Source organism: Scyliorhinus canicula, chromosome 25, assembly GCF_902713615.1.
Source record: "Scyliorhinus canicula chromosome 25, sScyCan1.1, whole genome shotgun sequence".
NCBI lineage: Eukaryota > Metazoa > Chordata > Chondrichthyes > Carcharhiniformes > Scyliorhinidae > Scyliorhinus > Scyliorhinus canicula.
The window spans coordinates 552,540-667,539 of NC_052170.1; the positions used below are offsets into that span (position 1 = coordinate 552,540).

General features: G+C 47.6%; 3 protein-coding genes across 12 annotated transcripts in view; 1 reads left to right on the top strand and 2 right to left on the bottom strand.

Annotated features, from left to right (window-relative positions):
• The first annotated feature begins 1,599 nt into the window (after positions 1-1,599).
• LOC119957183 (queuine tRNA-ribosyltransferase catalytic subunit 1-like) lies at positions 1,600-11,471 on the top strand. Its single transcript, XM_038784983.1, is given in 6 exon segments — positions 1,600-1,760; positions 2,892-2,967; positions 3,856-3,921; positions 3,923-3,966; positions 4,355-4,439; positions 11,129-11,471. Coding segments are annotated over 6 exon segments (561 nt in total). The 5' UTR covers positions 1,600-1,623; the 3' UTR covers positions 11,282-11,471.
• Positions 11,472-25,435: 13,964 nt separating this feature from the next.
• On the bottom strand, positions 25,436-97,993 carry LOC119957148 (interleukin enhancer-binding factor 3-like). 6 transcript variants are annotated; one of them, XM_038784916.1, is made up of 22 exons: positions 97,886-97,978; positions 87,109-87,275; positions 85,289-85,451; positions 82,321-82,547; positions 80,539-80,565; positions 78,254-78,437; positions 77,837-77,984; positions 73,232-73,323; positions 72,685-72,780; positions 71,194-71,305; positions 69,706-69,803; positions 69,506-69,617; positions 60,074-60,181; positions 56,626-56,831; positions 55,582-55,722; positions 55,282-55,419; positions 55,032-55,169; positions 50,550-50,712; positions 46,273-46,392; positions 32,252-32,611; positions 31,311-31,415; positions 25,436-26,470 (listed from the first exon to the last, which is right to left on the bottom strand). In XM_038784916.1, the coding sequence occupies exons 2-22, from the start codon at positions 87,270-87,272 to the stop codon at positions 26,337-26,339; spliced, it is 3,036 nt and encodes a 1,011-aa protein (XP_038640844.1). In that variant the 5' UTR covers positions 87,273-87,275; positions 97,886-97,978; the 3' UTR covers positions 25,436-26,336. The 6 variants fall into 6 exon arrangements, with proteins under 6 accessions (XP_038640844.1, XP_038640843.1, XP_038640842.1 ...); XM_038784915.1 differs by lacking the exon at positions 97,886-97,978 and adding an exon at positions 93,685-93,711 and having other exon boundaries at positions 56,626-56,828; XM_038784914.1 differs by lacking the exon at positions 97,886-97,978 and adding an exon at positions 93,685-93,711.
• Positions 97,994-105,851: 7,858 nt separating this feature from the next.
• slc44a2 (solute carrier family 44 member 2) overlaps positions 105,852-115,000 on the bottom strand; it is a 112,236-nt gene continuing 103,087 nt past the window's right edge. For 2 of the 5 annotated variants that reach the window (XM_038784631.1, XM_038784629.1), the window contains exons 19-22: positions 114,941-115,000; positions 111,563-111,651; positions 110,066-110,150; positions 108,139-108,972 (exon numbers count right to left, since the gene is read on the bottom strand). The exon at positions 114,941-115,000 is cut by the window's right edge and continues 11 nt beyond it. In XM_038784631.1, the coding sequence (XP_038640559.1) occupies positions 108,848-108,972; positions 110,066-110,150; positions 111,563-111,651; positions 114,941-115,000 (359 nt within the window). In that variant the 3' untranslated portion in view covers positions 108,139-108,847. Of the gene's footprint in view, positions 107,651-108,138; positions 108,973-110,065; positions 110,151-111,562; positions 111,652-114,940 lie in introns of those variants that run through there. The other 3 variants (XR_005458732.1, XM_038784632.1, XM_038784630.1) reach the window with 3 other exon arrangements.

Sequence of the window (115,000 nt, forward strand, 5' to 3'; positions counted from 1 at the left end):
TGGGCTGACAAGTGGCAACTTACACAAGTGCCAGGCAATGACCATCTCCTACAGGAGAGGATCTAAGCATCTCTCCTTGACATTCAATGGCATTACCACTGCTGAATCCCCCACAATCAACAGCCTGGGGGTTACCATTGATCAGACACTGAACTGAACCCAGCCACATTAATACTGTGGCTACCAGGGCAGGACAGAGGCTAGGAATCCTACAGCGAGTAACTCACCACCTGACTCCCCAAAGCCTGTCCACCATCTACAAGGCACAAGTCAGGAGTGTAATGCAATATTCTCCACTTGCCTGGATGAGCGCAGCTCCAACAACACTCGAAGCTCAACACCATCCAGGACAGCAGGCGGCTTGATTGCCCCTCCTTCCACAAACATTCACTCCCTCCACCACCGATGCACAGTGGCAGCCGTGTGTACCATCTACAAGATGCACTGCAGCAACTCACCAAGGTTCCTTAGGCAGCACCTTCCAAACCCACGACCTCCACCATCTAGAGGGACAAGGGCAGCAGATACCTGGGAACCCCACCACCTGGAGGTTCCCCTCCAAGTCACTCCCCACCCTGACTGGGAAATATATCACCATTCCTTCACTGTCACTGGGGCAACATCCTGGAACTCCCTCCCTAACAGCACAGTGGGTGTACCTACATCTTAAGGACAGCAGCGGTTCAAGAGGGCAACTCCCCACCACCTTCTGAAGGACAACTAGGGATGGGCAATAAATGCTGGTGTAACCAGCGATGCCCACATCCCATAATTCCACCAATCCCCCTCCACAGGCCTGTTCTACACCCTGCTGGTGGCCCCAGTGGGCGTGGCCGGTGGTGCCCCCAGTGGGCGGGGCCGGTGGCCCCCAGTGGGCGGGGCCGGTGGCCCTGTGGGCGGGGCCGGTGGCCCCAGTGGGCGGAGCCGGTGGCCCCAGTGGGCGGGGCCGGTGCCCCAGTGGGCGAGGCCGGTGCCCCAGTGGGCGGAGCCGGTGCCCCAGTGGGCGGGGCTGGTGGCCCTGTGGGTGGGGGCGGAGCCGGTGGCCCCAGTGGGCGGGGCCGGTGCCCCAGTGGGCGGGGCCGGTGCCCCAGTGGGCGGGGCCGGTGGCCCCAGTGGGCGGGCCGGTGGCCCCAGTGGGCGGGGCCGGTGGCCCTGTGGGTGGGGGCGGAGCCGGTGGCCCCAGTGGGCGGAGCCGGTGGCCCTGTGGGCGGGGCCGGTGGCCCCTGTGGGCGGAGCCGGTGGCCCCTGTGGGCGGAGACGGTGGCCCCTGTGGGCGGGGCCGGCGGTCCCCTGTGGGCGGGGCCGGTGGTCCCCAGTGGGCGGGGCCGGCGGTCCCCAGTGGGCGGGGCCGGCGGTCCCCAGTGGGCGGGGCCGGCGGTCCCAGTGGGCGGGCCGGTGCCCCCAGTGGGCGGGGCCGGTGCCCCCAGTGGGCGGGGCCGGTGGGCCCAGTGGGCGGGGCCGGTGGCCCCAGTGGGCGGGGCCGGCGGCCCCAGTGGGCGGGGCCAGCCTGCTTTGCTAACCGAACCAGAGCCTCGTACTGAATGCACCTCTATCCTGGACACCTTGATTCTGCTCTGTCTCCGCTCCGTTCTCTCAATTCCCGTTTACTTTACCATTTCAGAGATGATTAAACGTGACGTCTCTGGTTTTGCCATCGGAGGATTGAGTGGCGGGGAGGAGAAGGATCATTTCTGGAGAATGGTGAAGCTGAGCACAGAGTACCTCCCACCCGAGAAACCACGTTACCTAATGGGAGTGGGGTAGGAGACTGTCCCTGTGCTCTGTCTGTCCGTCTGCGCGGGGTGCTCCATCTGCGCGGGGTGCTCCGTCTGTCTGTCCGTCTGCGCGGGGTGCTTCGTCTGTCCGTCTGCGTGGGGTGCTCCGTCTGTCCGTCCGTCTGCGCGGGGTGCTCCGTCCGTCCATCTGCGCGGGGTGCTCCGTCTGCGCGGGGTGCTCCGTCCGTCCATCTGCGCGGGGTGCTCCGTCTGCGCGGGGTGCTGCGTCTGCGCGGGGTGCTCCGTCTGCCTGTCCGTCTGCGCGGGGTGCTCCGTCCGTCCGTCTGCCTGTCCGTCTGCGCGGGGTGCTCCGTCCGTCCGTCTGCCTGTCCGTCTGCGCGGGGTGCTCCATCCGTCTGTCTGCGCGGGGTGCTCCGTCTGCGCGGGGTGCTCCGTCTGCGCGGGGTGCTCCGTCTGCGCGGGGTGCTCCGTCTGCGCGGGGTGCTCCGTCTGCGCGGGGTGCTCCGTCTGCGCGGGGTGCTCCGTCTGTCCGTCCGTCTGCGCGGGGTGCTCCGTCCGTCCATCTGCGCGGGGTGCTCCGTCTGCGTGGGGTGCTGCGTCTGCGCGGGGTGCTCCGTCTGCCTGTCCGTCTGCCTGTCCGTCTGCGCGGGGTGCTCCGTCCGTCCGTCTGCCTGTCCGTCTGCGCGGGGTGCTCCGTCCGTCCGTCTGCCTGTCCGTCTGCGCGGGGTGCTCCATCCGTCTCTGCGCGGGGTGCTCCGTCTGCGCGGGGTGCTCCGTCTGCGCGGGGTGCTCCGTCTGCGCGGGGTGCTCCGTCTGCGCGGGGTGCTCCGTCTGCGCGGGGTGCTCCGTCTGCGCGGGGTGCTCCGTCTGCGCGGGGTGCTCCGTCTGCGCGGGGTGCTCCGTCTGCGCGGGGTGCTCCGTCTGTCCATCTGCGCCGTGTGCTCCGTCTGCGCGGGGTGCTCCGTCTGCGCGGGGTGCTCCGTCTGCGCGGGGTGCTCCGTCTGTGTGGGGATTTGGGGTATGTTCCTGGTGTATCTCATGGGGCTATTGAAGCACCGTGCCACAGTGTAATTATTGAGTTTGGTGCTTTAACTGATGAATTGTGTGATGTTTATTTAATGTCTCAGCTGCTCTCTGTCTCTCTCACTCCCCCAGGTATGCGACAGATCTGGTGGTGTGTGTGGCTCTGGGCTGTGACATGTTTGACTGTGTATTTCCCACACGCACAGCGGTAAGGATCCCTTTGTTTCTAACATTGGCAACCCCAGCTGGTGGGAGCCACAAACCTGTCCTGCCAGGGCCTGCCCAGATGTGGTTATATCTGTGCTGACACCTGACGGCTGCATTCTGCCACGGCACCGATTGGGGGTTTGATTTGGGACTGGATGGAGGGATTTTCCAGATGTGTCCGGAGATGTAGCCAATGACTGATCGGCATGACTTTGGGCAGATTGTGTGTGTCACAGCGAAACTAGGAATGGGTAAATGAATCTCCGTTCGCTCGGTTAGACATTCCAGGTAATGATTGGTTTTGTGGGTCACAGCTGTGGTTATTGAGGGGCACTGGGCACTGGGATCTGAGCACTGGGCTCTGGGCTCTGGGCACTGGGATCTGGGCACTGGGCTCTGGGCTCTGGGCCCGTGTCCAATTCGCTGTGTAGCTGGATTGTAGGGTGTTGGTGAAACCAAGGTCAGGATTTCTATTCAACACAAAGCAGTTTGGTGCTTTGGGCCGTCTCTCAGCTACCAGCACTGGGCTCTGGGCTCTGGGCTCTGGGCACTGGGCTCTGGGCACTGGGCACTGGGCACTGGGCTCTGTGCTCTGGGCACTGGGCTCTGGGCACTGGGCTCTGTGCTCTGGGCTCTGTGCTCTGGGCCCGTGTCCAATTCGCTGTGTAGCTGGATTGTAGGGTGTTGGTGAAACCAAGGTCAGGATTTCTATTCAACACAAAGCAGTTTGGTGCTTTGGGCCGTCTCTCAGCTACCAGCACTGGGCTCTGGACACTGGGCTCTGAGCTCTGGGCTCTGGGCACTGGGCTCTGAGCAGCTCTGTCACTGAAGGTTCGATTCATTGCCATCTTTAGCATTGCAGTCTAATCTTTACCCTCTGATTTCACAGCGGTTTGGATCGGCACTCGTTCCCTGGGGCTCTTTGCAGCTGAAGCACAGGCAATATGTCAAGGATTTTCGGGCCCATCGATGAGGATTGTGAATGCCCAACTTGTAAGAGGTAGGTGTTTGTCCTGTGTGTGTCTGCTCTGCCTGACGTCACCATTACGCTGACTGGAAGGGCTCTGTGGGTGAAAACTGACTTTGTGCTGCATTAGTGAGATCTACAGATGGACAACACTGGGGGGGGCTCTCTCACACATCATATATGTGCAGATCTCCGCTGCAGGGAGCTTTCCTAGCTTCGCCTCAGCTTAAACATGAAGAAAAACCACCGGAACAAGTTACTGAACGGGGTATTGGGGGGGGGGGGGGGGGGGGGGGGTGGGGGGGGGGGGGGGGGGGGATGGGGGGGGGGGTGGGGGACACGGTAGCGGCGTCAGTGAGGCAGAATTCTACTGGGGTTCCTGGGCTTCCGTCCTTCTAAACTGATGTCCCGTGTTTGGCAGGTACACTCGAGCATATCTCCACGCTCTGTTCAGGAGTGACACTGCCGCCCTCCATCACATCACCATCCACAACATTGCCTACCAGGTGAGGAGACCTTACTCTGTATCTAACCCCGTGCTGTACCTGTCCTGGGAGTGTTTGATGGGACAGTGTAGCGGGAGCTTTACTCTGTATCTAACCCCGTGCTGTACCTGTCCGGGAGTGTTTGATGGGGACAGTGTAGAGAGAGCTTTACTCTGTATCTAACCCCGTGCTGTACCTGTCCTGGGAGTGTTTGATGGGTCTGTATAGAGGGAGCTTTACTCTGTATCTAACCCCGTGCTGTACCTGTCCTGGGAGTGTTTGATGGGTCTATATCAGGGGTGGGCAAACTTTTCCGTGCAAGGGCCGCATTCAGAAATTCACAATTCACAAAGGGCCGCATAGTATATTAAGTAAAATAATTACTTCACCCGGTTATGATTCTGGGCGCCTCATATAGAACATAGAACAGTACAGCACAGAACAGGCCCTTCGGCCCTCGACGTTGTGCCAAGCAATGATCACCCTACTCAAGTCAACGTATCCACCCTATACCAGTAAGTAACCCAACAGCCCCCCCACCCATTAACCTTTAAAAAAAAAATTAAAAAAAAAAAATTAAAAAAAATTTTTTTTTTTTTTAATGACTTGGTGGGCCGCAGAAATACCTTTGGCGGGCCGCATGCGGCCCGCGGGCCGTAGTTTGCCCACCCCTGGTCTATATAGAGGGAGCTTTACTCTGTATCTAACCCCGTGCTGTACCTGTCCTGGGAGTGTTTGATGGGACAGTGTAGCGGGAGCTTTACTCTGTATCTAACCCCGTGCTGTACCTGTCCTGGGAGTGTTTGATGGGGACAGTGTAGAGAGAGCTTTACTCTGTATCTAACCCCGTGCTGTACCTGTCCTGGGAGTGTTTGATGGGTCTGTATAGAGGGAGCTTTACTCTGTATCTAACCCCGTGCTGTACCTGTCCTGGGAGTGTTTGATGGGTCTATATAGAGGGAGCTTTACTCTGTATCTAACCCCGTGCTGTACCTGTCCTGGGAGTGTTTGATGGGGACAGTGTAGAGGGAGCTTTACTCTGTATCTAACCCCGTGCTGTACCTGTCCTGGGAGTGTTTGATGGGGGCAGTGTAGAGGGAGCTTTACTCTGTATCTAACCCCGTGCTGTACCTGTCCTGGGAATGTTTGATGGCGACAGTGTAGAGGGAGCTTTACTCTGTATCTAACCCCGTGCTGTACCTGTCCTGGGAGTGTTTGATGGAGACTGTGTAGAGGGAGCTTTACTCTGTATCTAACCCCGTGCTGTACCTGTCCTGGGAGTGTTTGATGGCGACAGTGTAGAGGGAGCTTTACTCTGTATCTAACCCCGTGCTGTACCTGTCCTGGGAGTGTTGATGGAGACTGTGTAGAGGGAGCTTTACTCTGTATCTAACCCCGTGCTGTACCTGTCCTGGGAGTGTTTGATGGGGACAATGTAGAGGGAGCGTTACTCTGTATCTAACCCCGTGCTGTACCAGTCCTGGGAGTGTTTGATGGGGGCAGTGTAGAGGGACCTTTACTCTGTATCTAACCCCGTGCTGTACCTGTCCTGGGAGTGTTTGATGGCAACAGTGTAGAGGGAGCTTTACTCTGTATCTAACCCCGTGCTGTACCTGTCCTGGGAGTGTTTGATGGGGACAGTGTAGAGGGAGCTTTACTGTGTATCTAACCCCGTGCTGTACCTGCCCTGGGAGTGTTTGATGGGGACAGTGTAGATGGAGCTTTACTCTGTATCTAACCCTGTGCTGTACCTGTCCTGGGAGTGTTTGATGGGGACAGTGTAGAGGGAGCTTTACTCTGTATCTAACCCCGTGCTGTACCTGTCCTGGGAATGTTTGATGGCGACAGTGTAGAGGGAGCTTTACTCTGTATCTAACCCCGTGCTGTACCTGTCCTGGGAATGTTTGATGGGGACAGTGTAGAGGGAGCTTTACTCTGTATCTAACCCCGTGCTGTACCTGCCCTGGGAGTGATTTATGGGGAACAGTGTAGAGGGAGCTTTACTCTGTAGCTAACCCCGTGCTGTACCTGTCCTGGGAGTGTTTGATGGGGACAGTGTAGAGGGAGCTTTACTCTGTATCTAACCCCGTGCTGTACCTGTCCTGGGAATGTTTGATGGGGACAGTGTAGAGGGAGCTTTACTCTGTATCTAACTGTAATATCCACACGTGACCTTTGGGGCTGGAATGTTTGTTTCTCCCCGTTCTCCTTGCAGAGTAAAGCACGCTGCTAGGAGAGCGGTATCTCAATTACCCTGTGTAATCGGCCAATAAGGCACGGACAAAGCAGGAACCCGATTGGGTCTACCAGGTAGAGTATATATCGTTTGTGTTAATAAAACTTGGCTGTTATTTCACTTGGTGTGGACTCCCCGTGTCCTTATTAAACAGGTGACGAGGAATAAACTGGTCACTGCTACCACCCCCTCGGCTCAGCCACCCCCGATTTTCTGGACCAGTTTTGAATTTTTTTACTTCGCCGCCTTGCCTCTGTTTGGGCGGTTAGATACATTCGATGCCGGTGTTGAAGACTGGAACCAATACACTGAACGAATGCGTTATTTATTCCGGGCCAACAACATCACGGAGAATGAGGGACAGGCCGTCTGTGGACTGGATAAGTTCAGGGTGTTCCGGAGTCTCGGGTATCCGGCGACGCTGCACATGCGAACATTCAGCCAGCCCATAACACTAACGCTGCAACACTGCAACACTTAACCCAACCCTGTTGATAGATGGTTCAATGCACCGGAGCAGTCCACCGATGAGTCCATCACCGAGTTTGTGCCGCGGCTGTGGAAGATAGCCGGGTTTTCTGAGTATGGAACAGTTTTGTCCGCTATGCTCCGCGATCGCTTGGTCTGCAGTGTTGATAATATGGAAACTCAAACGGCTTTTTGGTGAAGTTCCTCTAACTTTGCAGCAAGTGTTGCAGAGTTTCCTGTCCCAAGAAAACGTGGAGTCCAGGAGATAGAGGATGGAGGTGAACGTTTTGGGGTGTCGCCCCTCGTGGTATCCCTGCCGCCCGGAGCGAACACCTCTGCGGCTCTGGCCTCTGGGCGAAGAGCCGGCTGCTGAGACCTACCCTGTGGCTGTACTTGACTGAAGGCTATTCCGGCCCGTGTATGATGTGTGAACCTGGTCTAAGTGTACCTGCAGGCAGCAGGAGGGTCAGCACTCCAGGCTGCTTGGTTAAGGAAAGTATCAGTCCTGGCACTGGGACTTGCCTCTGGATGACCCAGAAGAGGCCGAGGATGAGGCTGAGAAGCAGCTGAACTGTTTGGCCACCCCTTGTGGCCCCTACTCGAGTTCCGATCCAGGTGAATGGTCACATGCTCCAAACTGAGCTGGATACAGGAGCGGCTGTTTCTGTGCTGATGCAGAGCACTTTCGATCTTCTCAAATGGGGTGTGAACACTTTGACTTTGGCTGACACGGCGGCTCATTTGGCCACTTACACAGGGGAACGGCTGAATGTAGTGGGGTTCACCCTCACCCCGGTGGTTTCTGGCACCAATCAGTGAACCGTCCCCTCGTTGTGAAAGGAAACAGCCCGAGCCTGTTGGGACGCGATTGGTACAACAGCTGCGGTTGGATTGGCAGCATCTCCTTCGTGTGGTCAGGCCTTCTGTGTGCAGGAGCCGGTGCAGACTCGATGGGCCGAATGGCCTCCTTCTGCACTGTAAATTCTATGTAATCTATGTAAGTGTGGTCAGGCGTTCTGTGTGCTGTACTGAGCAAATTCCTGGAGGTTTTCAGCTCGGTTTGGGTACCATTAAAGTGTCTGCGGCTAAAATCCAGGTGGACCCGGAGTCCAGCCCTGAAATTTTCCTGTCCGCCGGTTCCCTACACTATTGTGGAGAATGTTGAGACTGAACTTCGGCGTTTGGAGAGTTTGGCCATCATTAGATCTGTGCGCTTCGCTGATTAGGCAGTGGCTGTGGTACCTGTGATGAAGCCCGACACGACAGTCCGCATTGATCTGTGGCCATACATCAACAAAATTGGACTTGAGCAGCGCTTATCTACAGCTGGAACATAATACGTCATTATTAATACGCATAAGGACTCTGAGTACACCTGAATTCCGCATGCCAACGTGCGCAGCCTTCCAGCGCGTCACGGAGAACATCCTGCGTGGATTGCCGTGTGCTGTGGGTTACTCAGACGACGTGTTAGTCACAGAACAAGAACATTTGTAAAACCTCGAGGCGATGTTGAAGTAGTTTTCTGATAATGGGGTCCGCCTGCCCAACCCGAAGGGCATGTTTCATATGGTTTTGTATTTTGGCTATCGAGAGGATTGCGGTAACGCCCGGTCAGCGGGATGGTTCGGGCAATCAGAATGGTCCCCGTGACGCTGTGGAACTTGGCTCTCTTATTCTGCTGAGTTGAGCCACCGTCCGTTTCAGACTGTGTCTGTAAACTCACTACAGACAAAGTGATTGCTGTCCTGAATTTCACAGACTCCGTGCTCTTCACTGCATTGTGTGTTGGTGACTTGATGCAAACCCACCCACTACTTGCCGAAGTGTGCCACCTGGTATTGTACGGAGGGTGGCATCGAAGGCAACCAGCAGCTTTCTCCTCCGCATTGACAGCAACCAGCAGCTTTCTCCTCCGCATCCACAGCAACCAGCAGCTTTCTCCTCCGCATCCACAGCAACCAGCAGCTTTCTCCTCCAAGCTCTCAGAGCTGACCATGGAGACGGAATCCTCCTGTGGGGAGCTGACCATGGAGACGGAATCCTCCTGTGGGGAGCTGACCATGGAGACGGAATCCTCCTGTGGGGAGCTGACCATGGAGACGGAATCCTCCTGCGGGGCACCAGGGTTGTTGTGTCGGCGATGGGATAGGCTGTCCAGGATGAAGATGTTGATGAGGGGCTACGTCTGGGGGCCGGAGTTTGGACATGGATATCGAGATGTTAGCCCAGGAGTACTCCATGTGCCAGGAGCACCAGAAGCTCCTGCGGCAGCATCCCGACATCCTTGGGAGTGGCCGGGGCCACACGGAGTCTGCCAGTCCATTCTTGGGTTCGATGTTTCCCGTCCTAGTGGACGCCCTCTCAAAGTGGCTGGAGGTCCACAGGTTGGCATTGATCACTTCCCAGGCGACCATAGATCGATTCATTTCTTTTTCATCCCACGGCATCCCAGGGGTACCCGCGATCGATAGCGGGGCCTCTTTCACAAGTGAAGAGTTTGCTGCTTTGTGACGAGCAACGGTATTCGCCACGTCCACACCGCCTCAAACCATCCGGCATCGAAAGGTTTGGCAGAGAGAGCCGTGCATGTGGCTAAAACGGGCTCAACGGACACACGACTGGCAAGGTTTTTGTTCTCGTACAGGTCCACGCCACACACAGTAACTGGGGTGGGCCCCACTGAGATGTTAATGGATCATAGACGATGGAGTTTGATTCTACCAGACATACGGCGTCGTGACCAGGATTTGCAAAGATGTTGCCCAGTTCGGTATCGACCTCTTTGCACCTGACGACGTGGTGTTCGCCCGTGTTCGCTGGCTCTCTGGGAAACAGGACCAGTCTCTCACCAAGCTCGGGCCGGAGGTAACTAATGAAACAATACCTGGATCAGATTCACTCACAGGTTGCTCCCTCGGAAGAAGCCTGTCCTGGATCCTCTAGCTCCATTGCTGAACCAGCTGCCGTGACACCTCCAGTCTCTCCCGACACCGACATGTCCGACGTTGTGTCTTCCGACACCGAGATGGAGACGCAGACTTCCGAGGTCTTGGACGCCGACTCCGTAGTTCAGCCACCTCCTCCGGATTGTCCGCCACCACATTCCTGCCACAGACGGGGCTCACCATGTAGTATCGGCCGAATGATCAGCCCATCAGATCCATCAGGAGTTAGCGGAGACAAGGAGACACCGACATCCCCGCCTACTCCTCCTCCTCTGTCTCATCGCTCGTCAAGGGGTCTTCAAACTTTAGGTGGGAGGAAAGTAACATCCCGCAGTGTGTGTGAGTGTGTGTGTGTGTCCTGTACCTGTGCCCTGGGAGTGTTTGATGGGGACAGTGTAGATGGAGCTTTACTCTGTATCTAACCCCGTGCTGTACCTGTCCTGGGAGTGTTTGATGGGGACAGTGTAGATGGAGCTTTACTCTGTATCTAACCCCGTGCTGTACCTGTCCTGGGAGTGTTTGATGGGGACAGTGTAGATGGAGCTTTACTCTGTATCTAACCCTGGCTGTACCTGTCCTGGGAGTGTTTGATGGGGACAGTGTAGAGGGAGCTTTACTCTGTATCTAACCCCGTGCTGTACCCGTCCTGGGAGTGTTTGATGGGGACAGTGTAGAGGGAGCTTTACTCTGTATCTAACCCAGTGCTGTACCTGTCCTGGGAGTGTTTGATGGGGACAGTGTAGAGAGAGCTTTACTCTGTATCTAACCCCGTGCTGTACCTGTCCTGGGAGTGTTTGATGGGGACAGTGTAGAGGGAACTTTACTCTGTATCACACCCCGTGCTGTACCTGTCCTGGGAGTGTTTGATGGGGACAGTGTAGAGGGAGCTTTACTCTATATCTGTGCCGTTGGCGTGCGGTAGCTGGTTTCTCGATGTTTGTGTGTTCTGATGATGTGGTAGCTTGGCTGTAATGCTGTTGCTGTCGATGCTGGGATCGTTTTTTGCTGATGTGGGCGATGGCTTTTAATTTTTTAAGGCACTGATTTATGTTTTGCAGCTGAACCTGATGCGCTTTATTCGTGAGAGTATTCAGCAGAAGGAATTCCCAGCGTTCGTTCAGCAGTTCATGAAGCGGATGTATGGGAGTGTAGAACAGTACCCACGCTGGGCAGTTGAAGCATTAAACACTGTCAATATTAAACTGGAATAAACACTGTCACCAGGAATGGGTCATGTGCTTCAAGATCTGTTGCTGGTTGAAGATACGAAACCCCGCCGCAGCATCAGTGAACGAGGCAGCTCCCATCATGTGGCTCTGATCTCTCCCACTGTTACCCTCACCCCTGTTGTGTTGCTGAATGTGTAATTTGTTACAAAAATAAAAGTGATTTTTAAAAAAAGAAATTCTTCCTTGATAAACAATGTACAACACAAGTGACAACAATCTCCGGTTACTCGGCACAGGATCTATCCGTGAATGTGCCGATCCTGGCCAGGCTGCCTGGTGTTAATGCTGGAGCGGGAATTTTGTTGTCGGTTAGGTGGATGCAATGCCTGGAGTAAAAATGTGAGTTGTTGATCCTGCCCTCGTCCAGCCTCCCTCAACCTGCCTCGTCTCTGCCCGGTGTGAACAATCGGTTCCACCCCAATTGGGTGAGGTGCTGAGGAATTGACTGAAGGTTTGTTAGCTGAAGGACAGTGATAGCAAGCAGCAAAATCGTGTTGGTTTGACATTGATAGAGCTGAGGGGTTCACACACTCCATCGCAAAGGGTCACAGCTACACCTCCGCTTCTCTTCCTGTCAGCTCAGCTGTGGCACACCAACCCCACCTCACAAACCCAGAAGCTGCTCACACTTACCGCAGCTGGAGCTTCAGGACTGAGGACGACTGAGATATCTAACTGTAGGGAGTATTATGGCTGAGTCAACACCGTGTAAGACCCTGGAGAGCTACCTCAGCAGATGCCCAGAGGGAGCGCAGCTGTGTACCCCAGCCAGCGAGCAGCTGGGGTGCTGACAACACGGACTGGAAATACCACAGGATGACCATGGGCTTATCAACCATTGTCGACCAGGCTTCGACTGTAATTCTGCGCGGCTCCACTAGATGGTGCAGTTGGCAGCCTGCAGTCTGAGATTACTCCACTAGATAGTGCAGTTGGCACCCTGCAATCTGAGATTACTCCACTAGATGGTGCAGTTGGCACCCTGCAGTCTGAGATTACTCCACTAGATGGTGCAGTTGGCAGCCTGCAGTCTGAGATTACTCCACTAGATGGTGCAGTTGGCAGCCTGCAGTCTGAGATTACTCCACTAGATGGTGCAGTTGGCAGCCTGCAGTCTGAGATTACTCCACTAGATGGTGCAGTTGGCAGCCTGCAGTCTGAGATTACTCCACTAGATGGTGCAGTTGGGAGCCTGCAGTCTGAGATTACTCCACTAGATGGTGCAGTTGGCAGCCTGCAGTCTGAGATTACTCCACTAGATGGTGCAGTTGGGAGCCTGCAGTCTGAGATTACTCCACTAGATGGTGCAGTTGGCAGCCTGCAGTCTGAGATTACTCCACTAGATGGTGCAGTTGGCAGCCTGCAGTCTGAGATTACTCCACTAGATGGTGCAGTTGGGAGCCTGCAGTCTGAGATTACTCCACTAGATGGTGCAGTTGGCAGCCTGCAGTCTGAGATTACTCCACTAGATGGTGCAGTTGGGAGCCTGCAGTCTGAGATTACTCCACTAGATGGTGCAGTTGGCAGCCTGCAGTCTGAGATTACTCCACTAGATGGTGCAGTTGGGAGCCTGCAGTCTGAGATTACTCCACTAGATGGTGCAGTTGGCAGCCTGCAGTCTGAGATTACTCCACTAGATGGTGCAGTTGGGAGCCTGCAGTCTGAGATTACTCCACTAGATGGTGCAGTTGGCAGCCTGCAGTCTGAGATTACTCCACTAGATGGTGCAGTTGGCAGCCTGCAGTCTGAGATTACTCCACTAGATGGTGCAGTTGGCACCCTGCAGTCTGAGATGACGCCACTAGATGGTGCAGTTGGCTGGGTTTAGCTAATCCTGGTTTCCACAGTAACCAATAGGCTCAAAACCAATATTAAAATTATTTTGGAGAGAAAAAGATATTTACACTAGAGGTGTGAAATTGATATATTACTGGTCAACAGGAATAATTATTGACCAACTTTGTCAGCAAACTTCCGGCAGTCGAGTATGTATTTTTAATTCTATTCCCATTGCTGGATTCCGCAACAGACTGGGTATTTATTCATCTATTCACACAGACTGGGTATTTGCTGAACTCTTATTCTACGTATAATCAATGACTCATTTCTTCTCTCGTCATTAGCAGTTGTATTGAGAATCTTGTGAAGATAAAAGAAAAAATCTCCTTTCAGAAATCATCTGGGAGATTTGCTAAAACTTACTCTTGATTGTTAGAAAATTGTTTTAAAAGTCTTATTTGCTTTTTGAAAGAAGTGATTTTGGAGCAAAGGAGATGTGGAGGTGAGAGCTGGAGAATGGTCGGTGCAGAGGCTGGAGAATGATGTTCGCCCCCTTCCTTCCTCCTTGGCATTCAGGAATCTGCTCCTGGGCGAGGGGCAAACAGGTGACCGGGAAGACTCATGGTAAAAGGTTTTATTTCCATAAATAACATCATAACATACCATTAAACAATCTGATTGTGACATCGTGAAATATTTTGCTTTAAATTGTTTGATTTGACACTGTACGTCCCTCGGAGTTTTCAATGAGCCATCCATTCAGTGTTTCTTTGGAGAATCGCCTGGCGCTTGTGTTAATCTTTGGATAATCAAACTGTGGACAAGGAACATTCTGACAGGTTAATGGACCAGCCTCTAATGTCTCTGAATCTTGTACTTCAGCTATCTTTAATCTTGGCTGTGACCTGGGATCAGATCTCAGCGCTGGTCCTGGTGCCAGAGATGGGGGTCATTATTACTCTTGTTACTGATGGCACAGTCTCAATCTCACTGTTTGACATTTTTCTACATAGAAAGAGAGAGGCAAATATTTTTTGGTACAATTCTGGCTGGACTGGTATTAAGTGTTAGTTGCAGTATTTATGTCAATAATGATCTCAATGGTAAATCTACTAGTTCATTTATTATGTTCGCCTTCATAGCGTGAGATTTTGAATACAGGAACAGGGATGTTTTACTGCAATTGTACAGGGCATTGGTGAGGCCACACCTGGAGTATTGTGGGCAGTTTTGGTGTCCTTAACTGAGGAAGGATGTTGTTGCTATGGAGGGAGGTCAGCGAAGGTTTACCAGGCTGATTCCTGGGATGGCAGGACGGTTATATGAGGAGATACTAAGTGGGTTAGGATTATATTCATTGGAGTTTAGAAGAGTGAGAGTGGATCTCATAGAAACTTACAAAATTCTAACAGGATTAGACAGGGTAGATTCAGAAAGAATGTTCCCGATGGTGGGGGATAAGGGGTAAACCCTTTAGGACTGAGGTGAGGAGAAATTTCTTCTCCCAGAGAGTGGTGAATCTGTGGAATTCGCTCCCACAGAAAGTAGTTGAGGCCAAAACGTTGTGTAATTTCAAAAAGTGTAATTTCAGGGCAGCACGGTAGCATAGTGGCTAGCACTGTTGCTTCACAGCTCCAGGGTCCCAGGTTTGATTCCCGGCTGGGTCACTGTCTGTGCGGAGTCTGCACGTCCTCCCCGTGTGTGCGTGGGTTTCCTCCGGGTGCTCCGGTTTCCTCCCACAGTCCAAAGATGTGCGGGTTAGGTGGATTGGCCATGATAAATTGCCCCTTAGTGTCCAAAAAGATTAGGTGGGGTTACTGGGTTATGGGGATAGGGTGGAGATGTGGGCTTAAGTAGGGTGCTCTCTCCAAGAGCCGGTCCAGACTCGATGGGCCGAATGGCCTCCTGCACTGTAAATTCCATGAAATTGGATAGACCTTTTGGGGCTAAAGTGATCAAGGGATATGGGGTGGAAGGCAGGATCAGAGTATTGAACTTGATGATCAGCCATGATCATAATGAATGGCGGAACAGGCTGGAAGGGCCGAATGGCCTCCTCCTGCTTATATTTTCTATGTATGTTTCCAAGTATATAATCAATATAAACTGATCCTGATTCTATTTGAAAATTCTGTCTGTTTTCAATTCTGTCCATTACCTTGCCCCTTCCTAACTCCGTGCTATACTCCCAACTCTGTGATACGCTCCCAACTCCGTGATACCCTCCAACCCTCTGAGACACGCTCCCAACTCTGAGATACGCTCCCAACTCTGTGATACACTCCTACCCTCTGAGAATGAAGACTCGTCGAATTTTGGCCTGTTGAGCTCCCCCAATTTTAATCTCTCCATCACTGTGGTCCCAAACTCTGGAATAATTTCTGCAAACCTCCCGGGCTGTCTTTCCTCCTTTCAGTCGCTATAACCTGCCTGTTTGACCAGATTTTGGTCACATTCTAATGTCTCCTTATGTAGCCTGATATCCACAGCACTGTGACCCCTCACCCCCATATCCATAGCACTGTGACCCCTCACCCCCATATCCACAGCACTGTGACCCCTCACCCCCACAGCACTGTGACCCCTCACCCCCACAGCACTGTGACCCCTCACCCCCACAGCACTGTGACCCCTCACCCCCATATCCACAGCACTGTGACCCCTCACCCCCATATCCACAGCACTGTGACCCCTCACCCCCACATCCACAGCACTGTGACCCCACATCCACAGCATTGTGACCCCTCACCCCCACAGCACTGTGACCCCTCACCCCCACAGCACTGTGACCCCTCACCCCCACAGCACTGTGACCCATCACCCCCATATCCACAGCACTGTGACCCCTCACCCCCCACATCCACAGCACTGTGACCCCTCACCCCATATCCTCAGCACTGTGACCCCTCACCCCCACATCCACAGCACTGTGACCCCTCACCCCCACAGCACTGTGACCCCTCACCCCCACATCCACAGCACTGTGACCCCTCACCCCCATATCCACAGCACTGTGACCCATCACCCCACAGCACTGTGACCCCCTCACCCCCACAGCACTGTGACCCCTCACCCCCACATCCACAGCACTGTGACCCCACATCCACAGCATTGTGACCCCTCACCCCCACAGCACTGTGACCCATCACCCCCACAGCACTGTGACCCCTCACCCCCATATCCACAGCACAGTGACCCCTCACCCCCACATCCACAGCACTGTGACCCCTCACCCCCACATCCACAGCACTGTGACCCCTCACCCCCACATCCACAGCACTGTGACCCCTCACCCCCACATCCACAGCACTGTGACCCCTCCCCCCCACATCCACAGCACTGTGACCCCTCACCCCCACATCCACAGCACTGTGACCCCTCACCCCCATATCCTCAGCACTGTGACCCCTCACCCCCACATCCACAGCACTGTGACCCCTCACCCCCATATCCACAGCACTGTGACCCCTCACCCCCACATCCACAGCACTGTGACCCCTCACCCCCATATCCACAGCACTGTGACCCCTCACCCCCACATCCACAGCACTGTGACCCCTCACCCCCACATCCACAGCACTGTGACCCCTCACCCCCACAGCACTGTGACCCCTCACCCCCACATCCACAGCTCTGTGACCCCTCACCCCCACAGCATTGTGACCCCTCACCCCCACAGCACTGTGACCCCTCACCCCCACAGCACTGTGACCCCTCACCCCCACAGCACTGTGACCCCTCACCCCCACAGCATTGTGACCCCTCACCCCCACAGCACTGTGACCCCTCACCCCCACAGCACTGTGACCCCTCGCCCCCACAGCACTGTGACCCCTCGTCCCCACAGCGCTGTGACCTCTCACCCCCACATCCACAGCACTGTGACCTCTCACCCCCACATCCACAGCACTGACCTCTCACCCCCACATCCACAGCACTGTGACCCCTCGTCCCCACAGCACTGTGACCTCTCACCCCCACATCCACAGCGCTGTGACCCCTCACCCCTACATCCACAGCACTGTGACCCCTCACCCCCACATCCACAGCACTGACCTCTCACCCCCACATCCACAGCACTGTGACCTCTCACCCCCACATCCACAGCACTGACCTCTCACCCCCACATCCACAGCACTGTGACCCCTCGTCCCCACAGCACTGTGACCTCTCACCCCCACATCCACAGCGCTGTGACCCCTCACCCCTACATCCACAGCACTGTGACCCCTCACCCCCACATCCACAGCACTGTGACCCCTCACCCCCACATCCACAGCACTGTGACCCCCTCACCCCCACATCCACAGCACTGTGACCCCTCACTCCCACATCCACAGCACTGTGGCCCATCACCCCCACAGCACTGTGACCCCTCACCCCCACCGCACTGTGACCCCTCACCCCCACATCCACAGCACTGTGACCCCCTCACCCCCACATCCACAGCTCTGTGACCCCTCACCCCCACATCCACAGCACTGTGACCCCTCACCCCATATCCACAGCACTGTGACCCCTGACCCCCACAGCACTGTGACCCCTCGCCCCCACAGCACTGTGACCCCTCACCCCCACAGCACTGTGACCCCTCGCCCCCACAGCGCTGTGACCCCTCACCCCCACAGCACTGTGACCCCTCGCCCCCACAGCGCTGTGACCCCTCACCCCCACAGCACTGTGACCCCTCGCCCCCACAGCGCTGTGACCCCTCACCCCCACATCCACAGCTCTGTGACCCCTCACCCCGACATCCACAGCACTGACCTCTCACCCCCACATCCACAGCACTGTGACCCCTCACCCCCATATCCACAGCACTGTGACCCATCACCCCCACAGCACTGTGACCCCTCACCCCCACAGCACTGTGACCCCTCACCCCCACAGCACTGTGACCCCTCACCCCCACAGCACTGTGACCCCTCACCCCCACATCCACAGCACTGTGACCCCACATAAACAGCATTGTGACCCCTCACCCTCACAGCATTGTGACCCCTCACCCCCACAGCACTGTGACCCCTCACCCCCACAGCACTGTGACCCATCACCCCCACAGCACTGTGACCCCTCACCCCCACCGCACTGTGACCCCTCACCCCCATATCCACAGCACAGTGACCCCTCACCCCCACATCCACAGCACTGTGACCCCTCACCCCCACATCCACAGCACTGTGACCCCTCACCCCCACATCCACAGCACTGTGACCCCTCACCCCCACATCCACAGCACTGTGACCCCTCACCCCCACATCCACAGCACTGTGACCCCTCACCCCCATATCCACAGCACTGTGACCCCTCACCCCCATTTCCACAGCACTGTGACCCATCACCCCCACAGCACTGTGACCCCTCACCCCCACAGCACTGTGACCCCTCACCCCCACAGCACTGTGACCCCTCACCCCCACAGCACTGTGACCCCTCACCCCCACATCCACAGCACTGTGACCCCTCACCCCCACAGCACTGTGACCCCTCACCCCCACATCCACAGCACTGTGACCCCTCACCCCCACAGCACTGTGACCCCTCACCCCCACAGCACTGTGACCCCTCGCCCCCACAGCGCTGTGACCCCTCACCCCCACATCCACAGCTCTGTGACCCCTCACCCCGACATCCACAGCACTGTGACCCCTCACCCCCACATCCACAGCTCTGTGACCCCTCACCCCGACATCCACAGCACTGTGACCTCTCACCCCCACATCCACAGCACTGTGACCTCTCACCCCCACATCCACAGCACTGTGACCCCTCACCCCCATATCCACAGCACTGTGACCCCTCACCCCCACATCCACAGCACTGTGACCCCCCTCACCCCCACATCCACAGCACTGTGACCCCTCACCCCCATATCCACAGCATTGTGACCCCTCACCCCCACATCCACAGCACTGTGACCCCTCACCCCCATATCCACAGCACTGTGACCCCTCACCCCCACAGCACTGTGACCCCTCACCCCCACAGCACTGTGACCCCTCACCCCCACAGCACTGTGACCCCTCACCCCCACATCCACAGCACTGTGACCCATCACCCCCACAGCACTGTGACCCCTCACCCCCACAGCACTGTGACCCCTCACCCCCACAGCACTGTGACCCCTCATCCCCACATCCACAGCACTGTGACCCCTCACCCCCACATCCACAGCACAGTGACCCCTCACCCCCACAGCACTGTGACCCCTCACCCCCACAGCACTGTGACCCCACATAAACAGCATTGTGACCCCTCACCCTCACAGCATTGTGACCCCTCACCCCCACAGCACTGTGACCCCTCACCCCCACAGCACTGTGACCCCTCACCCCCACATCCACAGCACAGTGACCCCTCACCCCCACAGCACTGTGACCCCTCACCCCCACAGCACTGTGACCCCACATAAACAGCATTGTGACCCCTCACCCTCACAGCATTGTGACCCCTCACCCCCACAGCACTGTGACCCCTCACCCCCACAGCACTGTGACCCCTCACCCCCACAGCACTGTGACCCCTCACCCCCACAGCACTGTGACCCCTCACCCCCACAGCACAGTGACCCCTCACCCCCACAGCACTGTGACCCCTCACCCCCACATCCACAGCACAGTGACCCCTCACCCCCATATCCACAGCACTGTGACCCCTCACCCCCATTTCCACAGCACTGTGACCCATCACCCCCACAGCTCTGTGACCCCTCACCCCCACAGCACTGTGACCCCTCACCCCCACAGCACTGTGACCCCTCACCCCCACATCCACAGCACTGTGACCCCTCACCCCCACAGCACTGTGACCCCTCACCCCCACATCCACAGCACTGTGACCCCCTCACACCCACAGCACTGTGACCCCTCACCCCCACAGCACTGTGACCCCTCACCCCCATATCCACAGCACTGTGACCCCTCACCCCCACAGCACTGTGACCCCTCACCCCCACATCCACAGCACTGTGACCCCTCACCCCCACAGCACTGTGACCCCTCACCCCCATATCCACAGCACTGTGACCCCTCACCCCCACAGCACTGTGACCCCTCACCTCCACATCCACAGCACTGTGACCCCTCACCCCCACAGCACTGTGACCCCTCACCCCCACATCCACAGCACTGTGACCCCTCACCCCCACAGCACTGTGACCCCTCACCCCCACAGCACTGTGACCCCTCGCCCCCACAGCATTGTGACCCCTCACCCCCACAGCACTGTGACCCCTCGCCCCCACAGCATTGTGACCCCTCACCCCCACAGCACTGTGACCCCTCACCCCCACAGCACTGTGACCCCTCACCCCCACATCCAGAGCACTGTGACCCCTCACCCCCACATCCAGAGCACTGTGACCCCTCACCCCCACATCCAGAGCACTGTGACCCCGTCACCCCCACATCCAGAGCACCGTGACCCCTCACCCCCACATCCAGAGCACTGTGACCCCTCACCCCCACATCCAGAGCACTGTGTCCCCTCACCCTCATAGAACATACATTGCAGAAGGAGGCCATTCGAGTCTGCATCGACCCACTTAAGCCCTCACGTCCACCCTATCCCCGTAACCCAATAACCCCTCCTAGCCTTTTCGAACACAAAGGGCAAATTATCATGTCCACTCCTCTTAACCTGCACGTCTTTAGACTGTGGGAGGAAACCGGAGCACCCGGAGGAAACCCACGCAGACACAGGGAGAGCGTGCAGACTCCGCACAGACAGTGACCCAACGGGGAATCGAACCTGGGACCCTGGTGCTGTGAAGCCACAGTGCTGTCCACTTGTGCTGCCCAAATCATAGCCACAGTGGTGCCCTCTGACCCTCATAACCACAGCGCTGTGACTCCATAACCCATATTAATAATAATCACAAGTAGGCTTACATTAACACTGCAATGAAGTTACTCTGAAAATCCCCTAGTCGCCACATTCCGGCGCCTGTTCCGGTACACAGAGGGAGCATTCAGAATGTCCAATTCACCTAACAAGCATGTCTTTCGGGACTTTTATTCACAGCATTGTTACCCCTCACCCCCATATCCACAGCATTGTGACCCCTCACCCCCATATCCACAGCATTGTGACCCCTCACCCCCACAGCATTGTGACCCCTCACCCCCACAGCATTGTGACCCCTCACCCCCACAGCATTGTGACCCCTCACCCCCACAGCATTGTGACCCCTCACCCCCACAGCATTGTGACCCCTCACCCCCACAGCATTGTGACCCCTCACCCCCACAGCATTGTGACCCCTCACCCCCACAGCATTGTGACCCCTCCCCCCCACAGCATTGTGACCCCTCCCCCCACAGCATTGTGACCCCTCACCCCCACAGCATTGTGACCCCCTCACCCCCACAGCATTGTGACCCCTCACCCCCACAGCATTGTGACCCCTCACCCCCACAGCATTGTGACCCCTCACCCCCACAGCATTGTGACCCCTCACCCCCACAGCATTGTGACCCCTCACCCCCACAGCATTGTGACCCCTCACCCCCACAGCATTGTGACCCCTCACCCCCACAGCATTGTGACCCCTCACCCCCACAGCATTGTGACCCCTCACCCCCACAGCATTGTGACCCCTCACCCCCACAGCATTGTGACCCCTCACCCCCACAGCATTGTGACCCCTCACCCCTATATGATGTAGCACAAGTCGGCCATTTAGCCCGTCTGCTCCACCATTCAAAAAGGTCATAACATCTGATAATTGTCAAATCCATTTTCCCACCTTATCCCCATAACCCTTGGTTCCCTTACTCCCCTGCGTTGGTGGAGGGAGTGAATGTTTGTGGGGCTGCTTTGTCCTGAATAGTATCACACGAGTGTTGTTGGAACCGCACTCATTCAGTCAATGAGAGCATTCCAAAACACTCCTGACTTGTGCCTTGTAGATGGTGGACAGGCTTTGGGGGGGTCAGGAGGTGAGTTACTCACCGTAGGATTTCTAGCCTTTGACCTGCCCTGGTTGCCACAGTATTAATATGGCTGGGTCCAGTTCAGTTTCTGGTCCATGGTAACCTCCAGGATGTTGGTGTGGAGGATTCAGCGATGGTAATGCTCATGGGCAGTCACTCTCACCTCACCTCTGGAGTTTTGCTCTTTTGTCTATTTTTGAAGCCAAGGCTGTAATGAGGTCAGCAGCTGAGTGACCCTGGTGGAACCCAAACTGAGTGTCTGTGAGCAGGTTATTGCTGAGTAAGTACCGCTTGATAGCATTTCCATCACTTTGTGAATGACGGAGGTTAGACTGATAGGGCAGTAATTGGCTGGGTTGGATTTGTCCTGTTTCTTGTGTACAGGACATACCTGGGCAATTTTCCACATTGCCGGGTAGATGCCAGTGTTGTAGCTGCACAGGAACAGCTTGGCTAGGGGGGGCGGCAAGTTCTGGAGCACAAGTCTTCAGTACTATTGCCGGGATATTGTCAGGGTCCATCTGCCGTTGCAGGATCCAGTGCCTTCAGCTGTTTCTTGATATCACGTGGAGTGAATCGTATTGGCTGAAGACTGACATCTGTGATGCTGGGGGCCTCCGGAGGAGACCCAGATGGATCATCCACTCGGCCCTTCTGGCTGAAGATTGTTGCGAATGCCTCAGCCTTGTCTGTTGTACAGATGGGCTGGGCTCCTCCATCATTGAGGATGGGGATATTTGTGGAGCCGCCTCCTCCAGTGAGTTGTTTAACTGTCCATCACCATTCATGGCTGGACGTGGCAGGACTGCAGAGTGTAGATTTGATTTAGTGTCACATGTACTGAAGTACAGTGAAAAGTATTTTTCTGCGGCCGAGGAAACTACACAGTACCTACATAGTGGACAAAAAGAATAATCAACAGAGAACATTGACAAATGGTACATCGACAAAACAGTGATTGGCTACAATGCGGAACAAGGGGCCAAACAAAGCAAATACATGAGCAAGGGCAGCATAGGGCACCGTGAATAATGTTCTGACAGAGAACAGATCAGTCTGAGGGGGAAGTCTGAGATATGCTGTGCTATCAGGTTACAGATTGTGCTCTAATACAATTCTGCTGATGGCTCACAGCGCTTCCTGGATGCCCAGTCTTGAGTTGCTGGATCTGTTTGAAATCGGTCCCATTTAGCACAGTGGTAGTGGAGGGTATCCTCAATGTGAAAACAGGATTTGAAGTGGTTGCTCCTGGCCATTGAGGGCAATACAGAGCAGGGTTACAGGCTGAGTGTTCTTTGGGCAAGAGGACTATTGAGAGGTGGTCCAGCTCCTGATTCTTATCTACCTCCCCCTGCTGGTATTGCCTGTAGTTTGGGTAGTGTCAGTGATGGACTGGCTTGAATATCATGTTCTAAATGGGGCTGGTTTAGCTTACTGGGCTAAATCGCTGGCTTTTAAAATAGACCAAGCAGGCCAGCAGCACGGTTCGATTCCCATTCCAGCCTCCCCGGACAGGCGCTGGAATGTGGCGACTAGGGGCTTTTCACAGTAACTTCATTGAAGCCTACTCATGACAAGCGATTTTCATCATCAAATATGTTGCTGATTCTTGTTGTCAGTGGCATGGTGGTTAATCCCCTGCCCCAGTTGGCTGCTGGTTGCAAACAGTTCTGTGAAGTGACTTGTGATTTTGTTCCATGTAAACTCTGACTTCAAATTTTATCTTTTCTAGCCTCAGGAATTCGGCTAGATCGGAGAGCCAGAGGGCAGCACAGTGGTTAGCACTGCTGCCTCATGTTGCCGAGGACCCGTGTTCAATCCTGACCCCGGAGTGGAGTTTGCACATTCTCCCCATGTCTGTGTGGGTCTCACCTCCACAACCCAAAGATGTGCAGAGTAGGTGGATTGAACAAAGAACAATACAGCACAGGATCAGGCCCTTCAAGCCTGTACCAGTCATGATACCAACCTCTGTCAAAGCCCTCACTTCCTTGTGCCGTATCCCTCTATACCCATCCTATCCATGTGTCGAGATGCCTTTTGAACACCGTTAATGTATCTGTTCCACAGCCTCCCCTGGCAACGCATTCCAGGCACTCACCACCGTGTATAAAACCTGCCTCGCACATCTCCTCTAAACTTTGCTCCACGGACCCTAAACCTATGCCCCCTGGTGACTGACCCCTCCACCCTGGGAAAGGGTGCCTGCCCATCCACCCTATCCATGCCCCTCAATCTTGTAGACCTCTATCAGGTCACCCCTCAACCTCCATCTTTCTAATGAAAACAGTCTCGAGTCTATTCAGCCTCTCTGCATAGCTAACACCCTCCAGACCAGACAACATCCTTGTAAAACTCCTCTGCACCCTCTCCAAAGCCTCCACATCCTTCCAGTAGTGCGGTAACCAGAATTGTGCGCAATATTCCAAGTGCAGCCGTACCATGGTTCTATGCAACTGTAGCATAACTTGCCAGTTTTTATATTCGATGCCCCATCAAATGAAGGCAAGCATTCCGTCTGCTTTCTTGACTACCTTGTCCACTTGTGTTGCCACCTTCAAAGATGCGGTCCTGTAAGCCCAGATCTCTGACTTTCTATATTCCAAAGAGTTTTGCCATTACGGTATATTTCCCCTCTCACACCTACCAAAATGCATTAAACTCCATTTTAGCACAGGGCTAAATCGCTGGCTTTGAAAGCAGGCCAGCAGCACGGTTCGATTCCCATAACAGCCTCCCCAAACAGGCGCCGGAATGTGGCGACTAGGGGCGTTTCACTAACTTCATTTGAAGCCTACTCGTGACAATAAGCGATTTGCATTTCATTTGCCATTTCTCTGCCCAATTTTCCAACCTTTGTCCTGCTGTATCCTGACAATCGGCCTCGCTAAATTACCCCTCAATTGGAAAAAATAATTGGGTACTCTAAATTTATTTTACGGTCTGAAAGAGTTAAAAACAAATCATTGGTGAATTACATCAATTCGAATTGGGCAGCCATCTAAACTTCTTATGAGGGCAAGTTTTGTTGGTAAAGTTTTCAAAAAAGAGAAAGGACATGCCCTGCATTTTAGAACAAACTTGGGTTCACATAATAGCACCACACCGTTTGGGCACAGGATGCTGTGTGAACAAACCAATGTTGGAATACAATCCATTTCATTCCAGCATAAACAGAAGTTGGACCATATACACCCAGTCATAAGAACACCACCTCCTGCTCACATCATTCGAACGTGGATAACTTTCACAATTTGTAAGCTATTTCTAAGCTGTTGGGTTGAGCAGTAAATGCAGCCGTACCAATGCTGCCTCTATGCTGAATACAAGATCTGTTATTCCATTCTGGTCTTCCTTGCACAAAAGCACTGTTTATGCACCATCATGCTCAAGACAATCCAACAAATAATGGCATGACATTTAGTTTACTTTATAAACATTTTATTCAACCACTTTGGAGAGGAAGATCAACCGCAATACTGTTCAACTAATACAGAAAAAAAGTACAAAACATGGTATCTTAAAATAATTCACACAATTATATAAAACTAAACTGGGAAAAGCAGAAATACATTTCAGAACACAAAGCTTCACTTCTAAACAACTCGCCAAGAAAATCATTTTGAGATTATACATTACAGATAGCGGAAGTTTAAAGCATTCACAACTACCAGGCAAAAAAATGACATCACAACGTGGTGGTTTTAAGGAACCATTAAAGGTGCCAAAAGCAAGGATCCAATCTCCCCGTCTAGTTTTAAAAAAAAGCGACCAAAACGTTCAGATGCAGTACAAAGAGCACTAGCACCAAAATGATCAAATGAATGGGAAAGGCAAGGAACAAAAACCATTACAAACCAAGTTGTGATCTTGTCAGTACAGCCACCACCTTACCTAATGCAGGGCTCTTTATTTGGTCAGTTGTTGAGGACATTACTATGGAGGGCTCCCTTCACTACCATGGCATCACGAGCGCAATAACTTAACATTTTATACAATTATGACTGCAGAATGATCTGAACTAGGCTCTCGGTCATATCAAAAGCCAGCAACAGATTATTCTGGCTGGAAGGCAACCTGTGCCTCTTAGTGAGTGGTGTTGGAATTCCAAGCCTGGATCTTGAATGTCACAATGAAGCATCTCACACACCACAGCACTACTTACTACAGGAATGCCATTGAACTCGACCTTAAAAGTACGCAGTGCTCGTGGAAAGTGGTCACACAAGATTTTTTGTTAAAATTTGTCCGCAGTATTTAAGAAAAATAGATACAGCAGTTAGAAAAAAAAAAGGGGATGTGAGGTCTTCTGTAACAGATCCTGTTTATCTGTACTGGTAGGTATTCATGCTGTGGTCTCCTCGGCCATAGCCCCCACCTGGGCTTGAATAGGGTGACTGACTGGGTCCATATCCCCCAGACGATGGTGCGTTGTTGTAGCCACTCTGGGACGGGTATCCTGTGAAAAATACACAGTTAGACAGGTACACACAGGGTGGTGGAACAGCTGAGAAAGGTGAGGTGGGGCAATCTATGAACATGGAGAGAAGGCCAGCAGAATGCTTGCACAGCAGCTTAGAAAGAGGGAGGCAGCCAGGGCGATAGGGAAAGTAAATGACGGAGATGGGAACCTGGTTGGAGATTCAGCAAGGGGTGAATACGGCGTTTAGTGATTTCTACAGTAGGCTGTATGGGTCGGAACCCCCTGCGGGGCCGGAGGGGATGAGGCACTTCTTGGGTGGGGGCTGAATTTCCCAAAGATGGACGGGGAGCTGGTAGAGGGGCTGGGGGCCCCGATCGGGTTGGAAGAGATAGTGGAGGGTCTGAAGGCCAAGAAGGCGGGTAAAGCCCCGGGGCCAGATGGGTACCCAGTGGAATTTTATAAAAAGGTCTCTGGGATATTGGGGCCGGTGTTGATAAGGATGTTCAATGAGGCAGGGGAAAGAGGGGTGCGGACCCCCGACAATGTCACAGGCCACGATTTTGCTGATTCTGAAGCGGGACAAGAACCCGGAGCTGTGTGGGTCCTACAGGCCGATATCCCCGTTGAATGTGGACGCCAAGCTGCTGGCCAAAATTTTGTCCTCCAGGATTGAGGATAGTGTTCCGGACGTTATTGAGGAAGACCAGACGGGGTTTGTTAAAGGTAGGCAGTTGGTGGCCAATTTAAGAGGGTTGTTAAATGTGATCACAATGCCCCTGGAAGGTAGTGTGGGTGGAGGTAGTGATTGCAATGGATGCAGAAAAGGCTTTTGATCGGGTAGAATGGGATTACCTGTGGGAGGTACTGGGACAGTTCAGATTTCGGTGGAACTTTGACTGGTCAAATTGCTGTATCAGGCTCCTGTGGCAAGTGTACGGATGAATAGAACATCGGACTATTTTAGACTGCACCAGGGGACGAGACAGGGATGTCTCCTCTCCCTACTGTTGTTCGCGTGAGCTATAGAGCCGTTGGCAATTGCTCAGAGAACTTCAGGGGGCTGGGCTGGTCTGGGGGGGCACAGAGTCTCGCTCTAATGCAGGCAACTTGCTTCTCTATGTATCAGACCCATTAGAGGGGATGAGGATTCATGGGGAATTTGGTCGTTTTTCAGGGCATAAGCTAAATATGTGCAAAAGTGAGATGTTTGCGGTCCAGGCGAGGGGACAGGAGAGGTGATTGGCGGAGCTGCCGTTTAGATTAGTAGGGGGAAGCTTTAGGTACCTAGGCATTCAAGTGGCGCGGGAATGGGACCGGCTGAATAAATTAAATCTAGCCCCGCCAGTAGACCAAATGAAGTACGATTTCCTGAGATGGGACGCGCTCCCATTGTCATCAGCTGGGAGGGTGCAGACGGTGAAGATGACGGTCCGCCCAAGATTTCTGTTCGTGTTTCAATGTCTCCTCATCTTTATTCCGCGGTCCTTTTTTTAAACGGGTCAACAAGTGATCTCTGGCTTTGGTTGGGAGGGAAAGACCTTGCAGGTAAGGAAGGTAATGTTTGAGTGGAGTCGGGGAGAGGGCGGGCTGGCGCTGCCAAATTTTAGCAACTATTACTGGGCAGCGAATATAGCCATGATCAGGAAGTGGGTGAGGGAGGGGTCGGCATGGGAGCGTACGGAGGCGGCTTCATGTAAGGGCACCAGTTTGGGGGTGTTGATAACGGTGCCTCTGCCGTTCCCGCCACCCCGGTACTCTACCAGCCCCATGGTGATGGTGGCGGCCCTGAGAGTCTGGGGGCAATGGAGGAGACATGTGGGAACAGAGGGAGCATCGGTCTGGTCCCCAATCTGTAATAATCACCGGTTTGCCCTGGGATATATGGATGGGGGGTTCCGGATATGGCGGAGAACAGGGATTGAAAGGATGGGGGATATGTTTATAGAGGGGAGCTTTCCGAGTATGAGGGCTCTGGAGGAGAAGTTTGGGTTGGCAAGGGGGAAACAAATTCAAGTACCTGAAGGTGCGGGACTTTCTATGTGGACAGGTTTCAACCTTCCCGCTCCTACTGCTAAGGGGGATTCAGGACAGGGTAGTTACCAGAGGGTGGGTGGGTAGAAGGGAGCATCTCGGACATTTACAAGGAACTTATGGGGTCAGAGGGGACGCAGACCGAGGCGCTGAAGTGCAAGTGGGAGGAGGAGCTGGGAGGAGACAGAGGATGGTCTATGGGCGGACGCGTTGAGAAGAGTCAACACGTCCGCAACATGTGCCAGGCTCAGCCTGATACAATTTTAGATTGTTCACCGGGCTCACATGACAGTGGCCCGGATGAGCAGATTCTTTGGGGTGGAATACTGTGCAAAGTGTGCAGGAGGACCAGCGAACCATGTCCAAAACTTAAGGGATTTTGACAGGGGTTTGCAGATGTCATGTCCACGGTGTTAAAAATAAGGGTGGCGCTGAGTCCAGAGGTGGTGATGTTTGGAGTGTCGGAAGTCCCAGGAATCCAGGAGGAGAAAGAGGCAGACTTTCTGGCCTTTGCCTCCCTGGTAGCCCAAAGACGGATACTATTAGCTTGGAGGGACTCAAAGCCCCCGAAGTCAGAGACCTGGCTATCGGACATGGCTAGCTTTCTCTGTTTGGAGAAAATCAAGTTCGCCTTGAGAGGGTCACTGTTAGGGTTCGTCCAGAGGTGGCAGCCGTTTGCCAACTTCTTTGCGGAAAATTAATCAGCAGCAGAAAATTAATCAGCAGCAGAAAATTAATCAGCGGGGGGGGGTTAGTTTAGCTTAGAGTAGGGGGTTAATAAAAGGTGGGACCTGTAAGGGAGGGAGACGGCTTCTGCACTATGTTTATAGTTTCATGTACATTGTTTGTGTTGTTATAATACCAAAAAATACCTCAATAAAATGTTTATTAAAAAAGAAAAGACAGGTACACACATGCATCAGTGGTGGAGGGAGTGAATGGGTCAGACAGATTGCACCAAGTCTAAATTTTAGCTACTGGATCTATCCAATTTCCCCAGTGTTGCAATCCTGCCGATGACCATCAAGCTCACCATCCGGACTGAGAAATATATCACTGTTCCTTCACTGTCGCTGGGTCAAAATCCTGGAACACCCTCCCTAACAGCACAGTGGGTGTACCTACACCACAGACTGCAAGGCGGCAGGCTCACCACCACCTTCAAGGGCAATTAGGGATGGGCAACAAATGCTGGCCTACCAGTGACACCCACATGCTGGCAAAATCCCAAATTAAAGAATAGGAATGATGTAGGACTGTCATCCAAGACGGGTTTTCATGCAGCAAGGAGACAGCGTGAGACAGAAAGCAGGGAGGCAGGAAACTGGTGATTCTTAACATTCCCAAAACTGCTCTCCTGCAGTACCCAATTCTTCAACGGTCATCTTAAACACATGTGGGGCAATCAGCCGGAGAATCCACGTTGGCAGTGGAATTGGGGGCAACTTTGCTTTTGCGATGCTCCGCCCCCTCCAAAACAGCGCACTCTTGGGAGTACGCCACACGCCGTATGGGCGGCCTCAGGACTTTACCTGAGGCCCCCCCCGATGTTCCACCCCCGACAGGCCACGGTCCTGACGGCGGGGGTCACTAAAGCTATTTTCTTTCAGGAAGTCGGCATGGCGGCTGCAGACAGAGTCCAGGGCCGCTACACTCGGGGGGAGAGCCGATCCACAGGCAGGTGGGGCTTTATCAGGGGCTGGGGGCACTGTTGGAGAGTGATCCAGGTCTAGCAAGCTGGTCGGGCGGGGGGGGGGGGGGGGGGAGAAAGAGGAGAGAAACTGTTTGGCAGGCCAGGTCCGCGAGCAGTTGGCACCATTTTACACGGTGCAGCCACTGCTGTGTGTGGGCCCGGCAATTCTCCGCAGCTACAGCCGGGTGCTCTACGCTGCATGCCTGCTAGCCCTCCACCAGACGGAGGATTGGTGGCCATTTTTTCAGTCGTAAAACACCACCGTCAGCACAGAATCGGAGATTCCAGCCCATGGTTTGAGCTGTATTTTCTTTCCAGAGAGATTTGTAAATAAACATTGTAGTTGCTCCCCTAATAGCCGCTTTCCTTTTGACATCTAATTGGGAGGGGGGGGGGGGGGGGGGGGCTGTTGGGTTACGGGTATAGGGTGGATACGTTGACTTGAGTAGGGTGATCATTGCTCGGCACAACATCGAGGGCCGAAGGGCCTGTTCTGTGCTGTACTGTTCTATGTTCTATGTCTGACCAACCTGAATTAATGTTTCGAAGGTGACCAAGTGAGTAGATGAGGGAAATGAATTTGTCGTAGTCTACTGGGACTTCAAGCAAGCTTTTGATCAGGTGCTACATGGGAGACTGACAGTGAAAGTATGAGCCCATGAGATCCAAGAAAATCTGGGGAATTGGATCCAGAATTGACTGAGTGGCAGATAATGGTCGAGGGGTGTTTTTCTGACTGGAAGCCTGTGTCCAGTGAGGTCCCATAGGGATCAGTGTTGGGACCCTTGCTGTTTGTGGTTTATATAAATGATTTAGAGATGAATGTAAGAGGGTTGATCAGTATTGTGGATGATACAAAAATTGGTGGGGCGGTAAATAGTGAGGATAGCTGTCAATTACAGGATATAAACAGGCTGATCAGTGGCAAATGGAATTTAATGCAGTTAAGTGTGAGGTGATGCACCCGGGCAGGACAAACAAGGGCCTTCTCTGTGCCGCATGATTATATGACTATCTGCCTGGCTGATTTTGTAGGAAAAAAAGATGCCACAATAAAAGCCTTGACGTGTAGCCAATTAAATTGACAGATGAGACAAGAATTCAGTCTGTAGCCAATTAGCGAGATCAATTCAAGACATTTTCAGAGCTTACCAGAATACGATCCACCAGCACCTCCGCCTCCTCCACCATAACCTCCCGATGTGTTAGAAGAATAGGAACTACCCCCGCCAGCGCCATACGATGAACTACTGTATCCTACAAAAGGCATTACAAAACTGCTTTCACAGTTGGTCACCACAAAAATGTCCACATTTTCTCGGAAGCCGTACCATGTCAATATGCAACCCGTACCATGTCAATATGCAACGCCAAAAGAACAGTTCAACTTCCAAGTCATTCTTAACATGTTGATAGCCATTCCTAGATCTATATCCCCCGAAACATATAACTCAGGAGTTAGGCCATTTGGCCCCTCGAGTCTGCTCTGCCATTTAATAAGATTATGGCTGGTCTGATTGCTGTTTTGATTCTACCTTACTCTCGGCCAACAGAAATCTACCCAATTTGGCCCCGTCTCCAGTGCTCTCTGGGGAAGAGAATTCCACATTAACCATCTTCAGGAAAAATCTTCCTCATCTCAGTCTTAAAAGGGAGACCTCATTTGTAAACTGTGGCCCATAGCTCTAGTCTCCCCACAAGAGGAAATATTCTCCCGGTTTCCACCCTATGGAGAACTTTCAGGATCCTACTCTCTACATCCTCACTTGATTTGAAATTAATAGTCACCACTAAGAACCCAAATCTGATCTTCCATAGGATGTTGATTTCTTACGCAATCCTTCATTCACACACACTCCCAGGTTATAAACACCAAGCCTGGCAGAGTCATTTCCTCATTTTGTACATCATTTGTGGATTTTGGGAATAACAGCAGAATGAGGCAATTTTGCCCGTATACCGTAGGCTCCTCAGCTCTTCTTCCCAAAAGGAAGTTTCTGCTACCTAATAAACCCTCCATGGAAATCTCTTTACAAATGCTAATTCACCAGATATCCAAAGCTACAGAAAAAGGATAAATTTTACATACATACCACCTTTACGTTCATATTCCACATTTGTGCCAGCATTCTGTCCAGAGTAAGAACTACTGTAAGCAGAGCCGGAATAGGAATAGTTTTGGTTGCTGTAGGGTTTCTGTTTTGCTGGGGCTGGAATTGGGGGTTGGCTGTAGCCACTGTATTGGCTCTGGTTGTATGAAGGCTGCTGAGGTGGATAGCTACCAACATTGCCACCCCCACCTCCTCCACCCCCAACATACGATGGTTTCTGTTGGGGCGGTTGTGGCTTGATAGGCTTCTTTGGTGGTGGTGGAGTGTAACCATCATTCTGACTGTACGAGTATCCCCCTGAAGCACCTGAACTAGAGTAGCCAGCACTGTTGTAGTAGTTACCTGTAGAAGAACAAAACATTCAGCAATGTCCAGTCACTTTATCCAAACTAAAGCTCACTTGGATTAGATCGTCAGTACAAGAACTCAATTCATCTCAATAGATCTCCAAATTCAGGTGAATGCTATTACTGCATTGCCTCATGCCCGTCTGCCATCACACTGATTGACAGTCCAAAAGAGCAGTGTGCGGTGCTGGCAATTTCAGGCAGTAGCCACGTGTGCTCTGTACTGTTGGACTAAGGGAAGGAGACGAGCCAGTGGTGAACACTGGAAACCGGTTATGGTAATGGAGCAAGATTCAGTTTTCTTTACATTGGATTATTGCTGATTTGTATTTTGGATCAGGGTGAGGATCAGCTTCAATGCTCAGAGTTACAGAAGTCTACAGCACAGAAAAGGTCCTTCAGCCCATCGTGTCTGCTCCGGTCAAAAACAACCACCTACAGATTCTAATCCCATTTTCCAGCACTTAGCCCATAGCCTTAGAACATAGAACAGTACAGCACAGAACAGGCCCTTCGGCCCTCAATGTTGTGCCGAGCCATGATCACCCTACTCAAACCCACGTATCCACACTATACCCATAACCCAACAATCCCCCCCCTTTAACCGTACATTTTTATTAGGACACTACGGGCAATTTAGCATGGCCAATGCACCTAACCCGCACATCTTTGGACTGTGGGAGGAAACCGGAGCACCCGGAGGAAACCCACGTACACAGGGGGAGGACGTGCAGACTCCACACAGACAGTGACCCAGCCGGGAATCGAACCTGGGACCCTGGAGCTGTGAAGCATTTATGCTAACCACCATGCTACCCTGCTGCCCCCTTGTCTGCCTTGGGATTGCAAGTGCACATCTAAATACTTTTTAAATGTTATACGGGTCTCTGCCTCCACCACCCTTTCGGGCAGCGAGTTCCAGAATCCCACCACCCTCCGAGTAAAAATGTTTTCCCTCACATCCCCTCTAAACCTCCTGCCCCTTACCGTAAATCTGTGCCCCCCAGTCACTGACCCCTCCACCAAGGGGAAAAGTTTCTTCCTGTCGACTCTACCTATGCCCCTCTTAATTTTATACATCTCAATCAAGATCAGTCTCCTCTGCTCCAAGGAAAACAACCCCAGTCTCCAATCTGTCTTCATAACTAACACTCTCCAGCACAGGCAACATCCTGGTAAATCCCCTCTGCACCCTTTCCAGTGCTATCACATCCCTCCTGTAACGTGGATTCCAGAACCGCACACAATACTCTAGCTGTGGTCTAACCAATGTTTTCTACAGATCCAGCATAACCTCCCTGCCATTCAACCCTATGCCTCTGCTAATGAAGGCAAGTATACCACATGCCTTCTTAACCACTGTATCCACCTGCTCTGCTACCTTAAGGGACTGATGTACATGAACACCAAGGTCCCTCTGATCCTCAGTGCTTCCCCGGATCCTGCCATTTATCATGTATTCCCCATGCCTTGTTTGTCCTGGCCAAGTGCATCACCTCACACTGAACCGGATTGAAATCCATTTACCACTGATCAGCCCGTCTAACCAGCCTGTCTATATCCTCCTGTAATCAAGGGTTATCCTCCTCACTTTTACCACCCTACCAATTTTTGTATTAAATAGCTTGCAACTTACACCAGATTCACACATCAATAGCATTGAGGGACAGTGAAAATGATGTTTTCTCTGATTTGTGGTACAGTTTAAATGACAACATGAAAAGTTTAAAGACAACATACTCTAAGAGGCCACTCTTCAAAAGGATTACACACACCATGATTTATTCAGATTAGTTTAGTCTGATAAACGGTAATCTGGAACCTGTGCCTGTAACAACACTCACAGGTGAGGCACACAAAGTCTACTAGGATTTCAGTACAATGCCACATAGACAGAAAAGTACTAATTATAGAGTAAGAAAAAAACCTGGATATTTGAGGTATATTGAACTAGGATTTAAGTACCGGACAGTCAATGGTTTAATTTAAAAAAGTGATGTATTGAGTTTCAGAAATGAGACTGCAATTTGCAAGCTCCACATTGAGATGATCGGTTTAACAATCTCCGAGTTAATGGCAGGGAGCTAATGACAATAGATTCAGTCTCCCCAATGTTGAACTGGAGCTCACTCATCCACAAGAAATTGCCAGATGAGCAGTTTGACTGAGGCACTGACTGGTTGAGAATATCAGCAGGGATGCTGAAACTAACTGAATGCCTTTACAGGGCCGCATCGTGGTGCAGTGCCTGACGGCACCAAAGTCCTGGGTTCCATCCCGGCCCCGGGTCACTGTCCATGTTTATCTTGTTACATCTGTTTATTTTAAAAGTTATGATGTGAAGTATTTCAGCTTGCACGTTTCAATGTTTTTTTCTAAGGGATGAGGTCCGAAAAACCACCTTCTGCATTGGATGTAATGGACAAATCCGATTTGCTTAAAGAGAGCAATCAAGGTATAATAATTCAGTACCTATTGCACTTTGTTCAAAATCCCAAAGTGGTAATTGTCAACATAATATAGTTACGCAAATAACTGAAGCAGAATAAATTGCCACCATCACAGTGCCATCCCATTCCTGATTGAAGCCATTTTCACTCACAGCTGGATTTTATTCCTTAGAAACTTTTATTGAACTTGAATAAAACAAATCTGACATCAGTTCTGCTCAGGATGCTATACATTTGTTCTCTTGTAGAAAAAAAAGTTACAACACAAAACACAGCATTAAAATGTTAACTGACAGGGAGGCACAATAAAATAGGTCATACATAAAATCCCATGAATAAGTGCAACCCTACTGCTTTACCTGAAACCTGTATTTTCTTTGATGGGGTAGGGCCAGTACATTACTGTAAGTTCTATATTACTTAAAAAAGGAAACCCTTATTGGTATAAAATCACATTAAAATCAAGCCCAGCAAGATCAAAGCCAGAAATCCCTGCAATGTTGTCACACCACATGTTGTATTCTGCCCCCATAATGCCATGGCCAATTTCAAACACTAACTTTGGAAGAATATTCCACTCATTACAATAAATTCATGTTGGTGCAGCCTATATGAGATCCAGTGCCATTTACTGCAACGAATGTGGCTAGCAGTGAACCACAAAGAAGCAGTCTACCGTGAGGGTGCTGACTATTGTTGGGAAATGACTGTGAATCTCAAATAGCCTTCAGAAAATCATCTCAACAGTTGCTGCAGTTATATTTTCATATATGAAAACCTAGCAACGTATGAACACCCCAGCCCAGAGTGCCAAACAGTGTATAACGTCCAGAGCCATATACATTCACCTGGCTCAGTAAGAAGAAACTGTGAACGGAATTAATTTATTCAAGCATAATGTGGACCAGTGAAGGCTCAAACAATAGGACAACTAAAACCTGACCGGTGGTCAGGTGCATCCCCAGTAAATACAGCTCCTTGAAAACCACCAAAACAACAGCAAATGGCTTCAATATTGAAGGAAACTTCTGGATAGAGAAGGGATTGAGGATGAGTGTAATTTAGGTGGAAGGGGTTTATTTATAAAACCACTCTCTCAATAGTCCTTTTCCACTCCGAGAAATGCTGTCCTAATTTCAGATCAGGAACGATACTCAATCCCTTCCATGTCTGAACAGATAAACCACTCTATATTTATATTTATGTTCAAACCAATAGATTCATGGGCATAGCTTAAATACAGGGTGGAAAGAGGTTGATGGGAAGAGTATGAATCGTATGGAGGTCCTGGCAGTGACAAGGAAGCGGCAAATGCCACTGGAGATTTGCTTCCAGTCCTCTATTGTTTTTAGAACCTAAACTCGATGCCAAACTAATCCAACACCGAAACAGAATATAACACTAACAGATAATTCTGGGAGAGCGTGGGGTGTGATCTCACGAGTATTCATTTTTAACATGTAGATTTAGAAGCATTTAAGCATCTTATTAACTGGTCAGAATCAAAGCACTCATCTCCACCTCCCATAAATGATATGCCTCTTCCCACTAGTATCAACTGCATTATACACACCATGTGAAACCACAGTTGCATCATTAAAACACTTTGATGCAACATGTTGAGCACTTTAACCCAGGTTTAAACAATTTGACTTTTTAAAAGAGATCAGGCCCCAAATCCTGCCTCTTTACAGTGTTAGGATGCAGATGTAGAACTGGCCTGATTGGTTATTCTGGGAAACTCTATATGAGGAATCCGAATTGCGTCTTTGGACAGTGAAATCCTTTTGCTTCTCCATTGATTTTAACACAGATTTATTGCTTTTCAGTTGCTGTGGTCTTGTAGAAGCCTCCTCCCCAAACTCCGTCAGTATAAAGGTGACAATGCTGCAGACAAAAGACGCTTCTCTGATGGACGTCAGAATTCCGAGTCAAAAAACCAGTGGGTATTTGCCATTTGAGTGGGCACAAAATATCAGAGTCCAGATGAAGCAGCACAGTCCAGCGTGTGTCTGCAGACTTTGGGCGTCAACAGTTCAAATGAATTATAGACCAAAATGGGAGGGGCAGGATTTTGTATCAATTTTCACCCTCTAGCCAGAGGGAAAATCTTGGAAGCTGTCTTTGAAAAAGTCACCTGCAGCTGGGAGACAGAGCAGAGAAAAAAATTAGGCGGGCTTGGTAAAAAGGTAGAATGCCAATTTTTTTTTTTAGATTTCTCTGCTCCTGTCACCTCGTGCACGCGGTTTTTTCTCAGGCAAGCTGCTTCTTTGTGTGCAGATTTTGGTTTGTTGACAAATAGGTTTTGCTTCGTGTGGCTTACAAAGCAGAGAAATATAAAATGTGCCAACTATAATTCAGTAATAGGCAGCACGTTTAAACTGCAGTTCTAAAAATTACACAGAAGAGTCCTCAGGCATTAATATCTATTGATCGGTAAATTCACATCATCGATACAGAATGAAACCATTGACCAGCCTGTGCTTAGTTATGTTCCAGATTTTTCTCCTGGGTTCAATTTCATTATCACTCCTCTCCCCAACATTAAGATTGACACTAACCACAGAGGACAACCAGCATTTAACAACATATATACAGGCTGCTGGCCCAAAGAGACAATAATGGCATTTACCCCCATATGGGCATGAGAGCTAACAAGAAAACGGTTGAAACTTAATAGCACCTGTCAACAGCTCCTCAGAGCATCAGCCTCTGCTGCAAAAAAGGTCAGTGCTGAGGAAAGTATGCGTCATTCAGTTAGAGGGCCAAAGAGAATTGAAGCTTTACATGGCTGTCTTTGGAGATGGGGAATTTGGAGGAGGAGGCCATTGAGTCCACACCAGCTCTCTGAACAACAATCCAATCAGTCCCAGTCCCCAGCTCAAAGTAATACAGCTCTGCACATTTATTTCCTTCAAGTACCCACCCAATTTCCATTTGAAATCATTGATCGTCTTCATTTCCATCACTCCCTTAGACAGCAAGTTCCTGATGGGGACCATTCGCTGTATAAAAACATTTGTCACATCCCCCCCGCCCCCCAGTCCATAAACCATCAGCCAACAGAAGCAGCTTGACTTTGTCCACCTCATCCACACCGGACGCTCAAGAACAAACCCAGCTTCTCCAAATTAACTTTGCAGCTAAATTCCTTCCTGCCTGGTACAAGCTACTCAATTTCCTCTGCATTCTCTCAAAGACCCCCACATCCTTCCTGAAGTATAGCGACCAGAACTGGATGCAATACCTATATAAAACTCTGGTTAGGCCACAACTAAAGGTTCAGCATAACTTTCCTGCTTTTGTGTCCAATGCCTCAATTCACAAAGCCCAAAAGCTTTGCTAATTATTCTCTCAATATGCCTTGCTACCTTCAAAGTTCTATGCACACAATGCCACAGTTCTTGGAGTATGCATGGGGGAGGGGGAAAGTTTATATTGCCTCTTCCTATCCCTTCTTCCAAAATGCATCAGACTTGTCTGTACGATATTCCATTTGCCATTTATTTGTCCACTGTTCTAGCCCATGTTCTGTATATAGGTATTGCAACATCCTCACTGCTCGTCACACATCCATCATCCTCACTGCTCGTCACACATCCATCCTCACTGCTCTTCACACATCCATCCTCACTGCTCGTCACACATCCATCCTCACTGCTCGTCACACATCCATCATCCTCACTGCTCGTCACACATCCATCATCCTCACTGCTCTTCACACATCCATCATCCTCACTGCTCTTCACACATCCATCATCCTCACTGCTCTTCACACATCCATCATCTTCACTGCTCTTCACACATCCATCATCCTCACTGCTCTTCACACATCCATCATCCTCACTGCTCTTCACACATCCATCATCCTCACTGCTCGTCACACATCCATCCTCACTGCTCGTCACACATCCATCATCCTCACTGCTCGTCACACATCCATCATCCTCACTGCTCGTCACACATCCATCCTCACTGCTCGTCACACATCCATCCTCACTGCTCGTCACACATCCATCATCCTCACTGCTCTTCACACATCCATCATCCTCACTGCTCTTCACACATCCATCATCCTCACTGCTCTTCACACATACATCATCCTCACTGCTCGTCACACATCCATCCTCACTGCTCTTCACACATCCATCCATCCTCACTGCTCTTCACACATCCATCATCCTCACTGCTCTTCACACATCCATCCTCACTGCTCTTCACACATCCATCCATCCTCACTGCTCTTCACACATCCATCCTCACTGCTCTTCACACATCCATCCTCACTGCTCTTCACACATCCATCATCCTCACTGCTCTTCACACATCCATCATCCTCACTGCTCTTCACACAACACATCCATCATCCTCACTGCTCTTCACACATCCATCATCCTCACTGCTCTTCACACATCCATCATCCTCACTGCTCTTCACACATCCATCATCCTCACTGCTCTTCACACATCCATCATCCTCACTGCTCGTCACACATCCATCCTCACTGCTCTTCACACATCCATCATCCTCACTGCTCTTCACACATCCATCATCCTCACTGCTCGTCACACATCCATCCTCACTGCTCTTCACACATCCATCATCCTCACTGCTCTTCACACATCCATCATCCTCACTGCTCTTCACACATCCATCCTCACTGCTCTTCACACATCCATCATCCTCACTGCTCTTCACACATCCATCCTCACTGCTCTTCACACATCCATCATCCTCACTGCTCTTCACACATCCATCATCCTCACTGCTCTTCACACATCCATCATCCTCACTGCTCTTCACACATCCATCATCCTCACTGCTCGTCACACATCCATCCTCACTGCTCGTCACACATCCATCATCCTCACTGCTCTTCACACATCCATCATCCTCACTGCTCTTCACACATCCATCATCCTCACTGCTCTTCACACATCCATCCATCCTCACTGCTCGTCACACATCCATCCTCACTGCTCTTCACACATCCATCATCCTCACTGCTCTTCATACATCCATCATCCTCACTGCTCGTCACACATCCATCCTCACTGCTCTTCACACATCCATCATCCTCACTGCTCGTCACACATCCATCCTCACTGCTCTTCACACATCCATCCTCACTGCTCTTCACACATCCATCATCCTCACTGCTCTTCACACATCCATCATCCTCACTGCTCTTCACACATCCATCATCCTCACTGCTCGTCACACATCCATCATCCTCACTGTTCGTCACACATCCATCATCCTCACTGCTCTTCACACATCCATCATCCTCACTGCTCTTCACACATCCATCATCCTCACTGCTCTTCATACATCCATCATCCTCACTGCTCGTCACACATCCATCATCCTCACTGCTCTTCACACATCCATCATCCTCACTGCTCTTCTCACATCCATCATCCTCACTGTTCGTCACACATCCATCCTCACTGCTCTTCACACATCCATCCTCCTCACTGCTCTTCACACATCCATCATCCTCACTGCTCTTCACACATCCATCATCCTCACTGCTCTTCACACATCCATCATCCTCACTGCTCTTCACACATCCATCATCCTCACTGCTCTTCACACATCCATCATCCTCACTGCTCTTCACACATCCATCCTCACTGCTCTTCACACATCCATCCTCACTGCTCTTCACACATCCATCCTCACTGCTCGTCACATCCATCATCCTCACTGCTCGTCACACATCCATCATCCTCACTGTTCGTCACACATCCATCCTCACTGCTCGTCACATCCATCATCCTCACTGCTCGTCACACATCCATCATCCTCACTGCTCGTCACACATCCATCCTCACTGCTCGTCACACATCCATCATCCTCACTGCTCTTCACACATCCATCATCCTCACTGCTCTTCACACATCCATCCTCACTGCTCTTCACACATCCATCATCCTCACTGCTCTTCATACATCCATCATCCTCACTGCTCTTCACACATCCATCCTCACTGCTCTTCACACATCCATCATCCTCACTGCTCTTCACACATCCATCCTCACTGCTCGTCACACATCCATCCTCACTGCTCTTCACACATCCATCCTCACTGCTCTTCACACATCCATCCTCACTGCTCTTCACACATCCATCCTCACTGCTCTTCACACATCCATCATCCTCACTGCTCTTCACACATCCATCATCCTCACTGCTCGTCACACATCCATCATCCTCACTGCTCTTCACACATCCATCATCCTCACTGCTCTTCACACATCCATCATCCTCACTGCTCTTCACACATCCATCATCCTCACTGCTCTTCACACATCCATCATCCTCACTGCTCTTCACACATCCATCATCCTCACTGCTCGTCACACATCCATCATCCTCACTGCTCTTCACACATCCATCATCCTCACTGCTCTTCACACATCCATCATCCTCACTGCTCTTCACACATCCATCATCCTCACTGCTCTTCACACATCCATCATCCTCACTGCTCTTCACACATCCATCATCCTCACTGCTCTTCACACATCCATCATCCTCACTGCTCTTCACACATCCATCCTCACTGCTCTTCACACATCCATCATCCTCACTGCTCGTCACACATCCATCCTCACTGCTCGTCACACATCCATCCTCACTGCTCTTCACACATCCATCATCCTCACTGCTCTTCACACATCCATCATCCTCACTGCTCGTCACACATCCATCATCCTCACTGCTCTTCACACATCCATCATCCTCACTGCTCTTCACACATCCATCATCCTCACTGCTCTTCACACATCCATCCATCCTCACTGCTCTTCACACATCCATCATCCTCACTGCTCTTCACACATCCATCATCCTCACTGCTCTTCACACATCCATCCATCCTCACTGCTCTTCACACATCCATCATCCTCACTGCTCTTCACACATCCATCATCCTCACTGCTCTTCACACATCCATCATCCTCACTGCTCTTCACACATCCATCATCCTCACTGCTCTTCACACATCCATCATCCTCACTGCTCTTCACACATCCATCATCCTCACTGTTCGTCACACATACATCATCCTCACTGCTCTTCACACATCCATCATCCTCACTGCTCTTCACACATCCATCCTCACTGCTCGTCACACATCCATCATCCTCACTGCTCTTCACACATCCATCATCCTCACTGCTCTTCACACATCCATCATCCTCACTGTTCGTCACACATACATCATCCTCACTGCTCTTCACACATCCATCATCCTCAATGCTCTTCACACATCCATCATCCTCACTGCTCGTCATCCATCATCCTCACTGCTCTTCACACATCCATCCTCACTGCTCGTCACACATACATCATCCTCACTGCTCTTCACACATCCATCATCCTCACTGCTCTTCACACATCCATCCTCACTGCTCTTCACACATCCATCCTCACTGCTCGTCACACATCCATCATCCTCACTGTTCGTCACACATCCATCATCCTCACTGTTCGTCACACATCCATCATCCTCACTGCTCTTCACACATCCATCATCCTCACTGCTCGTCATCCATCATCCTCACTGCTCTTCACACATCCATCATCCTCACTGCTCTTCACACATCCATCCTCACTGCTCGTCACACATCCATCCTCACTGCTCTTCATACATCCATCATCCTCACTGCTCTTCACACATCCATCATCCTCACTGCTCGTCACACATCCATCATCCTCACTGCTCTTCACACATCCATCATCCTCACTGCTCGTCACACATCCATCATCCTCACTGCTCTTCACACATCCATCATCCTCACTGCTCTTCACACATCCATCATCCTCACTGCTCTTCACACATCCATCCTCACTGCTCTTCACACATCCATCCTCACTGCTCTTCACACATCCATCATCCTCACTGCTCGTCACACATCCATCCTCACTGCTCTTCACACATCCATCATCCTCACTGCTCTTCATACATCCATCATCCTCACTGCTCTTCACACATCCATCATCCTCACTGCTCGTCACACATCCATCATCCTCACTGCTCTTCACACATCCATCATCCTCACTGCTCTTCACACATCCATCATCCTCACTGTTCGTCACACATCCATCATCCTCACTGCTCGTCATCCATCATCCTCACTGCTCTTCACACATCCATCATCCTCACTGTTCGTCACACATCCATCATCCTCACTGCTCGTCATCCATCATCCTCACTGCTCTTCACACATCCATCATCCTCACTGCTCGTCACACATCCATCATCCTCACTGCTCTTCACACATCCATCCTCACTGCTCTTCACACATCCATCATCCTCACTGCTCTTCATACATCCATCATCCTCACTGCTCTTCACACATCCATCATCCTCACTGCTCGTCACACATCCATCATCCTCACTGCTCTTCACACATCCATCATCCTCACTGCTCTTCACACATCCATCATCCTCACTGCTCGTCACACATCCATCATCCTCACTGCTCTTCACACATCCATCATCCTCACTGCTCGTCACACATCCATCATCCTCACTGCTCTTCACACATCCATCATCCTCACTGCTCTTCACACATCCATCATCCTCACTGCTCTTCACACATCCATCCTCACTGCTCTTCACACATCCATCCTCACTGCTCTTCACACATCCATCATCCTCACTGCTCGTCACACATCCATCCTCACTGCTCTTCACACATCCATCATCCTCACTGCTCTTCATACATCCATCATCCTCACTGCTCTTCACACATCCATCATCCTCACTGCTCGTCACACATCCATCATCCTCACTGCTCTTCACACATCCATCATCCTCACTGCTCTTCACACATCCATCATCCTCACTGTTCGTCACACATCCATCATCCTCACTGCTCGTCATCCATCATCCTCACTGCTCTTCACACATCCATCATCCTCACTGTTCGTCACACATCCATCATCCTCACTGCTCGTCATCCATCATCCTCACTGCTCTTCACACATCCATCATCCTCACTGCTCGTCACACATCCATCATCCTCACTGCTCTTCACACATCCATCCTCACTGCTCTTCACACATCCATCATCCTCACTGCTCTTCATACATCCATCATCCTCACTGCTCTTCACACATCCATCATCCTCACTGCTCGTCACACATCCATCATCCTCACTGCTCTTCACACATCCATCATCCTCACTGCTCTTCACACATCCATCATCCTCACTGCTCGTCACACATCCATCATCCTCACTGCTCTTCACACATCCATCATCCTCACTGTTCGTCACACATCCATCATCCTCACTGTTCGTCACACATCCATCATCCTCACTGCTCGTCATCCATCATCCTCACTGCTCTTCACACATCCATCATCCTCACTGCTCTTCACACATCCATCATCCTCACTGCTCTTCACACATCCATCATCCTCACTGTTCGTCACACATCCAAGTTTGGGATTTTAGAAAATTTTGAAAGAACTTTGCATTCCAAGCTATTTACATCAAAAAGCAGTGATCCCCGGGAACATCACTGTAACCACCTTAGCTCACTGGGCTAAATCGCTGGCTTTTAAAGCAGACCAAGCAGGCCAGCACGGTTCGATTCCCGTACCAGCCTCCCCGTACAGGCGCCGGAATGTGGCGACTAGGGGCTTTTCACAGTAACTTCATTGAAGCCTACTCGTGACAATCAGCGATTTTCATTTTTTTTTCAGTCTGAGAAACAATTGATCATTTTGCCGTTGATGTCCTTAAGCCGACTTTTGTCCGATCTGAGACTCTTATCCCACGAGTCTCAATTTTGTTAACCAGTCTTTTATGCGGGACTGTCAATTTCTTAAAATCTACGTATAAGACATCCATTATTTTACCTTCATCAATCTTCTGTTACTAAAACGATTCAATTCGATTGATCAAGCACTATCGGTATTTTACAAATCCACGCTGCTTTCCTTAATTAATTCAAACTTCTCCAGGAGCTTTCGTCCGATATAATCTCCTCTTCACTTACCCTATGTGCTCAAAAAGTTCCCACGACATGCATCATACATACACCTTTTTGTTTCTTCATATTCTCCATCTGACATCCAACAAGCTTCAGCTCCCTGACATTCCCTCTTGATGGGATATATATAATCTCTACCTGAAGTATCTCTTCCTTGAAGATCACTCATTGTTCCGTTATAGTGTTACCTCAACATTTGATTCCATTTTATCCTGGCAAGCCTTCTTCCAGGTTAGAAGCTCTACTTTAGATTCTTTCTTGCTCTTTTCCGATACTAATACAAGCATATTGCCATAATGGTCACACTTCCCAAGTGTTGCCCCACATACACTTGGTCTACATTATTCCCCAGCACCAGATCTAGTAACACTCTCTGCTTAGTTAAATCAAGAACATAAATGGCCAAGGAAATTGTTCTGAACACATGAAGAACCCCCCCCCCCCACTTCTAACATTATCCCATTTAATATTTTGAGAAATTAAAGTCCCCAATCAATAGTAAGAATCATAGAATCACTACAGTGCAGAAGGCCATTCAGCCCATCGAGTCTGCACTGTCCCTTTGAAAGAGCACCCTACCTAGGCCCACGCCTCCCACCCTATCCCTGTAACCCAGTAAACCCACCTAACCTTTTGGACACTAGGGGCAATTTATCATGGCCAATCCACCTAACCTGCACAGCTTTGGACTGTGGGAGGAAACCAAAGCACCTGGGTCCCTGGCACTGTGATGCAGCAGTGCTAACCATTGTGCCAGCGTATCTTGCGCATCTCTGATTACTCTACAGATCAGCAAGCTAATTTGATTTTGCAATCTATAGAACTACTTACCAGCCCCTCTAAGCAAATATAATCAAGGCCAGTAATTATTTCAACGGGATAACAGAAATTCAAAGTTATCACTCATATTTGCCCTTTTTAAAAGAAAGAACAGAGTCACTCAATGCACATAACTTTATAAATCTTTGATCACTTTTTGTTGCATCAAGTTAATTTAGAGTTAGTGTGTTGCCAGGTTACAGATTTAAGCTGATTGTCAATTGTTTTTTAGGGACTAGGTACACGCATTTTATTCAGTTTCACTATCCTCCTCTTTACACACAAACCCCTAAAGAATTTCTAGTATCTTGCTCAAGAATAACATGCAGTACATAATCTTACAAGTCAGTAATATGTATTTACAATTCAATCTTACCGTATCCACCAGAGGAATTAGAGGATCCATAACCATAGTTGGCACCAGCCCCTCCTCCACCTCCACTGCCACCACCACCACCACCACCATATCCATAGTTTCCTCCACCATAGCCAGTCCCTAGGAAGGGGGGAAAAATACCACTTGTCAGAGGTGACAGCTCCCACCCTGTGTGTGACTGGTAGTCACAGTACTCCAGAGATCATTTGGTAACTTTGGTCCCAAGGCATTTGAACAGCCTTTCCCTTTGAGATCCAACAACAGAGTAGGACCGGCAATATAGTTTAAAGTCAGGATGTTGTGTGGCTTGGAGGGAGACTTGCAGATGGTGTTGTTCGCATATATATTAGCGAGTCCCCCAATTACACACACATCAATCAGGGCAGCGGAAACTAGAGCCTCAACACTCCTTTATTCTAAGACGTCTCACAACACCAGGTTAAAGTCCAACAGGTTTGTTTCAAATCACTAGTTTTCGGAGAGCAGCTCCTTCCTCAGGTGAAAGAGGTAGGTTCCAGAAACATATATTATAGACAAAGATGCAAGATGATACTTTGAATGCGAGGATTTGCAGGCAATCTCTGCAAGACGTGCCAAATCACCATTACACGCGAGAACACCACCCACCAGGTACATGGTACATACTCCTGCGACTCGGCCAATGTTATCTACCTCATATGCTGCAGGAAAGGATGTCCCGAAGCGAGACATGGCGAGACCATGCAGACGCAGCGACAACGAATGAATGGACATCGCGCAACAATTGCCAGACAAGAATGTTCCCTTCCAATCGGGGAACACTTCAGCAGTCAAGGGCATTCAGCCTCTGATCTTCGGGTAAGCGTTCTCCAAGGCGGCCTTCGGGACGCGTGACAACGCAGAATCGGTTACAAGTTCTGCACACATGAGTACGGCCTCAACAGGGACCTTGGATTCAGGTCACATTACATTCACCCCCCACCATCTGCAAAATCCTACCAACTGTCCTGGCTTGAGACAAGTCACAACTCATTAACCCGAGATTACCCGCTCTCTGGATCTGTAAAGACTTAATTACCTGCAAATGCTCGCATTCAAAGTATCGTCTTGCATCTTTGACTTTGTCTATATAAATGTTTCTGGAACCTACCTCTTCATTCACCTGAGGAAGGAGCAGTGCTCCGAAAGCTAGTGATTTGAAACAAACCTGTTGGGACTTCAACCTGGTGTTGTAAGACTTCTTACTGTGCTCACCCCAGTCCAACGACGGCACCTCCACATCAGGGCAGCACGGTAGCATGGTGGTTAGCATAAATGCTTCACAGCTCCAGGGTCCCAGGTTCGATTCCCGGCTGGGTCATTGTCTGTGTGGAGTCTGCACGTCCTCCCCGTGTGTGCGTGGGTTTCCTCCGGGTGCTCCGGTTTCCTCCCACAGTCCAAAGATGTGCGGGTTAGGTGGATTGGCCATGCTAAATTGCCCGTAGTGTCCTAAAAAGTAAGGTTATGGGGGGGTTGTTGGGTTACGGGGATAGGGTGGATACGTGGGTTTGAGTAGGGTGATCATGGCTCGGCACAACATCGAGGGCCGAAGGGCCTGTTCTGTGCTGTACTGTTCTATGTTCTATGACTCCTTCATTCTAACAGACTACATTCAACGGTCAGACCATCAGAACTGAAAGTTTAAAAAAATAAAGAGTACCCAATTCAATTTTTCTAATTAAGGGGCAATTTAGCTTGGCCAATCCACCTACCCTGTACATCTTTTAGTTGAATACTAGACCAGGGATGTACTTTTGAGGCTGTATAAGGCTCTTGTCAGACCCCATTTAGAGTATTGTGAGCAGTTTTGGGCCCCATGTCTAAGGATGGATGTGCTGGCCTTGGAAAGGGTCCAGAGGAGGTTCACGGAATGAAGAACTTGTTGTATGAGGAACGTTTGAGGACTCAGGGATTGTACTCGTTGGCGTTGAGAAGGATGAGGGGGGGAATCTTATTGAAACGTACAAGATACTGCGAGGCCTGGATAGAGTGGACGTGGAGAGGATGTTTCCACTTGTAGGAAAAACTAGAACCAAAGAGCACAATCTCAGATTAAAGTGTCGATCCTTTAAAACAGAGATGAGGAGGAATTTCTTCACCCAGAGGGTGGTGAATCTGTGGAACTCTGCCGCAGAAGGCTGTGGAGGCCAAATCATCGAGTGTCTTTAAGGCAGAGATAGATATGTTTTTGATTAATAAGGAGATTAGGGGTTATGGGGAGAAGGCAGGAGAATGGGAATGAGAAAATATCAGCCATGATTGAATAGTGGAGCAGACGCGATGGGCCAAGTGGCCTAATTCTGCTCCTATATCTTATGGTCTTATGGTGGGGATGAAACCCACACAAGCAGAGGGAGAATGTACAAACTCTACACGGAAAGTGACCCAGAGCGAGGATCGAACCTGGGACCTCGGCGGCGTGATAACCACTGTGTCACCATGCTGCCCAGTCAGAACTGAAAGTTATTTAAAAATCCAGATCAGAGGCCAACATTATCATTTTTATAAACATTTCACTTGGAGTAGGAAACCTAGTGTGATTCTACCGCCACACCCAGCATGGAGCCTGACGCAACGGGTGAATCGCGGAAGGAGCCCAAATCAGGCTTTGCGCTGGGCCTGAAACCTGGCTTGAGTTATCCGACTCGCGATGGTCAGTGCGATCTGGATCACGGCCATATTTAAACAAGCAATTAGGCTCATTTAAATATGTCCAGGCATCTTGACACTCCATTCGCCTGGCGCCCAGGAGTCACCGGCCGCAACCATGAGGCCTCAACCAGCCGTTGATTAGTACTGGTCTCCACAAGTGGAAACAGGTCATAACAGCCACTCAGGGGTCTCAAAGACCATTGGAGCCCCCCCTCACCAGTGGTTGGGGACAGGTTAGTACCAACGTTGCAATGGCAAGGGTCGAGGTTGGACGGGGGCCATGCCCATGAGAGGCGAATGGGGGTGGGGGGCAGAAAATGGCAACCTCACATTGGGAGGGGGGGATGGGAATGCCCATGTCTGCGGAGGGTGAGGGGGGCGGGGAGATTGCCCATGGATAGGGCTGTGGGGTGAAGGGGGGGTGGGGGGGTAAAGTGAGTAAGACACAGTAGTACATAACTCAGCATACACCTTTATACTTGGATTGCTCACTAAACAAGAACAACAGGATCGATAGCAAACAAACATAAACCTGAGTAAGAGACACAACACCTCTGGGTGTCACCGAGAATAGTGACTGGCGCACTGAGCATGATGGGACATAAACTAACTAGACTGAACTACATTCCTAGGAAGGACAGACACATACAGAATGCAGGCTGGTCAGCTCAGCAAGAATATTCCTTATCCTCAGCTCCAAACAGCCCGGGCTAATTAGACAATGGCACAAGTCAGAAACAGTAGGAAGGTGAGTTGTTTGTGTAAGGCATCAAGGACGATGGACAAGAGGGGCTTGACAAACACCAGCTGGCCATGGAATACCAAGATGCACAAGAGTTAATTTTACAGGTCAATGTAGGTAACCTGTAGCTAATGATTGGATTATGTGCAACTGAGGGGAGTGGAAGTCATTTTTGCAAATGAATAATAATGAACACACAAACAATGTACAGTTAGAGAGATTTGGAAACTGCCCCGAATCACACTCCCTCGTACATTGAACAAGTTTGGAGAATAAAATCGTCTTTACAGAGGAGTTGCTGTCTCTACGAGTCTTTGTATGAGCTAACCCAGTTTAATACTTAGCCTCTGAAAAACGCTTCAACGTGAGGGACCCTTAATAGCTCACTTACAGATCAGGGTTGCCTTTCAAAATGGCACCCTAATCTCCGAGGAGCCAGTCTCGCTGGCAAGTTCAGTTACACTGCTGAAAATCTTTGTAAGTGTGGATTAGACAGGGGAGAAACTCCCCAAGGCACAAAAAAATCGACAAAGTGTGGCTGAATACTGTTCTGGATCTCACTCAAAAAGTCGGCAGGAAATGCTCCGCCAAACTCGCCCAAAATAACATTTTTGTTCTCTAGTTGGCATGGAACTGCCATCTAAAGAATACCACAAGTTGCTTGCTGTAGGAAGAGTTCATTATATCAATAGGGCACATTCAAAAAGGCATGTGGAGACAAACAATGTTAGCTGGGGTACATATCCATGCACACTACGATGCAATGTGACATAGTCTCAGGGTTTATCACAGAATGTTTGGCAGCACAAGATGCAATGTACACACCAACTTAATGAACAGAAAAGGGTAAATCAAAAGTCCTTACCAGAAGACAAGTAGCCAGAATTGTTGGATGCGTTGAAGCCACCTCTGCCAGCTCTGCCACGCCCTCGCCCTCTACCTCTCTGAACAGGAGGACCTGCAGGAGGACCTGTCGGGAGCACTCCCATCCCCATACCACCACTAAATCCCATGTTGTGCTGCTGTGGCTGTTAAGAAAGATACATGTGTTACTTTGAATCTCAGCACTGGGTTTTATTAATTTGATAAGCCCAGCCAACACAATTCAATCTCCTTCCTGTAACTATGAGCTTGAAGTTGCATGAAAAAAGAAATGGTTGTGTTTAGATCAGATCAGATGCTCCTGGTTGCAGAAGCTAGGTCCAATGTATCTGTACTTTAGTTTGGTTTCACAAAGCTCAGTCCAGACACACTGGTGCCCGACAGTTCGACCAAAACCTTTTTTTTTTTTTTGCTGAGGCTCCTTGAAAAGCTAACTGACTCAAAAGAGATGACATCAAACTGCAGAATGGCCAATTAACATTTCTTTGAAATTCATATCTAAATCTAATCAAAACTGATCGCTTGGTTCAGACAGTCTTTTGTTGGTAATTATGCTCCACAAGCAGCAACTCTAATCAGAGCTTTCTGCTCTCTTCCTGTTCTGTGATCCTTTATCCACCTATTGCATGGTCTCGTTTCAACCACTCACTCTGGACTTGAAGTTTCTCCTACCCTCTGCCTTCCATCTCTTACATTTAATCTTATATCCCTTTGTCCGAGGCTCCTTAACCTCTGGAAGAAGTCTATTATTGTCTGTTCCCCTCATTTTATGACTGTTAACACTAAAACACCAGTCTTCAAGTCTTTGAATTTAAATTTCATCATGGGACCTAAATATGCAAGGATATGTCCTATCGAAAGGACAGGCAGAAAAAAAATATGGGCAGATGGTGCAGGGCTGCTCAGTTAGTAAGGAATGAAATTAAATAAATAGCAAGAAGCGATATAGGATCGGGAGGCATAGAGTCTGTGCGGGTAGAGTTGAGGAATCACAAAGGCAAAAAGACCCCGGCGAAAGTTGTGTCCAGGCCCCTAGCAGTAGTCAGGATGTGGGGCAGAAAATAAATCAGGAGATAGAAAAGGCATGTAAAAAAGGCAATATTACAATAATCATGGGGGACTTCAATATGCAGGTGGACTGGGAAAATCAGGTTGGCAGCAGTTCCCAAGAAAAAAAAAAAAAGGAATTTGTGGAAAGTCTAAGATTTTGTTTGGAGCAGCTTGTGACAGAGCCTACTAGGGAACAGGCAATTCTGGATTTGGTGATGTATACTGAAGCAGACTTGATTAGGGAACTTAAGGTGAAGAAACCATTGGGGAGCAGTGACCACAATATGATAGAATTTACCCTGCAGCCTGAGAGGGAGAAGCTGCAATCAGATGTAATGGTATTACAAGGTAACTACTGTAGGGAAATAGTTAAAATCCAAGTTTTAAAAATCTTGTAACTGCAGTTGAACTACAAGTTGTTCAGTAGTTTTTGACGTGTACCAAATAGAATTTTGCAATAAAATTCAGTCTCTCACTACCACTGGACCTTCAACTCTTATTCAAAAAATAAGAGATCCTACACTACAAAGACATGAGGGAGGAGCTGGATTCAGATGTAACGGTAACAATTAAATAAAGGTAACCACAAAGACATGAGGGAGGAACTGGCCAGAGCTGATTGGAGAAGGAGCCTAGCAGGGAAGGCAGTGGAACAGCAATGGCAGGAGTTTTTGAAGGTTATTCAGGAGGCACAACAGAAATTCATCCCAAGGATAAGGAAACATGCTAAGGGGAGGACAAGGCATCCATGGCTGAAGAGGGAAGTCAAGGACAGCATAAAAGCAAAAGGAAAAGCATACAAAGTGGCAAGGATTAGTGGGAAGCCTTTAAAAGCAAGCAGAGGACAACTAAAAAAAGCAATAAGGGGGAGAAGATGAGTGTGAGCTCGCTAGTAATATGAAAGAAGATTGAAGAGTCCTTTTCGACAAATAAAAAGGTAAGAGGCAAGGATAAACATCGGACCATTAGAAAATGAGGCTGGAGAAGTAGTAATAGGAAACAAAGAAATGGCAGAGGAACTGAATAGTTACTTTGCATCAGTCTTCACGGTGGACAACACCAGTGCGATGCCAGAGCTCTAGGAGGTAGAGGTGAGTGCAGTGGCCATTGCTAAGAAGGTGCTGTGGAATCCGAAAGGTCTGAAGGTGGATAAATCACCTGGACCGGATGGACTACACCCCAGGGTTCTGAAGGAGATAGCTGAGATTATGTAGACCCTGGAATCACTGGAGGCATGGAAGGTCCCAGCGGACGGGAAAATGGCTAATGCATCCTGTTTAAAATGGGAGGGAGGTGGAAGACGGGAAATTATAGTCTGGTTAGCCTGACTACAGTTCATCTTGGTACGATTTTAAAGTCCATTATTAAGGATTGCGGAGTATTTGGTAAAATAAGGCCGAGCCAGTACGGCTTCGTCAAGGGGACGTCATGCCTGACAAATTTGTTCAAACTCTTTGGGGAGGAACTAGTAAGTGAAGGATTCGGATTTTGGGGTTTCCACAATTTTGGACTGTTCCTCCATTTTGTGATGGTCATAACAGATCAGATTGTCTGTTAATTCAGCTGAACTTCATTTTGGACAAAAGATGCAAACCAGACATAACCTAAAGAGGCTGGCCCCTCGTATCTGCTATGCTCACTCCCAGGAGTAGCTCATGACCAAATTACATTGGTTCCTGCTCATTAGAATTCATAGCATTTTGGACACTAAGGGCAATTTCTCATGGCGAATCCACCTAACCTGCACATCTTTGGACTGTGGGAGGAAACCAGAGTACCCGGAGGAAATCCACGCACACACGTGGAGGATGTGCAGACTCCACACAGACAGTGACCCAAGTCGAAATCGAACTTTAGACCCTGGAGCTGTGAAGCAATTGTGCTATCCACAATGCTACCGTGCTGCCCTTAAGAAGAAGTTAACCTACACTCCATTATTCTACCCCATTCCATGTACCTATCCAATAGCCGTTTGAAGGTCCCTAACGTTTCCAACTCAACTACTTCCACAGGCAGTGCATTCCATGCCCCCCCTACTCTCTGGGTAAAGAACCTACCTCTGACATCCCCTCTATATCTTCCACCATTTATCTTAAATTTATGTCCCCTTGTAATGGTGTGTTTAACCCGGGGAAAAAGTCTCTGACTGTCTACTCTATCTATTCCCCTGATCATCTTATAAACCTCTATCAAGTCGCCCCTCATCCTTCTCCGTTCTAATGAGAAAAGGCCGAGCACCCTCAACCTTTCCTCGTATGACCTACTCTCCAGGTCATTTTCTGCCCCACATCCTGACTACTGCTAGGGGCCTGGACACAACTTTCGCCGGGGTCTTTTTTGCCTTTGTGATTCCTCAACTCTACCCGCACAGATTCTATGCCTCCCGATCCTATATCGCTTCTTGCTATTGATTTCATTCCTTACTAACTGGGCAGCCCTGCACCATCTGCCCATTTTTTTTTCTGCCTGTCCTTTCGAAAACAGGTGTTGTTCTATATGTCTTTAGAAGTAACATATGGAGAGCTGACAGAAACTTCATTCGCTTCTGCCTCAGCAACATCTGTCCGATTGGCCACCGGAGAAAACTTAAGAGGCAACAGACAGGGCCTCCACTGGAGATCAGATGAGGGCAAGATCTTTTAAAGCTGAGGAGGAATTTCTTCAGCCAGCGCGTGGTGAATCTGTGGAACTCTTTGCCGCAGAAGGCTGTGGAGGCCAAATCACTGAGTGTCTTTAAGACAGAGATAGATAGGTTCTTGATTAATAAGGGGATCAGGGGCTTTGGGGAAAACAGCAGGAGAATGGGGATGAGAAAAATATCAGCCATGATTGAATGGCAGAGCAGACTCGATGGGCCGAGTGGCTTAATTCTGCTCCTGTAACTTATGGTCTTATAGAGCACGGTACCATGAACCCTTACAAAAGCCATTGTACGGATATGATAATGAACAGAGCTTGGTGCATTTACATGCTCTCCTCTGGTCCAGTAGCCTAAGCTCAGATGAGCAACAAAACTATTATCCAAATAAAAATGCAAACACTTGTAGGAGAGACAATGTTAGAACACATCCATTAAAAAAAATTTTTTTTTTAGATTACCCAATTATTTTTTCCAATTAAGGGGCAATTTTAGTGTGGCCAATCCACCTACTCCGCACATTTTTGGGTTGTGGGGGCGAAACCCACGCAGACACGGGGAGAATGTGCAAACTCCACACGGACAGTGACCCAGAGCCAGGATCGAACCTGGGACCTCAGCGCCGTGAGGCAGCTTTGCTAACCACTAGGCCTGTTAGAACACATCCATGATGGCACAGACTATATAGTGCATCTTGGAAGGGTCAAGTTTACACTGCCAGCCTTTTCTCAGTCCAGACTTGTATACAGTAAACGCAGAGCCCTAAAGAGGACTTACCTGAACAATTCTCTTTTTCTTTACTTCCACAGGAGGTTGGTGGGGGAATAGTTTTTCCAGAGCAGCCAGTGCAGCATGCGCTTTAGCTACTTTCTTATTGGAGCCTGACCCAGTGAATTTCTGCCCATCAACTTCAACCTGAGGAAAATAAAATCTTGCTTTATTTCAGAAGTAAGCCAGATTTAAAAGATCCTCAGCAACATTTGACACACTCCAAAAGAGCAATATGGCCCTCAAAGCCAATCCATACCTCCATAACAAACCGTTTGTCATGGCTACCACCAGTCTCGGATATTAATTCGTACTTCAGTCCCCTTCGCTTCTCATTCAGCTCCATAACTGGATTTTTCCCCTGTTTGGTTAAAATTGGACCTTGCTGCCGTGTATTCTGAATGGAATAAACAGGAATCGGCTCAGTCAACTTAATCATCACTGTACAAATTAGCGAATTCACTGCCCAAAGTGATCCCTATCACTACTGAAAACCGTATTGCAAGGAGGTTTTATTCAAACTGCCAACTGAAAGCTCTTGCCAGACAGGGTACAGTACCTCAGCCTCTGGAGTTACAGCTACTGCCTTTACAGTCACTGCTGCAGGAGCTGGAGCAACGGGCTTGGGTTCTATCTTAATGACAACTTCTTCAACTTTCTCAGCTTCCACTCCAGTTGGGAGTCCCTTATCCTGCAAAACCTGCCAGAAAAAAAGAGTTAGTTTATAGTTCTGAACGAAAAAAATGGCAAGCATTATCTCACGCAATTGTACTTTTTGCCAAAACAAGAACAGCACATTTATTTGACCCATAGAAGGGTCATTTGGATTCTCCCTCCACAGATGCTGCCCAGACCGGCTTAGTTTATCCAGTATTTCCTGCTTTCATTTCAGATCTCCTGCATTCGCATTTTTGTATTCAACAGCTTTAATCGATCAAATGTCCCGTAGCAGATTCTGCTCACCAGTAAGGCAGAAACAAATTGGCAGCTGTGGTGAGACAATCTTTTAGAGATATCAATTTAGCACATTGAGACATTGCTATCGTCTGACTACAGTTGGAACTCAATATTAATGCAATCTCAAATTGATTTTTTAAATGGTTTAAAGATCTCAATTCAGTTGCAAGATGCATTTCACCCGTCACTACCTGGAGGACTAATTCTGGATTGCATTGTGAATCATGTGGCCAGATACAAATAATGAAACATTCTAGTTGACTTCACAAACAGTGACTTGAATTTGAGTTGAAATGCTCATAAACGTGGCCTGGAATCTTTATCAAAAACCCAGGCATTCGATGTAAATTGAAGAACCAATTATACAACATATTTAATAGAGAAACGTTTTGACGTGCTCTGCAGAACACAGAGGAACAAAGGAGTCTTTCTGGAGGAAAGTTCCCAGTAGGCTTTTTAAAAAAGTAGAAAAGAGCTAAGTGTTGAAGGTGTTGTAGCAAGGAAATGACAGGAGTACAATTGTGGCATCTAAAGGCTCCGCTACTGATCTGCTGAGGGCGAAGGACAAAGAGGTAGCAGTGGCTGGGGCAAACAAGTATTTACAGTATACGATCCTTGCCCTATATAAAATATAAAAGTAACATACCTTAACCGCAACATGGAGCTTGGCAGTTTTTTTCGATGGCCCCGATGCTTCATAGCTCTTTCCATCGACTTCCACAGACATAGTGAATACAGGGGCATGGACAGGACCAGTCTGGGATATTAATTTGTATTGAAGACCAGGTCTCAGTTGGTTTAGTCTCATCAATGCATTCATTGCTTGGGCAGGTTCCACCTTTTCCTCTGCTGCTGTCGGTCACAAACAAAGTTTCAGACGTAATCCAAAGTTTATAGACAAATCGAACATCCCTTTTAAAAATGGTTCTTGCGGGTAACGCTCTTAGATTTACCTTCCTCCATAAACGACTCTTAAGCTTGGTCTATGCCAAGCTGGCTGAACTTGGTCAGTGTGTCATTGGGGACGTTACAATTTACCAAAGCAACTCGTTGGCTTATGAACAGAAGTGTTCCTGTTAAAGACCAGTATCCAATGCCCAAACCTGAACAATGCGGGTGGATATCAGCTAAAGGCAGTCTCAGGGCTTGGCTGCAGTGACCCCATTCTAAGAAAATAGCCTGAAGGCACCAATCCGGCTTACAGGTTAGCATAAATGCTTCACAGCTCCAGGGTCACAGGTTCGATTCCCGGCTGGGTCACTGTCTGTGTGGAGTCTGCACGTCCTCCCCGTGTCTGCGTGGGCTTCCTCCGGGTGCTCTGGTTTCCTCCCACAGTCCAAAGATGTGCGGGTTAGGTGAATTGGCCATGCTAAATTGCCCGTAGTGTCCTAAAAAGTAAGGTTAAGGGGGGGTTGTTGGGTTACGGGTATAGGGTGGATACGTGGGTTTGAGTAGGGTGATCATGGCTCGGCACAACATCGAGGGCCGAAGGGCCTGTTCTGTGCTGTACTGTTCTATGTTCTAAAACCATTCTTGTAAATCTCTTCTGTACTCCCTTGATGCCTTCACATCCAGAACTAGATGCAATACTCCAACTGAGGTCCAACTAGTATCTCATAAAAGCTCAACATAACCTCCTTGCTTTGTGCCCCCATTAATAAGGTTTAATATCTGCTTTCTCAACCTGCCCTACCACCTTTAATATTCTGTGCACACCCAGATCCCTCTGCTCCTACACCACTAAGAGTATTGGATCCTTTGTTTCCGTCTCCCTATGCTCTGCCTACCAAAATGTTTCACCTCATTCTGCCACTCATCCCTCAATTTCGCCAACGTCTATATCCTTTTGAAGTTCTGCATTGTCCTTCTCAGTTTACAGTGCTTCCAAGTTTTGTATTGTCTAAAAATTTTAAATTGTTCCCCGTACACCAGTTTTATAATATTATATACACATCAGGAAAAGTAAGGATCCCAACGCCGATCCCTAGGGAACTCTAATACAAACCTTCCTCCAGCCTGAAAAATATTCAACATGTTGCTACTGTCCTTTTTTCCATGAGCTAGAACTTTTCTCACAAAGTGGGCTGTGCAGTTCTGTATTAAATGCCTTTTGGAAATCCATGTACTGCCTTTATCAACTCTCTTGGCCCCTTGAAATACATGCTGGCTACCCTTAATTAATCTGCACTTGTCCATGTGAGTATTATATTGGTCTTGAATTATAGTTGCTAGAACTTTCCCCACCCCCAAGTTAAATGTATGGACTGTAATTGTTAGGTTTATCCTTGCACCCTATTTTGAACAAGGGCGTAAGCGTTTGCAATTTTCTAGTCCTCCCCATTCTCACTCCTTCAATATCATTTGGCTGCACCTCAACCAGTCCTGTTGTCTTGTCAACTTGCATTACAGCTAGCCTACCCAATACCACCACCTCATCAATTTTAAACCTTCCTCGTGACTGAGTTTCCACCTCTTTCACCATGGCCTGCTAGCATCTTCCCAGGTCAAGACAGATGCAAAGTATTCATTTAATACTACAGAAACCCCATCCTCCATGTGTACCCCAATTGGCCCAACTCTGTTTTAGCATCCTGCGACTACTTATAAACGAATACTTTTGAGATTCCCTTTTATGTTAGCTGCCAGTCTCTTTTCATACTCACTTTTGGCTTCTTTATTTGCTTTTTATAAAAAAAAACGTTCCCTCCGAACCTTCTGCATTCAGTCTGATTCTCAATTGTATTTTCTACCCAACACCTGTAATAAGCAAACCTTTTCTTCTCCATGTAATTTCGACCTCCTTGACATCAGGGAGTTCTGGATTTCTTTGCCCTATCTTTTCCCTTTGAAGGAATGTACCAAGACTGTGCACAAGCCATCTCTTCTTTGAAAGTAGCCCATTATTCAGCTACCTTTTCGCCTGCCAACCCTCGGCTCCAATTTAATCTGCCAGATCCGTTCTTGCCCCATTGGCTTTCTTATGTTGTATAGTTCAATGCTTTTTCCATGGTAATCTTAAATCTTATGATACAATGATCACTGTCTCCTAAATGTTCTTCCACTGGCACTTGGTCCACCGCATTCCCAAGAACCGTGTCTGACAGCACATCCTTTATCATTGTACTGGAAACACACTCTCGGAACTCTTGACCCTTTACATTACCACTACCCTAGATTTGGGTAAAGTCCTGTATTATAAGTACTCTATCATGCTTGCACTTCTTTGTAATTGCCACAATCTGTTCCTCTACATTAGTTGGTGCCTATAAACTACCCCAAGTAATGGAACTGCTCCATTTTTGCTCCTTAGCTCTAGCCAAATTGATTCTATTCTTGCCCCCTCTGGGATATACTCTTCTCCAGCATGGCAATGCTCTCCCTAATCAATAATGCCCCCCCCCCCCCACCTTGCCTCTATCCTGAACACACTGCATCCAGGATTATATAACACCTAGTCCTGCCCTTCCTTGAGGTAACCACAACATTGTAATTCCACATGACAATCTGCACTGAGAACTCACCAATCTTATTTACCATACATTAACATTTTACTTTTCGCCCATTAGACCCCCAGCAGGGTTTTAAAACAGAACAAGTATGCACTATTTCCATATATATTATGCACAAGTTACCATGTCCCACAATACAACTTGGTGCAACATAGATCATAGAATTTAGAGTGCAGAAGGAGGCCATTTGGCCCATCGAGTCTGCACCGGCTCCTGGAAAGAGCACCCTACCCAAGGTTAACACCACCACTCTATCCCCATAACCCAGTAACCCCACCCAACACTAAGGGCAATTTTGGACACGAAGGGCAATTTTTCATGGCCAATCCACCCAACCTGCACATCTTTGGACTGTGGGAGGAAACCAGAGCACCCGGAGGAAACCCACGCACACACGGGGAGGATGTGCAGACTCCGCACAGACAGTGACCCAAGCCGGAATCGAACCTGGGACCCTGGAGCTGTGAAGCGATTGTGCTATCCACAATGCTACCGTGCTGCCCATCCCAGTGCTTTCTATTAAAGTAAAATTTTCAGTTTCCCATCATGCCTGGGAGGAAGCAGCACCAGTAATCAGTAACTTGCCTTTTTTCTGAGTTTTCTTTTTCTTCTTGATGGGAGACTTGTCCTCACCAGAGTCTTCATCCATGGGCCGCTTCACTGGAGTGCTGAATGCACTTGGGGGAATTTGAACTGAAAAATTCAACAGCATCAAATGTTAACAGACACGGTAAACAGATCATCAACAAATACTAACAAGTGGCAACAGATTTATATGCACACAATAAGTTTTCATATTACAGAATACGGAACGGGCCCATTCCCCCTTGGTTTATGGTACATTGTACAACATAAAAAAGGTAGCTACTGTGTAGGATTAATCAAGGCCAGAAATCGCCTAGGGCAGTTTTGATTGTTTACAGGATTGGAGAGGAATTTCGCAGAGTCCTCCCCTTTGATTCTGCCTCTACCCAATCGCCTAACACACATCTGATCCACACGGCTACTTCCAGGAGATCAGTTTTGGGTAGGATAGCTAGTGTACACAATATGTGGGATGTGTTATAGATGACTCGAAGGGTAATTTCCTGACAGTCATTGTTCAAAAAGAAATAATTTTTTGTTCTGTGCAAATCTCAGTTCAATGTAAGTTGGGTATGGTGGAAATCAGGGTTTCAAGTGTGAGTGAGTATAGACATTTCTGAAGAATCTGTAACAGAGAACAAAACAAAACTGGAAAGATATGCCATTCTGGCAATGTGGAGGGCAGTTACTGAACTGAGCCACAGAAGTTGCTGATGAACGTTTAACAAAAGAATAGAGCATTATTAAATAAGGAAACATAGAAAAATAGGAGCAGGAGGAGGCCATTCAGCCCTATGAGAGCCTGTTCCGCCATTCATTAAAAAATTTTTTAAAAATAAATTTAGATTAGACATAGAACAGTACAGCACAGAACAGGCCGTCCGGCCCTCGATGTTGTGCCGAGCAATGACCCCCCCCCCCCCAACCTTACTTTTTAGGACACTACGGGCAATTTAGCATGGCCAATCCACCTAACCCGCACATCTTTGGACTGTGGGAGGAAACCGGAGCACCCGGAGGAAACCCACGCACACACGGGGAGGACGTGCAGACTCCGCACAGACAGTGACCCAGCCGGGAATCGAACCTGGGACCCTGGAGCTGTGAAGCATTTATGCTAACCACCATGCTACCGTGCTGCCCCGTTAATTAGCCAATTATTTTTTCCAATTAAGGGGCAATTTAGCGTGGCCAATCCACCTACTCTGCACATTTTTGGGTTGTGGGGGCGAAACCCACGCAAACACGGGGAGAATGTACAAACTCCACACGGACAGTGACCCAGAATCGAACCTGGGACCTCAGCACCGTGAGGCGGTTGTGCTAACCACTAGGCCACCGTGCTGCCCTGTTCCGCCATTCATAATGATCATGGCTGATCATCCAGCTCAATAGCCTAATACCGCTTTCCCCCATATGCTTTGATCCCCTTCGCCCCAAGTGCTATATCTAACTGCTTCTTGAAACCAGTGTTTTGGCCTCAACAACTTCCTGCGGTAACAAACTCCACAGGCCGGCCACTCTGTGGGTAAAGACATTTCTCCTCATCTCTGTCCCAAATGTAGCCCTGCTGCTTCATGGCGTCGAGGTCCCAGGTTCGATCCCGGCTCTAAGTCACTGTCCGTGTGGTTTGCACATTCTCCCCGTGTTTGCATGGGTTTTCCCCCCACAACCCAAAGATGTGCAGGGTAGGTGAATTGGCCACACTAAATCCCCCTAATTGGAAAAAATGAATTGGGTACTCTAAATTTATATAATAAAAATCTCTGTCCTAAATGGTCTACCCCGCATCCTCAGACTGTGACCCCTGGTTCTGAACACACCCACCATCGGAAACTTCCTTCCTGCATCTACCCTGTCCAGTGCTGTTGGTTTCTATGAGATCTTTCCCCCCCCCATTCTACTGAACTCCAGCGAATACAATCCTAACCGATTCAATCTCTCCACGCAAGTCAGTCCCGCCATTGGGGGCGGCACGTAGCACAGTGGTTAGCATTGCTGCCTATGGCGCTGAGGACCCGGGTTTGAGTCCCAGCTCTGGGTTACTGTCCGTGTGGAGTTTGCACATTCTCCCCGTGTCTGCGTGGGTTTCATCCCCACAACCCAAAGATGTGCAGGTTAGGTGAATTGGCCACGCTAAATTCTTCCTTAATTAGAAAAAAAATAATTGGGTACTCTAAATTTATTTTAAAAAGTCAGCCCCGCCATCTCAGAATCAGTCTGATACAACTTTTGCAGCACTCCTTCCTCAGATAAGGTACAAACAATATTCCAGGTGTGGCCTCACCAAGGCCCTGTATAACTGCAGCAAGATCAGTAATTGGCTTGCTGTAAGAAGACAAAGGGTGGTGGTTGATGGCAAATGTTCATCCTGGAGTTCAGTTACTAGTGGTGTACCGCAAGGATCTGTTTTGGGGCCACTGCTGTTTGTCATTTTTCTAAATGACCTGGAAGTGGGTGTAGAAGGATGTGTGAGTAAATTTGCAGATGACACGAAGGTCGGTGGAGTTGTGGATAGTGCTGAAGGATGTTATAGGATACAGAGGGACATAGATAAGCTGCAGAGCTGGGCTGAGAGGTGGCAGATGGAGTTTTATGCGGAAAAGTGTGAGGTGGTTCACTTTGGAAGGAGTAACAGGAATGCAGAGTATTGGGCTAATGGCAAGATTCTTGGTAGTGTAGATGAACAGAGAGATTTCGGCATCCAGGTACATAAATCCCTGAAAGTTGCCACCCAGGTTAATAGGGCTGTTAAGAAGGCATATGGTGTGCTAGCCTTTATCAGTAGGGGGATTGAGTTTCGGAGCCACAAGGTCATGCTGCAGCTGTACATAACTCTGGTGCGGCCGCTCCTGGAGTACTGCGTGCAGTTCTGGTCACCACATTATAGGAAGGATGTGGAAGCTTTGGAAAGGGTTCAGAGGAGATTTACTAGGATGTTGCCTGGTATGGAGGGAAGGTCTTACGAGGAAAGGCTCAGGGACTGGAGGTTGTTTTCGTTAGAGAGGAGAAGGCTGAGAGGTGACTTAATAGAGACATATAAGATAGTCAGAGAGTTAGATAGGGTGGACAGTGAGAGTTTCTTTCCTCGGATGGTGATGACCAACACGAGGGGACATAGCTTTAAATTGAGGGGTGATAGATATAGGACAGATGTCAGAGGCAGTTTCTTTACTCAGAGAGTAGTAGGGGTGTGGAACGCCCTGCCTGCAACAGTAGTAGACTCGCCAACTTTAAGGGCATTCAAGTGGTCACTGGATAGACATATGGATGAAAATGGAATAGTGTAGGTCAGATAGGCTTCAGATGGTTTCACAGGTCGGCGCAACATCGAGGGCCGAATGGCCCGTACTGCGCTGTAATGTTCTATGTTCTATCCCTGCTCCTGTACTCGAATCCTCTCGCTATGAATTCCAGAATACCATTTGCCTTCTTTACTGCCTGTTGTATGTGCATGCTTACCTTCAGTGGCTGGTGTATGAGGACACCCAGGTCTTGTTGCACATTCCCCCCTCCTAATTTATGGCCATTCAAATAGTAATCCACCATGCCATTTTTGCTACAAAAGAACTATAATACACAAATCCTTCACCTCAACTAAACCTACTCCTACTATACCTTTATAAATATATACACAGATTTGGAAGGATAACACAAGTCACAAAATCTATCTTATACACCTGCATTAGTCCAGTCCATATAAACCAACAGGCGACTGGTGATCAGACACGCGTCACTTTGAAACCAAGTGACAGATACCACCGAAAACAACTTCTCTGGATCTCTCTTCAACTCCCCCGAGAAGCTGGTCACACTGAGCCATCTTGTCTCAGACGTGGGGTCTTTTAACTTGGGTTTCCAATCTCCAATTTTGAAGAACTTGCCCTGGAAATTATGCTTTCACTTGGACACCTTCAACAAGGATCCACCCCTCGGGTTTCAGATTTCTCACCAGATATTCCTCTCCCTTGGATTGCATTCAAGCTGCATCTGCACACACTCAGGTATCCAGCTGTACCAACATAAAACTCTGTTTCACAGGCCCATAGTAAGGCCTTTAGTTCCTTTAGTTCTCCACTGATCATCTGTCTTCTCCCAAACTCATCTTTTTCCAAGTTTGCTTCCAGCAGCATCCTCTTTAAACTTAAAGCCTCCCTCTACTCACTCCTGATTTCACTGAACAGGACTGTTTCCAAAATTCCTATTCTTTTCCTCTGTTCTTATCCTTTAACACAAGTTTTCTTGCGAACTTTTTCCTTTTTCTTTAGGACCTGCTCCCCAGTTCCTTCAGCCAGTGCACTGCTGACAACTTGTTATCTCTTGAAATCCAAACTCACTCAACATTCACTGTTGCATTAGAGCAACTCATCAGTTCTTATTTTCATCAGCAATCTTCTAGTTTGTCCAGTTAGAGGCTGGAACCCTTCACTTTAGAGCACAATCACCAACTGAGCTAGAAACTGCTGTTCTGTCTCTATGGCAACAGCACAGTTTATTCACTTTGCTTTTTAACTTGCTCAAATTTCAAGTGTGGTAAAGCCTCATTAAAAATGCAAGTTATACAACTGTTCCAGACCTACTTTCTCCACTTGAAAATGTAACGAGACCCAGGCTCCAACTTTTTAAACCAATGAATAAAGAAGATGAATTAAAATTTATTCCTAATACCCATAACAAACGTATTTCTTCTGGGGGCCATAACACCATACCTATACCATTTCCTGCAGGTTTGTATATAGTTACAAGTAGTAATAAATATTTTTCTGGAAGGCAAGATGTAACTAGTGGGGCGCCACAGGATTCAGTCCTTGGGCCCCAACTATTTACAATCTATATTAATGACTTGGATACAGGGATAAAAGGTACTATAGCCAAATTTGCAGATGACACAAAAATAGGTGGGACAGTAAGTTGCAGTGAGGAAATAAGAACCGTACAAATGGATATGATAGCTTAGGAGAATGGGCCAAAATGTGGCAGATGGAGTTTAAGGTGGATAAGTGTGAGGTCACCCATTTTGGTCGGAGAAATGGGAAGGCAACTTATTATCTAAATGGGGAGAGACTTTGGGAGTTCCGATGCAGAGGGATCTGGGTGCATGAGTCACAGCAAACGAGCATGCAGGTACAGCAAATAAAGAAAGTCCAGAATTATGAGTTACAGTTTGAGGATAAGGGGTAAATCTTTTAGGACTGAGACGAGGAGAAATTTCTTCACCAGAGAATGGTGAATCTGTGGAAGTCGCTACCACAGGAAGTAGTTGAGGCCAAAACAGTGTAATTTCAAGACGGAATTAGATAAAGCTCTTGGGGATAAAGCAATCAAATGATAAGAGGGGGAAAGGCGGGATCAGGGTATTGAGCTTGATGGTCGGCCATACCGTGACGGACAGCACGGTAGCATTGTGGATAGCACAATTGCTTCACAGCTCCAGGGACCCAGGTTCGATTCCAGCTTGGGTCACTGTCTATGCGGAGTTTGCACATCTTCCCCGTGTCTGCGTGGGTTTCCTCCGGGTGCTCAAGTTTCCTCCCGCTGTCCAAAGATGTGCAGGTTAGGTGGATTGGCCATGATAAATTGCCCTTAGTGTCCAAAATTGCCCTTAGTGTTGGGTGGGGTTACTGGGATAAGGTGGAGGTGTTGAACTTGGGTAGGGTGCTCTTTCCAAGAGCCGGTGCAGACTCGATGGGCCGAATGGCCTCCTTCTGCACTGTAAATTCTATGATATCATAATGAATGGCGGAGTAGGATCGAAGGGCCGAATGGGCTCCTCTATTTTCTATAAGCTAAAGATGATCTTACCTTAGACAAGGCAAACCAGCTAGTTAGACTGTCTTGAGCTGTGTGAGCAACATGGAACAATCCTAGGGGAGAGAATACAACATGGGGCAGAAGCCAACCCTCACTGCAGCCTGTCAGGGGCAATCCAAGTCAGGGAAAACAATTCCTGAAGTACCCAGCAGAGTAATCCTACCAGTGCTGCGATGCAAGGCACTCTCACAGGAGAGATCAGTGTCCTGCGACTACAGCCAATACAACAAAGGCACACTTTGGCAAACCGTACAAGTCAAAACACCAGCACCGCATAGATAGCCAAAGTTACACCATGAGTTTGAGACTGAAAACCCACAAGAGAGGCAGCGATGCTTCAAAGATTTCGGTTTTTAATTTTGGAATACTGATATCCTGGTAAATGCTAACCCAACAAATGTTACATTAGATTGGAGTACCATAAGCACAGTCCTGTTAGACAAACAACTGTGGCTCAAAGGCCTGTGACGAAGAACGGACGGGGGAAACTCTCAATCACTGGCATGATCTTGGAACCACTTGGGTATGGCAGTGAACAGATTGATGTACGCCATCCTTAACCAGCCTGTGTCTCTCTTTTTCTCCTGGGCAGACATGCCCACATCACCCTGGATCTTCCTCAACAGCAGAGAATGTCAAGACTACCATAGTCTTTAGCCTGACAGAACAGCATGGTCCCGAGTACTCAAACTCGAAAAAAGGGTACTGCAACCCTGATTTCACCCTTGATCTCCTCTTGTGGAGCAGGTTTGTCCATGATCATTCCAGGTCTGGGAAAGTCCCAGTGGTCAGATCAACCTACCTGCCCACAAGATTACCATGATACCTCCACTGGAAGTGACACGAGAAGTTGATGCAAACACCACCACCAGAGGGTCACTCAGGAGAGAGTCCTGTCAAGTGGTCATCATCTAATCCATTGATTGTTGGGACTCTCTCCCGAGGTCTCATTTGCCGAAAGCCAGAGAAGCACGAAGGAGGGGTTTAAAGGTAGACATCCAAGACACACCCCAGCGAAGACTCAATGTGGAGGTGACCATTTGGAAGACAGAACAGAGAAGGAAGTAAATCAGCGAGACCCACCTTCGCAACAACTGAGAGACTCCGGGAATAGGACCCATGGCTCACCGAGTCCATCAATACAGGTAGAATAACGAACCGTGGGAATCTTTAGTATATGGTTTTGGGCTAATTTAAGGGTCAACGTTGTCATTGAATAAAATTGGTTTGACTGATGGGCCGAGTGGCCTCGTTCTGCACTGTCGGGATTCGATGACTCTGATTTGTCCCACACAAGTGCCAATGACCTGTTGACCTTTATTTTCCTCGCTAATAAAGACATCTGGGTAAAACTTTTGATTAATACACAGGTCAAAGTATCTTGAGATTTTACAGATACAACTGATAACAATAAACAAAGATGTACCTGTTAGGCAGGGAGGAAGTGGTCGAGCGAGGGAACCATGGGTTACTAAAGCAGTTGAAACACTTGTCAAGAGGAAGGAGGCTTATGTAAATATGAGACGTGATGGTTCAGTTAGGGCGCTTGAGAGTTACAAGTTAGCTAGGAAGGCTCTAAAGAGAGAGCTAAGAAGAGCCAAGCGAGGACATGAGAAGTCTTTGGCAGGTAGGATCAAGGATAACCCTAAAGCTTTCTATAGATATATCAGGAATAAAAGAGGTAAGAGTAGGGCCAGTCAAGGACAGTAGTGGGAAGTTGTGCGTGGAGTCCGAGGAGAGGTGCTAAATGAGTATTTTCCATCTGTATCAACACGGGAAAAAGACAAAGTTGTCGAGGAGAATACTGAGATACAGACTACTAGACTAGAAGGGCTTGAGGTTCATAAGGAGGAGGTGGTAGCGATTCAGGAAAGTGTGAAAATAGATAAGTCCCCTGGGCCGGATGGGATTTATCCTAGGATTCTCTGGGAAGCTAGGGAGGAGATTGCTGAGCCTTTGGCTTTGATCTTTAAGTCACCTTTGTCTACAGGAATAGTGCCAGAAGACTGGAGGATAGCAAATGTTGTCCCCTTGTTCAAGAAGGGGAGTAGAGATAACCCTGGTAATTATAGACCAGTGAGCCGTACATCTGTTGTGGGAAAAGTCTTGGAAAGGTTTATAAGAGATAGGATGTATAATCATCTGGAAAGGAATAATTTGATTAGAGATAGTCAACATGGTTTTGTGAAGGGTAGGTTGTGCCTCACAAACCTCATTGAGTTCTTAGAGAAGGTGACCAAACAGGTGGATGAGGGTAAAGCAGTTGATGTGGTGTATATGGATTTCAGTAAAGCGTTTGATAAGGTTCCCCACGGTAGGCTATTGCAGAAAATACAGAGGCATGGGATTCAGGGTGATTTAGCAGTTTGGATCAGAAATTGGCTAGTTGATAGAAGACAAAAGGGTGGTGGTTGATGGGAAATGTTCTGACTGGTATCCAGTTACTAGTGATGTACCACAAGGATCTGTTTTGGGGCCGCTGCTGTTTGTCATTTTTATAAATGACTTGGGGGGAGGGTGTAGAAGGATGGGTGAATAAATTTGCAGATGACACTAAAGTCGGTGGAGTTGTGGACAGTGCAGAAGGATGTTACAAGTTACAGAGGGACATAGATAAGCTGCAAAGCTGGGCTGACAGGTGACAAATGGAGTTTAATGCAGAAAAGTGTGAGGTGATTCATTTTGGAAGGAATAACAGGAAGACAGAGTACTGGGCTAATGGTAAGATTCTTGGTAATGTGGACGAGCAGAGAGATCTCGGTGTCCATGTCCATAGATCCCTGAAAGTTGCCACCCAGGTTGAGAGGGTTGTTAAGAAGGCGTACGGTGTGTTAGCTTTTATTGGTAGAGGAATTGAGTTTCGGAGCCATGAGGTCATGTTGCAGTTGTACAAAACTCTGGTGCGGCCGCATTTGGAGTAATGCGTGCAGTTCTGGTCACCACATTATAGGAAGGATGTGGAAGCATTGGAAAGGGTACAGAGGAGATTTACAGGGATGTTGCCTGGTATGGAGGGAAGATCATGAGAAAAGGCTGAAGGATTTGAGGCTGTTTTCGTTAGAGAGAAGGTTAAGAGGTGACTTAATTGAGGCATACAAGATGATCAGAGGATTAGATAGGGTGGACATTGAGAGCCTTTTTCCTCGGATGGTGATGTCCAGCACGAGGGGACATAGCTTTAAATTGAGGGGAGATAGATATAGGACAGATGTCAGAGGTAGGTTCTTTACTCAGAGTAGTAAGGGCGTGGAATGCCCTGCCTACAACAGTAGTGGACTCGCCAACACTAAACGCATTCAAATGGTCATTGGATAGGCAAATGGACGATAAGGGAATAGTGTACAGGAGCTTTAGAGGGGTTTCACTGGACGGCGCAACATCGAGGGCCGAAGAGCCCGTACTGCGCTGTAATATTCTATGTTCTAAAGATGTGCTGTTAACATACAGAAGACTACAAAGACTTTCTTAACAGACAAGTTCTGTAACCAACACCATTACAACAGATGACCTAGTATTTGTTTGGAAACTTATAATTGATCTGTAAATTGTGTGATACAAATAGTGAAATCACAAAGCTATTTACACTTTAAATTTAAGGGCTGCACATGTTGCACTTCCTACCTGTGTAATCCACTGGATTTTCATTTTTTGGCTTTCTAGGAAGTTTTGACGGCAGCGGATCCATTCCCAATACTTTATGCAACTGCCCAAAAGCAGCCAGGCGCAGCGCATGCTAAAAAGATGGAGAGGTTTTAAAATAGTTAATGTAATGCAATTCGGAAGCACAGAACCAAGCTGTTAAAATGCAAAGTAGTTCTTACCTGACTGCTTTGGGTTATGTCCTCTCTCTGCTGTCTGGTAAGACTGCCAATGGCATCTGTAGCATCTTTTTCACATGGATCATAGATACCAGGTCCATCTATAGTGAATGCAAGGAGAGTGTTAGTGAGATGAAAATAATAATAAATCTTTATTGTCACAAGTGGGCTTATATTAACACTACAATGAAGTTACTGTGAAAAGTCCCGAGTCGCCACATTCTGGCGCCTGTACGGGTACACTGAGGGAGAATTCAGAATGTCCAAATTACCTAACAGCACGTCTTTCAGGACTTATGGGAGGAAACCGGAGCACCCAGAGGAAACCCATGGACACAGGGAGAATGTGCAGACTCCACACAGACAGTGACCCAAGCCGGGAATCCAACCTGGGACCCTGGAGATGTAAAGCAACAGTGCTAACCATTGTGCTACCATGCCGCCCATAAAATTAATTCGCCACTGGGTGGGATTGTACCACCAACCTTTCAGTTAACAGCAGAATGCACTAACCGATTGCGCCACAGAAATAGAGATCAGAATAGCAACACATTTCGTCCCTTAATCTGAAAAGGAAAACTGAGCAATAGGGACAACTAACCAATGCCATAATGTAGACCAAGGCATCTTGGGGCAACCGAAATAAAAACAGGTAGGCAGCATATATCCTTATGTACCAACAGAAACACCAATTGAAAAAGGCCTCTGTGGCGCTGTTTCTTCATGTGATCCGATATAGAATGGAAGAAAAATGACTTCCCGGTTGTTCTTCTTTTGTTTTATAAATTTAGAGTATCCAATTCATTTTTCCAGTGAAGGAGCAATTTAGCGTGGCCAATCCACCTACTCTGCACATCTTTGGGTTGTGGGGGCGAAACCCACGCAAACATGGGGAGAATGTGCAAACTCCACACGGACAGTGACCCAGAGCCGTGATCGGAACCTGGGTCCTCATTGCCGTGAGGCAGCAGGGCTAACCACTGTGCCACCGTGCTGCCCATTCCCCGTTGTTCTAGCGACCAATGCAGTAGCAAGATGACATCACCATCATCGCTACCACAGAAAGTAGTTGAGGCCAAAACATTGTACGTTTTCAAAAAGCAGTTCATTTTGCAACTTGGGATAAAGAGGATCAAAGGATGGGGGTTGAATCAGAGTTGAATGACCAGCCATGATCATAATGAATGGCAGAGCAGGCTCGAAGGGCCGAATGGCCTCCTCCTGCTCCTATTTTCGATGTTTCTATGTGCCTCCTTTACAATAAAGAGGTGACCTTCTGGTAAAGTTACAGAGGCCCTGCCACAGACAACGATCTCACCTATCTTGGACTTTTAGCATTAATGGCTGTCGGAACTAAAAGTGCTTCAATTCCAATCAAATCAATAGTTGGACCAAAGAGTCAGGAAACAAAAGTAGAAGTGATAAATATATTTAACAATTTCAATTATTTGTTAACATCTGGCAAAAGCATCAACTGTGTCAAGCACGTACCCATCATTAAAATTCCAGAAGCCAGACACTCCAAGACTCTTCGCATTGCCTCTCCTGCACCCAGAGGTCGGTTCGCAGTTCCAATTGCTTTTTCACAGATCAATTCTAAAGGCTAAACACAAAAGGCCAAATTGAAGCCTTTGCTGTGAAGTTGATGATGTATGCTCAAATCAATCCCTACACAACTAATAGGTGCATCTGAAGTGCATAACTTAATAGTACTGTATGAAGATGATATCTGATATGGTAACAAGATAATATTTTTGATTCAAACTGGTATTATGCAAGACATCAATTAAACTGGTTAGAGGTGTGTATGGTGAGGTGGGTGGACAGGAGGCCTGGGGACGGGGGGAGAAGGGAGGAAAGAAATACAAGGTAGAAGAGAAAGGTATAGCTGGATTACAATCAGAAAGCAAACCATCTTCAGCTACTTCAATTACCTTCCTGTTATATATTTAGAAATGGAAACATTGACTGATGATTGCACAATGTTCAGTTCTGTCTGGGGCTCCTTAGATACTGTACTGATGCAGTCCCTGGCTACAGCAAGACCTGGGCAGTGTTCAGGTTTGGGTGTTAATGTGGCACAAATGCTATTTGTCATGTAATAACTTATCAGGCAATGACCATCAGGAACAAGAAAGAATCTAAAACCATCTCCCCATGACATTCAATGTTACCCTCAATGAATTCTCCATCAACATTCTGGATTTACCATGGTTCAACCACAAATACCATGGCTCTAAGAGCAGGTCAGAGGCTGAATATTCTACAGAAAGTAACTCGCCTCCCAACTTTCCAAAATCTGTCCACCATCTACAAGGTACAAGACTGGAGTGCTGTGGAATACCCTCCAATTGCCTGGATGAGTGCAGCTCCAGCAACGCTGAACAAACAATACCATCTGGGACAAAATGCCCATTTAATTAGCATTCCACCCACAACCTCCATTACCGGTACACAGGAGCAGGAGTGCTAACCAGACAAGATGCACGGCCCGTGAGAACACCACTGTCTGCCAATTCCACTCCAAGTCATACAACATTTTGAACTGGAAATATATTTCCATTTCTTCATTGTCACTGGGTCAAAGTCCTAAACCTCAACAGTAGTGTACGTAGAACATACTGTAGGTGTACAACACTAGTTAGAATGCAGTAGTTTAAAAAATAATAATAATCAAATTCGAAGTTGGAAATTGAATGACATGCAGGGTCAGGTGAAGAAATTTGGGTCTGTCAAGGAGACTGAGCTTAAAACCACCAATTTCTCAAGGGAAATTAGGAATGGGCAATAAATGCCGACTTTTCAATAAATCCCACAATACATGAATGAATTAAAAAAAATACAAGCACAGGCTGGATTTAAAAACAACTCAAGAAAAATGTCCCACACACACACACACACACCATTAATCTTCAGACTATAGGTCTAAACAATGATGGCTCTGATGACAGGAGCAATAAGCTAGAAAACATGTTCACATACCCATCCTTTAAGTGGTGCCCAGGTGGGAACTCTTGAACACAAATCCCGTAGAACACGGATGACAATGACACATGACTTCAGCCCGTTTGCCCTGGCCTAGAAAACCGTCGAGCAGAAAGTTAGTGTCTCAGTTATTGACCAGTGAGCAAATTCAGCATAAAATGCCAATGTTCAAATCTGCAGTGCTACTTTGTCAAGGGTAAAAAAGTCTTTACATTTAAAAATGAGAGCTATATATCAATCTAGCATTTTAAAAGTGAGCAAAATTACTCTTAAAACAAAGCAGCAACAATGCAATAATACACAAAATAAATTAACATGTTAATCCCTGAAACCCCCTCCCCAAATGAAGAGCTGCATCTTACTAAGATTACACTCAGTTACTTAAGTGCTTATTAGCAGCTGTGCAGAGACAGAAGCTAAGTGTTGCACAGAAATTTAAAATTCCAATATCAATTCAACACAGGTAATTAATAACTGAACACAATCAATAATTTTAATAAAAAACTTTCTACTTTAGACAATAATGTAAGAACAAGATCCAAACCTGGAACCATTTGGCGTGTCGCAGGGACGCCAAGGCGGTTAGGCATTTCTGCCTGTCCAATACATCCGCAGGCTCACTCATCGTTACTGTTTCTATTGATGAAGTGGAATAAGAAGACAGGCAGTTTGACCAAGGGGTTTCTGTCATGCGGCGGGGAGCGGCAGCATCCTATTGGGCAAACAGGGCTCCCCACCAAAGTCAAGTTGTAGTGAACACTCTCTCAACATCTCTATTGAATCTACTTGTGTTGTAGCTAACCATGGAGAACACTAGTCTACACCTGAACACCAAATGAGCAGACAGAGCCTGAACGAGTGTACACTAATGCCTGTAGTATTATGTCTGCATTATTTATCACTTTAAAATGCTGTCCTAAACAGTTGCTGTGGGCCTAACTGCATTTTACTGCTGGTGGTGCGGAGGAACACTATTCTACTGGTTATGAGGTATTGCCTAACATAATAACGTGTTTAATGAGCTACGCTAGGAACCAGAAAAAGGCAACTATCAAGTAGGCCTAGGCCTCTGTCCGGGGGAAACCCCCTCTGCCCACGAGGGTCGACTGCCCAGGCCCCCATGACAGAGAGCGTCCAGTTGGTCAAAGGTCCAGCGTCCCTAAAAGAATTGACAAACTAGAAGGCTTGGTAGACGTGATGAAATAGTAAATCCACAGGCAATATCAAAAAGATCAAAAACACCATAAAAAATGTTATATACAGTGGGAAACTGTCGAGCGTCTGTACAAAGCAGTTGTGTGCTTAAAAACTGTGGTTGTTCAGATTTAGACCGTTATCTGAAGTCTAACAAGTTGGTGCACAGGCTTTCAACATCAAATGAGATATTAGCTCCACTATTACACTGCTCAGTCTCCCACTGCATATTCAAAACTTGTTGACGTCTGCACTGCAGCAAAAAACTGAATGGTCTGGTGCTTCCATTACTGACCAGAGTTTCAAATAAAATCAGTTTGCCATGGATATTCCTGACTAATGAGTCCAAAGCCAAAGCCATCAACAGATTTGACAATATATTAACTCGGCAAATCATAATTAAGTAGCACAGGTTCTGGAGGCATACCAGGCAGCAAAATAATAGAATACTTGCCAGATTGGCTGAAGCCAGAGCCCAGCTTGGAAACTGCATTGATACACTGAGCCTCAGGCACCAGGCAAGTCCCACTATCAAACTCCAGCCCGTGCCGAGTTCAGCTATCCTTCCTGCAGCATCCGATTTCAAAGTATAGAACAGTGGGCAAATGAGCTGATCTCCCACCATGTAAAATTCAAACAATGTAAAAATAACGGTAGCAAAGGACAATATAGTAGCTTACAAATAATGTCTTTGAATAAAATAAGAACTTGTAACTAAGCATGGATATAGTTACTAAAACTAGGCTTAAGCTTTATGCATTGAATCCTGAACTGCCATCCATAAATGAGTTGCCCAGCAGTAGAATGACATGTTAGTAAACTGGAAGCATGCTACCTGGTTTTTAACCCATGCACCCAGTGATGTTCAAGGTCAACCACCTCAGACATTAAAAACTCAAGCACAAGAACCAAATTGATCAAGAATCAATCACTTACATGTGCCAAGTAAATAACTTCAGATTGCTCTAAAATCTGCCAAGTTAAGCTAAAGGTTTGATTGCAAAGCTGAGTTGATTTACAAAATAGAACTCAAAAGAAAATTGATGTGCAAGGTGACCGATAGTCACTTTTCCCTGGTGCCAAATTGGGGATATTTAGAGCTATTGGCACTGCCCACTAGGCACTGCTGCTGTAACTGCCATGACCAATTGTCCACAGCCAACTTACTACAGCCACAAAGTTCCCCAAATACTCTGGAAAGCAACATTTGCATGCTAGACAGCGGACTCTAGTCAATGGAATCATATCACAGATAATATAAACAGAAGCTTGCAGTAATTCCCAATTGAATCTCTATAATCACAATAAGACTAGTCTAATGATAATTACCAGCCAGGGATAGGTGAGCATTTAGAGCTCTTAAGCTCATTTAGTTCCCATTAAACTGCATAATCTTTGCCTTCACTTCCACTTCTGCCAAACAATAATCCAACCGTCTGAATATACCTAATCAGCAGCCTCCTGGATGAAAACTGTCAGTACTTTAATGGGAAAAAAAATCCATAAATAAAACTGAAGACTACCTCAAATGAGTGTGATGGCTGATTTGAGACCCACACAGTATAAAGATACATGCATGTCATGTTGGAACTTCAACAGCTCAAAATTAATAAAAACATTGGATTCAAATCAGGCCATGAAGAGCCAAACATTACCTAAAACTCTGCCAGCCATGTATCAGGTGGTCTTTTTCAGAAGCTAAGCAACATTTGAAAAAGGCCCAACAGTCATTTTTGCTGCAATGCAAACTTACTCGCGTATAAACCAGTGGTTTTGAACAACTTGCATACATGCACAGTCAAGGACATTTCTCAACTTAGCTTTAAGGCTTCTAAGGTTATTTGTTCAGAAGCCTGAAGTCATTTTATTACAGATAGATTTAAAGTAGTAAGAATATTTACTGTGTATTGGACCACCAAAAGGCTACAATTGCAAAGATAACATGTCAAGCAGTTACAGGATGTAAAGCTGCAGTATACTACAGACCATGGATGCCTCAGCTGCCATATGGAGGTACACAGTAAGACAGTTTTAAAAGGGATAGATATAAAAGGTGACCTCTGATGACAACAATCTCAATGTCTATGGGTGTTAATAGATGGAACTTTTTTCAGGCCGTAGCACAATGACTGGTACATACTCCAATATGGCAGAACTAGGCTAGTCACTCTTGCAAGATTTAACATTTAAAAGCGAGACACTGCCATTCATCGAAGACTATGCTACTTGCTCCCATACAATTTATAAAAGAGCTTTAAAAAATTCACTAGTACAGTAATCCCACATTTAGCGTGTCTAATATCTTCCAGGCAAATGGCATGCTAAATGAAATAAAAATTCCCATATGATATGTAATAAGGATGGGTCATGTTCCTGACCTCACTGTTCCTCCTGCTGACACAGAAATCATATCACAGTAAAAAGCATATTTTAGCCTCCTCAGCCCCACAACATAGACGCAGGGGTGATGAGGAGTGAGCACCAGCCTGGAGTCCAGGACCACTACTGGGCCTGGAGTTCTGGTACTTTTAGCAGCTGTTTGCAGATGGGCCCGACCCTGCAAACAGCCCGATGACAGGAACAGAAAAGATGCAGTCTCACCGGGAGAGGCTGGGAATTGGTCCCTGTCCCATCAGGAAAGCCCAGTATCATTCAGGAATAATAATAGGAGTAAACCCTTGTGGCACATCAATTGTGCTAAAAAAAAGTACTGATGTTGTAGCTGGCAGTGCCATCAGAAAATGTTGCCAACATGAAACTTGCTCTAAAATGAAAACAAGTCATTGGAAAGCGCTCTAAATACAGGATTACTGTATAACCCAGCTCCATATTTGGGTCTGCGACTGCAAGTGTAAAATTACCCCTCTCCCAACCACCACCAAATGCCTACTTGAATTAAGTCCAATTAATCAACATGTTAATCAGCTGCGCACAACTTTATACACCAGAACAAATCCCAAGGTACTCAACATATACAGTGGTTTAGGTCCCACCTCCTTGAATCACAATCCATATCCCAAATTTCTTCTGACAAGACTATCTAATAAATAGCTTCTACCTGCAGACCCAATGAAGGAATGAAGTTGGGAGCAAGTGAATTTTCAATGCCCATGGTGAAATATATAAATCTGTAACTGTCAACGAGTTAGTGAGTTTTTACATATCAAATGTTTTGAAGAGGGTGGTCAGAAGAAACATAGTAAAAGAGCACAGGAGAAATGCACTACCCTTCATGCAATTCTCCTGACAGCACAAAAACATTGAAAATGCACATCACTGCAGGCAGAGTGATTCATATGGTCACTAACATACTCTTGCCTCCAGTCGGCCAAGAGAGGGCTCTCGCCACCAATAGAGGTGAAGATGTATTGAAAATGCCACGTGGAAACTTTGATTGAAGATGGCACCCTCAAGGCTAATCTTCCAGTTTCAGCCCCGCAGTATATTCAGTATCTGTGATCTTATTACAATCTCTGTTTATGTGGCAATTCAATACAAAAAAAAGATGTTAATTATGTCAAATTTACTCAGTCTGGTTTCTTATTTTAGAGAAAAACTACTCCAAGCAAAAATAAATTTGACAGCACTTGTACTGTCAATTCATTCTTGGGTGGAATGTAGTTGTGTGCTAGCATTCATACATTAATGAACTGTGGAGATTGGACAATCAGACCTCAGATAACCAAGACCTTCATCCCCTCTGTCTAAGCTCGATGTGAAGCCATGTTGTGTTCAAACAACAGTTTTCCACTAAATAAAATCTTACTGTCTACACTGCAGTCAACATCAGGTCACAGAGGATACGGCAATGAATAAGATCATGTAATCAATCGTATCTTAATATAATATATTGCAGCTTTAACCTCAAAGACATGACCCACGAACAAGCTATATTGACGGCCCAATAAACATTGTAAGCTGCGGGTTGGAGTTTGCCACCTACAACCCATCCTACCTCCAGCAGCCTGCTTCTCAAACTCTTCTCGAACCAGAGGGGAGGTCAACTTGATCTTCAAGGTTAGTGGCTCCTCTTTGTCATTCTTTATAATAATGGCTGCATCTTTAATTGAAGGATTTATTTCGTATTTTTCCTCAGTAATAGTCTGGACAAATAAAACAAAAATTAGGTGTACCAATTCTCTTCGCTATCTTAAACTATTAAAAGGCACGTCCACACTACTCTGACATTGCCCGTTTTAATATTCGGATAATGCCACACAATCCAGATTAATGGATTGGTTTAGGTTCTACTTGCTGGAACCAGTCCCAATTCTCTTTGACATTGCAGAATTGGTGGTCAACTTTACTTTGCCAGTACTTTTAAGATGAACTCTAAAATTAAACATTTGACCTGGAAGAAAGTATTTCTTACCGCAAATTGTACAGCCAGATTATCTTTGACCTTTGTCAGTAACGACCTGGTAGGTTTGTCCCGGCACAACAGCACAAGTTCAAGGTCAAGATCTCCCTTGAGAAGGAGGCCCTTGGCTACCAACCCAACTCTCATCACCCCACGTAGGGTCCGGCTGGCATTCTGTTCCGTAGACTTCTGCTCCCTATTACGGGAAGGAAATTAAACATTTCACCTCTAGACCATTACCGAAACACACATCATGTTATCACTCAAAGATTTTCTAACATCCAAAATTAGATAGCATATTCAGCAGCCAACATAGAAAAAAAATAAAAATAAATGGGAGGCTAATATATAAATTGCCAGCATTGTCTTCACCCAAGAACATTAATGTGGTCCTGACATTCACACTCAAGCTTCCTTTAAACATATAAATTTGGGAACAGAATAGATAGGATAGATGCGGGCAGGTTGTTTCCACTGGCGGGTGAAAGCAGAACTAGAGGGCATAGCCTCAAAATAAGGGGAAGTAGGTTTAGGACTGAGTTTAGGACGAACTTCTTCACCCAAAGGGTTGTGAATCTGGAATTCCCAGTGAAGCAATTGAGGCTCCTTCATTAAATGTTTTCAAAATAAAGATAGATAGTTTTTTGAAGAATAAGGAATTAAGGGCTATGGTGTTTGGGCGGGAAAATGAAGCTGAGTCCACAAACGATGAGCCATGATCTCATTGAATGGCAGAGCAGGCTTGAAGGGCCAGATGCATACTCCTGCTCCTAGTTCTTATGTTCTTTATGTTCTTAATAGGGATCCTGCCATATTGGCAAGCTGATACCAGCAAGGTGACAGAATCAGTGGTTTTGACAGATATTCAAGTGAACCATTCAACTACCTAAAAAAATAAGTCTCTCAATGAGGCAGGAAAAAATGTTTGCAAAATAATATCTATCTAAAATAGAATCCAATTAGCTTAAACTGAGTATTGGGTTAATAGGCAAGCTTTACATTTAAGCATTTTATGGTATGTTTGTTTGTTATTTACAGCACAGAAGGAGGCCATTCGGCCCATCGTGTCTGCACCGTCTCCCAGGCTAGTCCCATTCCCCAGTCCTTTCCCCGTAGCCTCGAAATTCAGCACTTTCAAATATATATCCAGCTCTTTTGAAACCTCCAATGGAATCCGCCTCCACCTCTCTCCCAGACAGTGCATTCCACACCCCAACAACTCTCTTAATAGATTCTCCTCATCTCACTCCGAGCTCTCTTGCTGACCATCTTGAAACTGTGGACCCCCCCCCCCATCACTGACTTACCAACTAGTGGAAACAGAATATCCTAGTGGTGCTGGTAGATAGATAAGTATTGGGCAGGATACAAGGGATAACTCCCCGACTCTTCTCCAAAACACTGCCATGAAATCTTATGTCCACTGGAGAGGGGATGAAGTAGGACTTCTGTTTATAATCTCAACTAAGACAAATCTACATCACAAATTCCTACAGTGCAGAAGGAGGCCATTTGCAGCATCTAGTCTGCACCGAGAACACCCCACCCAGGCCCACTCCCCCGCCCTATCCCCCTAACCTGCATATCTTTGGACATTATTGAATCATAGAATTTAGTGCAGAAGGAGGCCATTCGGCCCCATCGTGTTTGCACCACCCTTGGAAAGAGCACCCTACTTAACCCCACGTTTCCACCCTGTCCTCGTAACCCAGCCACGCCACCTAATGTTTTGTACATTATGGGGCAATTTTGCATGGCCAATCCACCTAACCTGCACATCTTTGGACTTTGGGAGGAAACCGGAGCACCCGGAGGAAACCCAAGCAGACACCACACAGTTACACAAGGCGGGATTTGAACCTGGGTCCCTGGCGCTGTGAGGTAGCTGCGCTAACCACTGTGCCACCCTCAAGTTGTTATGGATAGGCATTGGCCACTTGAAGAGGAACAAGGGCTTTTTAAAAAAGATCTTTGTGAGGTTATGCAAGTGGCATAATAAAATAAAAATTGACCTGCAGAGTCTATTGGTTAAAGTTTTCCTTTAAAAGTATTCTGAACAGCAAATAACTGCCCAGCTTTTACCTTTCCTTTAAAGACACAGTTTAAGTATGCAAGCAATATGGAGGCATCAGGTTAGAAAACAATGAATCAAATTGTCGTGCATAGAATTTGAAAGTCTACATTTGTGATAGTAGCTGCATTATGATTACAGATTTATCTCGTGAGCTAATGTTTGTCATAAGAGTTTTTGCTTCTGTACACAATCTACCAGTTCAATTATTTAAAAAATGGCATACATGGTAAAGTTGTCATGGTCTTCCGTTCTGTGAAAGAAAAAGAAAAACAAGTCACCATACAAATGTACTTAACTGGTGGTGTCATCCATGCTTCAGCTCAGTCTTAACTACCCTTTCAGGTGAGTACACTATATCATAGTTATTTCAATTTTTTCAACAGTTTTAACATAGCACTGGAGTCCAGAATAGGGTAGACCACAAGCACCCCCTCCCTCAAGGCAAACACACATTTGAGCCACGTAACTTTTCATTTCTCTCACCACATAAAATTTCACAGGTATTGAAATGTTTGCTGAGAACAGAAATATTTCTAATAAACACATTAGAATTTATTCAGAGTCATCATTTTAAAAGCCACTAGGCTCAAATTTGTGACCAAATTAAATTGTCTACCATTATCGATCTAAACGTGATGCACTTAAACAATGTAGGAATTTTTTAAAAGGGTCGCTTGAGTGAATCATTTAGTCCATTTTTCTGGAATTGCAGCTTATCGATTCAAGTTATTCATATACTCTGGTGCCAGCTTCCTGGTTCAGAGTTTTGGGGATATTTGTTACCGTTTTTAGGAAGGGGCAATAACAGCAGGAGGTCAACATTTCATATAAACAGTAAATGGTGGGACCAATTAGGAGCCAAAATCAAGAGCTTCTTGTGGAGATAGTCAGTGGGCATCACTGGTCCTAAATGAATACTTTACACATCTACTTTACCAGCATGCTTACAATGTCGCAGATTTTTAAAAATATAACATTGGGGCCTCACGGTAGCATGGTGGTTAGCATCAATGCTTCACAGCTCCAGGGTCCCAGGTTCGATTCCTGGCTGGGTCACTGTCTGTGTGGAGTTTGCACGTCCTCCCTGTGTGTGCGTGGGTTTCCTCCGGGTGCTCCGGTTTCCTCCCACAGTCCAAAGATGTGCGGGTTAGGTGGATTGGCCATGATAAATTGCCCGTAGTGTAAGGTTAATGGGGGGATTGTTGGGTTACGGGTATACGGGTTACGTGGGTTTAAGTAGGGTGATCATTGCTCGGCACAACATCGAGGGCCGAAGGGCCTTTTCTGTGCTGTACTGTTCTATGTTCTATTATAGGACAGGATTAAAAATGGATAACGGTACTTTAAAGACTGGCTGTACTCGGGTGAGAAATCACTAAGTCCAGATGGGATGTATTACCGTAAAAAGCAAAACTGTCAACTTCAAAGACTCTAATCACATTCTTCCAAACATCGAGTATGGGGCTGATGACAAAACTGAGAGACTGTAAATCTTACACCCATCCAAAATGCGAGAATTGATCATTGAGGTAGCAAAACATTTAGAAAATCACAAGACCATGAGGCAGTCAACATGGTTTTGTGAAAGGGAAATCACTCGACACATTTATTAGAATTTTTGAGGATGTAACAAGCAGGGTGGATGAAGAATACCCAGTCAATGTTGCAAAAGATATTCAATAAGGTGCCACATAAATGTTTGATAAAGATGAGGAAAAAAAATCATTGATTGGTGTTTGTCTTTGGAATTCTCCTCCACAGGAGAACAGGGAGGGGTCATAGAAGACGGGCAGGAAAATGGGAGTTATGGCCACAATCAGGTCAGCCATGACCTGATTTAAAGGCAGAGCAGCCCAATGGGCTAGAAATCCCATTGTTGTGTTTATTTCTTAACAACTTAAAGTAGACACTGTTCATTCTCCAACTCATAAATCTAAAGTGCCCAAACCTTTCCACAATGCATGTTATTCATTTCTTATTTTATTACAACATTAATTCTACATACCCCTCCTTATTCTCTCCTTCTGTTGTTGGTGGCTCAGTCACTTCAGGAACCTCGGTTTTAATACTGGCCTTTTCTTGCTCATCCAACCAGTCAGAAACTGCTTTCAGTGCCCTCTCTGTGTGGGATACCATATTCTGAACCGCTTCCAGTTCTTCTTGAGTTGGGTAGATGGCAGCATGTTTTGCCATCACATGCCGGTCATCATTCACAAATATACGCATGGGACGCTGGAAAAAACAACATTTTAAATTCAAGTTTCCCCTTTCCAATTCAGTTATTAAGAAGAAAATACATTAGGGCAGCACGGTGGTGCAGTGGGTTAGCCCTGCAGCCTCACGGCGCCGAGGTCCCAGGTTCGATCCCAGCTCTGGGTCACTGTCCGTGTGGAGTTTGCACATTCTCCCCGTGTTTGCGTGGGTTTCACCCCCACAACCCAAAAAATGTGCAGAGTAGGTGGATTGGCCACGCTAAACTGCTCCTTAATTGGAAAAAATTAATTGGGTATTCTAAATTTATTTATTTAAAAAAAAAAGAAAATACACATTTCAAAAGGAAGCTGAATGGATGTACCTCACTTTATGCCTGGTCCAGATTAGAAACCCTTGCAACTATCAGTAATGATTACAAACATCTTGTTCTGATGGATACAAATCCTGCTGGGTGCGACTCCCATGTTTACCAGTCACATCCAACTGAGGATGCAGCTTTTGTGAATCTAGACAAAGACCACCAAATTACTTGACCACAGGTCACTGCGAACCTAGATCCCACACTCAAACATAGAGTTTGTCAGTCTGGTGGAGCTAAGGGAGAGGGATAGAGCTGCCAAGGGGTAGTGAGCTCATGTATCTGCAGGTTAGGGACTTTGCGCCAAAGGTCTGGAGGGGGTTCCCTAGGTTGCCGGGATACACACGCTGCTGGAGTGACTGCTGCTTCCGGATGTGGAAGGGGAGGGAAGAATTGGGGATATGAACAAGTAGCTGGGGGAACAGGCAGGTGAGCGGGTGGTGAAGATCAAGGAGAAATGGAACAGCAAATCAATTGGGGAGTACGGAGTGAGGACCTCCTCTTGTGCAAGGATGAGCCTGTTACAGTTTAAGATGGTGCACAGGGTACATGACTCGGGCAAGAATGATTGGGTTCTTTGAGGGGGTAGCAGATGAGCGCGAGAGGTGTGGGCGGGGGTGAGCAAATCACGCGCACATGTTTTGGGGTTATGAAAAATTGTGAAGGCTCTGGGCGGGGGTGTTCGCGGTCCTAGCCAGGGTAGTGGAGGAGGAGGTGGACCCAGACCTTTGGTGGTGATATTTGGGGTTTCAGAGAAGCCGGAACTCATGGAGAGGAAGACCGATGTCGTGACCTTCGTCTCTGATTGCATGACAGCAAATTTTGCTGGAGTGCCAGTCGGCTTAGCCACCGGGGGTAACGGCTTGGTTGGGTGATCTGTACGACTTCCTGCAGTTGGAGAAGTGCGAGTTAAGGGGCTCAGCAGGGGAGTTTGAGAAAAGGTGGGGGATGTTTGTGACCGTGTTTGAGGAGCTGCTCATCACTGGGGAGTGGGTGGAGGGTGAAAAAGGGGAAAAATCTGCACAGACTGTAGAGTTGATTGTTGGGAAGTTATGTTTCCTGGGTGGTTATTGGCTGCAACCTGCGTTGATACATGTTTGTAATAAAATACATTTTTAAAAAAAGTAATGATCATATTTTTCTAAAATATTAAAGCAGATTTCTTATTCCTTCAGAAATCAATCAGTCTAGTGTTTGGGAAGTGGACAGTGCAGCCAATGAAGGATGGATCCTCTCAAACTCACAGGATCTATTACAGAGATAAGAGAAGGGAACAAGACAGGCGTCAAACACATTGGGCAGATAGTCAGGTTTAGACATCTTCTTAATTTTTGTCAAATTCAGTCAAAATGGGATAAACAGAAGGATAACCCTATGAGTAAGGGAATCAAGGGTTATGGGGATAAGGCAGGGAAGTAGAGTTGAGGATCATATCAGGCCAGCCATGATCTCATCGAATGGCGGAGCAGATTCAATGGGCCAAATGGCTCACTTCTGTTCCTACGTCTTATGGTCACTTCCTATACAATTCATCAGATGCACTTCTGTAACAGTCACCAAGACTAATCTGTTTGCCCCCTATCAAAAAAAATAAATCAGAGAAGTGTTCTTGTAGAACACCAGAAAGTAAATGCCATGGAAACAGTAAACACATCATTACTTTTAAGTTTCAGTGAGTAAAACAAAGTGCGCCAAGTTCAAAATGGTAAAAGATAAATTCTGGACTGATCCCAGGAAGACAATCCTCACAAAGAAAGTGGCCAACGATTGGAAGACTCCAGGACAGTAATAAAGGTTGAAACCCAGAATCTTTCTGGGAGATAGTAGATGGAAGGAATAGCAAATGGAAGGGCAGCACAGTAGCACACGTGGCTAGCACTCTGGCTTCACAGTGCCAAGGTCCCAGGTTCGATTCCCCGCTGGGTCACTGGAGTCTGCACATTCTCCCCATAGCTGCGTGGGTTTCCTCCGAGTGCTCTGGTTTCCTCCCACAGTCCAAAGACGTGCAGGTTAAGTGGATTGGCCATGATAAATTGTTCTTAATGTCCAAAAAAGGTTAGGAGGGGTTATTGGATTATGGGGATAGGGTGGAAGTGAGGGCTTAAGTGGGTCGGTTCAAACTCGATGGGCCGAATAGCCTCCTTCTGCACTGTATGTTTTTATGTATATGTATCTTATGCATCTGCTGAGTAACCAGGTTTACAGCTGAGCAAGACACCATGTTTTGCTAACTGAAATGTGAATTAATCAGTTTTTCGGAAATGAAGTGGAGATTTGAATTTAAAAAGTTTGCAGCACCCAAACAACCATAAATTACTCTTTTAATCAGAAAAACACATTTAAGATAGCCATAGGCCTCAAGGATAAAAGAAATCTCCTTTTCCCATACCACTACACTTACCATTGTGGTCTTAGCCTCCACCCGCTCTACCTTGGAGGGTTTCTTTGGCTTCTTACTCGATTTCTTTGGTGCTTTGGGACGTTTTTCAAATGTCCTCAGATGATAAGATTTCAGCCCTTCCTCAAAACACAGACAGTCGTACCACAGGCGCAGCTCCTCGTACCTATAATTGAACAGATTATAAGAACCCACATCTCTTCTCAATCAGCACCTTACATAAAAGGTTTAGTATTCAGTTAGTGTCTATATTCAACTGCAGCTCCAGTGTAAATCCTATGCTCCACCTCACTGTAAAGCAGCAAGATTAAACTTATACTGGAAACTTAAGGCAAACTATTCAGACTTCTAGTTTGGATGAACTGAACCACGGCCTATTTTACAGCTGACTTGCTTGATCAGTACAATCATTAAGAATGTTGAACAAAATGTTACTAATCTACCTATCTATTAACACATCTTACCACCCACATGACATAAATCTACATAGTTCCTGGGCTACTCAAAGAAAAGACAACAGGAGTGACAAATCACAATATTTCAAGTCTAAGAATTTTACAAATGGGAATCAAAGCACCTGCAAAGCCCACTTGAGCTGTGGCAATCGGAGGGTCAATTCATGTAGCCAAAGTTAAGTGGCCCAAAATACATTTCATTGATTTCAAAAGCTTGGGCTGCAGCTAGCCAAATAAACATGCCAGTAGCTCCTTCCAAGTACAGCACTGCCATTTCCTCCGACTTGGAGCAACTCAACAATATGTTCTAGGAAATCGCAGTATAACAGCAAAAATTGTCACAAACTTTACTCATCACTGCATGTCCCATCTCATCTTCCTCATTCAGGTTTGACTAGTGGCACATATAACAGTCTCACCAAATAAGGGGGACCCCATCAGGACATGGGGACCCCATCAGAGAATACCAGACTCCAGTTTCAGTGATTCCATTTCAAGTCCAGCAATAACTAGCTACACCCATAGTAAATAGGAGTGATGATCCTTCATTAAAACATGCTTCAATTTTAATCCAATACGTTTTATATATTATTCCAGAGTCCATGCAGTTTTAATAGTAACACTTGCAATGCCCGACATTAACAGTTCGTCCAGTTTGCCCGCGCAGCCTTGTGGAAAACTGGAAGTACTTGACTGGGCCTGCTACCATGCAACTTTTAATAAAATACATGGTAAGTTTACACTAGTTTGGTGATGAACATATGAAAACGAATAGTTGCAATGTTGAGTTAACTTATGAATTCAGAATATAAACTTGGAGTCACAAAGAAACTCTACAAAATCAGAGCTGGACAACTACTGAAAACAATAAATACAATGAAGTGAGCTTGATGTGAAACAGTGTATTTTACCATCAAGGCAAGTGAATATTTGATATGGGCATGGGAACCTTTAGAGAGCTATGAGCCTCAAGATCGAGGGGCCAAAGTAGTTCCTGTCAGATCCTAAAAGGAGCTTCCTGACTAGTCATGATCTCAGTCAAGAGCAGAATTAACAGATTTGGGATTATACGGTTGTTGGAAGTAGATCCATTTAATACACTGCACGCGCAGACTCTTCAGCCACAAACGCAAGGAGCTGCAAGTATCAACGTAATCATCACATGTCCTGCAACATACAGACAATATCCCAAGGGTGCAAAAGAAGTTGCAATAGGTCCTCAAAAGCCACACTTCAATGAAGACTCACCATGGGGACAGTGGACTGAGAGCAATATGACACCCATGACCCCTCCCTCCAAGTTTCAATATGCTTTAAACAGCTGATCATGAAACTCTGAATTGGCAACCTGTGAAGCCTAGCATTTACCTATAGTAGTCCTGAGGGTACAGGCGCCTGCCACTGCGAATGAGTTCGTCCCAGTACAGGAGCTCCATGTAAGCCTGCCTCTTGTCCCACACTGGCAGTGGTGGTGGCATCACCTTTAGTTTTCTCTTACCACCTTGAGATTTCTTTGAACCACCACGAGCCATAGCCTGCAAGTAAATGTTTATCCTTTCAAACAAGGAAAGAATTCCACCAACTGTAGAATTATTACTGCACTGCAACGTAGGTTCATTTTAATACCTACAGCCACCCAGCAACATGATGCAATAGATAAGCAGGATTTAGGACAAATATGGGCAACACTAATACCCTTTCATCAAAAAGGACAACAAAACTACCTTAACTTTGAAGCAGCTAAACAATCTAAAACAAATAAAACCCCGAATACTTTATTAGTGAACCAGTCTATATTTAATCTTCAGGACCGAAGGAAGGCTACTGGGCAGAAAAGGAAAATTCCAATCAATCCAGACCACTACGCGATCAGCTTAGAATGTCCACAGTGACAAGGTTAGGTCATGGTTTCCCCACTCTTTTATTGTTCCTTCTCACAAGTTAGGGACTGATGTAGAGAACCTTAATGTTTAAGAATGGGTTATATGACTGAGGGGAAAAAAATAGGGACACTGCTTATCAGGATAAGTAGGGGCAAGCTGGGCCAAAAGCCTGTTTTGTTTGCAATTTTAAAAGCAATCATTAGGTAACTGGTGCGTATAAATGCAAGCTGTATCAGAAAGAAGTGCAGTGTTAGAACATAGAATGCTCTACATTGAACAGTATTGGAAGCAAAATCAATATTAGATTTGAGAGTGAAAGTTGATAAATATCGGCAGAGACAAAGGAAAGGGACTAAGTAGATAACTCAGCTGATGTAAATACAATGGATAATAATAATTATTAGATAACTCAAGAGCTGATGTAAATACAATGGATAATAACTATTATTATATTATTATGATACACAAGGGACCCAGAGCCTCAATCAATCCCACCCATCCAAAAGATGGAGCCTCATGCACATAACTAAATATGATCCACAAATGTACTTCCACTTCAAAAAGGTAGCCCTGAATTGCTAACAGTATCAAAAAAAAAAGAGGCCAATTCAGCAGTCCAGCACTTACAACTCAGCAAACAAAAAAATAAGCCACAAGACTCTTGGTCTGTCGTGCAAGTGATACATCACATTTTAGAATTTCCTGCACACCCTTCAAGCATTAACCTTTCCATCTGCACATGCCAACCTGTATGTGCACTGTTCAATAAATGAAAACTATAATGAAGTGGTGAGTGCTAGTTTATTCAGACATTGCTGCAAAGTACTTGAGCAACCTGTTAAAACATAGACTAACTCAGAGACTAATCTGGCAATGTGATGAAAGCTCTCCAACGGAAATGTCACTCCATTTTATCTTTCAGACTCTCAAACAGCTTTTAGCTCAACAGACAGGTGAGGTTTTCCTACCTGGTGTTCAGTCACCTGGCTCCTATAACAACTTATTTATTAATAATAATCTTTATTAGTGTCACAAGTAGGCTTACATTAACACTGCAATGAAGTTACTGTGAAAATCCCCTAGTTGCCACACTCCAGCACCTGTTCGGTACACCGAGGGAGAATTCAGAATGTCCAAATTACCTAACAGCATGTCTTTCGGCATCTTACTTTTCGACATTCTACTGCATCCCTGTTGTACCATTTAAACCGCCATGAACAAAGCCCCAAAGTGTATCCACTGTGACACGGTGGGCTATTTCCCCTCACCATTCAACCAATTCAGCAGTTCACCTTCCACCACTGACGAAATAAGTGGGACTTGCCTCACCCGATTCCACTCTTACCTGTTCAATCTTTTTTTTAAAATTTAGAGTACCCAATTATTTTTTCCAATTAAGGTGCAATTTAGCGTGGCCAATCCACTTATCCTGCACATATTATGGGTTGTGGGGGTGAAACCCATTTTATTACTGCACTGGCTTCCCTTACCATTCCCACAGTAACTTCAAGTCTCCCTGCCATTACCTCCCACCACTCCCTGCTTCTTTCATTCAATCCTGCTCATCTATTCAGCACAGTAGCAAGCACTGTTGCCTCACAGCGCCAGGGTCCCAGGTTCGAATCCCATTTGGGTCACTGTCTGCGCGGAGTCTGCATGTTCTCCCCGAGTCTGCATGGGTTTCCTCCGGGTGCTCCCGTTTCCTCCCACAAGTCCCGAAAGACGTGCTGTTAGGTGAATTGGACATTCTGAATTTTCCCTGTGTGTACCTGAACAGGCACCGGAATGTGGCGACTAGGGGATTTTCACAGTAACTTCATTGCAGTGTTAATGTAAGCCTACTTGTGACAATAAATATTATAAAATTAAGTAACATAATCCATTAATTTCCATTACTGCACACAGCACCAGGAAGAAAATCAGTGGGACACAAAATTTGTAATCAGAGAATTAGTACAGTACAGCAGAGAAGTAGGCCTAAATCTGTATTGGCTCATTTGAAGAATAGTTACTCCATCACCCAGCTCTTTCACAAATCCCAGCAATTGTTCCTTGCGAGGACACATTCAATTCCCAGCCAAAACCTCCCGACATCAACCTCGGCACCAGAAACAAAGTCAAACCCACTCAGTTTACTCCACAAACTCTTCCTCAGTAACATCTGGGGACTTGCGCCAAAATTGAGTAGCCCTTCAGTCGAGTCAATCAACAGTCTGACATAGTGATACTCACCGAATCATATATTACAGCCAATGCCCAGGCACCTCCATCACCAGCCCTGAATATGTCCTATCCAAACAGCAAAGAGAGCCACCATAGGTGGCAGCACAATAGTATTTGGTCAGTAGCAAGTGGCCCTGGGTGTTCTGAAAATTCAGATCCCATGAAGTCTCATGGCATCAGACCAAACACAGGCAAGGAGCCGTCTGCTGATTTCATATATCACCCTCCCTCAGTCCTTCCCCATGTTGATCACCGCTTGGAAGAAGCATAGAGGGTAGCAAGGGCATGGCATGTACTCAGGGTGGAAGACTTCAATCTTTATCACCAAGAGTGGTTAGGTAGCGCCACTGCTGACCAAGCTGGCCGCATCCTGATGGACATATTTGCCAAACTGGGCCTGTAATAGGAGGCGAGGGAACCCTGACCAACCTATTTGTAACAGGTGTCCAAGAATGCTTTGGTACAAATGATACCCCACCCACAGTCCCTGTGGATACTAATTCACTTTGTGCTGTGTTACTATCACCTTGCTAAATGGGACAAACACAGAACAGATCCAGAAGTTCAAATACTTGCATCGACAGGACACTCACATGCCATGAACAAATATAAAGGATCCCATGTGTCATTGTCTGCCGTGTTTTCACCTTCAAATATTTATGCACACACATCACCAGGTCTCTCTGCGCTCCTTTAAAATTGTACCTTTTATATTGTATTGTGTTTTTTTGGTACGTTTATGTGAATCTTCTCAAAGTGCAGCTTCTAGAAAATCAGGAAGCTGGCAAACAAGACTGTCAGGAAGACACAGGTAGTTTGAAGGGAAATAAGGTATGCATTTATGTTGGTTTAATTTATGTGCAAGAGGAGTCAAATTCTAGTTGGAATAACGATAGACAAATGTGAAGGTTCTGGTCAGTTCAAACTGTGCATTGTGCTTCGAGAGGGTTATATCGTTAAAAGTAGACAAGCTTGAAGAAATTAAAAGTCATTGCTTAGCAACCGGGACACCTTTAGGGCTCCAGGTTTCCAACTATAAATTCAAACAAAGCTTTCACTTCTCTGTTTTGCTAAGGAATTGAGCTCCAGATTTTCCAACTCCTTTCAAGTTTCCTTTGTTTTAAATACCTTTTCACAAACTCTAACCCAGCCACCGATTTCCACAATTATTTCAAATAATGTCTCAGAATCTGTTAGTAACCTTAAAAGCTACTTCAATATCTGTCTGGCCTCATGAGCCAACTTCTTTTCAGCTTTATCTGTGGCTTTACTGAACAGTGTCCTGTTCTAGTCCCTGGTTCCTCTGTTCCTTTACCTTCAGACTTCTTGGAAACTTCTCTTCATTTCTCTGGTTTCCTTAACTAGTTGTTCTTTAAGTTTCCTTTGGAGCTTGCTTTCATGAACATAATATAATAATCCTTACTCACATAATGTGAACAAGTAGGTTCACATTAACACTGCAATGAAGTTACCGTGAAAATCCCCTAGTCGCCACACACCAGGTACACAGAGGGTTAATTCAGAATGTCCAAATTATCTAATAGCACATCTTTCGGAACTTGTGGGAGGAAACCGTAGCACCCGAAGGAAATCCACACAGACACAGGGAGAATGTGCAGACTCCACACAGTGACCCAAGCTGGGAATTGAACTTGGGACCCCGGCGCTGTATTCCGCTGATAGCTATAGAGCAAATCCCACTGGAGGGTTCCACTTACTCAGAAACACCTACTAACGTCTCTTACCAAAATTCACACGTTTTAGATAGAGACCCAGAATGAAGTTATGTAGTAGTACATGACAGCCCGTGTTAACTGGTGTGGTGACACCCCCCGCACCAATCACTGTCCCATGGCTGTATTCAATTGTTTACATGCTCCAATTAGAACTTCAAATATAACCATTACCTGCTGATATAAAGCAGCGAATATCACCATCAGAGCGGATAATCTAAGTGCTCCCGTTCCTTATAGAGGAAGGCCCAACCAAGAACGTAGTGCAAACAAGTGGCAACTCAATTACAGTACATGAATTGCATCTGTTGTCTTGTTTTAACTGTAATCATAAAGATGATTTAATGCACTTTGCCATTGGGGAGATTAGCCAGGAGAGTTTCAGTGACATGGTAAACATGAAAACCATATACGGACAAAATCCAGCTTAATTCAGCAACAGTTCCTCCAAATGAAACACTGACTTTCAGGAAAGGAATTTTTAACAGGAGCCTGCACCATTGCTTTTGCAACCATGGGCATGAATCAGAAGCTGACGTTTTTGAACCAATACTGCAGCTATCATAGAATTTACAGTGCATAAGGAGGCCATTTTGCCCACCGAGTCTGCACCAGCCTTGGGAAAGAGCACCCCACGCCTCCACCCTATCCCTGTAACCCCGTAACTCAGTAACCCCACCCAACCGTTTTGGACACGAAGGGCAATTTATCATGGCCAATCCACCTAACCTGCACATCTTATGTTACAGTCAATTTAAGTTCAGTGTTACTACATATTTCTAGCACCTTCATATACAGTATTATACTCCATGCTCCAAGCAGACCTTTTTACTCATCAATAGTAATAGGGTAACGGAGATGACTTGCTCTCTGTTAAAGATGTGTTTCTCCCACCCACATTCTATGTGGGAACCACAGGCGAACTCAAACAATACACATATTCAAACTTCAACAAGACTTTCAGGTGAAAAACACAAAAGCTGAAGAACATCCAACACCAGATGTCAATATAACATATCTCAATCAGTTTGGATGCTGAAAGTTGAGACCAGATTAAATCAGCATCCGTTCATTAATTCAAGATGTCTAAATGGAAGATCTGTAAATCTGGGATCTTGAATCATCTATAACATTCCAGCCCTGCATTACTATTGTGTTTAACTGTCATTTGGAGTTTGAGATCCAGCTGTAATGGGCACCTTCACCCATAAAGGCAATCGATAGCCCTCACAAATGTCAAGATTCGGGTCCTACCTGTGAGAATTGTCAGGATGAGCAATTCAGCTATTAAAGAGCAGTGTAATAAAAACTTTTAATTGGAAACTTCTGAAAACAAACCTCTCAATTAGGGAACTGTCCCTTTAGATTCAAAATTATACATCTCTCCACAATTTATGGAATTACAGACCAGTTAGCCTAATGTCTTTTGTTGGGAAATTACTCTAAAGTTTACAATTAAAGGCGGGCTGCCTAAACACCGGGAACATTTGCAGATGAAAGAGAGTGCCAGCATGGATTTGGAACCATATCAGAGAAAGTGGAATTAATTTGTTGATTAAAGCAGTGGACGGGAGAATGTCCATGACATTATTCATGGACTTCCAAAAGTCATTTATAAACTGTTGATGAAATTGAAGACAAATTACTGAAGAGGTTACCCACTGAAAAAGGATAGGGCAGAGTTTCTAATAGTGGAAAGCTAGAATACACCCTTCAAAACTCCAGAATGGAAGCCACCTGGTCTTGGGGATAGTGTCAGTATTCTATTCCTGATTGTTTATATTAATTTTTCTGAGTCTTTGGGGGTTTCAAGCATGCTGACCACTCTACTGTAAATAATGACCCAAAGTATTCAATGTCTGCCTTTATCCTTTCATTGATATTAATGTTATTATCAGTATTTGGGATACACATTGGTCTTGATCACTCTCTTTTCCCTAATATAATTTAAAACCCATTTGAGTTAATTTTGGCCACTCTTGCAAGTTTTTTCCCGTACTTCCTTTTTAATAGCTTGTGATCCTTTACTGTTCTTTGTATCTTTTCCAGTATATGTTTAATGCATTTTTCCATGCCTTTTGTTTTAGTTTTATATTGGCCCTTACCTCTTTGGTCATCCATTTTCTTCATAAACCTGTGTGGCACTGTCACTTTGAACGGCATGCATGCACAGAACACCCAATGCAGTACTCTGATCAACCTTCTCAGTTATCCTCAAAGAATTTAATAAAATTAGTCAAATACAAGTTACCTTAAATTCATGTGGACTCTCCTTGGCTAATCCATGGCTTTCCAAATTAAAGTTTATTTGCTCTAAAATGGTCCCCAATAACTTTCCCAACACCAGTATTAGCCTGTTTCCAGGTTTATATGTCTCCTCTTTCACAAGAAGTGGTATATAATACTAGCCACCTCACAATACCACTCCTGTATCCAATATATATTGAAAGAATGATGAAAAGCTGGGTCAAGAGATCCACATATAAAAGGTGATTAAAATATAGTAGGTCCCAAATTTATCCAGAGGCTAATTAGACCACATCTGGAGTATGGTGTAGTTTAGGGCACTGCATCTTAAACAGGGTACACTGACCTTGGAGAATGCAGGTTCACCAGAATGTTATGAGATCTAATGGTTACATCACAAGTAGAGATTACATACATAAGCGTTTATTCTATGGAATATAAAAGGCGTGAAGGGTTATGAGGTGATTTGACAGAGATTTTTAGAATTCAGAGAAATCTAATGGGAGAGTCTAGTATAAGCAGACAGCCGTAAAACTCAGCCAGGCCATTGAGGAGAAGGGTGGTAGCAATGTGTAACACTCCAACAAAAAGCTCAACCAATAATTTTTTGAGATCAGTGGATTTTTGATAGTCACGCATGCACCAACAAAATAGTCATGGGAATTTAGTCAAGATACCCATCAACTATGAATGGCAGAAGGGGCGGCATGGTCACGCAGTGATTAGCACTGCTGCCTCACGCCACTGAGCACCCGGGTTAGATTCCGGCCCCAGGTCACTGTCCATGTGGAGTTTACACATTCTCCCCGTGTCTCACACTCACAACCCAAAGATGTACTTAATTACGTAATTAAGAAAGCAAATGTAATGTTGTCATTTATCTCAAGAGGCTTGGAATATAAAAGCAGGGATGTACTTCTGAGGCTTTATAAAGCACTAGTTAGGCCCCATTTAGAATACTGTGAGCAATTTTGGGCCCCACACCTCAGGAAGGACATACTGGCACTGGAGCGGGTCCAGCGGAGATTCACACGGATGATCCCAGGAATGGTAGGCCTAACATACGATGAACGTCTGAGGATCGTGGGATTATATTCATTGGAGTTTAGGAGGTTGAGGGGAGATCTAATAGAAACTTACAAGATAATGAATGGCTTGGATAGGATGGACGTAGGGAAGTTGTTTCCATTAGCAGGGGAGACTAGGGCGCGGGGGCACAGCCTTAGAATAAAAGGGAGTCACTTTAGAACAGAGATGAGGAGAAATTTCTTCAGCCAGAGAGTGATAGGTCTGTGGAATTCATTGCCACAGAAGGCGGTGGAGGCCGGGACATTGAGTGTCTTTAAGACAGAAATTGATAAATTCTTGATTTCTCGAGGAATTAGGGCTATGGGGAGAGAGCGGGTAAATGGAGTTGAAATCAACCATGATTGAATGGTGGAGTGGACTCGATGGGCCGAATGGCATTACTTCCGCTCCTATGTCTTATGTGCAGGGTAGGTGGATTGGCCATGTTAAATTGCCCTTAATTGGAACACAAAACGAATTGGGTACTTTAAATTTATATTTTAAAAAAACTATGAATGGCAGAAAGCTCACGAAACTGAATGATCTACTGTTCCTAGAACACCGAGACATATCAGTCGCTTTTAGTTCCTTTCAATCAGATCGAAGCTAGATTACTGGACAAGTCCCCTCTACACAAACAAAGCATCTGCCATGTTTTTTACAGAAATAAAGCAGAGAAAAATACCTGCAAACAATACCAGTAGAAAGAGTGGAAGTGAGTGTGGGGCCCCGGGGGAACCCATGATCAAGTAAATAAAACAGAATATAAAACATTCAGCCCTCGCTCCCCCTCTGTTCACCAGTCAGTAAGTCACAGAATAGTCCACAGAATCGTAGAATTTACAGTGCAGGAGGCCATTCAGCCCATCAAGTCTGCACCTGCCCTTGGAAAGAGCACCCTACTTAAGCCTACGTCTCCACCCTAACCCCATTTGGACACTAAGGGTCAATTGATCATGGCCAATCCACCTAACCCGTACATCATTGGACTGTGTCAGGAAACCGGAGCACCCGGAGAAACCCAAGGGAGAACGTGCAGACTGCGCACAGACAGTCATCTGAGAAGAGAATTGAACCCGGGTTCCTGAAAGTGTGAGGCAGCAGTGATAACCACTGTGCCACCATATATCTCAACTCTATCCTCCTGCGTTCCCTACATGTGGCTCGATATCTTTACCCATTTCCAATAAGCAGATTTAATAGGGATCGTTTGCGTCAGAATATGTAAGCGAAGATCATTTGAAGTTAGGTTCCTACAGAATCATGAAAAACACCTGCAAGTGGTTGAGCTAGGTTTCAGTTGGGATAGTGTGTCCAGTCGGCAAGCTTTTGGAGGGATGTTAAGACCTTGGAAGGTTTATTAGATTGTCAGTGATGCCAGACTTCTGTTATGCAGAGAGATTGGAGAAGCTAGGATTGTCACCCGAAGAACAGTAAATCTAAGGGCTCAGAATCACAAAGGGTTTTGATCGAGTATGCAGGAATAAACTGCTTCCACTGACAAATCAAGAGGACAGATATAAAAATGGCAAAAGAACCAGAAACATGATTAGAACATTTTCGATACACAGCAAATTACAAGGATGAGGAATGCACTTTGTAAAACAGTGGTGAAATCTGATGCAATAGTAACTTTCAAAATAAACTGGATGGAATACTTGAAAATGAAACATTTGCGGGGATATGGGAAAAGTATGGGACTAAATGAATAGCTATTTCAAAGATCTGGCATAGGCACAGACAGCCAAATGTGTTGCAAACTTTGGAGCCATTAATGGACACAGACCCACCCTGTTGCCCTGTCAGTGCCAGGAGGGAGGTGACCAGGGTCAGTGTGGAGTCCACATCAATCAATACAGATGATGCGAGGTGGGGGGAGCCAGACACAGACATCAGCCACAGACCCTCCGTGCTCCTCGCCAGACTAGCCTTGGGCAAATAAAACTTTCCCCCTAAAATGGCTGCAACGAGACATCCTTTTGTTTGTTGAATAGCCAATTGGCATTGACAGAATGGCAAACCCGTGGATGTATCCACGTGAAGTCAATGAGAGTGCGCCACTTAATGGAGGGAACTATCTGTATGTTTGTATGGCTAAAGAGAAATCAGCCTGAAACAAAAAAAGCAACTTAAATTTGAATGCAACCGGTCCGTGAGATAATCGGGACTTATGGTGCCGATGGCAGTTTTTTGGTCCGTGCTGGGGAAATGTACCACCCCCATCCTTCCCCACGCTCGCTCTCCCTCCCTGCGCTCACTCGCCCTCACTCCCACCTTCCCCGTGCTCGCTCTCGTCTCCACCCTCCCCATGCTAACTCTCCCTCCCCATGCTAACTCTCCCTCCCCATGCTAACTCTCCCTCCCCATGCTAACTCTCCCACCCTTCCCCACTCCACCCTTGCCCCTCCAGCTCCTTGCCATCCACCCCTCCCCCTGGTTCTGATTCTCTCCAGGGGTCTCCAGTCCAGCCTCAACAATGGAAGCTCTGCAATACTGCCACCATGATGTTGCGAGTCCCATTAGCCAATCAGAGCACTCCTCTGGAATGGCCAATCAGAGACCGGGATGGGAGAGGCCAGACCAATCAGGGGCCGGGGCGGACAGACCAATCAGATTGCGGGGCCGGCTCCATTTTGGGCTCTCTGTCTCTCTCCCCTCCCCTTGGCCGCCGCCATTTTGAGCGCGGCAGCCTCATGGCGCGGGAGAGGGGGGAGGGGCGGACCGGTCAGACTGGGACCGCCGCCCGGGCTCGCAGCCGGCGGCAGGGCTCCATCCGCGACCCGACCCAGACTTTGCCACTGGCGCCGCCCCTCCCCCCCCCGGAGCCGGTACCAGGAGCCCGGGCCACGAGTGACGCACTTCAGCCGGTGCGGCTCCGGCTGCCCGGCGGCGGCAGGGGAGAGTGTGGAGCGGCGCCCGGGTCCGCAATGCCCTCCCTCCGCCAGGATCGGCAGCGCCCCGGCCCCCCCGCTCTCTCGCTCCGTCACTCACCCTCGCCCGCTGCCGGCCGCACTCTCCACGGGAAAAGGACAAAAAGGCTCACGTGACGCGTGCGCCGTTAACGGCTCCTTTATGGACTCGTGTGCGCACGCGCAGCTGCCGGCCCGCCCCCTCACACTCACCAATCATCGCCGCGGACTCCAGGGGCGGGGCTTCTGACGTACCCCCTGGTGCCTGCTGGGTAGTGTAGTTCCTGAGCTGCAGCAATTCAGACAATGAAGCAGCTGCAACCCCCCAGCCCCATATCCCCACCACCCCATCCCCCCACCACCATTCCCCCCCCAGCTCCATAACCCCCCCCATATCCCCACCACCCAACCCCATATCCCCCCCACCAGTCCCATATCCCCACACCCCATTCCCCCCCCAGCCCCACCACCCACATATCCCCACCACCCAACCCCCCCCAGCCCCATATCCCCACCAGCCCCATATCCCCACCAGCCCCATATCCCCACCACTCAATTCCCCCCAGCCCCATATCCCCACCACCCAACCCCCCCCAGCCCCATATCCCCACCACCCAATTCTCCCCCAGCCCCATATCCCCACCACCCAATTCCCCCCCAGCCCCATTCCCCCCCTAGCCCCATATCCCCACCACCCAATTCCCCCCAGCCCCATCACCCAATTCCCCCCTCAGCCCCATATCCCCACCACCCAAACCCCCCCAGCCCCATATCCCCACCACCCAAACCCCCCCAGCCCCATATCCCCACCACCCAACCCCCCCCAGCCCCATATCCCCACCACCCAACCCCCCCAGCCCCATATCCCCACCACCCAACCCCCCCAGCCCCATATCCCCACCACCCAACCCCCCCCAGCCCCATATCCCCACCACCCAACCCCCCCAGCCCCATTTCCCCACCACCCAACCCCCCCCAGCCCCATATCCCCACCACCCAACCCCCCCCCCCCAGCCCCATATCCCCACCACCCAACCCCCCCAGCCCCATATCCCCACCACCCAACCCCCCCAGCCCCATATCCCCACCACCCAACCCCCCCCAGCCCCATATCCCCACCACCCAACCCTCCCCCAGCCCCATATCCCCACCACCCAACCCCCCCAGCCCCATATCCCCACCACCCAACCCCCCCCCAGCCCCATATCCTCACCACCCAACCCCCCAGCCCCATATCCCCACCACCCAACCCCCCCAGCCCCATATCCCCACCACCCAACCCCCCCAGCCCCATATCCCCACCACCCAATTCCCCCCCCAGCCCCATATCCCCACCACCCAATTCCCCCCCCCAGCCCCATATCCCCACCACCCAATTCCCCCCAGCCCCATATCCCCACCACCCAACCCCCCCCACCACCCAACCCCCCCCACCACCCAATTCCCCCCACCACCCAATTCCCCCCACCACCCAATTCCCCCCACCACCCAATTCCCCCCACCACCCAATTCCCCCCAGCCCCATATCCCCACCACCCCCATATCCCCACCACCCCCATATCCCCACCACCCAACCCCCCCACCACCCAATTCCCCCAGCCCCCCAATTCCCCCCACCACCCAATTCCCCCCACCACCCAATTCCCCCCAGCCCCATATCCCCACCACCCCCATATCCCCACCACCCAACCCCCCCAGCCCCCCACCACCCAATTCCCCCCAGCCCCCCACCACCCAATTCCCCCCAGCCCCCCCCCACCCAATTCCCCCCACCCCCCCACCACCCAATTCCCCCCAGCCCCCCACCACCCAATTCCCCCCAGCCCCCCACCACCCAATTCCCCCCAGCCCCCCACCACCCAATTCCCCCCAGCCCCCCACCACCCAATTCCCCCCAGACCCCCACCACCCAATTCCCCCCAGACCCCCACCACCCAATTCCCCCCAGACCCCCACCACCCAATTCCCCCCAGCCCCCCCACCCAACCCTCCCCAGCCCCATACCCCCCTCCCCAAATCCCCCCCACCCAACCCTCCCCAGCCCCATACCCCCCTCCCCAAATCCCCCCCACCCATACCCCCCTTCCCCAAATCCCCCCACCCATACCCCCCCTTCCCCAAACCCCCCCCACCCATACCCCCCCTTCCCCAAATCCCCCCCCACCCATCCCCCCTTCCCCAAATCCCCCCCACCCATACCCCCCCTTCCCCAAATCCCCCCCACCCATACCCCCCCTTCCCCAAATCCCCCCCCACCCATACCCCCCCCTTCCCCAAATCCCCCCCCCACCCATACCCCCCCTTCCCCAAATCCCCCCCTTCTCCAAATCCCCCCCACCCATACCCCCCTTCCCCAAATCCCCCCCACCCATACCCCCCTTCCCCAAATCCCCCCCTTCCCCAAATCCCCCCTTCCCCAAATCCCCCCCACCCATACCCCCCTTCCCCAAATCCCCCCCACCCATACCCCCCCTTCCCCAAATCCCCCCCACCCATACCCCCCTTCCCCAAATCCCCCCCACCCATACCCCCCCTTCCCCAAATCCCCCCCACCCATACCCCCCCTTCCCCAAATCCCCCCCACCCAAATCCCCCCCACCCATACCCCCCCTCCCATACTCCACCTTCCCCAAATCCCCCCCACCCATACCCCCTTCCCCAAATCCCCCCCCCCAAATCCCCCCCTACCCATACCCCCCTCCCCAAATCCCCCCCACCCATACCCCCCCTCCCCAAATCCCCCCACCCATACACCCCCTCCCCAAATCCCCCCACGCCCCCCCCCCCTCCCCAAATCCCCCACCCCCCTCACTTCCATCAAGTGACCCTTTAAGTAGCTGCATCATCATATAAACACTCGGTCTACATCCAGCATCTGCAGTATTTTTCTTTTTTTTTTAGAATTAGAACAGTACAGCACAGAACAGGCCCTTCGGCCCTCGATGTTGTGCCGAGCAATGATCACCCTACTCAAGCCCACGTATACCTATCCCAGTAACCCAACAACCCCCATTAACCTTATTTTTTAGGACACTAAGGGCAATTTAGCCTGGCCAATCCACCTAACCTTTTGTGACGATTGGGAAGCATTGTAAATTAGGACGAGGATTAGACTTCAAAAATACACAGAGGCAGCTGGAATGGGCAAATAAGCAGCAGATGAATTTTAATAAAGAGAAATTAAACCGTTAAGAACCCAGCTGATGTTCAATGCTAGGTTATTCCAAATCTAACTTTTGTTTCAGTATGGTATAACATGAGGAATGATTTGAAAACCAGTGACAGAGGGATGGAGTTTAAGACTAGGGAGGTCATGTTGCAATTGTATAAGGTGTTAGTGCGGCCACACCTGGAGTATTGTGTTCAGTTTTGGTCTCCTTACTTGAGAAAGGACGTACTGGCGCTGGAGGGTGTGCAGAGGAGATTCACTAGGTTAATCCCAGAGCTGAAGGGGTTGGATTATGAGGAGAGGTTGAGTAGACTGGGACTGTACTCGTTGGAATTTAGAAGGATGAGGGGGGATCTTATAGAAACATTTAAAATTATGAAGGGAATAGATAGGATAGATGCGGGCAGGTTGTTTCCACTGGCGGGTGACAGCAGAACTAGGGGGCATAGCCTCAAAATAAGGGGAAGTAGATTTAGAACGGAGTTTAGGAGGAACTTCTTCACCCAAAGGGTTGTGAATCTATGGAATTCCTTGCCCAGTGAAGCAGTTGAGGCTCCTTCATTACATGTTTTTAAGGTAAAGATAGATAGTTTTTTGAAGAATAAAGGGATTAAGGGTTATGGTGTTCGGGCCGGAAAGTGGAGCTGAGTCCACAAAAGATCAGCCATGATCTCATTGAATGGCGGAGCAGGCTCGAGGGGCCAGATGGCCTACTCCTGCTCCTAGTTCTTATGTTCTTATGTTCTTATGACAAAGGTTCCCCATAAAAGCAAATTACTGCGGATACTGGAATCTGAAACTGAAAATACTGGACCAATCTCAGCAGGTCTTAACAGCATCGATAGCGAGAAGGGAACTAATGTTTTGAGTCTGGATAACTCTAGATGGCTTTGACAAAGAGAGTCATCCAGACTCGAAACATTAGCTCCCTGCTCCACCTGAGAAAAATTCCAGTCTTGTTGTAATAATTAAGCTAAATAAATGTTTATTAAACAGTAAAACACACAAGGCAACAAAAACCATACACTTCACGACAATAATGGTTAAACAATATTGTTCAATTGACCCAGTTCCAAACTCCCCTATTTTCCTTGACTAGAGTTAAACCTCCTGAAACAACATCCCATCGGTTTAAATCCAGCAATAGTTACCACAATTGACATCCATTATTCTCTTTTGGGAATTGCATTTGGTTTAGAATAGCAATTACTGGTAGCTCAAACGTTTTGCCCCAGGCAATGGCTTGTTTGTAGAGTCTCTTGCTGTGTGTGGCTATGATCTTGGACCAGGTCTGCGCAGCTCAACATCAGCCAATAGGATGAAGCCTGCCACTGATACACTGCTTCTTCTGTAGATCCTTCTTGTGTGAATGGCTTGTCTTAGAGGTCCCTCCAAATGACAGTTCTTACATTCTAAAAGGGTGAGCTCATGCAAGTGTAAAATTCACCCTCGTCTCTTAAAATTTTACCATCTAGCTTTAATTCGTGAAATTTAATGCCCTATTGTTATCCACGGTGCTTAAGTAAATATTTGTTTACAGTGTTGCTAAGCTTGTATCAAAAACCACAGTCAACCTGGCTCCTTAATCAATTCCTATTTACTAGCTTCCTTAATTTTCATTTTATTACAACTTCTTGATACAAGTCATATATTTTAACAGGAAGAATGTGGAGAAGCAACATGAAAATTTTTTAAAGGGATGAAAGGGTAGAGAACACAAACTGTGGAAGGTGGCAGGACCAGTTTAGAGAGCAGTAAATTCGGCACATTGCATACTGGGCTTTATAAATAGAGTCATGGTGGACAAAAGGAAGAATCTGACATCCACCCATTTACAAAAGATTGATACACAATAAATAGGAATGGTCATGGACCATACTGCCCATTACCCTTACTCTGCCATTCAATACCATCAATCTGATCATGGGCTGAGACTCCACTTTCCCACCTGCTCCCCAAATCCTTCAATTTCCCAGAGATCAAAGGTCTGTCTATCCCAGCCTCAAATGTTTTCTTTTCTTTAAAAATAAATTTAGAGTATCCAATTCTATTTTTCCAATTAAAGGGGCAATTTAGCATGGCCAATCCACCTAACCTGCACATCTTTGGGTTGTGGGGGTGAAACCCACGCAGACACGGGGAGAATGTGCAAACTCCACACGGACAGTGACCTGGGGCTGGGATCGAACCTGGGACCTCGGCGCTGTGAAGCAGCAATGCTAACCACTGTGCCGCCATGCCATCCTGAGGCAGCAGTGCTAATCATGCCACCCATCTTCAGAGAATATAAACCCTCCTTACTCAGCCTGTCATCATAGGGCAATCCTCTCATTCCAGGGACCAAACTAGTGATCCCTCGCTGTAGTTTATCCAACGTTAAGTATATCCATTCTTAAGTGTGCACAGTATTTCAGATGTGGTCTCACGAAAAGGGCAGCAGGGTAGCATGGTGGTTAGCATAAATGCTTCACAGCTCCAGGGTCCCAGGTCCGATTCCCCGCTGGGTCACTGTCTGTGTGGAGTCTGCACATCCTCCCCCTATATGCGTGGGTTTCCTCCGGGTGCTCCGGTTTCCTCCCACAGTCCAAAGATGTGCGGGTTAGGTGGATTAGCCATGCTAAATTGCCCGTAGTGTCCTAATAAAAGTAAGGTTAAGGGGGGGGGGTTGTTGGGTTACGGGTATAGGGTGGATACGTGGGTTTGAGTAGGGTGATCATGGCCCGGCACAACATCGAGGGCCGAAGGGCCTGTTCTGTGCTGTACTGTTCTATGTTCTATGTTCTAAAACCCAGTACAACTGCAACAAGATAATAATGCAAAATCTTTATAAATCACTGATTTAGCCTCAACTGGAGTACGGTGTCCAATTCTGGGCACTGCAGTCTAGGAAGCATTTCAAAGTACTGGAGAGGGTGCAGAAAAGATTTACGAGAATGATTCAGGGTGAGGGACTTTTGTTCAGAGGATAGTTTGGTGAAGTTAAGAATTATTTTCCTTAGCAAAGAGAAAGTCGAGAGGAGATTAGACAAGAGATGTTTAAAATCAGTTTTTAAAAATAAATTTAGAGTACCCAATTATCTTTTTTGTTCCAATTAAGGGGCAATTTAGCACGGTCAATCCACCTACTCTGCGTATCTTTGGGTTGTGGGGGTGAAACCCACGCAGACATGGAGAGAATGTGCAAACTCCACACGGACAGTGACCCAGAGCGGGGATTCAAACCCAGGTCCTCAGCGCCGCAGTCCCAGTGCTAACCACTGCGCCACCATGCTGCCCTTAGAGATGTTTAAAATCATGATTGGTCTGAACAGATTGGGAGAACTGATCCCATTGGTGGAGGGATCGAGAACCAGAGGACACAGAGTTAAGGTCATTGGATAAAATAGCCAGAGGCACAGAATCATTGAATTTCATAGAATCTACAGTGCAGGAGGTGACCATTCGGCCCATTGAGTCTGCACCGGCCCTTACAAAGGGCACACTACTCAAGCCCACATATCTACCCTATCCCTGTAATCCCCCACTTAGCATCATTAGGGAAATTTAAAAAATAAATAAATGTTGCAAGTGGTTAGGATATGGGATGCACTGCCTGTGAGTTTAGTGGAGGAAGACTCAATCTTGTTTTTCGAAAGGAATTGGATAATTATCTGCAGGGTTGTTGGAACCAACAATTCTACAGACACGTGCTTGTAGGATTAGAATAACGGTTTTAATATACTCACAACAGAGCCAGCCGGTTAGCCATTGAACTTTTGGTGAACTGGCCGGCTGACCATGTGGCACTGATCTTTATACAGCAGCTCCAGGGGGGAGGAGTCCTGGGCGGAACCAAGGGAGAAGCCCAGTACAATTCTCGAGCATTCCCAGAGCTACACTCCCTGGTGGTCAGGTAGTGCAACTGCACTTACAATATAGGCACATGTATATACAGATTATAATCCGGTGTGAATCACATTCACCACAAGGGTTATGGGGGGGAAAGGGTAGGAATGAGATGCTGCTGCAGAGTGCCAACGCGGACACAAATAGCTGAATGGCCTCCCTCTACCCATTCTATGAATCTGTTCTTCGGTCCCTACATTAACCTGACATCCTTACGTTAATGGACCCCACCCCCCTCCCCACCACTCCCCAAAAAATCTGTGCTTTCCACAGGACAGAGCCAAATGGGACAGAGCTAATCTTCACCCCATCTCACCAGTTTGTACAAATGGATTTGATGGTTAAAGTAAGTAAAGTGGCCACAGTCCCAGATGACCAGAGGCTGCTTTCCCCCTTTGAAGGGGGAAGAGCTGACTGGTGATGGATTAACCGGAGGATCACCACACCTCAGGCAAGGTTGAGAATGTGGGGCCTTCCTGAGTAATCTCAGCTGGTACGGGAGCTGGTTCAGCTCAGTGGGCTGGATAGCTAGTTTGTGATGCACAGCAAGGCCGACAGCGTGGGTTTATTTGAGGGCACAGTAGTGTGCAGCGTCATTGGAAGTTTTCATAAGATCACAAGACAGGTGCGGATGAGGATGGATCTTCAGGCAATTTTATTTTCAGCCCTGCAGAATACCAAGCTTAGCATCTCTCCATTTCAACCTTTACTTAAACGGGTTCGACACTAGGGCTATCTACGTTTGTGCAATCATTTTTAAAATACCGAGATGCAAAAAACAGATTCTTGCAGACCAATGTCAAAATATGACATTTTAGAATTTAAACTGCGGCAATCAGAATAAGGAAACACATTTATATAGCACCTGTCCCTACTCACAACCCAGCCGCAGGCCCATGCCCCCCCCCCCCCCCCCCCCCCCTGCCGCATCCCTGCCTCTCGTCCCATCCAACCCCCACTTATTTTTTGACGTGACAAATCTTAGCAGTCCGGGTTATTGTAATTTATAATTTATTGGATCTACACATAAATAAGTGAAAAATGGAGGCAGAAATGGTTATAAAATAAACAATATAATCAGGCACTTTTAATTTTATATGGAATACTCTCTGTGGCAAGACCCAATCCTGTGGAATCCGTCTGCTCCAAGACAGGTTTGAATTCCAACAACTCATTGGCATGAACAGAGCCACAGCAGCCTCCGTGCTTTACAAAATGAACATTAACAATTTAATCCACTGGCTGATGGGGGGGGGGGGGGGGGGGGGGGCATGCAGAAGGAGGGATTGGCCGCGCACACCAACGTTACAGGTGTACGAGCAAGCAATATCGACAGACAAACTTCGATAAAATCAGTCAACATGCCAATCTCATTCATCCAGCAAAGCTACATCTTTTAATATTGTTAAAATATCAACTTTATAAAAACCCAGTAAAACCAACAAGCTGCTTCTTAGTTAGGCTAAGCCTTCTCTGATTGAGGGAGGTTTGCAGTTACCTCCTGGAGATTTAACAAGATCCTCAGAAAATATCAGTCATTTTTTAAAAAAAAGCTTCATTCTGATCCTTAAGGTACATACATGAGGTTCCCTTACCTAACTCCGGGGGTCCCAAGGGAATTAACTCAATGCCAACTTTTGTGGGCAAAATGGCAATATGTTTCTTTAGATGAATGTAACAGCCTGAAGAGCACATGATTGAAACATCCCTAAACGAGTTATTCCTCATCTTAAGCCAGCGAATTGACCATGGCACCTGATGGCAAGCCCCCAGGAGCTGCAGTAATACAGGATGCCTCTCACTGACAATCCAGGAGCTGCTGTAATACAGGATGCCTCTCACTGACAATCCAGGATGCCTCTCACTGACACTCCAGGATGCCTCTCACTGACACTCCAGGATGCCTCTCACTGACACTCCAGGGGCTGCTGTAATACAGGATGCCTCTCACTGACAATCCAGGTCCTTTCAGTTTCCAAGAATTCAGACACTTAACATTCGAGTTACTCTCATCACTTTTCTGGAGTAGGAAACAAACTGTATTAACTTCAGGGACGAGACTAGAAGACATCTTTAAGCGGTTCAAAAAAGTCCTCATTATCTAACCTCATGCATGAAGGATGAGTAGGAGGGTCAGGTACTGGAGGTCTTCTTGCACCCCAGGCGACTGTCAGCACCGTCAGGAGGTAGGGGGTTAATGGAAGAAACTTTGGTATGTGTGTATACGTACAAGTTGAGACAGTAAGCCGCATAAAACGTATAGTCAGTTATATCAAACCAGACTAAACAGAGTACGAAAGCCAGGCTATAGTGCGCCAAAACTTAGCTTAAAATACTGCACTGGCGCTTATTAACGCCATTTGAACCTGTCCATGGCACCAAGATAATCAGAGCAGGAAGTATGAGGCAAGTGTCTGCGAGGTACGAACACAGATATTTGAACTTTTGCTCCTTTTTAAAAAAATAAACCACCCAATTTTACCTCAAACCAGAACCCATTTTTGGCACGTTAGGGTGAAGCTGTAATGTGGACACAATTCTGACAAAAGTGGATCCCTGCCCTTGTTGAGCAGGCTGGAGCTTTGACATGTTCACTATGTTTGGAGAGTTTTGGTCCGTGCACTGTTAGGTGATCCAGTGAGATTCCATGTTCTTTAGGTACAGGCTTGTCCTGAGCCGCAGGCTGCACTCCCAACAGTCCTCATTCATTTTTCTTTTTCAAGATCTTCAGGAGTGCCTTGGACATGAAATAGGGTCTCTCAGTCGTGCCATCGTTCCTCTCCAGGTCTTCCACTGCATAGATAGCAACATTACAACCACGTTTATCAGTAAGAATCCAACACATCACAGTCCCATTAACTGGGTGCAACACCAATACACCAATACTTGCTGCAGTTAACCCTGTCCTGCCAAAACCACCTTTCAAAACAGTAGCAACTTATGAAGGGGTGGTGCTCAGAAGAGTAAATCTTTAGCAGCTGAAGGTTGGTTGGATAAAGACAAATTGATTTCCAGTGTCAAAGGAATTTGAGTGCAGAAATGACTGAATGATATTAATAATTGAATGATTATTATCACATTACTTTATACGTGATGTGGAGATGCGGGGTTGGACTGGGGTGGGCACAGTAAGAAGTCTTACAACACCAGGTTAAAGTCCAACAGGTTTGTTCTGCATCACTAGCTTTCGGAGCACTGCTCCTTCCTCAGGTGAATGAAGAGGTATGTTCACATTCACCTGAGGAAGGAGCAGTGCTCCGAAAGCTAGTGTTTGAAACAAACTTGTTGGACTTTAACCTGGTGTTGTAAGACTTCTTACATTACTTTATACGCAAGTTAAAGACCAACTATTCTAGAGTGGTTACAAATGAAAGCTCTGAACAATCCTTTGGGAGCTGCAAATGAGTGAGAGGCGTTGTTTACATGTATTTCTGCAAAGATCCCACGTGACGGACTGGCCACAAAGATGACAAGTTGGATCTAAAATTGACTGAGAGGCAGGAACAAAGGGTGAGGGGTGTCTGTGGGACTGGAAGGCTGTTTCGAGTGGGGTTCCGCAGGGCTCAGTATCGTGCTCCTTGCTTTTCGTGCTACATACCCACGATCTGGATTTGAATTAAGGAGAATTTGCAGATGTTGCAAAATGTTACTCCCTTTTTCACAAATCAATCTCCACTGATCAACCTCTCACCTTATCCCTCAGCCACTTCTTTCTCCACAAACACAGTTAATTCATTCTTGTACCCATTAGATCATTTCACTCTCCCACCCGAGGAACTATTCCATAATTTGATTACCTTCTGGGAAAGAAAATGGCTACCAGCGCAGTCCCGGTACAAACAGAAACATTCCCACCTTCACACCGTTAGTTATCACTAACGCGGAGAATCTTTCAGAGATAAAGTGACAGGGTTCTCCCAGAGTCTCTCACTAATGGGGTTCATCGTTGGTGTGATAATAGTGACTGTGCTTCATTCCAGAAGCTCTTTATCACTCTTCCAGCGTCTGTGGAGTCTGAGGAGAGTCGTATTCCTTTCTGTACAGAATGTCGCGCAGCTCCTGCGACGTGTAATATGGTCTCTCTGGAGAGCCGTCATTCCGCTCCAGATCTTCACCTGGTTAAGCAGCGGCCACAGAGGAAAGGCAGAGGAATCCAAACACATCCCCGTGCAGGAGTGATGAACGGAGGCAGACAGTGTGAGAGCAAGAGAGGAACGGAGAGGAAGAGCAATAAGGAGAAAGAAGAAGGAAATGATCAGAGTCAGTAAAAGGAAATGAAATCGGACAAGAATACAGGCAGAGCTCAGGCTGTCAGCTGGCAATAAGCAAATCAGAAAAAACAAAGGCAGCTGGAAATACAAATCCACCGTTATCTGCACAGAGGATTGAGAAGGATCTACACAGACCAGTAACCGATCTGCTTTTCTCAAACGTCCCTCACAATGAAGCAACTGCAGAGGTGCTGATAAATGTTACACACAGAAATCCCCGGAATGTGTTAACAGGACTATCCAGCTGTCTACCTTCAGGGATGCTCCCAAAAAACCCAAAAGCTGGGTTTGGGGTTGTTCACTATCAGTGCTGCAAACTGAAGACTGTTTACTGATGTGCGACTCAATATTTAAGCTGTGAGCTGCAGGTTACTTGCTTCGGCTGAGCTGGGAGTGCATTGCAGGAATGTCCCACTGGGGTTAGAGATTCTAACCAGGCCCAGCTTAACCCCACTGGGGAAAGACCATTGATCAGTGCTCCACTCACCAACCAGCCCTGCTGATTTTTCATTTTCACCCCATCCTAACAGGGCCAGGCTGACCCTGACAACAGGGCCAGTTAGATGCCGATAACCTTTGGAAATTGGAAACATTAGTGATCCCGGGAAGATACTTCAGGTCCTTTCCCTGCTGAAATGGAATGCAGGCCGCTAACACAACAAAGAAACCAAACAAAATCACACCTGAACTTTCAACTCTGGATCTTCTGGGTGTTTAAAAAGATCCTTTGACTGGCATGTATTCCAAATTCAGTATTTATTTTTCCAGGTTTAAAAATACTACTTTCCAGTTCATTCTGTTACAACACTTCATTATTTGAGATTAATTATTAAAATGTCCACAAAACTTTAATTATCAGAACTCCGTTTTCTGGGTCCTCCTTTAGTTACAATTACTCAAACACACACAGATTAAAACACCCGAGTGCTATACTCACAAAAACACAGGAACAATGTGTCCACACACATCCCGTACACACTGAAGAACCCGTGTGCAACAAAGTAGGAGCCCACGATCAGAGTCTGCAGAACAGAGGAAATGTTACTGCTTCAATCGGCGAGCTTTACCACAATCTCCGCGCTGCTGGACCATTCAGACCCAAGACGTATTCTAGCTGTTCCAGTCCCCCCTATACCCAGCACCAAGAATATACAGCAGTGCGCAGGATATCTCACCAGGAGATAGGATTCTCCGCACTGCCATACTGATCCATACCTCACACACAGCAACCCACAAATAACAATAAATACCCGCAACTCCTCAGGAAAAGTACCTTCCCCTGAACAATGTTCCTCACTCGTGCTCTGAAAGAACGGTGTCTCCGGCTCTATAGTTTCATGGGTATTGGTTTCCTCTTCCAGTTGTGTGACACCATTGCCTCCAATTTTATGGGGAGCGTACAGGCTATTCATTTAAATGTGTGGCCCCTTTAAGTTTGTTTTATGTAGCCATGCACGCTGTAACTTAAGGGGCCAGGTTGTGTTTGACCTACACAGGGACCTTTTCCTCACAGGGAACACGGCTGTTGGACTATGGTGGGCATCAAATCCCAGAAAGATTCTCTCCTTGCCTGATGTACACACACATATACATTTTCCAGCAGGGGGGGTCACTAAATGGTCATTGGGAGAAATAACCTGGAGTAATTTTCCCTCGCTTACCCAATACACAGAACCCAAAGGGTAATGTCCAAGATGGGCTATCCAGCAGAGTGAGGTGTGAAAGTTATGGGATCTTGATGACTTCTGTGGCTCAGCTTCTCACTGTAAACACACTGATTGTCATCTTTATCTCCAATTAAATGTCTACAACAAAGCAGGACCAATGGGAGCATGTGTTTCCAAAACTTTATTTTGTTGGGCCCCCACGAAAGGTGCGTGTGTCCGTGTCTGTGTGTCCACGCGTGTCCATGTCTCTGCGTCCATGTCTGCGTGTCCGTGTCTGTGCGTCCGTGTCTGCGTGTCCGCGTCTGTGCGTCCCTGTCCGTGTGTCCATGCGTGTGTCTGTGTGTCTGTATCTGTGTGTCCGTGCCTGTGTGTCCGTGTCAGTGCGTTAGTGTGTCTGTGCATCCATGTGTCCATGTCTGTGTGTCCGTATCTGCATGTCCATATCTGCGTGTCCGTGTGTCCATGTGTATCTGTGCGTCAGTGTCTGCATGTCCGTGTCTGTGTGTCAATGCATGTCTGTGCGTCCGTGTGTCTGTGTCTCGGTGTCTGCGTCTGTGTGTCCATGCGTGTCCGTGTCTGTAAGTCCGAGTCTGCGTGTCCGTGTCTGCGTGTCAGTGTCCATGCGTGTCCGTGTCTGTGCGTTCGTGTGCCTGTGTGTTCGTATCTGTGTGTCCGTGCCTGTCAGTGACTGCGTGTCCATGTCTGTGCATCCATGTGTGTCTGTGTAGCATGCTGTACTTAAAGCAACACTGATTGATCGCTCTCACCAGCAGTGGAATCCAGTAATAATTCAGAGCCGGTGCCCTGTCCTCAAACATACTTATTCGATTGGTGAAGAAGAAAAATCCAAGGACACCTGGGGAAGAGAAGGAAGAAAGTCTCACTTAGTGGTTAACTTGAATGTATAAAGACAAGTGTTCAGTGTTCCACTCTGAAAACTGTTTCAATTATGGATCATGCAGCCAGGAGCAGAGTCTTTATCAATGTTTACTCCCAGACTCTCCTGAAGGAGCAGAATCTCACTGCCAATTCTTTTTTTTTAAAATTTAGATTACCCAATTCATTTTTTCCAATTAAGGGGCAATTTAGCGTGGCCAACCTACCTACCCTGCACATCTTTGGGTTGTGGGGGTGAAACCCACGCAAACACGGGGAGATTGTGCAAACTCCACACGGACAGTGGCCCAGAGCCGGGATCGAACCTGGGACCTCGGCGCCGTGAGGCAGCAGGGCTAACCCACTGCGCTACCGTGCTGCCCTCACTGCCAATTCTTTACGTGAGAGCTATCCAGTGATAAGTATACAGGTGCAGCAAGTCATTCAGAAAGCTCATAATGTTGGTGTTTATTAGGTAATTGGGACATTCTGAATTCTCCCTCTGTGTACCCGAACAGGTGCCGGAAAGTGGCGACTAGGGGCTTTTCACAGTAACTTCATTGCACTGTTAATGTGAGCCTACTTGTGACAATAAAGATTATTATATTGTGAGGGAATTAATTACGTAAGTAGGGAGGTTATGCTTAAGTTTGCAGGGCACTAGTGAGACCACATCTGCAGTATTATGTACAGTATTGGTCTCCTTATTTAAGGGAAGAAGTAAATGCATTAGAAATAGTTCAGAGAAGGTTTACCAGACCAATACCAGGAATGGGCGGGTTGTCTGATGAGGAAACTTTGGAGAGGTTGGGTTTGTAGCCACTGGAGTGAGAGGCGACTTGATTGAAACATGCAAGATCCTGAGGGGTGTTGACAGGGTGGATGTGGAGAGGATGTTCCCTCTTGTGGGAGGATCTAGAACTACAAGGGGTAACTCATTCAAGACGGAGATGAGGAAAACATATACATCTACTGCGTGCGGCACAGTAGCACACTGGTTAACACTGTTGCTTCACAGCGCCAGGGTCCCAGGTTCGATTCCCGGCTTGGTTCACTGCCTGTGCGGAGTCTGCACGTCCTCCCCATGTCTGTGTGAGATTCCTCGACAGTGGAACCCATGATGGCTCCTTAAAGGAGGCAATGAAGAATATTGAGCAGGGGGCTAGAAGCCCAGGAGACGATGACAAGGGACCTCGAATAAGCCGCCATGGACCAAGGGGACTGAATCGCGGTACTCGAGGCCAAGGTAGTGAGCCTGGTCAGAACCCAGAAGGGGCTGACGGACAAAATTGACGACTGGAAGAACTAATTGGGTCGGCATAACCTGAGAATTGTGGAGCTGCTGCAGGGAACGGAACGGAGGCGAGAAACTGCATGGAATACGTAGCAGCGATGCTCGGGAGGCTGGTCGGCGAGGAGGGCTTCGCCAAGCCCCCGGAGGTAGACCACGCCACAGGTCGCTTCGGCAGCTGGGCTGGGCTGGGTGGGCGATAATCGTGCAGCTCCACAGGTACCAGGACACAAGGAGCAGATCCTGAGGTGGGCGAAGAGGGAGACAGGGTGTGAAGGACATTCCATCCACCTGTACCAGGACATTAGGGCAAACCTGGGCAAGCGGCAGGCAGAATTCAACGGTGCCAAATCGGCGCTGTGTAAAAGTGGGGTGCGGTTTGGCAGCTCTACAAGAACGAGGCTGCAAGAGGTGGAGAGTAGAGGGCGGGTGTATGGGAGGAGGTTGCGGCGTGCCTCCCGGGAGGGAGAGAACACCAGGCAGAGGGGAAGGAAACACAGGTCGCGGGGGGGGGGATGGGAAGAAACAGAGGCGGAGTAAAGGGAGCTTATAACACTGGCTGCAACAGGTCGCCGTGGCAACAGCAAAAATAGGGAGTAGTTGGCGGCCACCTTGATTGGCCTGTGAACAAGGGCAGGGGGGAGGGGGGGGGTGTTTCCTCTCCGGGTGCTTCTCTCCGGGTGCTCCGGTTTCCTCCCACAGTCCAAAGATGTGCAGGTTAGGTGGATTGGCCAGGATAAATTGCCCTTGGCGTCCAGAAGGTTATTTGGGGTTACTGGGATAGGGTGGAGACTTGGGCTGAAAGAGGGTGCTCTTTCCAAGGGCCGGTGCAGACTCGATGGGCCGAATGGCCTCCTTCTGCACTGTAAATTCTATTATTTTATTCTCTGATCATTAACCAGTGACATAAACTCCAGAGGCCTATAAAGATATGGCAGTAGCTCCACACCATTCACCACAGAACATGGAACCCAGTATCAACCCCCCCCCCCCCCCCAGTTTGGCAACTCGAGGGCTCCACTCCAGCAGAGTTCATAACCTCGAGACTGAAGTTCACCTCACCAATCCCAGAAGCAGAGAACTGATCTAACTTTTTCAGTCAGTATTGTTCTCCTCTCACCTAAAGGTGCTAAATCTAGCTGGTGTATGGAGAGGGAGCAACGCTGGGTGCTGGGTAGGGGCAGCACAAGAAGCCCAGTCCAGGATAGAATTGCCATTCTCGGAAATCACACCACTATCCTGCCCAATACCGGTTTGTACAAGACTGCAATTTGGTGGGAGATTGATGTAAAATCAAACAACAGACCCACTCCTACGTACAGAGAGCCAAGTATGGAATGAAATATATACTGACCCACTCCAACGTACAGAGAGCAGAGTATGGAATGAAATATATACTGACCCACTCCAACGTACAGAGAGCAGAGTATGGAATGAAATATATACTGACCCACTCCAACGTACAGAGAGCAGAGTATGGAATGAAATATATACTGACCCACTCCAACGTACAGAGAGCAGAGTATGGAATGAAATATATACTGACCCACTCCAACGTACAGAGAGCAGAGTATGGAATGAAATATATACTGACCCACTCCTACGTACAGAGAGCAGAGTATGGAATGAAATATATACTGACCCACTCCAACGTACAGAGAGCAGAGTATGGAATGAAATATATACTGACCCACTCCTACGTACAGAGAGCAGAGTATGGAATTAAATATATACTGACCCACTCCAACGTACAGAGAGCAGAGTATGGAATGAAATATGTACTGACCCACTCCTACGTAGAGAGAGCAGAGTATGGAATTAAATATATACTGACCCACTCCAACGTACAGAGAGCAGAGTATGGAATGAAATATATACTGACCCACTCCAACGTACAGAGAGCAGAGTATGGAATGAAATATGTACTGACCCACTCCAACGTACAGAGAGCAGAGTATGGAATGAAATATATACTGACCCACTCCTCCAACAATAAGCAGTTTGCCCAGAAACAGAAGGAAATCCGTGACTTTGTCCA

Coding starts and splice junctions, on each gene's coding strand:
- LOC119957148 (XM_038784914.1), bottom strand. Junction 69,804..71,193: donor TTCTGGAATTTTAATGATGG/GTACGTGCTTGA, acceptor CATTCACTATAG/ATGGACCTGGTATCTATGAT. Junction 32,612..46,272: donor TAATTCCTCTGGTGGATACG/GTAAGATTGAAT, acceptor GTTCTTCTACAG/GTAACTACTACAACAGTGCT.